This window comes from Lepisosteus platostomus, chromosome 5, assembly GCF_059453375.1.
Source record: "Lepisosteus platostomus isolate fLepPlt1 chromosome 5, fLepPlt1.hap1, whole genome shotgun sequence".
Lineage (NCBI taxonomy): Eukaryota > Metazoa > Chordata > Actinopteri > Semionotiformes > Lepisosteidae > Lepisosteus > Lepisosteus platostomus.
Window position 1 is genome coordinate 14,902,816 of NC_142615.1, and position 104,645 is coordinate 15,007,460.

Here is a 104,645-nt window from a genome sequence, read left to right on the forward strand (position 1 = left end):
GGGGTAGTGCTTATGGAGTGTCAGTTGCTACTGTAGTGCCCGGTAAGAGTGAGATCTGATGTCCTATTCTAGGCTGCACAAACTGACTAAAAGAAACACAAGGAAGGAGTTGTCAACAGGGGCTTGGTGTAAAGTAGGCCTTCCTTCCTTAGCAGAGGAACAATACTGGTGCCCAAACATCAGTGAATAAAGGTACAGTTAGAATCTTGGAGGTCTTATCTTATGGGTCTTGGTTTCACAGTAGTGGTATTGGACAGTCATGGGGAAGTATTAGGATTGAGACTGGAGATCCCAGTACTTGACTGGGAAGGCGGGTGTTCACAACCACCTCTACCAGCAGCACAGACTGTGTAGATTGAGACTGAACGCTTACTACACAAAGCCTCTCCCCTGTTTCAGTGTCCCATGTCATGAATCCTAGTCTTCCTTTGTGACTACCTATAATTTGCACAAATCCTGCTGGCCCACTAACACTGTTAATTTTTAGCCCTACTGCACTGCCCTATTAAAGCTTCCAGGATTTAGGCTAAACTATTTTATATAATGGTTCCAAAGGTGGCTTCGCAAAGTACTTGAAACAATTACAATAAGAATACACAGGATAGCACAATTCCAATAGACAGAGGAGACCATGGATGGTGGTACTAAGGAAAGTAGAAGCAGAGGGGTAAAGAATGGAACCAGTTCAGTAAAGGCTCTACAGAACAAGGTGTTGAGTCTGAATTTGAAGGAGTTTAGGGAAGCTGACTCTGCTATTCTTGGGCAGAGAGTTCCAGAGCCTGGGGGCATAACAGGAGAAGGCCCTGTCACCAATACAGTGTAGACGGGCTTGGGGGACAGTTAGGAGACCAGAATTAGAGTGAAGGTTATGAAGTGGGGAGTAGGGTGATAATAGATTAAACTGCAACTGAAATGTGAAGGCACGTTCTACAGTTTATGCAAGAAAGGGTAATGTTAGGCTTTTATGGGACGGGGGTAATGGCAGCACTTTTGAGGACTGTTGGTACAACAGCAGTGCTCAAGGATTCATTTCTAATATTGAGGACAATGGGTTATATACCCATCGTTATTACCAAAGGCTCAGAGACGTTTTGCTATATAAAAAGACTCCTTTCCACCACTAATTTATTCAGGTTTGGTTCATTTGGGTTTTATCGGTTAAACATTAAATATTGTATGTCAGTTTGTTGATGCCTGTGTATCACAGTGATCTGCACACACACCTTTGACTGAATATGGGCTGCCAAACCTCTCCAGCAAACTTATGTATCACGGTAGGTACACAAGAAGTTTATTTGTAATAACAGGGTTGTTGGTGCCAGTAGTCAGATTGGGTCAATTGCAAGGTAAGAACAGCATCGCATTAACTGGAGATGATCCAGAGATTAGCATGCAGCTCTGTACGCCAGATTAATACCGATTTGCAACTCGCTCGTCTGCTGACTTTAGTCCCCTGCTCAGTAATCACAATGTTCCCAATTGCAATGAGCCCAAGGAAACAGCTGCTGCTCTCTAGAGGACACTACAGGACAGGACTAAGTACAATTTCTGCAATAGACTAAGCAGTTTAGTGCCAAACTAATGGAACACTGAATCCTATGGGACAGTTCCGAATGTAGTAGCATCTTAATACTGAAATAATATCGTAAACACCTCGTGATCTTAAGAATCTGTCGCTGTTAAAAAGTATTATAATAATAAGCTAAAATTGTACTGCAGCCACAACACAGTGGACTTGCAGCTCCTGTCCTGATCATACAGAAAGATGTCATCACTATAACACCTGTTAACAAACATAGCGCCTGCAGTCTGTGAAAGAGAGCTCTGAGGTAAATATTCCTTGCAGGGAAGTGAACTGAAAAACAGGCAAATACATCACTCAGATGAGGAGCAACGACTGTCGCTAAAGAAAGTGAGCGAGGGTACACCTACTGTATAGTAGTTCATCCACAGAAATTCAAACATAAATTTGTGACGCACCAGAGTACCACAAAGCTAGAAGCGTGCCTTCAACTGGAGTATTGTAGCACAACTATTTATAAGTAATATTAACTTATTCCAGGCGTTCATCTGGTTTAAGAATACGAATCGATGCCTTCAAATAGACCTTTAACAGTCCTTTGATGTAGAATTAAGAAAATGGGGAATTATCTGATCCCGTTCTCAATCCAGTAGTTTATGGACAGGCGCTCTCAGCGGACTGTGTGCAGGAGTGAGGGGTGATGTGGAATTCTATGGGCTCAGTGGGACTCTGGGAGTCAACTCAGGGCTCTGCTGTAGATTCCTGTAGAACCGGTGTGAAATGATAATGTATCGTTGGCTGGTATTGTTAATGTAAAGTTTACTGGTACGTTTCGGCCAAAACATATTTTCTTTCTTCTTTTTTTTCAGCATGGAATAAACCTATTACTTGTTCCTTTGCAGCCTACGCATGCTGACGCAGCTACCCACCTGAACTACAAATTGTATGTCGGCCGTTCCGTTACACTATATTGATGAATCGTACAAGATCATAGGATCTATAAGCCTGAAGACTTGTCTTGTACAGTGCCCTGATAAAAATCAAATTAATTCCACTAATTTTTATGGAATCCCATATGGAATTCCGGTAGTGAGGCTTCCATAGTACACGGATGGAATAGTGGACGGTGGGCTTTTAAATTCTTTTTTTATTTAAACATTAGAAATACAAAAACAAAGACAGAATATGAAATAAGATACAGAAATAGACACTTCACATCCAGAATAATTCACAATTATAAAAGCTGAAACTTATACTTTTTAAATATTTCCATTGTATGTCCTTTTTTACTTAAAAAAGAAACTCTTCTTTAGCTCAGCTGGCAAGGCCTGGGTTCGAGCCAATGCAGTGAGGCACGAACTAGGGTGGGAGCGGCGAGGGCACAAGCCCTGGAACCCGAATCCGTTACAATAACAAAAGGACAGACAATGAAATATGGGTTATTTTGAAGTCCCAAATGTGAGATATTAAGTCGCAACTACGAGATATAAAGTCGGAATTCTGAGTTTTTAAGTCGCAATTCTCAGTTACTAAGTCGGAATTCTGAGATACCATAGCGCGTTTTTATTTTTACTCCCTGGCTGAAACGGGCTTCCATAGAAATGGTCAGATTCAGAGCCATTGCAGTTCGTGCTAATTAGAACAATGCCACAACTGAACCCTCAGCACCGTACTGACTACTGAGCACAAGATCAGCTGCTCTCCAGCTTTGTTTCGCACAGTTTTGCATTGCTATTGAGCTCAGAGGAGGAGCTGATCTTCAGACAGTCAGATGCGTTATACATTACGTCACTGGCCCTAATCTTACGGTGCTCAACTGCACCATAGTGACCTCAGCGCCACTACTAGTAATGCGTCGCCCCCAGCCAAAATTGCTTAGTAAAAAAAAACGTTTTCTATACTGTTTAAAAATATTATATCTTTAAAAATGACAAAGGGTTTGTGTGTCGCGCTAAAGTTTCGATTCATTTCGAATGCAAAGAAAAAACATTTTCTTCCAAGAAATCATAAATTTGTCTCATCCTCCATATTATAATTCTCTCTTGTAGTAGTAAAGCATTTTGAGTCAAACCGAACAATATATTAAAGGAACAAGTAATAGGTTTATTCCATGCTGAAAAGAGAAGAGAGAAAACACAACGTTTTAGCTGTGAAACCTTCTTCAGGTTTGTTTTCTCTCTTCTCTTTTCAGCATAGAATAAACCTACAATATTACTTGTTCCTTTGCAGATACGCATGCTGACGTAGCTACCCACTTGAATATATTAAACGTTTCATCTATACGATTAACATAATGTTCTCCTCAATAACTACAGTAAATGACAAAGCCTTAGAGCCACAGAGAAAAACAAATTGCATTTAAAGTAATTTTAAAGGCTCGAGATAACATTGCACTATAAACGCAAATGTCTCTCTTCTTTGTGGCGCTTACTTTTTGTTGCTTTAGCAAATTTCATGCAGTTTATTTCTGACACAAGACATAACAAGCTTGTGTATTCATGACAAAAAAGCAAGGCAACAATTTATATCGGCCTTGAAATTGAAAATTGTTAAAAAGTGAGTTAAATGCAGATATAGTAAATATATTTTCTCATATAATGGTGTGTTTTTTTGTCTAAAAATCCTTCATGAATGGTTTAACAGACACTTTGCATAATAAAAAAAATATATATTTACGAATTATAACTTTTTATACAGTAAAGTTTTGTTGTGAACATGAGCCCTGTTTATCGATATCACCAACACAGTTCTGGATTTTATTCTGCCTTCCTATGCACATATGAATTTTGTGTGTGGTAGCTTATTAGCGCCAGGGAGAAAAAGAATATTGTTGGCTTTTAAATGAGAAACCATTTGCGTTTATACAAAATCACAATGTGTTGTCCCAGACATTGGGACATCCTCTGTTTAAACACCTGTCGTTTTCTCTAATATTGGCTCCTGTGCTTCGATCCATTTGAGAGAGAAGACTGAAAAAGTCTTGTGAAAGTGGTTTGCACCTGCGCCAGTGCTGTAGTGGTATCATACAGACACCCATACAAATCCACCACACGTTGGAAGCTCTGGAAGGCAACGTAAAATATTGCTCTGTCCGTTGGTGGATTAGGTATGCATGCTACATTTCAACGTAAAATGCAATGTAAAAAGATCAAGTTTGATTCAAAATCGATTAATGTAAAAACCGATAAAGCTCATGTTTTTTATCTAGTTTTATCTATATCTATATCTAGTTTTTCAAAGGTCTTAAAAAAATGTTTATCGCGATTGTGAAAGTTAGAGAAGGTGTACCAGCGCGTGCCTTTATATATATGCCTGTAGCTGCGAGAAGGTTAAAAGCGTACAAGTGATCTGTCTTTCGTCAAAATAATTGCTGGAGCAGCAGGGCGTAGAGTACCATCCAGCAGCTGTAGATGGTGCTCGGGTAAGAGCTAATTCTGTTTTCAGCACAGGGAGCAAAAATGAGCTCAGTCCGGCTCCCAGCAGAATCCATTCTGGTTTGGTTGCTGTCAGACTGTGCATCTATGGCTTTTTGGATCGCAACGTGAAAAAAAAGAACAAAAAACAATTGCTCACATCGTGTTACTTCCACCAGAGGAAGGGAAGATATAACTTTAAAAAAATCAGAACTGAATATTTGGATCCGGGGCCTCATACTTATCAAATTATTAAAATAAGAATTATTTAACTATCAGATTGTGTTTCTGCAACATTTCGTGCACAGTATGCTGTATTCAACAATAAAACAACAGTCACAACGAGGCGTTTACACCCAGTCTGGGGTATTTTCCCCTTTTATATTTTTGACACTTTATATCGAACCTGTTATACTCCCAGAAGTGCACAGTAGCTTCTACTTAATAAAAATATACAATTCACCGCTGGTATAAACAGATGTGTGCCATGTCTGCCTTTGTAAGCATTTGTTTCAAAAATAAGTTCACAATATGTTAAAAACACAAAAAGCACAAACTTAATAATACAACGATACAAAATCAAAACCAAATCATAAAGCCAATTAAGTACCTATCCTTTGAAAACAGAGAACACCTTTATATCTACAATAAAAATGTGACATTTGTATCTACTTTTGAATTACTGTACAAAGTAGACAGAGTAGTCCCTGAATTCAAAGATCAGATCTTGGCCAAAACAAGACAATCAGACGTGAGCTGAATTCGGAACAAGAGCCTCTGCTTCGTCGTTTATTGAGCTTTTGATCAAAGTCTGAGTGAAAAAGGATCAATATGGCACCATTAGAGAGGCGGTACATGGGGATTGGGGGGTGCTATTCATGAGTCAATAGCTCTTCAAGCACAACAGCCACAGTGCTGCAACCAGGTGTTTTACACCAGACATTTCCCCTAACCTTATACAACCTTGCTTTGAGTTGTGGAACATTTCTTTATTTTTTAATGGTTTTTTTTACTGTAATCAAGTGTTGTGCTCACTAGGCAGGCCTCCTGACCTTTCACAGTCATGCTTTGTTGTGTGCATTTTTAATTATCTTTTTAGGATTTTTTGAATTTGGCAACTTCCACCGAGATGGGTGGGGGGTGTGGGGGTGCTCTTCAATAGCTTTTTCATCTATACACACAAACGGATGTAACCAAGACACTCAGAACCTGTCACGCAGGGGCTGACTGCTGAGGATAGGGATCCAATGCGGTGCCCTTGGTAGGGTTGGCGCGAGACGCAGACGTAGTCGGAGTAAACAGGCAGGGGTCCGAGTCCGGGAAGGCGTAGTACAGGCATAGGCACAGAATCGACAGGCGAAGGCGTAGTCGAGGGACTGGCAGGGGTCGGAGTCCGGGAAGGCGTAGAAGTTGCGTCGGTAGACAGAGGTGTAAACAAAGAGACAGGCTTGGGTCAGGATCCGAGAAAGCGTAAAACAGGCGAAGGTACAAAATCGAGTGGCTAAAGCGGTAGTCGGAAAAGCGGGGTCGAGGTCCAGGGGAGAAGTCATAGTAAGGCAAAGGTGTAGTTAGTACATAAGCTCCGGGAGAGAATCTCAATCGTGAGCAATGACCGGGGGGCAGATGAGGGTTTAAGCAGAGGACTGATTGACACGTGCACGTTTGGTACGGGGAGAGCTCGTAGGAATGCGGGAGTGCTTGCCTGCGTGAGGGAGATTCGTGGCAAAACCAACAGAACCAACCTGAACTCACAGAAAAACAAGAATGCCCCCGAGACACCTGCACCCCCCCCGGACCACTCTGGTATCAACACCCCCAAACCCATCCATACCAGCTAACAAGACTCAGAATCAGTGCAACCCTCCAACCTGGACCAAGAGCAGGATGGGACAAGTACCTGCACCACACTACGCACCCCTCATCCAGACCAGCAGGACAGCCAGACCACAGACAGCACCATCATGTAACCCCCCTGTTCATTCCAACAGAAAAGCCGAACTGACCCCCACCAGCATGGCGACGCTGCAGCTCTGGTCACACCAGCAGGCCCAATGGGCTCAGAGCTGGGGGACATACAGATGCAGCCATTCAAAATGCGTGGGCGATACCGCATTATTTTCCGGTATGCTGTACGCAGTCTACCGCAAGTTACCGGTAAATACCGCGAGTTACCATAAATTCTCCTATAATATGACAAGCAAAATAATAGTATCCTGAATTTCGGCAAGGTGGAGCTAATAAAGCTCAACCTCTCATGTTTGAGCTGTGGCCATCAAAGTCTTTAACGAAGATATTACTAATAGTACTAATAATGAATGACCTTGGACAAGCTGTAAGTGTAAACTCAAAGTATTGCCCTGGTCAACATTCTTTTTTTCATTGACCGTCTTTGTAAAAGTAACACCACAGCATTTCGCAATCACGCATTTGTTTCCAATCATGCAAAGTACAGTAATTTTTGAGAATCGATTCACCATGCCTTTCACATGCTCATAAAAGAGATTGATTTAGGAACATAGACATATTACTGTATGAAAACTGTACTGTATACAGTATGTATATGTATATTTAATGTCTTAACTGTGCCCGTTTAAGTATTGAATATTCATATCTAATTTTACCACTGAAGGGAAATCTTAGTAGCTGAGCATAAAAAGAATAGGAGCATACTGCAACGCGTGTGAAGGTCATAAACGATATTAATTTTGGAACATAAACATACAGTATATGGCTGGTCTCGGTACTTTAAAGAAAACATACACGAAACATGGTTTCATAATGACCAGAATCGGTCTTGAGATATTTTTAACTTGATTTACAGTATTTGAGAGGTATGTCTTAACACCGATACTACAGTACGTAAATACTGCTCACGTATATGTTTCTAGGTTTATATTATGCATTTCATACGGTCAAATTACTTTTGAGCAACTAATAAGAAGCGCGAAACGGTATGCCCAGGGCGTTTTAGTTTCGTTTTACTGGGACTCTGCTTTAACAATGTCGCCGTGGATTGATTAGAGATATCAAGTACATACAAGTCATTTTTTAAATGTTGTAGTTCGTCTTGTAAAAATGTTACGAGTACATCATCTATCAACAATTACACAGGTTCTGTTTCCATATTGCAGATTTTGGTTACGTAATATTATTTTCTAAATTTCACGTTGTGAATATATGATTTGGGCAAACAGAGCCGCAAAGAAGTACATTATGGGTTGTTGTTTTTTTTTTTTGCAGTTTTATCTAGAACAAGCGATGCTTAAACCTTTGTCTGATTATTGTGAAAATATCCACACGACAGTTACAGTACCTAGGAGTTGACTTCAGTGATGTTGTACTGTGCTGTAAACTTGTTCTGTGCCTAGTCACATTATTTTATAGCGTTTTTATAGCGTTATCAAATCCGGAGGCGCTGTGTGTTAGTTTCCTGACTCCCATGTCACATGGTCTGTGATTGAAACCTGTGAAACCGGTTTAATTCGTCACAGCCAGCACTCCGGCAGAGAGGGGGTTGTACTCGTAAAGTAGAAGCAGGCGAGATTTCCAGCGAAAGACACCTCCCCCTCCCCCCCCACCCTCATACGATTCAAATTGTATTACAGCATTGTAATTACACATTGTAATTGTATTACACATCGTACACATGCTTAAAAGAGAAGAGAGAAAACGCAAGCCTTCTTACGCTAAAATGTAATGTAGGCTCTGAATGGGTTCAATTATGATTTGGGCTTGATTAAGGTCGCTGCCTTTCATCTAAAACCCTACTTGAATCCTTCTAAACTAAAAATCAGTGTTAGTGAGTTCTAAATAAAGAGGTATCCAGGTAACAGTGAAACGGGCGGACTGGGGAGTCTGGGGAGATCGCCCGTTTTCCATGTAAATAGTTCCCTGGTTCCGCACCCCTTGGTGTTTCTCTCGCTCTCTCTCGGGTCACCTGATCATTAGCTCGAAAGATTTCAGTGCTTTGTGTATATTCTAATGGTAGTGGGGGCAGGGTGTGTGGGAACAGGTTTGGTTGAAATTGCATTGGAGATCTATGTTCTTCACACCTGAAACATTTTCTCTGAAAGCATTTTCTTCGCAGTTTAACCGATCTTGTTACAGCATGTTACAGTTTACTATTATTAACCATATAAATTTTAAGTGCTTAATGCCATTTTTTGACCAGGCACGAATATTCTTAAATCCATATCTTCGCAAAGGAATCAGTGCGAATTGCAATACTAATTAAATTAAAACTACTAACTACTAACTAATACTAGCTAATTAAAACAAACCAGAAACGTGTTGTTCTGTCTAATGACATTACAAGTGGAAAGATTACAGATTTTAATCGTCTTTAATTTTGTTACGTTATACATTTTAGAAACGTTTCATCCATACAAACACCACAAAACTATTTTCGATTGTATTTCTGAATAGTATGTTACACTTAGTTCCCTGTTTTAAATACATCTAATTAAGAAAGTTAGGTGTTAGCATAAACTATTAGCAATCAATAATATTAAATTTAGCACTGTAATAAGCTGTTGCACTTTCCCCCGCATCTTGTAAAAATATATTTTCATTGTTCAAATGTACATTAAGTCTGACTATCATATAATATGTTAAATACAAAACTAAAGAAAAAATAGGGTTAAATATAATTCAAAATATTTTTCTAACAATGTTAAAATAAAATGTATTAACTAAGGAGTAGGATGGCACAGTTGTTAGTATGTTTTTTGTTTTGTTTCTTTTTCATAAATACAACAGTAGTACCTGATGTCTCAGTGGCTTTCAAAATTAAATTATGCATGCAAACCTGTGAACTAGAAAGATAACTAAGATATCCATCCATTTATAATGGTGGCGAAGTGGTTAGCATTGCTATCTTGCAGCACTGGGGTCCTAGGTTCAATTCCTGCCATCCTGTGTGTGTGGGGTTTACATGTTCTCTCCGGGTTACATGGTTTTTCTCCATATGTGTGATATGACTCCCTCTCGCACTCCAAAACATACTGGTAAGTTAATTGGTTTATGGGAAAACTGGCCCTGGTGTGTGTGTGTTTGTGTCTGTCTGTCCTGTGATGGACTGGCGCTATGTCCAGGGTGTATTCTGCCTTGTGTCCGTTGCTTACTGGGATAGGCTCCAAATCCTCTGTACTGGATAAAGAGATTAGAAATGGATGGAAGTAAAGGCACTGTGTGGATGGAACTATACACAGTGTTAGAAACCCACTATGAAATGGCAGCATCTCACTGGGAATAAAATATCTTATAGTGCTGGCTTAAGGAAACAGCCTTTCCACCTCTCTTGCACATCAGTATCCATACCTAGTTATTTAAACAAATTGCCTTTAATTATAAACATCTTAATATTCTGGCTCTGTGGATCTGCATCAGCTATGTTTGCCCATTCCTTCAATTCATGTGCATCCAACACACAGTTCAATGCCAGCAACTACACATCATCTAAAATACAATCCTTATTTCAGTATCTATGTAAACATATAGTCTGTTAACTTCATCATCTTCATCAAAAGTATGCCTAACCCCATTAGGAAGTGTTCTTGTTATAAGTGTATTCCTCAGCTTTCCCCAAATTATCTTCTTCTTGCCAACATCTCTAGTCTTTTATCCTGCAATAACTCAGCCAACACTTAAATCTCCAAAAGCTGCTTGTGTTAATTTATTTAAATCACAAATATCATGTGTAAATACTGGCCATGTAATACTCTGCATTGTGGAATAATAGTTTATTTTAAAGGGAACTAGAGAAACTAAGAACTAGAGAAATCAAGAAAGGCTTTTTTTCTAGAATTAATAAATGCACATCCTGTTCACTGGGGAAATTAAATCCACACTGAGCAATCTTCAATATGTTCAGAATATGACAGCAAGAATCCTATCAGGGATGCATTATACCTGTTTTCAAGTCCTTGCACTGGTTACCTATCAGATTTCGAGTCAACTTCAAAATCCTTATCCTCCTTATATACTGTCCTACAATTGTTATTATTGATCACCGAATTATTGTACTTGACATGACTTCATTCAGCCTTTCCTGAACGTCTATGACAGGCAGAGAGAGTGCTGTTTCTGGTGCGATCTTTTGCAGCTGACATTTCACTATTTTAAACGAACAAGAAATTAGATTGCTCATAAATCAGTTATTCTATATAAACACAGCGTAATTGCCCTCCGAAAATCCTCTTTTTCTTTTCTCGTTTTAGAGACCTTGATCGAAACTGATTTTAGATGTCAGAAAGGATTTATTTTCTCTGTATTTCCTACATTGCTTTGTCGAGATTTTAACTTTATATCTAACTTTATATCTAGGCTCAAATTTCAACTATAAATCGTACAGTAATTAATAGCAGTAAATACTGATGTTTTGCGCCCTCTTACCACAAAAATATGTTTTGTAGTTGGGATTAACTTTATTTCGTACGCGTAGCTACTCCGATTCGGACACCGAACAGTTAAACATGGCGGCAAATCAGACACCCAGAGAAGGGGGGGGGGGCGTCTTCTCGCCTCCATAACTAAAATGCCAAATAGGAGTGGCTTAAGCGACATACACAGTCGTGTAACTGACAGTTTGAGGTAGCCTATCGTGTAAATTTCGCTTTGTTGCTGATAGGTTAAGCTTTCGAAACTCTGCCCCAAAGTCATGTGACTAATTTTTCGCCCTGTTTCGTTGGTTAAACGCAATGATCACAAGCACCACCATGGTAACTGGGATGTGTAGTTTTTAATTCCGTTTGAATTATAACTGTACGTACTGTCTTCATATTTGGCCAGGGCTTAAAAGAGAAGGCGCGCCAAAAAAATTTGGTGCCGTCGTCTCCGCTTTAAAGGTACCCCCGTGCTGGAAGAATTTGACCTTGGAATGTTTGCCCAGCGTAGTTATAGTGGACATAAAAACAAGAGTTCGCTGGCATTATATCCTAGAAGACACAGACCGGCGCCAGACCGGTAAATGCTTGATGAACTAGGGATTGGACAGTTTCCAAGTGCTTGTACAATCGATGGAAATGTTCAAATAAATGTGCAAAAGAAATATACAAAATAATCATTTATTTCTTTATCATATTGGCTAGCTAATGTCCTCTCTTTGCTACTTAGTGGCTGTGTTTCTGCGTTGGGTAGCAACGGTTGACTGTTCTCAGGCGGAAGATGTAAACAGCTTAATTTTCGTGTTAAATAATTTTTAAAAATTAAAATTCATTCTATACAGCAATCACATGTTTGGGTATCGTTTCATAAAACTTTCATGCTTAAAATGTTTAGGGAGAAATGGAAGACTGGTGTGTATTTTTTCTTTAAACTATCAAGACCAGCCATACACAGTACAGTTTATGTACATACAGTAATGTTTATGTTCCTAAATTAATATCGTTTATGACCTTCAGATGCGTTATGCTCCTCTTCTTTTTATGCTCAGCTACTAAAATTTCCCTTTAGTGGTAAAATTCCATATAAATATTCAAAACTAAGCGTATTGAAACGTGCACAGTAAAGACATTAAATGATTAAATCTTTTCACTACCAACCAATGCACCACGAGTGCCCCTGTCGGTCATTTTGGCCAGCCAATCACTTACCGCGGTGCCCTACGGTGCCCTGCGGGTTTGTTACTGTACCGCGGGTTTTTAACGCTCATTTTGAATGGCTGCATCTGTATTTCACTTCAGCCTTTCACTCTTGCTTCCTTCCAATGAGGATGGAGCTGCGGGAGAAAGGGCGCTATAGAGGATCGCTGTGGAGAGCTGCTGCTGTGCTTTGACATCTGAGCTCTGTGGAAAACGATCTCAATACGATTCTGAAAAACGCGACTCCCCGAACGCCACCCGAACAAGTCTCCACAGCCGAAGCGCTGTGTCTCTTTTCAGCTGGCGATAAACCTTTCCTCGATCCTTTGCGGACTTGTAAAATTGTTCATGATCAGAATAAAAAACGCTCACGCTAATACACAAGCACCAGTATCTCGCCAAAGCTGACAAATAAACAGACGGACAAGCCGCACTGCACGTGTGAACAGGGGAATGAGCGAGCGAACGGGGATAGGGCGCCTCCTGTGCTTAAAAGCTTACAGCACCTGGTATTCCCAGGAGATCTCCCATCCAAGTACTAACCAGGCCCATCCCTGTTTAGCTTCCGAGATCAGACGAGATCAGGCGTGCTCAAGGGGATGTGGCCGTAAGCGAGAGCAAGGCTCGCTGGCACCCTTCTTATAGAGAGGACAGCTCTGTCACCTCTTTTACGACGCATCTTTTTTTCCCTTGCGTTTTTCTCTTCTTCCCACGTTCTCTCTCTTCACTGCCTTCGTCCCCGCTCTATTTCACTTCAGCCTTTCACTCTTGCTTCCTTCCAATGAGGACGGAGCTGCGGGAGAAAGGGCGCTATAGAGGATCGCTGTGGAGAGCTGCTGCTGTGCTTTGACATCTGAGCTCTGTGGAAAACGATCTCAATACAATTCTGAAAAACGCGACTCCCCGAACGCCAGCCGAACAAGTCTCCACAGCCGAAGCGCTGTGTCACTTTTCAGCTGGCGATAAACCTTTCCTCGATCCTTTGCGGACTTGTAAAACTGTTCCTGATCAGAATAAAAAACGCTCACGCTAATACACAAGCACCACAGAGATGGAGAGTGAGATGGGGCCTCATTTAGGACAGCATACCACCGCTTAATTCTGTCTTATTAACAAGCATTGCCGCTACAACGGCATCTCTCCTGTCAAACTTCCTCCTGACGTGTTTGACAGGATCTGGGCCGTGGTGAAGAGTGGGAAAGACGCCCTGTGGAGAGTGAGGAACATGGGGCTGTTCAAAGGCATCGAGGTCCCAGTCAAGGCAGCAGGTAGCCTGGCCCTGTTCATCACCCGAGAGAACTATTACCTCAGAGATCTGTGGAGAGAAAGGAGGGAGGAAGCAGAAAATCTGTGGGAAATAGAGAGCATAGGTCAATATCTCAAGAAACTGTGAAAAACATTATCATGTTTAAGTAAAGAATGTGATTTACACCAGAAAAAAAGAAATTGTTGCTATGTAACTGGTACCGTGTCAAAATGTAATGAGATGTGATCATATATACTGTTTTAAGTATGTATATTAATGTAAAGCTTTCTAATTTGTGATGTCCTGTATTTTTTTGTGAAAAGAAAATAAAGTTCTTAAAAAATCGATTCACCCAGGGTGAGGCTCGGCCATTGCACTCCGGCTGTGCTGACCCCTGCGAATTCCCCAAATGTGGGAATCTCGACTGCATAATTTCTGGTAGTGGGGGACTGCGTTCGCGCTCTCCCCTGATGTGCTTGGTCCAATATCAGATACAGAAGAGTTACGACAACACGATCTGCGATAGGATCCCAGTTCGAAAGGAGTCGATGCCACTGCTGGTTCCCGGTTTCTTTTAGTTAGAGGTCCGGAGAAGCATTTCAAGCTGGTTACACTACTCCTTCCGGACATTCATTCCCTTTTCAAAGTCAGTCGTTTTGCTGTAGTCTGCATTATTAAGGCCAATTTATTTGGTCATGGGGGCCTCGGTACTGTATGCTAATTCTCAAGACAGTTTCACCCGTGTTCTGATTGCTAGGTTCTGTCAAACAGTGAATGGCTGTACCTCTATTGTATCTGTGCTTGTTTCAGCCAAACCGGCCTGAAAATCCAAAGCAAATAACAAGTCAAACAAAGAACCCTTGTTGGACAAAGACTCTCAGCCTCCAGCCAGGATCAGTCCTGCTGTGGCTCCGGGGCCGGTGGAAGAGAAATCCACTACGCCCCCACAACCGCAGACTGCACCAGACAAGCACGAGGGTTTGAAAACCCCCGAGAACAGTGAGGACCCCTCCCCCACTCCTGCTCCTCAGAACGAAGGCCAGTGTGGGGCCCCCCGGTGGAGCGGGTCCAGCGAGGATACCCAGGATTCAGCGGTGCTGCTTTTCTCAGACTCTGCAAGTGCTAGAGATGTCCTCCTCTCCTCCATCCAGTCCATCACGGAGGATCTGCAGCAGCTGGTGGGTGAGGAGGAAGAGGAGACTGGTGCATCGGCTGCACCCCTTTCCCCTCAGTGCTCCCAGGAGTTGGACTTGAGGAAAAGGAAAAATGACTCTGTTTTCTCCCCGAGCGAGGAGGAAGGAGAGCATGGTGATGGGGACAGCTGGAACCCCTCCACCCCTCCCTCTACCCCCTTCCTTGAAATGGACTCCGTGAACGCTTTTACTGCTGCCACCCTGATGAAGGCTCATTCAGAGGATGGCTGGCAGGAAATTGGTAAGAAGAAAAAGAAAAAGAAGTAAATCAAGAGAGGTATAAAAGCTTTGAAGATAGGTGGGATAAAGGGCCTTCTGATTGGTCAGGGGACAATAACAACAGAACCTCTGGCATGGCCATTCTTTTCAAAGGATGGGCATTCAAATTGAAAAGTATTCAGAGGGTCATAGATGGCAGGTTGCTGTGTGTGGATGTGGAATGGGGGACCGTTAACCTGCGTCTAATCAATGTGTATTGTCCTACTGACGTGGGAGGAAGGGTGGAGCTACTCAAAGCACTCTCTCCCCTATTGTTATGTAGCACAGACGTGATAGTGGGAGGGGATTTTAATTGTATCTTAGAGCACACAGATAGGCAGGCTAGCTCTCTGATAAAATTGGATTCCAGCTCACTGGCCCTGCAAAACTTAGTTCAAGACTTTAAACTCTCAGACACATATAGATGTATATATCCCACAACAGCAGGATATACATGGTCAGGGAGGAATCAGAATTGACTATTGCTTTGTCTCAGAGAGAGTGAAAGTTGTTGGGGTCACTCTTCAGGCTGTCTTCTTCTCAGATCATCAGGCTTTAGGGTGTAGAGTGGAACTCCAGGGTGGGACTGTCTTTGGCCCAGGCCTCTGGAAACTCAACACAAAGCTGCTAGAGAACGAGGGGGTAGTATCCCGCTACAAGGAGAAACTATCACAGTGGCTGTCCTTGCAGTGTCTGTATGGGTCAGTAGGAGAGTGGTGGGAGGAGGTAAGGGTGAAGACAAAGGCCTTTTTCATGGCTGAGGGAAGGAAGGCTGCTGCCAGACGGAGAGGAGTGCTAGCCAGGAAACAGAGGCAGCTGCAGCGTCTCTACACGAGACAATGGCTTCGATGTGCTCGAGGATATCACCCTTTTAAAAAAGGATGTCCGGAGCATAGCGGAAGAAAGTAGTCGAGGAGTGCTGTTAAGAAGAGTGCAGTTCTTGGAAGAAAATGAGAAGTGTACTCGCTTCTTTTTCAGGAAAGTGGTAGGCTCCAAGTCTGTCATGGAAAGTGTAGTTGATGAGGAGGGAAGAGAGAGTACAGAGCTGAGTGCTATCCTCTCCTGCATCGAGGCCTTCTTGTCACAGACGTCCAAGGGGACTAACCGTGGGGAGCAGGAGGGCGGAAAAAGACCCATATGCATAGCGGCGAGACGGGAAAAAGGCCCGGGCTCATTAGTGCAAAGAGTTCAGGAATGCCGTATAGAAACCTGTGCCCTCAGGGAGCGGACGTGGGGTGCCCTAGTGCTAGGCGGGTCTCAGGAAATCCGAACGTCAGTGCTGAGCGAGGACAGAGTGCAAGACCCTGAAATATTTAGCCCAAGGGAAAGAGAGGGACAGGAAGGACAGCAGACCAGAAACTAGGGACAGGACAGAGAAGGACCGCCCTCTGGCTGCAGAGGGCATGACACTTCTACTCAAGACTGTACAGCTCTACAGAGGTAAAGGATGAAGAAATTCATTTTTTTACCTCAAAGCTAGAAAACGTTTTGAGTGAAGAAGATAGGGAAGTACTTGAGGGGGATTTGACAGTAGAAGAGCTGAGAGGCTATGGAGAGCTTACAGAAGGGGAAAACTCCGGGTGCTGACAGGCTCCCTAAAGGGGTGTCTGCTTTTACTACTTATACGAATGAAGGCAAAAAAAGCCAATCGATGTGAACGAACGGCGCTTTACAGAGGAGTACTGCCTGACTGGATCGTTGATGAACGACAGAGGCCACTCCGACCTCTTCTCGGTTTTCTTCAATGACTTACTAAGCATCTTCTTCACATTCGACCATGCAGGGGAAGCCAGGTACACCAAAGCAAACGCATGAAAGTGCATTTCAAGCAGAGACCAGGAAGGACTTGTTTACACCGAGAGTGGGCGGAGAATGGAACAATGCGCCCAGCCCTGTTGCTGGAGCCGATTCTTGATGAGATCTTGGGCTCACTAAGAGGCCCCCGCTGGATGCTAATCTTTCTGTTGTTCTTGCAGTTCCTGAGCTGCTTTTGAGCCAATAGAGCTCGTCCTGGTCTGTCGGCAGAGCCCAATTGCAAATGATCGGCTCCGTGTACAGAAGGAACGTGCGTTTGGTACAAGAGTGAATGAAGGCACAGGAAATACATTGGCAACAAATGACCGGTCGCTCAAGACCTCTGTGAAGTACAGGAGCGTGCAAAATGAGGCTGTTTCCGCCCAGTCTCGAACCGGGGACCTTTCGCGTGTTAGGCGAACGTGATAGCCGCTACACTACGGAAACCTGCAGGGACCGCTGCTGGTGTCTCGCTTGCGTTTCGGGCTGAGAAAGGGACGCGTCACTTTAGGCAGGGGGCGCTGGAGAGAGGAACAAAGGGCGCGATGAAACAAAATGCCGAAACCCGGGATCGAACCAGGGACCTTTAGATCTTCAGTCTAACGCTCTCCCAGCTGAGCTATTTCGGCGGTGGAAAGAGCACACAGCCACCTGCTCCAGCCTTCCTGTGTTGCGGCATGAGCGCACCAAGAGGAGCGGGAGAGTGTTGCAGGAATGTCCCTCAGAAGGAAAGGAACATGTGACCGGTCGCTCAAGACCTCTGTGAAGTACAGGTGCGTACAAAAAGAGGCTGTTCCCGTCCGGTTTCAAACCGGGGATTTTTCACGTGTGAGGCAAACGTGATAACCGCTGCACTACGGAAACGGTGAGAAGAGGGGCCCACCGGCAGTGAGTATTCAACCTTATTGCATTACTGCTCCCAACCAGTTGATATCAATTTAATTCCTAAGGGTTATGTACTTGTTTTGAGTATCTCATGTAGAAGTTGTAAACAAGTTCAATTACGAAACGGTCTAAATGAATGATATACTTATGTCCTCTTGATGTGTAACTCTTTGTAACTGAATGAATTTATATCTTTTGTATGCAAAAGATGGGTTTGCATGCATATTCTATATATTAACAAATGTATCCTCATGTATTAGTACCTGTGTGTGCGTTGTTTGAGTTATGTCGCATGGTTGGATTCTAAGACCATTAAAATAATGAATTTTGTGATTTACTGCCACAAAAATAATTGTCCCAGTAAATGCCCAAACCCCTACAGAACTGGTGCCTCGTGAGAGAACACTACAACAGTGTGTGATATCCTGTCCCAGCCTGAGGAGCAGACAGCGAGCCTGTCTCTTAATAATACTAACAATACAGTGTGTGATTCCCTGCCCCAGCCAGAGGAACAGACAGTGAGCCTGTCTCTCAATAATAATACAGTGTGTGATCTCCTGTCCCAGCCTGGGAAACAGTGAGTCAGCCTCTCAATAATTATAATACAGTGTGATCTACTGTCCCAGCCAGAGGAACACACAGTGAGCCTGTATCTAAATAATAATAATACAGTGCATGATCTCCTGTACTAGCCTGAGGAACAGACAGCGAGCCTGTCTCTCAATAATGATAACCTAGTGTGGAATGTCCTGTCCCAGTCTGAAGGACAAACAGTGAGCATGTCCCTCAGTAATAATAGAACAGTGTGTGATCTCCAGTCCCAGCAGGAGGAACAGACAGTGAGTCTGTATCTCAATACTAATAATACAGTGTGTGATCTCCTGTCCAAGCCTGGGGAACACTGAGGCTGTCTCTCAATACTAATAATACAGTGTGTGATATCCTGCCCCAGCCTGAGGAACAGACAGTGAGCCAGTCTCTCAATAATAATAAAGCAGATTATGACCTGCTGTCCCAGCCTAAGGAACAGTCAGGAAAGAGCAGGTCTCTCTATAATAATAATACAGTTTGTGATCTCCTGTCCCAGCCTGAGGAACAGACAGTGAGCCTGTCTCTCAATAATAATAATACAGAGTATGACCTCCTGTCCCAGCCTGGGGAACAGTGAGCTTGTCTCTCAATAATAATAATACAGTGTGTCATTTCCTGTCCCAGCCTGAGGAACAGTGAGCTTGTCTCTCAATAATAATAATAATACAGTTTGAACTCCTGTCCCAGCCTGAGGAACAGTGAGCCTGTCTCTCAATCATAAAAATACAATGTGTTATCTCCTTTCCCGGCCTGGGGAACACTGAGGCTTTCTCTCAATACTAATAATACAGTGTGTGATATCCTACCCTAGCCTGACGAATAGACAGTGAGCCTGTCTCTCAATAATAATAATAGAGTGTGTGATTTCCTGTCCCAGCCTGAGGAACAGACTGTGAGCCTGTCTCTCAATAATAATAATCCAGTGTGTGATCTCCTGGTCAAGCCCAAGCGAAGACACAGTGAGCCTATCTGTCAATAATAGTAATACAGTGTGTGATCTCCTGTCCCATTCTGAGGAACAGACAGTCAGCCTATCTGTCAATAATAATAATACAGTGTGTGATCTCCTGTCCCAGCCTGAGAAACAGACAGTGAGCCTGTCTCTCAATAATAATAATACAGTGTGTGATCTCCTGTCCCAGCCTGAGGAACAGACAGTGAGCCTGCCTCTCAATAACAAGCCAATTTGTGATCTCCTATCCCAGCCTGAGGAACAGAGAGTGAGCCTGTCTCTCAATAATAATACAGTGTGTGATCCTCTGTCCCAGCCTGAGGAACAGACAGTGAGCCTGTCTCTCAATAATAATAATACAGTGTGAATTCCTGTCTCAACTTGTGGAACATACAGTGAGCCTGTCTCTCTATAATAATAATATAATGTATGACCTCCTGTCCCAGCCTGGGGAATATACAGTGAGCCTGTCTCACTATAATAATACAGTGTGTGATCTCCTGTCCCAGCCTGAGGAACAGACAGTGAGCCTGCCTCTCAATAACAAGCCAATTTGTGATCTCCTATCCCAGCCTGAGGAACAGAGAGTGAGCCTGTCTCTCAATAATAATACAGTGTGTGATCCTCTGTCCCAGCCTGAGGAACAGACAGTGAGCCTGTCTCTCAATAATAATAATACAGTGTGAATTCCTGTCTCAGCTTGTGGAACATACAGTGAGCCTGTCTCTCTATAATAATAATATAATGTATGACCTCCTGTCCCAGCCTGGGGAATATACAGTGAGCCTGTCTCACTATAATAATACAGTGTGTGATCCTCTGTCCCAGCCTGAGGAACAGAGAGTAAGCCTGTCTCTCAATAATAATAATGCAGTATGTGATCTCCTGTCCCAGCCTGAGGAACAAATAGTGAGCCTGTCTCAAAATAATAATAATACAGTGTGGGATCTCCTGTCCCAGCCTGGGGAACAGTGTGCCAGACTCTCAATAATATTAATAATAATAATACAATGTGATCTACTGTCCCAGATTGAGGAACAGACAGTGAGCCTGTCTCAATAATAATACAGTGTGTGACCATCTGTCCCAGACCGAGGAAAAGACAGTGAGTCTGTCTCTAAATAATAATAATACAGTGTGGGATCTCCTGTCCCAGCCTGGGGAACAGTGAGCCAGACTCTCAATAATAATAATACAGTGTGATCTACTGTCCCAGCCTGAGGAACAGACAGTGAGTTTGTCTCTCAATAATAATACAGTGTTATCTCCTGTCCCAGCCTGGGGAACAGACAGTGAGCCTGTCTCTCAATAATAATAATACAGTGTGTGATCTCCTGTCCCAGACTGAGGAACAGACAGTGAGACTGTCTCTCAATTATTATAATAATACTGTGTGAGCTCCTGACCCAGCCTGGGGAACATACAGTGAGCCTGTCTCTCTATAATAATAATTCAGTGTGGGATCTCCTGTCCAACTCTGAGGAACAGACAGTGAGCCTGTCTCTAAATAATAATAATACAGTGTGTGATCCTCTGTCCCAGCCTGAGGAACAGACAGTGAGCTTGTCTCTCAATAATAATAATACAGTGTGTGATCTCCTGTCCCAGCCTGAGGAACAGTGAGCCTGTCAATCAATAATAATACAGTATGTGATGTCCTGTCTCAGCTTGAGGAACAGAGAGTAAGCCTGTCTCTCAATAATAATAATACAGTGTGGGATCTCCTGTCCCAGCCTGGGGAACAGTGAGCCAGACTCTCAATAATATTAATAATAATAATAATACAGTGTGATCTAATGTCCCAGCCTGAGGTACAGTGAGCCTGTCTCTCAATAATAATATAGTGTGTGACCACCTTCTGTGGTCTGTTTCAAATCCGCCCGCGATGAGACACTGAGGAGAAATGAAGAGTCAGTCGCGCTAGAAAATCACCCGGGAAAGAGACTTTCAATGTAGGAAAAAAAGTCGTTAGTAACAGACATAACATGTTTGTTTTGTTTTTTTAATCGCTGCGATGTGTGACTAAGCTCATACTAAGAGTTGCCCCCTTTGTCTAGATCTGGTAAGCTGCTCGTCGCTGGTGGGCCAGATCGTGTCCCCCATCACTACACTGGGGCATTAAGACCCACACAGACCGCAGGGTGAGTGCCCCCTGCTGGCCCCACTGAGAGGTCGTATCCCACCTCCTCCGCTCTCTGCGAAAAGCAGTATCTTCAGGCCTTGACATCCCACCCCTGCCACTCTCTGCGTAAATAAGTATCGTCAGGCCCTGACATCCCGCCCCTGCCACTCCCTGCGTAAAGAAGTGTCGTATGGCCCTGACATCACACCCCCACCACTCTCTGCGGAAAGCACTGTCGTATAGCCCGGGCACCCAACCCTCCACTCTCTGCATTAAGCACTGTCATATAGCCCTGACACCCACCCCTCCACTCTTTGAATAAAGCAGTGTTGTCAGGCCCTGACATCCCACCCCCGCCACTGTCTACGTAAAGTAGTATCGTCAGGGCCTGACATCCCACTCCCGCCACTCTCTGCATAAAGCAGTGTCTTATGGCCCTGAAACCCTCCCCTCCACTCTCTACATAAAGCAGTGTTGTCAAGCCCTGACATCCCTCCCCTGCCACTCTCTGTGTAAAGCACTGTCGTATGGCCCTGACATCACACCCCCACCACTCTCTGCGTAAAGCACTGCCGTATAACCCTGACACCCACCCCTCCACACTCTGCGTTAAGCTGTGTTGTCAGGCCCTGATATCCCACCCCCACCATTCTCTGTGTAAAGCACTGCTGTATGGCCCTGACATCACACCCCCACCACTCTCTGCGGAAAGCACTGTCATAAAGCCCTGACACCCACCCCTCCATTTTTTGCATAAAGCAGTGTTGTCAAGCCCTGCCACTCTCTGCGTAAAGAAGTGTCGTATGGCCCTGACATCCCACCCCCACCACTAACTGTGTAAAGTAGTATCGTCAGGCCCTGACATCCCACCCCTGCCACTCCCTGCTTAAAGAAGTGTCGCAAGCCGCACAGCACAGCCTGGCACCGAGCCAGAGAGCGTGGATTGGACAGCAACAGCCTGCAACTGTTTCTCTGTGCCCGCAGGAGATCTGAATCCCCAGAGATTGGATGAGTATTCAACTTCACTGCATTACTGTTCGAGAATTCAATTGTAATCCCAACCAGTTGATATCAATTTAATTCCTAAGAGTTATGTTCTTGTTTTGAGTATCTAATGTAGAAGTTGTAACCAAGTTCACTTTACGAAACGGTCTTAATGAATGATATACTGAATGTATGTCCTCTTGATATGTGTAACACTTCGTAACTGACTGAATATATATCTTTTGTATTCTGATAACCCCCTCGATAAGATCTGTTAGGTTTACATGCATATTTTATGTATTAATAAATGTATCCTCGTGTATTAGTACCTGTGTGTGTGCGTTGTTTGAGTTATGTCGCATGGTTGGATTCTAAAGCCATCAAAAGAATCAACTTTGTGATTTACTGGTACAATTAATAATTGTCTCAGTAAATTCCCAAACCCTACAGAACTGGTGCCTTCAGAGAGCCACTATGATTACATATTTGGCGTCCCTGAGCCGGTTTTCTTACATATTTGGCGTCCCTGAGCCGGTTTTCCTACAGTGGTAAGGGAGAACCGTTTCCTCGTCCTGGAGGAAACGGAACTTTCTTCCCCCGAAGCCCAGGAACAACCGGAGGAGGCAGCCCAGGAAATGGAAACCCCCCCCCTGAGGCCCAAAGATGACAGGAAGTGACAGCCCAGGAAACGGAACCCCCCTCCCCCGAGTCCCACGGACAACAGGAGGAGGCAGCCCAGGAAGAGGTTACCCCCTCCCCCGAGGCCCAGGGACAACAGGAAGAGGCAGCCCAGGAAGTCGGAACCCCCTCCCCTGAGGCCCAGGAACAACAGGAAGAGGCAGCCCAGGAAGTGGAGCCCCCCTCCCCCAAGGCCCAGGAGCAACTGGAGGTCCCCGAAACTCCTGGAGAAAGGGAAGAAAAAAGCCTTCCCGAAGCGGTGGCGGAGAGTATCCTCGAGGAAGACAAGATTACTTTGAAGCTGCCCTGGAGCTGGGACTGATGGTAGGGCTGGACCTGTCCAGCATGTTTACCTTTCAGTCCCCAGCGAGACCTGGAGGGAGCCCAGCATATTCCCCCCAGGACCCGAACGAGAGGAGTTACATCTAGGCTAAACAGTGCCCAGATGTAGACTCCCAAGTTTTCCACTGTAAGCACAAAGAGAGGAGGTTCAACTTTCACTTGTTTAATCATGATTGTGAATCTTACCTTTCTAACAACTAACGTGAGAGGGCTAAGAGACCCGGTGAAAAGATGGGGAGTCTTTCATGATCTGGTCTCAAAGTCTTTCTCAGTTTGTTTCTTACAGGAGGTCCACCTGAAGGATGAAAGCGACATGCTGACATTCACCAGGGAATGGACGAAGGGAGAATCATGCTGGAGCGTAGGAGGGGTCCACTCTTCTGGAGTGAGAATCCTCCTCAGAAACCCAGAGATGACGCTGGTTTCCTCCTTCTCGGTGGTGCAGGGCCGGATCCTGGTCGCAGACATCGACTGGAGGGGGCAGAAGTTGAGAGCAATTAACGTCTATGCTCCGACGGAACCCTCTATCCGGAAGGAAGTGTTTGCTGACCTGGCCAGCTGCTGCACCACCAACAGACAGGTGGTGCTTGGCGGGGACTTCAACGTCGACCGGGAGAAGGGGAGCGACGCTAGCTCGGCAGAGCTGGAGTCGCTACTCAAGCAGTTCTCCCTGGTAGACGGTTTCAGACGGTGCCGCCCTAACGACGCCGGAACGACATGGAAAAACTCCCGGGGAGTGTGCAGCCGCCTGGACTACATCTTTCTGCACACGACCTGCTCCCTGGAGTCGGCGACGGTGTCCCCGGAGTGGTATTCCAGCCACAAGCGCTTGACGGTGGTGGTTAACACCAACCTGCCGGCATTCGGTCGTGGGTACTGGAAGCTGAACCGGGAGATACTGGAGGAAGACGACTTCAAGGCACTGTTCCGTAAAGACTACGCGAGCTGGGTCGATCTGAGAGACGGCTACAGCTCCATGGTGGAATGGTGGGAGTCGGTGAAAGACAGGAACCAAACCCTGGCGCAGACGTACTGTAGATGGAAGGCGGCAAGGGAGAGGAAGGAAGCTGCACGACTCCAGAGACAACTAGAGGAGGAGTACAGCTCGGCTAACGGGGGAGGAGCCTTCAATTCAGCCCGGGCACGGGACCTGAAGGAGAGGCTCCGCAAACTCAATCAGGTCCGAGGAGCTCAGAAAAAGAGGGTGATCCACGGCCTGAGACGGGGAGATGGAGAGGAAGTGCTGGACGAGAGCGACAAGGTAGAAGCAGCCACCGCTTTCTACACAGAGCTCTTTTCAGAAAAGCAGACGGAGGTGGAGGCAGGCGATGCTTTTCTGGAAGAGCTGAAGGCACGAGTACCGGAGGAGGTGAGGGAGGACTTGGAGGGTCCGATCGCGGCCGAGGAGCTGAAGGCGGCGCTCTTGTCCATGGAGAATGGCAAGGTGCCGGGGCCGGACGGACTCCCCAAGGAATTCTACACCTGCTTCTGGGACACCCTGGCGGCAGATCTGGTGGAAGTGGCACAGGAGATCTTCCGCCTGGGGAAACTCGGAGACACCATGAGGGAGGGCATCATCTCCCTGCTCTTCAAGAGCCCTTAGCAGAGACGGTGAGACGGGACCCTGTCATCGACGGCCTGGAGATACCGGGAGGCGTGGGGGAAACCCTGAAGATCTCCCAGTACGCCGAGGACACAACGCTGTTCCTGAGGTCGGACAGGGGGTTGAGGAGAGCCCTGCAGGTCATGGAGCAATACTCCAGAGCCTCGGGGTCGAAACTCAACCACTGAAAGAGCAAACTGAAGTTCTTCGGGCCCTGGAAGCACAGGACGACGGCGCCGGAGGGTCTCGAGCTCTGCATGGAGCCCCTCAAAATACTGGGGGTTTCCTTCCAGAGCCAGGACAACGAGACCAACAACTGGACCGAGAGGATCGCCAAGGTGAACGCGAAGCTGGGTCTGTGGAAAACGCGGTCGCTGTCCTACACAGGGAAAGTGATGGTGTTGAAAGCAGACATCCTGCCGGCTTTGGTTTACCTGGCGGTGGTGCACCCGCTGCCGGCCAGACTCAGACGAGCGCTGCAAGGGATGATCTTCGGCTTCGTCTGGGGCGGGAAGTACGAGTACATCACGAGAAACCGGATGTGTCAGCCGGTCGAGGAAGGGGGTCGAGATGAAACTCGACTGCATCTTCTACTGCAACCTCAGTCGGGCGCTGCGGGAGCCCATCGGACCTCAGGAGGAGGACGAAGCGCCTAGTCGCCAAATGGGGTTTCCCCACGGCGAGGGAGCACTGGAAAGGACTTTGGGCCCTATACAAGGATTAAAGGACAATAGCGAGTGGTAGGTTTGGAGGGACTCTCTTAATTGCGCAAATCCGCCCCCACTTGCAAAGATTGATAACGGACAATCAATCTCTGTTACGCCGTTGTTTTTTATTACATGGAGTGTTAATATGTGTGAGATGTTTCTTTTGAGATGTTTATTTTGCGGAATAAAGTATATTTTGTAGAACAAAAAATCTTATGACAAGGTTTACAAGTTATCTGTTGAACTACATTCTAATAGGTGTGGTCACATTCCAGGTCATTTGTTTATGTTTTTGTTTCTGGAGTACCTGTTAGATGAAATGTGCTAATATGTAACCTAATTCCAGTGTGAATAACTAGAAGAGGGGAGCAGCTCCATTCCAGACCAAGGGAGCTTTGAGATTGGCTGGGCCAGATCTCTCATTTGCATATCTGATTTGGAAATACAACACTAAACCCCCTTCTTGCATGGATTTAACTTGCACCCAAGGGACCCCTACTGTGTATTGCTACTTATTTTTTTATGATAAGTGGTGATTACCAGTTGACAGTATGTGTATGTGTTTTCATTTCATTTACCAAATGGAATTTTTGCTCTTTTAGTATTTGTTAAGAAGGCTTTCTAAAGTCAGGAAGTCCATTTTTTTGGTGAAAAAAGATTCTGTATTAATATTAATATTTCTCATACAACATAAATAGGGTCTTTTATGAATAAAAAGATCTTGCACTTGGAAATCTTAATAAAGCTGTGTGCTTCCATACACTCGAGCAGTTTTGATTCCTAATATTTGACCTTAGGTGTGGGAACGGGTCTTTTTTGCCATTTGATTTCCAATTGATCAGCACAGTATAGAAAATAGACCCATAAAGCAACGTCAGCAGTGACAAATGTGCAAAAAGTGATCACTTGTTTTCGCCCGCTTTCAAACTGAAACCCTTTGGTGTGTTAAGAGAATGTGATAACCACTACACTGCACAAGGTGGGAATGGGTGACTTGCAGAGAGTGTTGAACTTCGAGAAAGGACTTCTCTCAGGAATATATTTCCACATTCTGAAGAGGAGATTTTCTCCATTTCTGTAGTCTGACTTCCTCTTTTGCAGAAATGTGGAGTCACCTATCCAGCTCTGGGAGCAGTGTGTAGATAACAGGTTTGTTACTGCCGGATGAGCACAGTAAATTAATACAGCAGAATAAACACACTGTGAGTATTTGAAGGGAATTAACAATCTTTTACGTCTTGCTATGTTCAATGCTGCTGTAATTTCTGTAATATTGTGATTATCACGTTCATCACACATGCGCAAGATCCCCTGTTTGAAATTGGGCAGAAACAGGTGTCTTTTTATCTTCTCACATTTTGCACTCCTGCCAGTGTTTTATGGATCTTGTTTTGTCTTATTGCAAGAATTCGAATTTCCTGTGTCATTCATCAGATCACATCACATCACATCAAACAGCCAGCAGATCATGTCACCTTTCAGATAGTCATTCTTCTGCTTCCTAAATTTCTGATAAGACCAGGTCCTAGAAGTCACTACTCAGTCAGTTACTACTGCCGAAATGCAAGCCCTTCCTCCAGCCTGAAGAAGTTGATCCTACATTACTCATGAAGAAGATGTATCTACCAAACCTCAGAGAGCTGAGCTGGATCACTCCCCTTCTGAATGACGTTGCAGTAACACTCTACCACTCCTCTTCGTGCACTCATGCTGGAACTTTGGGAGGCTACTGCAGACAGCAGAGGTTGGATCGTACACAGAGGTTGGAATAGCTCAGCTGAGAAAGCCTTAGACTGATGCTCTAAAGGTCCCTGGTTCAATCTGGGGTTTTGGCATTTTGTTTCGTTGCACCATTTGTTCCTCTCTGCAATGCCCTGTGTCCAAAGTCACACTTCCCTTTCTCAGCCTGAATCCCAAACTAGAGTCTTTGTGTCCTTGAGTCCCTCTTTTACCGACACTGATGAAGTACAGAAATAACTTAACATGTTTTGCACTCCTTATGGTGTTTTATGGTGGGACCTGTATTTCTCTATGAATTTCCTTAGTGACAGCCCATTTGTTTTCAATATATTTCTGGTGACGTTATTACATCGGTCTCCCCTGGTGGCTTGTTTTCATATCCCACTTCTGACAATGACTTTTCTTATGTCACTTTGATGGGAGTACAATTGGAAAAAAAACTAAAATGTGTGTAGTTGTTTCCATATCAAACCTGTCTTCCATTTTATACAGTATTCCACAGGAGTGAATCAATTCCTTGTTTAATTTTGCAAATTACCCTGCTGTCAAAAAAACTAAATTCCCATGTAGCCAAGGAGTTGCTGAAAAGCAACTTCACTTTGATGTTTTGTGTTGTTATAACTAATTCATCTCCTTTTTAAAAAAAATAGATTTCTGTAGAAGAAAGGTGTCTCACACTACAGTTTAAATTGTAAACAGGTCATAGAAAAAGCTCCTTAGCTCCCTGTCAAGAATCAAACCCCACTCTCCTGTATGACAGGCAGGGATTCTAACCATGGTTACATTGCAACCGTAATAATATTGACAGCATTAATAAATGCATATATAATTGAAATTGAAAACATATCTAACACAGCATCTTTTCTGGTTATATACCACAATGCATTGCTGATATTTGTTGTTTGCCATTTAGGTTAAATACTGTCATGTTTTTCTCAGCAATCGTAAGTATAAATAATGATAATACTATTTGAATACATACAGGTCTTAATATTATTTTGATTAAAATAGGAACAAGTTATAGGTTTATTCCATGCTGAAAAAAAGAAGAAAGAGAACACAACGTTTCGGCCGTGGAGCCTTCTTCAGGTGTAAGAGAGACAGGGCAGTAGGCAAAGGTAAAGTAGCGGGAGAACAAAGGTTGAGAGGGAGGAGGAGTGAGAGGCGGGAGCAGGGGACAGAAAGAGAGGCCAATCAAGAGGTGTGAAGTCAGAATGGGTGCAGAGAGGTGTGAAATGAAACTTCCAATGAATGGAGAAAATTTAAAAGAACAGTAGTCTGTCGTTAAGGGAAGGGAGAATGTGTGATCCTAGCTGCAGAATAATTTTAGTTTCAGTGGTCTTTCTGATGTATGAGTTCGGAAAACCGTCTTTGAGAACACAGACGGAGAGATTAGAGTGGTTGTGGCCATCAGAGGTGAAATGAGAAACAATGGGCTTGGAGAGATCTTTAATCTTCACAGCCCTGACGTGTTCTCTGAAGCGGTCTCCGAGTCTCCTTCCTGTTTCTCCAATGTAGATGGCTGGGCATTTACTGCAAGAGATACAGTAAATAAGGTTGCTGGAGGTACAAGATGCTGTCTGGGTGATCCGGAATTGTCCTGAGGGGCCTTGAATGAGTGTGGTGGTGGCTGTGTACTTGCAGGTGATACAGCGAGCTCTGTTGCAAGGGAAAGTGCCTGGTGTGGATGGTTGTTGATGGCGGTCAAGGGAGCTGTGAACAAAGAGGTTACGCAGATTAGGTTATCGTTCAGCGGGGTCTGGACGTGTCTGTGAGGCTGAAACCGGACGGTATCGTGTATCAGGCTCCGGTGCACTGCAGCGTAAGTATAAGTGTATAGATGAAACCTTTAATTTATTGGTTTAAATCAAAATGCTTTACTACTACAAGAGAGATGTATAGTATGAAGGATGGGGAAAAAAATGATTTCTTGGAAGAAAATGGTTTTAATTGCATTCAAAATGAAGCGGAATTTTAGCGCGACACACAAACCCTTTGTCTTTTTTAAATATATTATATATACGTATAATTATATATAGTATTTTTTTTGCTTAGAAATTTTGGACTGGAGGTGATGTATTACTAGTAGTGACGCTGAGTTCACTATGGTGAAGTTAAGTCATAAGACCAGGGCCAGTAGCTTATTAAAAAACGCTTTTTCATCAGGAGATTGTAGGTTCAACTCCTGCCTGATTGACATGTCTCGCTGCTGATTCAGTTCATCCTCCATATTTTGTTCGTGATCATTATTTTCTTTAGTTATGATCAATATTGAACTTTTAAAAAAAATAAAACGACAATAATCAAACGCAGACAGATTTTCTAAAAGTATTAGCAGTTGACAGGGTGCCCCTTTAGAATAGTCGTCAGAAAATGTGAGAAAAGGAAAGTTACGTAAACTCTCACACAGCATTAGAGCTTGGAATCTGATTGTTAAAAAAACTACCTGTCTCCCCAGCATTTAACGGTGCTGTTGTTTTTATTTTACATATTGTTAGCATTTTAATGAATTGAAAGATTGTTATAAAATAAGTTAAAATATTGATACACAAATCGCTAAATACGAAACGTAAAAAACCCAACTGTAAGCAATTGACCATTCATATTCCTGAATTTTAAATCCGTGTTTATCTGTGTCCAAGTGCCTGGTGCAGCTATTTTGAAAGCAGAGTCTATGATTTATTGCAGAAGCGCATTGTTGCCATCAAGGAAAAAAATCCTGAGTTCTCTTAATTAAGAAATACCAAATTATCTCCTAATTACGAGATAGCAACGATATCATATGTGTGTATGAACAACCTTTTACATTTGCAATGGCAGTACCTACAGGCTGTCGATTGGTTTGCTGGCACTGTGGGTTTAGTGTTCCTGACAATGTGCGTGCTGAGAAATGCGCACAATCTGACTTTCTTCTCGGAATGAAAAGGTTACCGTTTGTACCTCATGTAAACACAGTTTTAACCATTATCACACTCATATATATGAATTAAGAACGAATGTGACCTGGAATCCATTGTACCGCTTCAAACTGAAAGTCAGATATTTAGTCTCAAAACTACATAACTCAAGATATTTTTTTCCCTTGATGGCAGCATTGGCTTCTGTAATTTAGATTCAACCACTGAAGAGGTTGGTTTTGTGTTTTTAGCTATTAAACATAACTGGTAAGTTTAAGTCAGTTCTTGTTACTCTTTCCGCTCGAAAGAGCTGTATTAATACCGGCGCACCTGTCTCCACAGGAAATTTATTGCTGTTCCCAAACCAATGTACTGCAGCTTGTGGCCACGTGTTCCTGCTGTCAGCCTGTGATACCATGTTCGTCCACCGCTAGAAATATTACTGCTCCAGTACAAGAGTAGAAGAGGAAACAAATGCAAACACCGTTTAGAAAAAACACACACGTCTCAGGCCTTAACCATGACAAGGATGGGATTTGAACCTAGACGAGCAGAGTACAATGGATTAGCAATCCAAAAAGTGACTCCTGTTTAATTTTCTTTTCGCTTGCTCGATTTGTAGTACGCTCCTCAATCCTTACAACCGATAAACAAAACGGCTTCATGTGCCACAGCATTCTGCTGCAGGTACGGGTTGCACCGTGTATTAGGCGAACCCGAATGGAATATTTCAAATATGTGAAGAATTTCATGAAACCTGAAAAAAGATGATCACAGCCAATGTCAACAGTTCAGGGCCTGTAGGTAGCTTCAACAGAACAAAACGATCTGAAGCCGCAATAATTTCAGAGTGTATTGTGACACTCTAACCATGCTGTTGCTATTACTGCTACTTCTGCTGCAGTTGCTTTAAACTCTACTCAGCGGGCAAGTAAAGTTGTACAAGAAATAGACTACTTTGAGCCGTCCAAATTCCATTATGTGAATTTAAGCTTTTTTTTATTAATAACAGCATGAGTAATACAATGCATGCTCAGAAACGTTACTTATAAGCTTATGAAGCAACAGTGTTTCGACAATTTGCGGTCTTCAAAAAGTAAACGCTGAAGTTTTTATACTTCCTTGTGAGCAGATCACCTTTGATTTAGAAAAGGAAAACTTACTCCCCTGTTGCTTTCATTGCAATATCTGAATCGAGACCCAAGCGCTAAGAAAGCTGAAAAACGCAAAAGTAATAAACCCGATTTAAATTTAGATACACATTTTCTAATGCAGCCTTCATTACAAGACACTCTATTTCTCGAAAGCGTGTTATGTAAAAAAGAGGAAAACGAAAATATATGGATGACAATATTTAAAAGATGAAGATTTTACTTTTGAGAAATTGTCATTTTATGTATCTAGACGCTTTTCAAGCGCTGTTTTTAGAACCTTGCTGTGCTTCCTGAATCATTTTCAGTGTTATAAACTGGGTGTGGAGATAGCGATCACTTTGTAGAGCAGTTGATAGGCTGGAGCTGTTCAGACTACTCTTGTTATTTCTCAAACGCTTCCATCATTTTTCTTTCATGCTAGGACGCGAGTGTGTACATGTGTTTGGTTTTCGTTTCACTGATTCTCATTGAAGATTTGGGAATTAACGAAGAAAGAATCAGTAACCAGGAAGGCAGAAGCTTTGGTTCTCAACGATCTTGAAGACGCCCATGTAGAGCAGCGTGTGATGATTTGTACTACAAAAGACCAAGTGCTCAGTGACGTCTGCGTTTACCGTTGAAACTTTTCATCTCAGATGCAAAAGCAGTTGTGTTAAACATAGCTGAGTGGTGCAGCAGAAGCATGCTGGGTCCATAACCCAAAGATCAATGGATCAAAGCCATCCTCTGCTATACATGTTTAATGCACGACTGATAAGCACACCCTCAGTTTAATGACGTGCATTGAAACTGATTTCTTCTCTCGTATGTGCAAACTTCACACTTAGGGTGCTCTTTAATCTTTACAAATATGCAGATGCCCAAATGTTTCTTTTGTTGTTCTGACATCCTTTATAGATTCCTCAAATCCTTCAAATGAACATCCATATCAGCACAGTTATGTTTATATCTTTTAAAATTAAAGTACATACAACAAAAATATCAATGTACATTTGTACTGTGCTCATTTAATAATGATTGTCGAGTTCTCCGACAACTCTGTGTTATAATTTTAAAACATTTTTGCTAAGGATACACAACGGGTGTATAAGGCATTCTAACTACAGCCAGCTGAAGATAAAATTCCACACGTGAAAATGGTTTCACGCACATTTCCTGCAAAGTTCAAGAGGGCTTTTAGCGGAGATTATGTTTACATCGAAACAATCCGAAGCGCGTCCCTGACCACCAGCCCTTTGTATAACAGCTGTACAAAGACACACTCCCGTGCATAAGGAAATGTTGTGTTTAACAGAAGTGAGTTAACATGATCCGTGACCTAATTTACCAGAACAAATACTCACCCAGCAAGGTCTGCTTTACTACAAGAGAGAAGTAGGGTGAAAGACGTGATCATTTCACACTGTTGTGGAACAAAACGCTTTTTTCTTGGAATTCTAAATCAATTAGAAATTCAGAGCGACACATAAAGGCTTTGTCTGCTTAAAAGTGATGATTTTTAAAAACTGATAAAAATGTAGAAAACACGTTTCTCACGTAGAAATTTAAGATGGGGGTGGAGTATTACTAGGAGCGGCGCTGAACTCACCATGGTGCAATTCATTTACGTGACGGGCTGGTGGTTTAATGGATAACGCGTCTGATTTCGGTTTATTAGATTGTCGATTCGACTTCTACCGGGGTTGTGTGATTTAAATCAGGCTCCTCAGAAATAGATGTCCGTTATGTAAATGAACCGCACCTGAAAGCAAACGTTGGGTCTGGGTTCCTTTCTTTCCTACATGAAATAGCAAATCGTTACAAAAAAAAAAAACACCAACTAATGTCCAATGGCGTTAGTCATTTAAGTAAACATGAATATACTGTAAGGTCTTGGTACATGGGAGTGGATTTCAACCACAATTAAAAAAGGGCAAATTATAATTACAGGCTTCAGACACTTTTTCAAACAAAAGAGACCAAACACTCCCTAACTTTCAGGTTTGCTTGAACCTGTAACAAAAAAGGGGTCTGAAGCTTCCATTCTCTGATGTCACTGTCTCTAAAGCCGGGCGTGATGTTTCGCGGATATGCAATGTGCCTTTTCTCTTGTCGTGTTCATGATGATTCGCTGCATAAGCTCCTGATTGGGTGTTTTGTACTGCGCTGTTACTTCGTTCAGATTACCTATGTGGTGTACAGATAAAACCCGACTGCGTGGTGTAATTTCCGGGTTCGGCACCAGCAGCGCCTGCAAACTCCTCAGCTGACCTCGACGTGATTTGAACACGCAACCTTCTGATCTGGAGTCAGACGCGCTACCATTGCGCCACGAGGTCACTCGCCACAAGTGCTTTTAATTCCCCCAAAGAGAACAATCAGCATCCCTGAAAAAGATTTTTTTTCATTCTCTCCTGTGAGGAGCGCCGCTCTTCCAACGAGAGACTCTTCTTCCCAGACCACAGAATATTCTTTCCGCCCGGCTCTCTCACAGAGAGCAGACACACCGTCTCCACTGATGTGTTTACTACATCTATAGATCTGACCCCCTACAGCCCCGATATTCCTGGACAGGATATTTACCACCAGCCTCGTGAACGTCTCATCTTGACCTCTCCCAGGAGGAGCACAATTAACACAGAATCCTCTCTCCATTTAGCAAATAACAAAAAACACTGTTTACCTGTCAAGACAGAAAACCAGGCTGCTGCAGGTGAGGCTTAAACTCACAACCTCGGCATGAGTCCACTGAATATGTCATTTTACATGGCCTGAACCAGGAAAGAGATTGGAAGTCAAGAAGTTATGTTTTTTTTTTTAATACTTGCCTACTCTTTTAATTTTTCGGTCAAATATTTTATTTGGGAGTACTTTCAATTGATGTTAATCCTTGTCCCGATGCACGATTCTGGGCCATAGTGCATCTTGAATAATGTTCTCATAGGCTTCAGTTTGGAAAAGTGCGCTCTTCAGAAGCTACAGAAACCGCTAATGGTTACATAACACAATGCAAAAGGAACGTTCGGGTTTGAAAAAGAATATTACTTGCTATGAATACAAACACTGTTACAGGAGGCGTGTTAGGGCTATTTTAGCTTAGATCATCAATTCATCTTACATTTCTTCTCCATCTATATCAACAGCGTCATCGCTACTGAGCGCTAAAGGCAGGTCCTGGCAATACAATATTCTTTAGAAAACATTTTTAAAACTATTTCCACTACCATACATAAAGTAAAAGATTCGGATTGCACGCAACTAATAAATTATCTTTTCCAGGGGCGTTGTAGCTAGATGCAAATTACAATCGAAAATATCAGTATCAGCTTTAATATTTTCTTTTGGATCCACAGGACGATCAGCATGAGCCATCAAAGAGCCTGTAGTGGCAAGAAGTTTAAAAGCACACAAGTGATCTGTCTTTGGTCAAAGGAATTGCTGGAGCAGTAGGACACAGAGCAATATCTAGCAGCTGTAGACGATGTTCGGGGAAGAGATAATTCTGTTTTCAGCACAGGGAGTGAGAATGAGCTCAGTCTGGCTCCCAGCAGAATCCATTCTGGTTTGGTTACTATCAGACTGTGCGTCTGAGGCTCTTTGGATCGCAACGTGAAAAAAAAGAACAAAAAACATTTGCTCACATCTTGTGATTTCCACGAGAGGAAGAGAAGATATCACTTTAAAAAAAATCAGAACTGAAGATTTGGATCCGGGACCTCATACTTGTCAAATGATTAAAATAATAATTATGAAAATATCAGGTTGTGTTTCTGCAACATATCGTGCACAGTATGCCATTTATTTCTAAAAATACAGTAGATTGTACTTAATAAAAATCTACAATTCACCGCTGGTATAAACAGATGTGTGCTGTGTTTGCCTTTGTAAGCATTTGTTTAAAAAATAAGTTCACAATACGATAAAAAACACAGAAAGCACAAACGTAATAATATAATGATACAAAATCAATACCAAATCATAAAGCCAATTAAGTACCTATCCTTTGAAAACAGTGACATTTGTATCTACTTTTGAATTACAAATCAGACAGCATAGTCCCTTAATTCAAAGATAAGATATTTGCCAAAACAAGACAACCAGATGTTAGCTGAATTCGGAACAAGAGCCTCTGCTTCATCGTTTATTGAGCTTTTGATCAACGTCTGAGTGAAAAAGATTCGCTATTTTAACTATTTAATTAAAGTTCACAAAAGCACCTTTCTTCGAGCTGTAGTCGAAACAGTGACTTAAGGATTCCTAACTGTTTCTAATACAGTCAGCCGCGCTACCAACTGAGCTATCGAAGGGATTTAAAGTGTTCCTCTCTGGCACATATTGCCCAATGTAGTGAAATATTCCGGGTACTTAAATTCCAGTTCGACATCAAGTTTCCAACTCGTTTCCTTGGTCTTGTTTACCTTGAATTTAAGCCACAAACCAGGATTCTACTGTATAATCTTCCGGGGATGTTACAAAATGTTTGATGGGGCATCAATCATTACAGGCTTTTTTTTCTCGAGGCATCATATTAAACATTTCATTTGGATCGAGAAGAGGATCACCATGAGAGACAGAACAAACTGTTTGATTCCGTCTTTATTGGGAGCTGTATCACAGCTAATGCATGTAAAGCCTTCAGTATGCGATAGTGAGAGCTCAGTTATGCCAGGGAGTGGGAGTGAAGAGAACTGAACTGAAATTTAGTAAATTCATATTTAAATAGAGTGTAAATCAAAGTGTTCTGTCACTTAAAACTTATTACAACACTACCAGGAGTGGGGATTGAACCCACGTGGACATTTGTCCATTGGATCTTAAGTCCAACGCCTTAACCACTCGGCCATCCTGGTCTACAGCAATATGCTTTTCAGTTGTTTAACATTTAAATATGATTCAGTAATTAAAAAAAAATTAAACCACGAAACCTCTTAGAGTTGCGAGAATACTTCCTTTGTGTATAAAATACATTGTGAATGCTTTCTCAGCCTTTACTTTTTCGTTTTTATTACATTTTTTTGACCGAGCACGAATATTCTTTTGTCCATATCTTCACAATGGAAGCACAGAACGCCGTCAAACCAAATGCATTTTAAAGACCAAGACTTGTGGATATTTCCACAGCCTCTACATCAAACTATCAGTGGGATTATCTTTTTTTAAACCTCCGGTTTTTCATCAATGCGTAATTACGCACTTACTGGAACCCGGAGGACTGCTGTGTACAGACGTTCACAACGCGAGAAATACTGTTCAATACGGCTTTGTGCGAATAACCCGTATATGACCATAGGAAGCAGAACAGCGCAGTCTCCAATTACCCAGACTATAAGCACAGGAATAAAGCTTTGTTTGATTTCTGAAACCCTTCCTTTACACCCTGTTTTCATTCAGGTAAGGGTCAACTATATTGACAATACTACTGACAGCAGGAAGATTAAAATATTCTTTACTCAGCAGCTCATTAAAAACAGCTCCCATGATGTTCAAACCGATTTTTTACACAGAACACTGACACAGCTTTGCGTTCTGAATCTCTTTTTCTCATGCTTTTATTTAATATGGCACAATGCACTGGGATAGGGGTATTCTGTTCACAAACCAATAGCATTTAAATCACAGCACCCACAATGCTGCAAGTAAGTGTTTTGCACACTAAGCAGGTCTTCTGACTTTTCCCAGCTTTGTTTTGGGTTGTGGAACCTTTATTTTTTATGAATTTCTGAAGATAACACTACAGGTATACACTGGGATAGATGGGTCTTTTTCATGGCTCAATAGTAATTCAAATACAACAGCCACACTGCTGAAACCATATGTTTTACACACCAGACAGGGCCCCTAACCTCATACAACATTGCTGTGGCTGTGGCCTCTTTCTTTATTTTTTTATGATTTTCTGAAAGTAACACAACAGGTAATAATACACTGGGACAAGTGGGTCTTCTTCATGGCTCAATAGTGTAGTGGTTTGATGGGTTTACTGAGACAATTATTAATTGTAACAGTAATCACGAGGTTGTTCGTTGTAGCTTTTAGAAAATCAATCGTCAGAACAACTAACAACGCACACACACGGGTTCAATACACGAGATACATTTATTAATATAAATTGTGCACCAAAGATATACTAGTCTGCCTGGATACGAGCGGCAGACCTTACTGTGAGGGTTATCAATATACAAGGTATATAATCTCGAAGAGATGCAAACACAAAGAGATACACAACAGAGAATATATGTCAATATATATCGTTCGGTTACCAAATCGCTAATCAGTGTTATTACCCACTGTTACTCTAAACTCAGAAGTAAATACATTACTCATGAATTAAATTGATAACAACTTGTGTTGAGGTACAATTGAATTCTCGAGACGCAATGTAGAACATGGGGTTTACTTATCCACTGTGTATGGATTTGGAATCTCCCGGCATGAACACCAAACCAGCTGACAGGCTCTGTTGCAGCCTCTGTTGCAGAGGTTGTCCAATGGGCATTGTGTCGGCGTCCTCTGGCTACCGGCCAACCAGTCAAGGTGCAGCTCGGAGTAGGACGGGCGGAGGAATCTGTCTGCGGCGTGCAGGGAAGTCGTTGCTCCTAGGGGATCTACCAGGAGTCCTGCTGGCTAGTAGAAAGTCTCTATGCACAGAGTGTGACCGCGAGTCCTCACAAGTCACTCTTTTGCCTGGGAAGAAGCTGGTTCGTTCCCGGTCCAGCGCTGCTTCTGAATAAGCTATTCAGGTTGTCGACGAGGGTCCAACTGTAGGGTGCCGTTGATCAAGCGGAGCATTCACGTTGGTAGAATTCTGAGTACGTACGGGATCCTCGGCCTCGCACTTAGAACAAAGTCCAAGTCCTTTTGCAGACAACAGCAGTTGACACGTGATTGTCTCTGAGGATGCGCGAAAATGGCCAAGGAGATCCCCGATCTGAGCTTGCGCTCCCTTTTTGACCAAGACCCAGATGTGTGCTGATTGGTTGAGAGTTTGGCGGGCATTGGAGACCCACGTGGTATTACCACGCCCTGCCAGTCCCTGATTGGTTGGTCAAGATGAGATATAAGTCACTTACTCTTGACACTTAGGAATGCAGTCCAGATGTCCATTCGGCACTCCCTAGACTGATAGGCGCCAATGAATGACCATTGATCATGATAGCCAGGCTTAGCTAAGTGCATCCCCGTCTGGGAACTTGTTCCTTATCAAAAGAAAACATCTTAAATCAGCCTGCATAAATACTTTCTCTGTGGCAGCACCACAGAGATGGAGGGTGAGATGGGGCCTCCTTTAGGACAGCATACCAACGCTTAATGCTGTCTTATTAACAAGCATTGCTGCTACATATCCCCCCTTTTTGAAGGTCACGAGGTCCTGAGGCGTTGTTGCCTTCAAAACAAAAACAGAGTTAAGTGATGTCTGTTGTACCACGGTGGATTCTACCACCCAATATTCACATTACCTCTCGAGAATTTGTACAGGAAATAGTGTTGGAAAGAACATTGCGTATACCTGCTCTCAGTTATAAGGTACATAGAAATGAGGCATCGGGCATCATCATTAGCCCTAGACCTTAAACTTCCGGCAGTTCGCTATCAGTATCGGATAGCTCTGCAGCAGGCAGACGTTTGGGAGTGGTTACCTGATTTCGGTGATACACCATTGCCCCCTTTGTCTCATTCAAACTACCCCGCAAGGCTTTGATACAAGAGAACAGCATCCAACACATTACCCCAGCCATGATCCAGCTACCCAGCAGCAGTGTCAAGATGACCACGTTTACTGTTCCCAGCGCCCCAGAGGATCCACAACGACTGTGCTTGGGACCTACCAGCGTAGTTTTTAAGTTTGTGTCGTTGAGAACAAATTCGAGTAACTGTACACCCTCAAGGCTTACTGTCTCTTGGATTCTCTCATCCAAGTCAACGCTGTGTCCTCTGAAACCGTCTACAATCTCGAGTTCCGTTTCATACAGTTCTGACTCCAGATGATATAGTGTTAAATCGTTGAGATGCACTATAGCTCCTTCAGAAACTTGTAGAAAAACTGTTTGGTTGGGTAGCTGCACTTCGGTAGCTGTGTCATGTCTGTCATAGGTTCTTGTAACAGTTAACTGTGGTGTGCTGACCAGCCATATCTTTCCCACCTGCTCAACCTGGGGTTCATTAACCTCACTTTTGCTCGTCACTGTGGCTTTACACTTTTCAGTGGCAGCCCCCTTTCTGATACCACACAACCTCTGAGTTGTGTCCCTAAGGAATGGCTTACTTGGGCATACCCAGTGGATATCCTTGGTTGACACAGTTCCAGGTTTGGAACAAGGTACAAATTTGGATCATCCTCCTGGTAAGCTACGAGCGGTGGGGTGGTCAACTTCACATGCATGTCCCCCCTCCAGAAGCCAACGTTCGATATAGACTTGAGTCTATAGATATCCTTGCTACTCACGATGGGAAGGTTCAACAGGAAACCTATTTCCTTGGCTTCGGGGTTGACATGTATGGGAATGGCACTGCCTAGACTGTATGCAAGATGTACTTGCACTGGCTGCACCATCTCAGAAGTGGTGGTCCTCAGTACTTCTTCTACCAAGGACAGTGGAACCAAGTAGGTTGGAATCTGTCCCATGGCTAGGCTAGTTACTGTGGCACTAAGCTCCCTAAGCAAATCCTGCATCAGCATTCTGACCTGTTGCACGTAAGCATAATCCTACTGTAACACGTCGACAATCCTGCCCACGGTGTGGAGGGTGTTATTTAACACTGCTGCATGAAGGTTTACTGCTAATATTGTGCCCTGTAAGGTTTTCCCTAGGCTTTCCAGTCGCTGCTTCTGTTGATACAGTCTTTCACTACCCTCTGGCATTTCTGACACCTGCCTTCTTGGGGCAGTCAGGGTGAGAGTGCCAGTAACAAACAAACCTACCAAAAAGAGCAAATGCACAACAGTGGCGGCAGCAATCAGTCCTCCCAAAAGTTTTTAAGGGTGGCTGATCCCAGTCATCTCCTTCTGAGTGACTGTCGCCTTTCTAAGCTGGCGCAGCGTGTACATGGTGTCTTTCTCAGTATGCCATGTGGCATCCTGGGCACCAACATCCTGGAAATCTGGGGAGATCTGACGCAGCTGCTGATGCTGCTCCTCCATTTCCAGGGCATCTGCTTTTTTGATTTGTTCATGCCTGTGCTCTAGGAACCCTGCAGGGGGCGGTGCAGCGGTGGAGCATGCCTGACCCTCGGCTGAGTGGTCATCTGGAGCACCTGAGTGATCTGGGATTGTTACCCCATTCTCACTGTTCAGGTCCACCCTGCACCCCTCCTGATTGAGGAATCCCTCTATCGGCATGTTTACAATCGTTCACTGGGTGTGGGTGTAGGACACCTGCTCGCTCCCCCCTTCCCTCGCTAGGGGTTCAGGGAGCTGCCCCAGCACTGGGATAGCTAGTTCACTGTCTTTGAACTCGCTATCACCCACCAGGCCCATGTCAGTGCAGGCGGGGATTCTGACACCCCTCTTTGCGATGTCCTGCGCTGGCAGGCGGGTGGCTTGAGCATCCAGCTCCAGTATGGCTGAACCACTGTTGGTCAGACTCAGACTGACAGACTGAGCTGGTGGCTGTAAGAAAACCGGCTCGGCTTTCATTCCCTGTCCCTTCTTGGGGACTGGGTGTGTTGGAAACCCTGCCGTTGAGGCAGGAACAATCAGGTCGGTCTCTCTCACTACCTGGTAGTTGTAAGAAATAATGTTATGACTGACTGCAGGTTCCCTGGATCACAGCAGAGGGAATCGGCATCTGGGATCAGATGTGTCCACAGCGCAGTAGTCCCAGTGTCCAGCTGGACCTCCTGTCTAACCTGTGAATGTTGCACCAGGGGCACCTGGCGGTGGCCCTGTGACAGCTGCTCAAGCAGATCCTCACTTATAGAGGACCTCTCAGAGCTAAGGGTGAGGGCTACATCACCAACCTGCTCTCCTGCCATCTGGATCCCTTCCACCACTGCAGGGTGGTGGTCCTGACCCCTCTTGGGTGCCAGGGTGCACAGGGAAAGCTCCTTTTCATCACCAAGTGGGGAGATCCGCTCCTCTTTAGGGATGTGAAAGGGGTTTGCTTTACCTGGTGGATCAGGCGGCTGCTCGGAGCACCGCTCCTGTGGCATGGAGGCTGTTGGGACCTTGGCCAGGGCACGACTTCCCTGTAGTTTTGGAAAGCAAGAAGAGACATTTATTTCTCGTCCAGAGGAACCAGGAGGAACTTCCAACTCAGCTATAGTGTTCAGTGGGCACTGTGTGATCACAGCATAACCACTGAACCCCCCTTTTTGCTTTGCGACAGGCTTAGGGTTTTTGACCTGAGCCCACAATTTTCCACGCTGGCAGTCCACCAGAGGCTCCAGCCTGTCAAGCAGGTCTTGGCCAATGAGTAGTGGCTCTGTTTTAAACCTAGAGATGTAAACAGGATGCACCACGTTCATTGGCCCGAACCTAAGTGCCACCCACACTCGGTGTGTGATCCCGGCATGATCCTGGGTATAGCTGGAAATATCTATCTTACACGGTTCTACCTTAAGTCTGATGCCTTTTCCTTTCGCTACTCGTTTGAGCTCGCTGAGTAGATCGGCTGACATCAAACTAATTTCAGCCCCAGTGTCAATCAGTGCTTCTCTATCTAAGATGTTTTCAAGAGAAACCTTGATATAAATACGCCTTGCTTTGCCTTTCTGGCTGAGATTCCCTAAGAAATGTTGGAAGCCTGTCTTTTCTTTGACTTCAGGGGCGGGGTCAGCGCCCAACTCAGAGTCACAGCCTTCTTCCAGGCAGGAACCCTCCCACCCAATCAGATAGACTGAGGGAGGGGTTTGGGTGGATCCCCGCCTCCTCCAGTGAGAAGGGGCGTGGCCCCCCTCAGCTTATTCACGCTTCCGGCATTCGGTGCGGAAGGTTTACCCTGTCCTGATCTCTCAAGCAGGGTGTAACGAACAGTTCTTTCCGGACCCTATGCGGACGACACAGTCCGACGGAGTGGGGAAACACTAGGGAAACGTCATGCAGGAATACGGGGCTGAAGACAGGGGGGCGTGTCCAAGGTGCGCTGGTGCACGGGGAAGGTGTGGCCGAGGCGAACAATCCGAGAGAGTAGTCCTTTGGGAATATCCAAAACACAAGGGTAAGTCCAAAACCAGAAGATCCATCAGAAGAAGGAATTAAAAGCCACGAAGGCCGGGTCGGAACCGGGGGACGGGGAACTGGAACAGGAACGGGAATGGGAACGGAGGTTAAAACCTTAATGGGACCAGGCGCTTCCAGGTCCCGGACTCGCACGATATGGAAATCAGATGCAGAGACCGGATGAGCGTCAGCGCCTGGCTTTTAAGGTGGGCTGGGAATGGGAAACAGGTGCAGAGAATAAAGTCTTAAGTGAAAGGGCTGGAGCACCCTTAAGGAGGGGGGACTAATATCATGACACAGGGCTTGTTCAAGCCGGGCCAAGCGGGCTGCAGTCGACTCCCTTCGTCCAGCCTTATGATAGGCTCTGCCTGAGCCCTTGCCTTCCCCGTAGCGCTCACGGCGGCTCTGACGCTTAGTGCGGTCCTGCCTGCCTATTTTGCGCCGGGGCTTAGCGGGCTCAGGAACCTCAGCTCCCTCAAGCTGAGGCGAGTCGTCAACCCTGCTGGCTTTAGTGGTGAACACGGCCGTTTTACCAGGTTTTCGCTCTGAGGAAGCAGAGACTTCAGCTCCCCAGGCTTTTTGAGTGTGTGCATCACAATCATTTTCCTGACTGAGGGATGCAGATTAGCAATGAATAAACCTTTGAAATTCACGTTCTCTTCGCAACCCTCTTCATTCCGCCCTGCAAAATAAGTGCGCCTAAGCCTCTCATAGTAGTCGCGAGGGGCTTCAGCTTTTTCGTGCTTAATATGGTGCGCAGCGGCCACGGCAGCTATGGGATCGATAAAAGCCGAAAATTCTCCGATCATTGCCTGACACAGCTCCTCAAAGCTATTACAGACCTCCGGTCCTTGTCTAGACATCCACTCGTGGACCGCTCGGCTGGTAGTTTTCCTTACTAACATAGCCTTTTCCTGTTCGGACGCTTCGGGCATAAACTGCAAAGTATATCTCAGCTCATCGATGTAGGTTTCCACATTATTCCCTGACACTGACAGGTCGAACCTTTCTACATCTTTGGCTAACTGCCTCAGGGAGTGGAGGTTAATTTTTACGGTTTCTCCGCGGGCAGGAGGACGGCCGTGATCAGGAGCAGGGGGTCTATGCCTGAATTGAATCGCCCTTGCGTCCCGCGCAGGACTTGGCGATCTCCCCCATGCCGATCCGACCACAGACCCTGGCCGGGAGAAACCTCCTCCCGGCACGCTGGGTGAGCGCTCTGGGCTGCTAGGTGGGCTGGCATGCAAGTGGGATCTAGCCTGTTTTGCTTCCAGTACGGCAGCATCTAACTCCTTTTGCCTTTCCTGGCTGAGCTCATTTAAACTCTCAATTTCTTTTTCTTTTTCTTTCAAGCTCGCTTCCAGGTCTCTCCTAGCTACCTCAGCCGCAGTTTCTCTAGCAGACAGGTCATCTAATTTACCTAAAACTTCCCTGAGTCTGTCTTCACTTTCCTCATTTTTCACTCTCTTTTCTCTGATTATATCCAACAACTCAACTCGCTCCGCCTTATATCTTTCTAGCTTTCCCTGAAGCTTTTGAAACTTTGTCAGCTCGGACAAAGACAGTTCCAGCTGTTTAGCTAGATTTAAGGCGAAACTCGATAGGACCTGAACTGCGTTCACTGACCCTCCTGTGTTAAGCTGGTTCGCTACCTTGGCTACTAAATCTACTTGCAGCTTCTCAATATCATCAAAGTTCAACTTTTCGATACCGCTCCAGTAACCAGGATTGTCGTCGCTAGAAATAGTACTTATAAGCGACTCCTTTTCAGACATTTTAGCAGCCATTGTCATTACGTCAGAGAAACTTTAAGAGTATTACTTTTTTTTCCTTTTACTAAAATACAGTATGGAATTTAAACACCCGAGCAGATGGATTTCCAATCAGCACACGTTACACTAAACGCTAAAAAACAGGGGGATTTCTTTGCGCAGTTATCAGCACACCCGGTATTCGCCTATAGAAATCGCGGTGCTGTGCTGAACTTGAACTCACAGCAATATCAGTTATTCTGTGCGATTGATTCTCATTTCATTCTTAACTCCGCCCACCCAGGGACGCCATTAAATGTAGTGGTTTGATGGGTTTACTGAGACAATTATTAATTGTAGCTGTAATCACGAGGTTGTTCGTTGGGGCTTTTAGAAAATCAATCATCAGAACAACTAACAACGCACACACACGGGTTCAATACACGGGATACATTTATTAATATAACTGTGCACCAAACATATACTAGTCTGCCTGGATACGAGCGGCAGACCTTACGGTGAGGGTTATCAATATACAAGGTATATAATCTCGAAGAGATGCAAACACAAAGAGATACAGAACAGAGAATATATGTCAATATATATCGTTCGGTTACCAAATCGCTAATCAGTGTTATTACCCACTGTTACTCTAAACTCGGAAGTAAATACATTACTCATGAATTAAATTGAAAACAACTTGTGTTGAGGTACAATTGAATTCTCGAGACGCTATGTAGAACATGGGGTTTACTTATCCACTGTGTTTGGATTTGGAGTTTCCCGGCACGAACACCAAACCAGCTGACAGGCTCTGTTGCAGCCTCTGTTGCAGCGGTTGTCCAATGGGCGTTGTGACGGCGTCCTCTGGCTACCGGCCAACCAGTCGAGGTGCAGCTCGGAGTAGGACGGGCGGAGGAATCTAACTGCGGCGCGCAGGGCAGTCGTTGCTCCGAGGGGATCTACCAGCAGTCCAGCTGGCTAATAGAAAGTCTCTATGCACAGAGTGTGACCGCGAGTCCTCACTCAAGTCACTCTTTTGCCTGGGAAGAAACTGGTTCGTTCCCGGTCCAGCGCTGCTTCTGAATAAGCTATTCAGGTTGTTGACGAGGGTCCAACTGAAGGCTGCCGTTGATCAAGCGGAGCATTCACGTTGGTAGAATTCTGAGTACGTACGGGATCCTCGGCCTCGCGCTTAGAACAAAGTCCAAGTCCTTTTGCAGACAACAGCAGTTGTCACGTGATTGTCTCTGAGGATGCGCGAAAATGGCCAAGGAGAGCCCAGAACTGAGCTTGCGCTCCCTTTTTGATCAAGACCCAGATGTGTGCTGATTGGTTGAGAGTTTGGCGGGCATTGGAGACCCACGTGGTATTTCCACGCCCTGCCAGTCCCTGATTGGTTGGTCAAGGTGAGATATAAGTCACTTACTCTTGAAACTTAGGAATGCAGTCTGGATGTCCATTCGGCACTCCCTAGACTGATAGGCGCCAATGGATGAACATTGATCATGATAGCCAGGCTCAGCTAATTGCATCCCCGTCTGGGAGCTTGTTTCTTATCACAAGAAAACACTCTTAAATCAGCTTGCATGAATTCTTTCTCTGTGGCTGCACCACAGAGATGGAGGGTGAGATGGGGCCTCTTTTAGGAGCATACCAACGCTTAATTCTGTCTTATTAACAAGCATTGCCGCTACAACAGTAAGACAGGAAGAAAGGCACCGCTGGGATTCGGACCCAGGATCTCCTGTTTACTAGGCAGGCGCTTTAGCCAACTAAGCCACGGCGCCGGCAAAGTGCTGTCCTTTGACAGCCACTTGGACACGTCTCTACTGCTCTGAGACATCTGCGTTCGGTGTGCACCGAGCCTGCTCGCCTTGCAAGTTGCCTCATTTACATGCGATAGCTCCACCACTAAGAGAAAAGAAGGGGAAATGGCTTTTATCTGGCACTTTTCATGTCAGAGGATCTCAATCTGCTTTCCGTGTACAAGAGGATGTCCAACTCATGTAGCTAAAGACGTAGACGACAGTGCTCCACTGAAATCTAGATCTCACAACCCTCGGCATGGCTCCGCTGTGTTCTGCTTTAGACAAAGGGGGGAAAAGACTTCTTTCATCACACGTTTTACACTGTTTACGGTGTTTGCAGTGCTCTTTCTTAAATGAAACCAGGAATCGGCACCATATGAGGTGAGACTAGATAATATTGGATCAAGTAGCCTCGCCATTCCATGCGTGACGTGAGCAAAGTGTAATTCCTGTCTTTATAGTGTGCTTGTTAGAGACTTAGCTGGCACCCAGAGCGCTTTAAATCCGGGAGTCAGCAGCCCAAGACAAGAGAGCTTCCTTCGTCTATGTTTTTTGCGTGAAGGGGGAAAACCATGCGTGTGCTGCAAACGATCTTAGTATCGAAGTGCCATCCCACATAACCGATCCGAACAATCTGCTTTACAGAGAAGCACTGCCGGAGCTTATCGTTGGCAAACTGAAGACCAGGCTGACCTCTTCTGTGACTCTTGAACACTGAGTCTCAAGGTTGTGAATTCAAACTCCACGCTGGCAGGAAATTCCATAGGTAATGATCACATTTTCTTGCATGCTAATCAAAAGAAATATTAAGAAACTTTTCCCGATACCAGTATTTTACAAAAGTAAAGGCACATGGCACATGTGTGCCACATCACGTCCGAGTTTAGTGACAACTACCTCAGAGATTGTAAGCTGGGTAGTTTCAGATCAGATCACTTTTTTTAATCAAAGGTTCAAGCAAACCCGAATACTTTTGCAAGAGACATTTCAGAATCCCAGTCCAATCCAGTACGATTGCTGGATCCTTCGAATTCGACTGAACTATAGCACAGATCTGCAGTCCACCATTAGAATACTGTGGGTGTGTTGTATAAGCCATACTGCCGAAAATAGTTCTAAAACAGGAGACACATCCTCGTTTAGGAATGTGGTATAAAGTGAAATGGTCTTGGAAGAGTCCTACATTTGAACAGTTCAAAATAGACGTAAAGGGGTATTTACGGACTCTTTCGAAATGTAAGAACAAGCTGTGCGGACCTTATCTTTATTTACCTTGTGTAATCTTTTTTTCATGAAGTGTAATTGTATTATAGCATGTGCCCCTGATGATTTTCTTGATACTTTATATGTGCTCTTGTTTGTATTGTATGTAGTTTTTTTGTTCAAATAAAACGTAAAAGACACAACTTTCCTGATGCGGCTGCTGTAAAAATAAAATGAAATCAAGGGTGCTGTACGCAGAGGTTCTGAACCCTGCTCCACAGAAGATCTTTATCCAGAGGTGTTAAAGAAGTCGAGATCTCGCCATGAGAGGGGAAGCATCTCAGAAAAAGCAGGTGCAGTCGGTTCCACGGACATAACACCACTAAATCGGGCGACAAGAGCAAAACCCACCCGGCTTCCTCCAGGCAAGTAATGAGACAAAGAAACAGTGCACAGCGGGTAGCGTGGCCGAGCGGTCTAAGGTGCTGGATTAAGGCCCCAGTCTCTTCGGGGGCGTGGGTTCGAATCCCACCGCTGCCAGGTGCTTCTATCAAGACCCCCTTTCAGCTGGCTTCAGACAAAAGGGAGGGAACTGCTTTTTGGCAGTCTCTCGAGAAACTAAGCAAAGTGCTTAAAGATACTTTCTCAGCTTGATATCAAGGCACAAAACAAAAACCTTCTTGCGTCCTCTCAACCCAAAAGCGCTTTGCCACTTTTTGCGTTATGCAGGAACGACGTCTGCCCAGATCACTTTTGTGTCAATGCAAATCCTAGTGTGCCCTCCGTTTTAATGTTGGCTGTGCTGGCGTCCTGCTTCTGTCTGTGAAACTTGAATGTTCTCCTTCTTCACACCAAATCGTCGGCGGGGGTTGAGCTTGTTAAATCTTTGCGCATAGCGCTCCTTTGGAAGTACTTTGTCCAAGTTCAAAAGCGATCGTGGGATTTACTTCATGCGTTCAAAAAGCATGCCTCGCACGACAGATTTAAATGGGGAATGGAGCCTGCTTCTTGCTGTTTTTCCTGTGGTTGCAGTTACAAAGTTGATCGTGCTTTCACATTCTGTTAACAGTATTCACTGGCTGAGCTTTATCAGTTGGTTCGTAAAGGAATCTGCTTCGGTTCCAGAAAAGTCCTCTGTAGTGTGTTTTTTTCCGTGCCCATGGCAGTCTTTTAAAGCTGGTAGTAATGGCGGCAAAGGTAATTTTTTATCCTCTTTAAAAGAATAAGGACGGGCTGGGGCGAGCTCCATTTACCACTCTTTCAGTTAACCGCCGAACTCGCAAACTGATTACACTGCAGAGCCACAGGCGCCTCGCTTTTCTCCATTCTCTGGGTTAGAGTGAAAAAAAAACTTTGCTGGTATTAGCTGGCCTGCTGGGAGTACCTCTTCTTCACTGATAAGCAAGAGTTGTGTTTCATCTTTCGCAAGCTGTATAGATTTCTTTCAAAACAAGTTGTTCCAGAAAGGAAATGAACACTTGCATTCACCTGAATTAAAAGGCATGGGATTTGCTCGTAAGGATAAATTCTGTACAGTAAGACAGGAAGAAAGGCACCGCTGGGATTCGGACCCAGGATCTCCTGTTTACTAGACAGGCGCTTTAGCCAACTAAGCCACGGCGCCGGCAAAGTGCTGTCCTTTGACATCCACTTGGACACGTCTCAACTGCTCTGAGACATCTGCATTCGGTGTGCACCGAGCCTGCTCGCTTTGCAAGTTGCCTCATTTACATGCGATAGCTCCACCACTAAGAGAAAGGATGAGAAATGGCTTTTATCTGTCACTTTTCATGTCAGAGGATCTCAATCTGCTTTCCGTGTAAAAGAGGATGTCCAACTCATGTAGCTAAAGACGTAGACGACAGTGCTCCACTGAAATCTAGATCTCACAACCCTCGGCATGGCTCCGCTGTGTTCTGCTTTAGACAAAGGGGGGAAAAGACTTCTTTCATCACACGTTTTACACTGTTTACGGTGTTTGCAGTGCTCTTTCTTAAATGAAACCAGGAATCGGCACCATATGAGGTGAGACTAGATAATATTGGATCAAGTAGCCTCGCCATTCCATGCGTGACGTGAGCAAAGTGTAATTCCTGTCTTTATAGTGTGCTTGTTAGAGACTTAGCTGGCACCCAGAGCGCTTTTAATCCGGGAGTCAGCAGCCCAAGACAAGAGAGCTTCCTTCGTCTATGTTTTTTGCGTGAAGGGGGAAAACCATGCGTGTGCTGCAAACGATCTTAGTATCGAAGTGCCATCCCACATAACCGATCCGAACAATCTGCTTTACAGAGAAGCACTGCCGGAGCTTATCGTTGGCAAACTGAAGACCAGGCTGACCTCTTCTGTGACTCTTGAACACTGAGTCTCAAGGTTGTGAATTCAAACTCCACGCTGGCAGGAAATTCCATAGGTAATGATCACATTTTCTTGCATGCTAATCAAAAGAAATATTAAGAAACTTTTCCCGATACCAGTATTTTACAAAAGTAAAGGCACACGGCACATGTGTGCCACATCACGTCCGAGTTTAGTGACAACTACCTCAGAGATTGTAAGCTGGGTAGTCTCAGATCAGATCACTTTTTTTATCAAAGGTTCAAGCAAACCCAAATACTTTTGCAAGAGACATTTCAGAATCCCAGACAAATCCAGTACGATTGCTGGATCCTTTGAATTCGACTGAACTATAGCACAGATCTGCAGTCCACCATTAGAATACTGTGGGTGTGCTGTATAAGCCATACCGCCCAAAATAGTTCTAAAACAGGAGAAGCATCCTCGTTTAGGAATGTGGTATAAAGTGAAATGGTCTGGGAAGAGTCCTACATTTGAACAGTTCAAAATAGACGTAAAGGGGTATTTACGGACTCTTTCGAAATGTAAGAACAAGCTGTGCGGACCTTATCTTTATTTACTTTGTGTAATCATTTTTCATAAAGTGTCATTGTATTATAGCATGTGCCCCTGACGATTTTCTTGATACGTTATATGTGCTCTTGTTTGTATTGTATGTAGTTTTGTTGTTCAAATAAAACGTAAAAGACACAACTTTCCGGATGCGGCTGCTGTAAAAATAAAATGACATCAAGGGTGCTGTACGCAGAGGTCTGAAACCTGCTCAACAGAAGATCTTTATCAAGAGGTGTTAAAGAAGTAGAGATCTCGCCATGAGAGGGGAAGCATCTCAGAAAAAGCAGGTGCAGTCGGTTCCACGGTCATAACGCCACTAATTCGGGCGACAAGAGCAAAACCCACCCGGCTTCCTCCGGGCAAGTAATGAGACAAAGAGACAGTGCACAGCGGGTAGCGTGGCCGAGCGGTCTAAGGCGCTGGATTAAGGCTCCAGTCTCTTCGGGGGCGTGGGTTCAAATCCCACCGCTGCCAGGTGCTTCTGTCGAGACCCCCTTTCAGCTGGCTTCAGACGAAAGGGAGGGAACTGCTTTTTGGCAGTCTCTCGAGAAACTAAGCAAAGTGTTTAAAGATACTTTCTCAGCTTGACATCAAGGCACAAAACAAAAACCTTCTTGCGTCCTCTCAACCCAAAAGCGCTTTGTCACTTTTTGCGTTATGCAGGGAACGATGTCTGCCCAGATCACTTTTGTGTCAATGCAAATCGTAGTGTGCCCTCCGTTTTAATGTTGGCTGTGCTGGCGTGCTGCTTCTGTCTGTGAAACTTGAATGTTCTGCTTCTTCACACCAAATCGTCGGCGGGGGTTGAGCTTGTTAAATCTTTGCGCATAGCGCTCCTTTGGAAGTACTTTGTCCAAGTTCAAAAGCAATCGTGGGATTTACTTCATGCGTGCAAAAAGCATGCCTCGCACGACAGATTTAAATGGGGAATGGAGCCTGCTTCTTGCTGTTTTTCCTGTGGTTGCAGTTACAAAGTTGATCGTGCTTTCACATTCTGTTAACAGTATTCACTGGCTGAGCTTTATCAGTTGGTTCGTAAAGGAATCTCTGCTTCGGTTCCAGAAAAGTCATCTGTAGTGTGTTTTTTTCCGTGCCCATGGCAGTCTTTTAAAGCTGGTAGTAATGGCGGCGAAGTTAATTTTTTATCCTCTTTAAAAGAATAAGGACGGGCTGGGGCGAGCTCCATTTACCACTCTTTCAGCTAACCGCCGAACTCGCGAACTGATTACACTGCAGAGCCACAGGCGCCTCGCTTTTCTCCATTCTCTGGGTTAGGGTGAAAAAATTTTTTTGCTGGTATTAGCTGCCCTGCTGGGAGTACCTCTTCTTAACTGATAAGCAAGATTTGTGTTTCATCTTTCGCAAGCTGTATAGATTTCTTTCAAAACAAGTTGTTCCAGAAAGGAAACGGACACTTGCATTCACCTGAATTAAAAGGCATGGGATTTGCCCATAAGGATAAATTCTGTACAGTAAGACAGGAAGAAAGGCACCGCTGGGAATCGGACCCATGATCTCCTGTTTACTAGACAGGCGCTTTAGCCAACTAAGCCACGGCGCCGGCAAAGTGCTGTCCTTTGACAGCCACTTGGACACGTCTCTACTGCTCTGAGACATCTGCGTTCGGTGTGCACCGAGCCTGCTCGCCTTGCAAGTTGCCTCATTTACATGCGATAGTTCCACCACTAAGAGAAAGGATGAGAAATGGCTTTTATCTGTCACTTTTCATGTCAGAGGATCTCAATCTGCTTTCCCTGTACAAGAGGATGTCCAACTCATGTAGCTAAAGACGTAGACGACAGTGCTCCACTGAAATCTTGATCTCACAACCCTCGGCATGACTCCGCTGTGTTCCGCTTTAGACAAAGGGGGGAAAAGACTTCTTTCATCACACGTTTTGCACTGTTTACGGTGTTTGCAGTGCTCTTTCTTAAATGAAAACCAGGAATCGGCACCATATGAGGTGAGACTAGATAATATTGGAACAAGTAGCCTCGCCATTCCATGCGTGACGTGAGCAAAGTGTAATTCCTGTCTTTATAGTGTGCTTGTTAGAGACATAGCTGGCACCCAGAGCGCTTTAAATCCGGGAGTCAGCAGCCCAAGACAAGAGAGTTTCCTTCGTCTATGTTTTTTGCGTGAAGGGGGAAACCATGCGTGTGCTGCAAACGATCTTAGTATCGAAGTGCCGTCCCACATAACCGATCCAAACAATCTGCTTTACAGAGGAGCACTGCCGGAGCTTATCGTTGGCAAACTGAAGACCAGGCTGACCTCTTCTGTGACTCTTGAACACTGAGTCTCAAGGTTGTGAATTCAAGCTCCACGCTGGCGGGAAATTCCATAGGTAATGATCACATTTTCTTGCATGCTAATCAAAAGAAATATTAAGAAACTTTTCCCGATACCAGTTTTTTACAAAAGTAAAGGCACACGGCACATGTGTGCCACATCACGTCCGAGTTTAGTGACAACTACCTCAGAGATTGTAAGCTGGGTAGTCTCAGATCAGATCACTTTTTTTATCAAAGGTTCAAGCAAACCCAAATACTTTTGCAAGAGACATTTCAGAATCCCAGACAAATCCAGTACGATTGCTGGATCCTTTGAATTCGACTGAACTATAGCACAGATCTGCAGTCCACCATTAGAATACTGTGGGTGTGCTGTATAAGCCATACCGCCCAAAATAGTTCTAAAACAGGAGAAGCATCCTCGTTTAGGAATGTGGTATAAAGTGAAATGGTCTGGGAAGAGTCCTACATTTGAACAGTTCAAAATAGACGTAAAGGGGTATTTACGGACTCTTTCGAAATGTAAGAACAAGCTGTGCGGACCTTATCTTTATTTACTTTGTGTAATCATTTTTCATAAAGTGTCATTGTATTATAGCATGTGCCCCTGACGATTTTCTTGATACGTTATATGTGCTCTTGTTTGTATTGTATGTAGTTTTGTTGTTCAAATAAAACGTAAAAGACACAACTTTCCGGATGCGGCTGCTGTAAAAATAAAATGACATCAAGGGTGCTGTACGCAGAGGTCTGAAACCTGCTCAACAGAAGATCTTTATCAAGAGGTGTTAAAGAAGTAGAGATCTCGCCATGAGAGGGGAAGCATCTCAGAAAAAGCAGGTGCAGTCGGTTCCACGGTCATAACGCCACTAATTCGGGCGACAAGAGCAAAACCCACCCGGCTTCCTCCGGCCAAGTAATGAGACAAAGAGACAGTGCACAGCGGGTAGCGTGGCCGAGCGGTCTAAGGCGCTGGATTAAGGCTCCAGTCTCTTCGGGGGCGTGGGTTCAAATCCCACCGCTGCCAGGTGCTTCTGTCGAGACCCCCTTTCAGCTGGCTTCAGACGAAAGGGAGGGAACTGCTTTTTGGCAGTCTCTCGAGAAACTAAGCAAAGTGTTTAAAGATACTTTCTCAGCTTGACATCAAGGCACAAAACAAAAACCTTCTTGCGTCCTCTCAACCCAAAAGCGCTTTGTCACTTTTTGCGTTATGCAGGGAACGATGTCTGCCCAGATCACTTTTGTGTCAATGCAAATCGTAGTGTGCCCTCCGTTTTAATGTTGGCTGTGCTGGCGTGCTGCTTCTGTCTGTGAAACTTGAATGTTCTGCTTCTTCACACCAAATCGTCGGCGGGGGTTGAGCTTGTTAAATCTTTGCGCATAGCGCTCCTTTGGAAGTACTTTGTCCAAGTTCAAAAGCAATCGTGGGATTTACTTCATGCGTGCAAAAAGCATGCCTCGCACGACAGATTTAAATGGGGAATGGAGCCTGCTTCTTGCTGTTTTTCCTGTGGTTGCAGTTACAAAGTTGATCGTGCTTTCACATTCTGTTAACAGTATTCACTGGCTGAGCTTTATCAGTTGGTTCGTAAAGGAATCTCTGCTTCGGTTCCAGAAAAGTCATCTGTAGTGTGTTTTTTTCCGTGCCCATGGCAGTCTTTTAAAGCTGGTAGTAATGGCGGCGAAGTTAATTTTTTATCCTCTTTAAAAGAATAAGGACGGGCTGGGGCGAGCTCCATTTACCACTCTTTCAGCTAACCGCCGAACTCGCGAACTGATTACACTGCAGAGCCACAGGCGCCTCGCTTTTCTCCATTCTCTGGGTTAGGGTGAAAAAAAATTTTTGCTGGTATTAGCTGCCCTGCTGGGAGTACCTCTTCTTCACTGATAAGCAAGATTTGTGTTTCATCTTTCGCAAGCTGTATAGATTTCTTTCAAAACAAGTTGTTCCAGAAAGGAAACGGACACTTGCATTCACCTGAATTAAAAGGCATGGGATTTGCCCATAAGGATAAATTCTGTACAGTAAGACAGGAAGAAAGGCACCGCTGGGAATCGGACCCATGATCTCCTGTTTACTAGACAGGCGCTTTAGCCAACTAAGCCACGGCGCCGGCAAAGTGCTGTCCTTTGACAGCCACTTGGACACGTCTCTACTGCTCTGAGACATCTGCGTTCGGTGTGCACCGAGCCTGCTCGCCTTGCAAGTTGCCTCATTTACATGCGATAGTTCCACCACTAAGAGAAAGGATGAGAAATGGCTTTTATCTGTCACTTTTCATGTCAGAGGATCTCAATCTGCTTTCCCTGTACAAGAGGATGTCCAACTCATGTAGCTAAAGACGTAGACGACAGTGCTCCACTGAAATCTTGATCTCACAACCCTCGGCATGACTCCGCTGTGTTCCGCTTTAGACAAAGGGGGGAAAAGACTTCTTTCATCACACGTTTTGCACTGTTTACGGTGTTTGCAGTGCTCTTTCTTAAATGAAAACCAGGAATCGGCACCATATGAGGTGAGACTAGATAATATTGGAACAAGTAGCCTCGCCATTCCATGCGTGACGTGAGCAAAGTGTAATTCCTGTCTTTATAGTGTGCTTGTTAGAGACATAGCTGGCACCCAGAGCGCTTTAAATCCGGGAGTCAGCAGCCCAAGACAAGAGAGTTTCCTTCGTCTATGTTTTTTGCGTGAAGGGGGAAACCATGCGTGTGCTGCAAACGATCTTAGTATCGAAGTGCCGTCCCACATAACCGATCCAAACAATCTGCTTTACAGAGGAGCACTGCCGGAGCTTATCGTTGGCAAACTGAAGACCAGGCTGACCTCTTCTGTGACTCTTGAACACTGAGTCTCAAGGTTGTGAATTCAAGCTCCACGCTGGCGGGAAATTCCATAGGTAATGATCACATTTTCTTGCATGCTAATCAAAAGAAATATTAAGAAACTTTTCCCGATACCAGTTTTTTACAAAAGTAAAGGCACACGGCACATGTGTGCCACATCACGTCCGAGTTTAGTGACAACTACCTCAGAGATTGTAAGCTGGGTAGTCTCAGATCAGATCACTTTTTTTATCAAAGGTTCAAGCAAACCCAAATACTTTTGCAAGAGACATTTCAGAATCCCAGACAAATCCAGTACGATTGCTGGATCCTTTGAATTCGACTGAACTATAGCACAGATCTGCAGTCCACCATTAGAATACTGTGGGTGTGCTGTATAAGCCATACCGCCCAAAATAGTTCTAAAACAGGAGAAGCATCCTCGTTTAGGAATGTGGTATAAAGTGAAATGGTCTGGGAAGAGTCCTACATTTGAACAGTTCAAAATAGACGTAAAGGGGTATTTACGGACTCTTTCGAAATGTAAGAACAAGCTGTGCGGACCTTATCTTTATTTACTTTGTGTAATCATTTTTCATAAAGTGTCATTGTATTATAGCATGTGCCCCTGACGATTTTCTTGATACGTTATATGTGCTCTTGTTTGTATTGTATGTAGTTTTGTTGTTCAAATAAAACGTAAAAGACACAACTTTCCGGATGCGGCTGCTGTAAAAATAAAATGACATCAAGGGTGCTGTACGCAGAGGTCTGAAACCTGCTCAACAGAAGATCTTTATCAAGAGGTGTTAAAGAAGTAGAGATCTCGCCATGAGAGGGGAAGCATCTCAGAAAAAGCAGTTGCAGTCGGTTCCACGGTCATAACGCCACTAATTCGGGCGACAAGAGCAAAACCCACCCGGCTTCCTCCGGCCAAGTAATGAGACAAAGAGACAGTGCACAGCGGGTAGCGTGGCCGAGCGGTCTAAGGCGCTGGATTAAGGCTCCAGTCTCTTCGGGGGCGTGGGTTCAAATCCCACCGCTGCCAGGTGCTTCTGTCGAGACCCCCTTTCAGCTGGCTTCAGACGAAAGGGAGGGAACTGCTTTTTGGCAGTCTCTCGAGAAACTAAGCAAAGTGTTTAAAGATACTTTCTCAGCTTGACATCAAGGCACAAAACAAAAACCTTCTTGCGTCCTCTCAACCCAAAAGCGCTTTGTCACTTTTTGCGTTATGCAGGGAACGATGTCTGCCCAGATCACTTTTGTGTCAATGCAAATCGTAGTGTGCCCTCCGTTTTAATGTTGGCTGTGCTGGCGTGCTGCTTCTGTCTGTGAAACTTGAATGTTCTGCTTCTTCACACCAAATCGTCGGCGGGGGTTGAGCTTGTTAAATCTTTGCGCATAGCGCTCCTTTGGAAGTACTTTGTCCAAGTTCAAAAGCAATCGTGGGATTTACTTCATGCGTGCAAAAAGCATGCCTCGCACGACAGATTTAAATGGGGAATGGAGCCTGCTTCTTGCTGTTTTTCCTGTGGTTGCAGTTACAAAGTTGATCGTGCTTTCACATTCTGTTAACAGTATTCACTGGCTGAGCTTTATCAGTTGGTTCGTAAAGGAATCTCTGCTTCGGTTCCAGAAAAGTCATCTGTAGTGTGTTTTTTTCCGTGCCCATGGCAGTCTTTTAAAGCTGGTAGTAATGGCGGCGAAGTTAATTTTTTATCCTCTTTAAAAGAATAAGGACGGGCTGGGGCGAGCTCCATTTACCACTCTTTCAGCTAACCGCCGAACTCGCGAACTGATTACACTGCAGAGCCACAGGCGCCTCGCTTTTCTCCATTCTCTGGGTTAGGGTGAAAAAAATTTTTTGCTGGTATTAGCTGCCCTGCTGGGAGTACCTCTTCTTCACTGATAAGCAAGATTTGTGTTTCATCTTTCGCAAGCTGTATAGATTTCTTTCAAAACAAGTTGTTCCAGAAAGGAAACGGACACTTGCATTCACCTGAATTAAAAGGCATGGGATTTGCCCATAAGGATAAATTCTGTACAGTAAGACAGGAAGAAAGGCACCGCTGGGAATCGGACCCAGGATCTCCTGTTTACTAGACAGGCGCTTTAGCCAACTAAGCCACGGCGCCGGCAAAGTGCTGTCCTTTGACAGCCACTTGGACACGTCTCTACTGCTCTGAGACATCTGCGTTCGGTGTGCACCGAGCCTGCTCGCCTTGCAAGTTGCCTCATTTACATGCGATAGTTCCACCACTAAGAGAAAGGATGAGAAATGGCTTTTATCTGTCACTTTTCATGTCAGAGGATCTCAATCTGCTTTCCCTGTACAAGAGGATGTCCAACTCATGTAGCTAAAGACGTAGACGACAGTGCTCCACTGAAATCTTGATCTCACAACCCTCGGCATGACTCCGCTGTGTTCCGCTTTAGACAAAGGGGGGAAAAGACTTCTTTCATCACACGTTTTGCACTGTTTACGGTGTTTGCAGTGCTCTTTCTTAAATGAAAACCAGGAATCGGCACCATATGAGGTGAGACTAGATAATATTGGAACAAGTAGCCTCGCCATTCCATGCGTGACGTGAGCAAAGTGTAATTCCTGTCTTTATAGTGTGCTTGTTAGAGACATAGCTGGCACCCAGAGCGCTTTAAATCCGGGAGTCAGCAGCCCAAGACAAGAGAGTTTCCTTCGTCTATGTTTTTTGCGTGAAGGGGGAAACCATGCGTGTGCTGCAAACGATCTTAGTATCGAAGTGCCGTCCCACATAACCGATCCAAACAATCTGCTTTACAGAGGAGCACTGCCGGAGCTTATCGTTGGCAAACTGAAGACCAGGCTGACCTCTTCTGTGACTCTTGAACACTGAGTCTCAAGGTTGTGAATTCAAGCTCCACGCTGGCGGGAAATTCCATAGGTAATGATCACATTTTCTTGCATGCTAATCAAAAGAAATATTAAGAAACTTTTCCCGATACCAGTTTTTTACAAAAGTAAAGGCACACGGCACATGTGTGCCACATCACGTCCGAGTTTAGTGACAACTACCTCAGAGATTGTAAGCTGGGTAGTCTCAGATCAGATCACTTTTTTTATCAAAGGTTCAAGCAAACCCAAATACTTTTGCAAGAGACATTTCAGAATCCCAGACAAATCCAGTACGATTGCTGGATCCTTTGAATTCGACTGAACTATAGCACAGATCTGCAGTCCACCATTAGAATACTGTGGGTGTGCTGTATAAGCCATACCGCCCAAAATAGTTCTAAAACAGGAGAAGCATCCTCGTTTAGGAATGTGGTATAAAGTGAAATGGTCTGGGAAGAGTCCTACATTTGAACAGTTCAAAATAGACGTAAAGGGGTATTTACGGACTCTTTCGAAATGTAAGAACAAGCTGTGCGGACCTTATCTTTATTTACTTTGTGTAATCATTTTTCATAAAGTGTCATTGTATTATAGCATGTGCCCCTGACGATTTTCTTGATACGTTATATGTGCTCTTGTTTGTATTGTATGTAGTTTTGTTGTTCAAATAAAACGTAAAAGACACAACTTTCCGGATGCGGCTGCTGTAAAAATAAAATGACATCAAGGGTGCTGTACGCAGAGGTCTGAAACCTGCTCAACAGAAGATCTTTATCAAGAGGTGTTAAAGAAGTAGAGATCTCGCCATGAGAGGGGAAGCATCTCAGAAAAAGCAGTTGCAGTCGGTTCCACGGTCATAACGCCACTAATTCGGGCGACAAGAGCAAAACCCACCCGGCTTCCTCCGGCCAAGTAATGAGACAAAGAGACAGTGCACAGCGGGTAGCGTGGCCGAGCGGTCTAAGGCGCTGGATTAAGGCTCCAGTCTCTTCGGGGGCGTGGGTTCAAATCCCACCGCTGCCAGGTGCTTCTGTCGAGACCCCCTTTCAGCTGGCTTCAGACGAAAGGGAGGGAACTGCTTTTTGGCAGTCTCTCGAGAAACTAAGCAAAGTGTTTAAAGATACTTTCTCAGCTTGACATCAAGGCACAAAACAAAAACCTTCTTGCGTCCTCTCAACCCAAAAGCGCTTTGTCACTTTTTGCGTTATGCAGGGAACGATGTCTGCCCAGATCACTTTTGTGTCAATGCAAATCGTAGTGTGCCCTCCGTTTTAATGTTGGCTGTGCTGGCGTGCTGCTTCTGTCTGTGAAACTTGAATGTTCTGCTTCTTCACACCAAATCGTCGGCGGGGGTTGAGCTTGTTAAATCTTTGCGCATAGCGCTCCTTTGGAAGTACTTTGTCCAAGTTCAAAAGCAATCGTGGGATTTACTTCATGCGTGCAAAAAGCATGCCTCGCACGACAGATTTAAATGGGGAATGGAGCCTGCTTCTTGCTGTTTTTCCTGTGGTTGCAGTTACAAAGTTGATCGTGCTTTCACATTCTGTTAACAGTATTCACTGGCTGAGCTTTATCAGTTGGTTCGTAAAGGAATCTCTGCTTCGGTTCCAGAAAAGTCATCTGTAGTGTGTTTTTTTCCGTGCCCATGGCAGTCTTTTAAAGCTGGTAGTAATGGCGGCGAAGTTAATTTTTTATCCTCTTTAAAAGAATAAGGACGGGCTGGGGCGAGCTCCATTTACCACTCTTTCAGCTAACCGCCGAACTCGCGAACTGATTACACTGCAGAGCCACAGGCGCCTCGCTTTTCTCCATTCTCTGGGTTAGGGTGAAAAAATTTTTTTGCTGGTATTAGCTGCCCTGCTGGGAGTACCTCTTCTTCACTGATAAGCAAGATTTGTGTTTCATCTTTCGCAAGCTGTATAGATTTCTTTCAAAACAAGTTGTTCCAGAAAGGAAACGGACACTTGCATTCACCTGAATTAAAAGGCATGGGATTTGCCCATAAGGATAAATTCTGTACAGTAAGACAGGAAGAAAGGCACCGCTGGGAATCGGACCCAGGATCTCCTGTTTACTAGACAGGCGCTTTAGCCAACTAAGCCACGGCGCCGGCAAAGTGCTGTCCTTTGACAGCCACTTGGACACGTCTCTACTGCTCTGAGACATCTGCGTTCGGTGTGCACCGAGCCTGCTCGCCTTGCAAGTTGCCTCATTTACATGCGATAGTTCCACCACTAAGAGAAAGGATGAGAAATGGCTTTTATCTGTCACTTTTCATGTCAGAGGATCTCAATCTGCTTTCCCTGTACAAGAGGATGTCCAACTCATGTAGCTAAAGACGTAGACGACAGTGCTCCACTGAAATCTTGATCTCACAACCCTCGGCATGACTCCGCTGTGTTCCGCTTTAGACAAAGGGGGGAAAAGACTTCTTTCATCACACGTTTTGCACTGTTTACGGTGTTTGCAGTGCTCTTTCTTAAATGAAAACCAGGAATCGGCACCATATGAGGTGAGACTAGATAATATTGGAACAAGTAGCCTCGCCATTCCATGCGTGACGTGAGCAAAGTGTAATTCCTGTCTTTATAGTGTGCTTGTTAGAGACATAGCTGGCACCCAGAGCGCTTTAAATCCGGGAGTCAGCAGCCCAAGACAAGAGAGTTTCCTTCGTCTATGTTTTTTGCGTGAAGGGGGAAACCATGCGTGTGCTGCAAACGATCTTAGTATCGAAGTGCCGTCCCACATAACCGATCCAAACAATCTGCTTTACAGAGGAGCACTGCCGGAGCTTATCGTTGGCAAACTGAAGACCAGGCTGACCTCTTCTGTGACTCTTGAACACTGAGTCTCAAGGTTGTGAATTCAAGCTCCACGCTGGCGGGAAATTCCATAGGTAATGATCACATTTTCTTGCATGCTAATCAAAAGAAATATTAAGAAACTTTTCCCGATACCAGTTTTTTACAAAAGTAAAGGCACACGGCACATGTGTGCCACATCACGTCCGAGTTTAGTGACAACTACCTCAGAGATTGTAAGCTGGGTAGTCTCAGATCAGATCACTTTTTTTATCAAAGGTTCAAGCAAACCCAAATACTTTTGCAAGAGACATTTCAGAATCCCAGACAAATCCAGTACGATTGCTGGATCCTTTGAATTCGACTGAACTATAGCACAGATCTGCAGTCCACCATTAGAATACTGTGGGTGTGCTGTATAAGCCATACCGCCCAAAATAGTTCTAAAACAGGAGAAGCATCCTCGTTTAGGAATGTGGTATAAAGTGAAATGGTCTGGGAAGAGTCCTACATTTGAACAGTTCAAAATAGACGTAAAGGGGTATTTACGGACTCTTTCGAAATGTAAGAACAAGCTGTGCGGACCTTATCTTTATTTACTTTGTGTAATCATTTTTCATAAAGTGTCATTGTATTATAGCATGTGCCCCTGACGATTTTCTTGATACGTTATATGTGCTCTTGTTTGTATTGTATGTAGTTTTGTTGTTCAAATAAAACGTAAAAGACACAACTTTCCGGATGCGGCTGCTGTAAAAATAAAATGACATCAAGGGTGCTGTACGCAGAGGTCTGAAACCTGCTCAACAGAAGATCTTTATCAAGAGGTGTTAAAGAAGTAGAGATCTCGCCATGAGAGGGGAAGCATCTCAGAAAAAGCAGGTGCAGTCGGTTCCACGGTCATAACGCCACTAATTCGGGCGACAAGAGCAAAACCCACCCGGCTTCCTCCGGGCAAGTAATGAGACAAAGAGACAGTGCACAGCGGGTAGCGTGGCCGAGCGGTCTAAGGCGCTGGATTAAGGCTCCAGTCTCTTCGGGGGCGTGGGTTCAAATCCCACCGCTGCCAGGTGCTTCTGTCGAGACCCCCTTTCAGCTGGCTTCAGACGAAAGGGAGGGAACTGCTTTTTGGCAGTCTCTCGAGAAACTAAGCAAAGTGTTTAAAGATACTTTCTCAGCTTGACATCAAGGCACAAAACAAAAACCTTCTTGCGTCCTCTCAACCCAAAAGCGCTTTGTCACTTTTTGCGTTATGCAGGGAACGATGTCTGCCCAGATCACTTTTGTGTCAATGCAAATCGTAGTGTGCCCTCCGTTTTAATGTTGGCTGTGCTGGCGTGCTGCTTCTGTCTGTGAAACTTGAATGTTCTGCTTCTTCACACCAAATCGTCGGCGGGGGTTGAGCTTGTTAAATCTTTGCGCATAGCGCTCCTTTGGAAGTACTTTGTCCAAGTTCAAAAGCAATCGTGGGATTTACTTCATGCGTGCAAAAAGCATGCCTCGCACGACAGATTTAAATGGGGAATGGAGCCTGCTTCTTGCTGTTTTTCCTGTGGTTGCAGTTACAAAGTTGATCGTGCTTTCACATTCTGTTAACAGTATTCACTGGCTGAGCTTTATCAGTTGGTTCGTAAAGGAATCTCTGCTTCGGTTCCAGAAAAGTCATCTGTAGTGTGTTTTTTTCCGTGCCCATGGCAGTCTTTTAAAGCTGGTAGTAATGGCGGCGAAGTTAATTTTTTATCCTCTTTAAAAGAATAAGGACGGGCTGGGGCGAGCTCCATTTACCACTCTTTCAGCTAACCGCCGAACTCGCGAACTGATTACACTGCAGAGCCACAGGCGCCTCGCTTTTCTCCATTCTCTGGGTTAGGGTGAAAAAAATTTTTTGCTGGTATTAGCTGCCCTGCTGGGAGTACCTCTTCTTCACTGATAAGCAAGATTTGTGTTTCATCTTTCGCAAGCTGTATAGATTTCTTTCAAAACAAGTTGTTCCAGAAAGGAAACGGACACTTGCATTCACCTGAATTAAACGGCATGGGATTTGCCCATAAGGATAAATTCTGTACAGTAAGACAGGCACCGCTGGGAATCGGACCCAGGATCTCCTGTTTACTAGACAGGCGCTTTAGCCAACTAAGCCACGGCGCCGGCAAAGTGCTGTCCTTTGACAGCCACTTGGACACGTCTCTACTGCTCTGAGACATCTGCGTTCGGTGTGCACCGAGCCTGCTCGCCTTGCAAGTTGCCTCATTTACATGCGATAGTTCCACCACTAAGAGAAAGGATGAGAAATGGCTTTTATCTGTCACTTTTCATGTCAGAGGATCTCAATCTGCTTTCCCTGTACAAGAGGATGTCCAACTCATATAGCTAAAGACGTAGACGACAGTGCTCCACTGAAATCTTGATCTCACAACCCTCGGCATGACTCCGCTGTGTTCCGCTTTAGACAAAGGGGGGAAAAGACTTCTTTCATCACACGTTTTGCACTGTTTACGGTGTTTGCAGTGCTCTTTCTTAAATGAAAACCAGGAATCGGCACCATATGAGGTGAGACTAGATAATATTGGAACAAGTAGCCTCGCCATTCCATGCGTGACGTGAGCAAAGTGTAATTCCTGTCTTTATAGTGTGCTTGTTAGAGACATAGCTGGCACCCAGAGCGCTTTAAATCCGGGAGTCAGCAGCCCAAGACAAGAGAGTTTCCTTCGTCTATGTTTTTTGCGTGAAGGGGGAAACCATGCGTGTGCTGCAAACGATCTTAGTATCGAAGTGCCGTCCCACATAACCGATCCAAACAATCTGCTTTACAGAGGAGCACTGCCGGAGCTTATCGTTGGCAAACTGAAGACCAGGCTGACCTCTTCTGTGACTCTTGAACACTGAGTCTCAAGGTTGTGAATTCAAGCTCCACGCTGGCGGGAAATTCCATAGGTAATGATCACATTTTCTTGCATGCTAATCAAAAGAAATATTAAGAAACTTTTCCCGATACCAGTTTTTTACAAAAGTAAAGGCACACGGCACATGTGTGCCACATCACGTCCGAGTTTAGTGACAACTACCTCAGAGATTGTAAGCTGGGTAGTCTAAGATCAGATCACTTTTTTTATCAAAGGTTCAAGCAAACCCAAATACTTTTGCAAGAGACATTTCAGAATCCCAGACAAATCCAGTACGATTGCTGGATCCTTTGAATTCGACTGAACTATAGCACAGATCTGCAGTCCACCATTAGAATACTGTGGGTGTGCTGTATAAGCCATACCGCCCAAAATAGTTCTAAAACAGGAGAAGCATCCTCGTTTAGGAATGTGGTATAAAGTGAAATGGTCTGGGAAGAGTCCTACATTTGAACAGTTCAAAATAGACGTAAAGGGGTATTTACGGACTCTTTCGAAATGTAAGAACAAGCTGTGCGGACCTTATCTTTATTTACTTTGTGTAATCATTTTTCATAAAGTGTCATTGTATTATAGCATGTGCCCCTGACGATTTTCTTGATACGTTATATGTGCTCTTGTTTGTATTGTATGTAGTTTTGTTGTTCAAATAAAACGTAAAAGACACAACTTTCCGGATGCGGCTGCTGTAAAAATAAAATGACATCAAGGGTGCTGTACGCAGAGGTCTGAAACCTGCTCAACAGAAGATCTTTATCAAGAGGTGTTAAAGAAGTAGAGATCTCGCCATGAGAGGGGAAGCATCTCAGAAAAAGCAGGTGCAGTCGGTTCCACGGTCATAACGCCACTAATTCGGGCGACAAGAGCAAAACCCACCCGGCTTCCTCCGGCCAAGTAATGAGACAAAGAGACAGTGCACAGCGGGTAGCGTGGCCGAGCGGTCTAAGGCGCTGGATTAAGGCTCCAGTCTCTTCGGGGGCGTGGGTTCAAATCCCACCGCTGCCAGGTGCTTCTGTCGAGACCCCCTTTCAGCTGGCTTCAGACGAAAGGGAGGGAACTGCTTTTTGGCAGTCTCTCGAGAAACTAAGCAAAGTGTTTAAAGATACTTTCTCAGCTTGACATCAAGGCACAAAACAAAAACCTTCTTGCGTCCTCTCAACCCAAAAGCGCTTTGTCACTTTTTGCGTTATGCAGGGAACGATGTCTGCCCAGATCACTTTTGTGTCAATGCAAATCGTAGTGTGCCCTCCGTTTTAATGTTGGCTGTGCTGGCGTGCTGCTTCTGTCTGTGAAACTTGAATGTTCTGCTTCTTCACACCAAATCGTCGGCGGGGGTTGAGCTTGTTAAATCTTTGCGCATAGCGCTCCTTTGGAAGTACTTTGTCCAAGTTCAAAAGCAATCGTGGGATTTACTTCATGCGTGCAAAAAGCATGCCTCGCACGACAGATTTAAATGGGGAATGGAGCCTGCTTCTTGCTGTTTTTCCTGTGGTTGCAGTTACAAAGTTGATCGTGCTTTCACATTCTGTTAACAGTATTCACTGGCTGAGCTTTATCAGTTGGTTCGTAAAGGAATCTCTGCTTCGGTTCCAGAAAAGTCATCTGTAGTGTGTTTTTTTCCGTGCCCATGGCAGTCTTTTAAAGCTGGTAGTAATGGCGGCGAAGTTAATTTTTTATCCTCTTTAAAAGAATAAGGACGGGCTGGGGCGAGCTCCATTTACCACTCTTTCAGCTAACCGCCGAACTCGCGAACTGATTACACTGCAGAGCCACAGGCGCCTCGCTTTTCTCCATTCTCTGGGTTAGGGTGAAAAAAATTTTTTGCTGGTATTAGCTGCCCTGCTGGGAGTACCTCTTCTTCACTGATAAGCAAGATTTGTGTTTCATCTTTCGCAAGCTGTATAGATTTCTTTCAAAACAAGTTGTTCCAGAAAGGAAACGGACACTTGCATTCACCTGAATTAAACGGCATGGGATTTGCCCATAAGGATAAATTCTGTACAGTAAGACAGGCACCGCTGGGAATCGGACCCAGGATCTCCTGTTTACTAGACAGGCGCTTTAGCCAACTAAGCCACGGCGCCGGCAAAGTGCTGTCCTTTGACAGCCACTTGGACACGTCTCTACTGCTCTGAGACATCTGCGTTCGGTGTGCACCGAGCCTGCTCGCCTTGCAAGTTGCCTCATTTACATGCGATAGTTCCACCACTAAGAGAAAGGATGAGAAATGGCTTTTATCTGTCACTTTTCATGTCAGAGGATCTCAATCTGCTTTCCCTGTACAAGAGGATGTCCAACTCATGTAGCTAAAGACGTAGACGACAGTGCTCCACTGAAATCTTGATCTCACAACCCTCGGCATGACTCCGCTGTGTTCCGCTTTAGACAAAGGGGGGAAAAGACTTCTTTCATCACACGTTTTGCACTGTTTACGGTGTTTGCAGTGCTCTTTCTTAAATGAAAACCAGGAATCGGCACCATATGAGGTGAGACTAGATAATATTGGAACAAGTAGCCTCGCCATTCCATGCGTGACGTGAGCAAAGTGTAATTCCTGTCTTTATAGTGTGCTTGTTAGAGACATAGCTGGCACCCAGAGCGCTTTAAATCCGGGAGTCAGCAGCCCAAGACAAGAGAGTTTCCTTCGTCTATGTTTTTTGCGTGAAGGGGGAAACCATGCGTGTGCTGCAAACGATCTTAGTATCGAAGTGCCGTCCCACATAACCGATCCAAACAATCTGCTTTACAGAGGAGCACTGCCGGAGCTTATCGTTGGCAAACTGAAGACCAGGCTGACCTCTTCTGTGACTCTTGAACACTGAGTCTCAAGGTTGTGAATTCAAGCTCCACGCTGGCGGGAAATTCCATAGGTAATGATCACATTTTCTTGCATGCTAATCAAAAGAAATATTAAGAAACTTTTCCCGATACCAGTTTTTTACAAAAGTAAAGGCACACGGCACATGTGTGCCACATCACGTCCGAGTTTAGTGACAACTACCTCAGAGATTGTAAGCTGGGTAGTCTCAGATCAGATCACTTTTTTTATCAAAGGTTCAAGCAAACCCAAATACTTTTGCAAGAGACATTTCAGAATCCCAGACAAATCCAGTACGATTGCTGGATCCTTTGAATTCGACTGAACTATAGCACAGATCTGCAGTCCACCATTAGAATACTGTGGGTGTGCTGTATAAGCCATACCGCCCAAAATAGTTCTAAAACAGGAGAAGCATCCTCGTTTAGGAATGTGGTATAAAGTGAAATGGTCTGGGAAGAGTCCTACATTTGAACAGTTCAAAATAGGCGTAAAGGGGTATTTACGGACTCTTTCGAAATGTAAGAACAAGCTGTGCGGACCTTATCTTTATTTACTTTGTGTAATCATTTTTCATAAAGTGTCATTGTATTATAGCATGTGCCCCTGACGATTTTCTTGATACGTTATATGTGCTCTTGTTTGTATTGTATGTAGTTTTGTTGTTCAAATAAAACGTAAAAGACACAACTTTCCGGATGCGGCTGCTGTAAAAATAAAATGACATCAAGGGTGCTGTACGCAGAGGTCTGAAACCTGCTCAACAGAAGATCTTTATCAAGAGGTGTTAAAGAAGTAGAGATCTCGCCATGAGAGGGGAAGCATCTCAGAAAAAGCAGGTGCAGTCGGTTCCACGGTCATAACGCCACTAATTCGGGCGACAAGAGCAAAACCCACCCGGCTTCCTCCGGGCAAGTAATGAGACAAAGAGACAGTGCACAGCGGGTAGCGTGGCCGAGCGGTCTAAGGCGCTGGATTAAGGCTCCAGTCTCTTCGGGGGCGTGGGTTCAAATCCCACCGCTGCCAGGTGCTTCTGTCGAGACCCCCTTTCAGCTGGCTTCAGACGAAAGGGAGGGAACTGCTTTTTGGCAGTCTCTCGAGAAACTAAGCAAAGTGTTTAAAGATACTTTCTCAGCTTGACATCAAGGCACAAAACAAAAACCTTCTTGCGTCCTCTCAACCCAAAAGCGCTTTGTCACTTTTTGCGTTATGCAGGGAACGATGTCTGCCCAGATCACTTTTGTGTCAATGCAAATCGTAGTGTGCCCTCCGTTTTAATGTTGGCTGTGCTGGCGTGCTGCTTCTGTCTGTGAAACTTGAATGTTCTGCTTCTTCACACCAAATCGTCGGCGGGGGTTGAGCTTGTTAAATCTTTGCGCATAGCGCTCCTTTGGAAGTACTTTGTCCAAGTTCAAAAGCAATCGTGGGATTTACTTCATGCGTGCAAAAAGCATGCCTCGCACGACAGATTTAAATGGGGAATGGAGCCTGCTTCTTGCTGTTTTTCCTGTGGTTGCAGTTACAAAGTTGATCGTGCTTTCACATTCTGTTAACAGTATTCACTGGCTGAGCTTTATCAGTTGGTTCGTAAAGGAATCTCTGCTTCGGTTCCAGAAAAGTCATCTGTAGTGTGTTTTTTTCCGTGCCCATGGCAGTCTTTTAAAGCTGGTAGTAATGGCGGCGAAGTTAATTTTTTATCCTCTTTAAAAGAATAAGGACGGGCTGGGGCGAGCTCCATTTACCACTCTTTCAGCTAACTGCCGAACTCGCGAACTGATTACACTGCAGAGCCACAGGCGCCTCGCTTTTCTCCATTCTCTGGGTTAGGGTGAAAAAAATTTTTTGCTGGTATTAGCTGCCCTGCTGGGAGTACCTCTTCTTCACTGATAAGCAAGATTTGTGTTTCATCTTTCGCAAGCTGTATAGATTTCTTTCAAAACAAGTTGTTCCAGAAAGGAAACGGACACTTGCATTCACCTGAATTAAAAGGCATGGGATTTGCCCATAAGGATAAATTCTGTACAGTAAGACAGGCACCGCTGGGAATCGGACCCAGGATCTCCTGTTTACTAGACAGGCGCTTTAGCCAACTAAGCCACGGCGCCGGCAAAGTGCTGTCCTTTGACAGCCACTTGGACACGTCTCTACTGCTCTGAGACATCTGCGTTCGGTGTGCACCGAGCCTGCTCGCCTTGCAAGTTGCCTCATTTACATGCGATAGTTCCACCACTAAGAGAAAGGATGAGAAATGGCTTTTATCTGTCACTTTTCATGTCAGAGGATCTCAATCTGCTTTCCCTGTACAAGAGGATGTCCAACTCATGTAGCTAAAGACGTAGACGACAGTGCTCCACTGAAATCTTGATCTCACAACCCTCGGCATGACTCCGCTGTGTTCCGCTTTAGACAAAGGGGGGAAAAGACTTCTTTCATCACACGTTTTGCACTGTTTACGGTGTTTGCAGTGCTCTTTCTTAAATGAAAACCAGGAATCGGCACCATATGAGGTGAGACTAGATAATATTGGAACAAGTAGCCTCGCCATTCCATGCGTGACGTGAGCAAAGTGTAATTCCTGTCTTTATAGTGTGCTTGTTAGAGACATAGCTGGCACCCAGAGCGCTTTAAATCCGGGAGTCAGCAGCCCAAGACAAGAGAGTTTCCTTCGTCTATGTTTTTTGCGTGAAGGGGGAAACCATGCGTGTGCTGCAAACGATCTTAGTATCGAAGTGCCGTCCCACATAACCGATCCAAACAATCTGCTTTACAGAGGAGCACTGCCGGAGCTTATCGTTGGCAAACTGAAGACCAGGCTGACCTCTTCTGTGACTCTTGAACACTGAGTCTCAAGGTTGTGAATTCAAGCTCCACGCTGGCGGGAAATTCCATAGGTAATGATCACATTTTCTTGCATGCTAATCAAAAGAAATATTAAGAAACTTTTCCCGATACCAGTTTTTTACAAAAGTAAAGGCACACGGCACATGTGTGCCACATCACGTCCGAGTTTAGTGACAACTACCTCAGAGATTGTAAGCTGGGTAGTCTCAGATCAGATCACTTTTTTTATCAAAGGTTCAAGCAAACCCAAATACTTTTGCAAGAGACATTTCAGAATCCCAGACAAATCCAGTACGATTGCTGGATCCTTTGAATTCGACTGAACTATAGCACAGATCTGCAGTCCACCATTAGAATACTGTGGGTGTGCTGTATAAGCCATACCGCCCAAAATAGTTCTAAAACAGGAGAAGCATCCTCGTTTAGGAATGTGGTATAAAGTGAAATGGTCTGGGAAGAGTCCTACATTTGAACAGTTCAAAATAGGCGTAAAGGGGTATTTACGGACTCTTTCGAAATGTAAGAACAAGCTGTGCGGACCTTATCTTTATTTACTTTGTGTAATCATTTTTCATAAAGTGTCATTGTATTATAGCATGTGCCCCTGACGATTTTCTTGATACGTTATATGTGCTCTTGTTTGTATTGTATGTAGTTTTGTTGTTCAAATAAAACGTAAAAGACACAACTTTCCGGATGCGGCTGCTGTAAAAATAAAATGACATCAAGGGTGCTGTACGCAGAGGTCTGAAACCTGCTCAACAGAAGATCTTTATCAAGAGGTGTTAAAGAAGTAGAGATCTCGCCATGAGAGGGGAAGCATCTCAGAAAAAGCAGGTGCAGTCGGTTCCACGGTCATAACGCCACTAATTCGGGCGACAAGAGCAAAACCCACCCGGCTTCCTCCGGGCAAGTAATGAGACAAAGAGACAGTGCACAGCGGGTAGCGTGGCCGAGCGGTCTAAGGCGCTGGATTAAGGCTCCAGTCTCTTCGGGGGCGTGGGTTCAAATCCCACCGCTGCCAGGTGCTTCTGTCGAGACCCCCTTTCAGCTGGCTTCAGACGAAAGGGAGGGAACTGCTTTTTGGCAGTCTCTCGAGAAACTAAGCAAAGTGTTTAAAGATACTTTCTCAGCTTGACATCAAGGCACAAAACAAAAACCTTCTTGCGTCCTCTCAACCCAAAAGCGCTTTGTCACTTTTTGCGTTATGCAGGGAACGATGTCTGCCCAGATCACTTTTGTGTCAATGCAAATCGTAGTGTGCCCTCCGTTTTAATGTTGGCTGTGCTGGCGTGCTGCTTCTGTCTGTGAAACTTGAATGTTCTGCTTCTTCACACCAAATCGTCGGCGGGGGTTGAGCTTGTTAAATCTTTGCGCATAGCGCTCCTTTGGAAGTACTTTGTCCAAGTTCAAAAGCAATCGTGGGATTTACTTCATGCGTGCAAAAAGCATGCCTCGCACGACAGATTTAAATGGGGAATGGAGCCTGCTTCTTGCTGTTTTTCCTGTGGTTGCAGTTACAAAGTTGATCGTGCTTTCACATTCTGTTAACAGTATTCACTGGCTGAGCTTTATCAGTTGGTTCGTAAAGGAATCTCTGCTTCGGTTCCAGAAAAGTCATCTGTAGTGTGTTTTTTTCCGTGCCCATGGCAGTCTTTTAAAGCTGGTAGTAATGGCGGCGAAGTTAATTTTTTATCCTCTTTAAAAGAATAAGGACGGGCTGGGGCGAGCTCCATTTACCACTCTTTCAGCTAACTGCCGAACTCGCGAACTGATTACACTGCAGAGCCACAGGCGCCTCGCTTTTCTCCATTCTCTGGGTTAGGGTGAAAAAAATTTTTTGCTGGTATTAGCTGCCCTGCTGGGAGTACCTCTTCTTCACTGATAAGCAAGATTTGTGTTTCATCTTTCGCAAGCTGTATAGATTTCTTTCAAAACAAGTTGTTCCAGAAAGGAAACGGACACTTGCATTCACCTGAATTAAAAGGCATGGGATTTGCCCATAAGGATAAATTCTGTACAGTAAGACAGGCACCGCTGGGAATCGGACCCAGGATCTCCTGTTTACTAGACAGGCGCTTTAGCCAACTAAGCCACGGCGCCGGCAAAGTGCTGTCCTTTGACAGCCACTTGGACACGTCTCTACTGCTCTGAGACATCTGCGTTCGGTGTGCACCGAGCCTGCTCGCCTTGCAAGTTGCCTCATTTACATGCGATAGTTCCACCACTAAGAGAAAGGATGAGAAATGGCTTTTATCTGTCACTTTTCATGTCAGAGGATCTCAATCTGCTTTCCCTGTACAAGAGGATGTCCAACTCATGTAGCTAAAGACGTAGACGACAGTGCTCCACTGAAATCTTGATCTCACAACCCTCGGCATGACTCCGCTGTGTTCCGCTTTAGACAAAGGGGGGAAAAGACTTCTTTCATCACACGTTTTGCACTGTTTACGGTGTTTGCAGTGCTCTTTCTTAAATGAAAACCAGGAATCGGCACCATATGAGGTGAGACTAGATAATATTGGAACAAGTAGCCTCGCCATTCCATGCGTGACGTGAGCAAAGTGTAATTCCTGTCTTTATAGTGTGCTTGTTAGAGACATAGCTGGCACCCAGAGCGCTTTAAATCCGGGAGTCAGCAGCCCAAGACAAGAGAGTTTCCTTCGTCTATGTTTTTTGCGTGAAGGGGGAAACCATGCGTGTGCTGCAAACGATCTTAGTATCGAAGTGCCGTCCCACATAACCGATCCAAACAATCTGCTTTACAGAGGAGCACTGCCGGAGCTTATCGTTGGCAAACTGAAGACCAGGCTGACCTCTTCTGTGACTCTTGAACACTGAGTCTCAAGGTTGTGAATTCAAGCTCCACGCTGGCGGGAAATTCCATAGGTAATGATCACATTTTCTTGCATGCTAATCAAAAGAAATATTAAGAAACTTTTCCCGATACCAGTTTTTTACAAAAGTAAAGGCACACGGCACATGTGTGCCACATCACGTCCGAGTTTAGTGACAACTACCTCAGAGATTGTAAGCTGGGTAGTCTCAGATCAGATCACTTTTTTTTATCAAAGGTTCAAGCAAACCCAAATACTTTTGCAAGAGACATTTCAGAATCCCAGACAAATCCAGTACGATTGCTGGATCCTTTGAATTCGACTGAACTATAGCACAGATCTGCAGTCCACCATTAGAATACTGTGGGTGTGCTGTATAAGCCATACCGCCCAAAATAGTTCTAAAACAGGAGAAGCATCCTCGTTTAGGAATGTGGTATAAAGTGAAATGGTCTGGGAAGAGTCCTACATTTGAACAGTTCAAAATAGACGTAAAGGGGTATTTACGGACTCTTTCGAAATGTAAGAACAAGCTGTGCAGACCTTATCTTTACTTTGTGTAATCATTTTTCATAAAGTGTCATTGTATTATAGCATGTGCCCCTGACGATTTTCTTGATACGTTATATGTGCTCTTGTTTGTATTGTATGTAGTTTTGTTGTTCAAATAAAACGTAAAAGACACAACTTTCCGGATGCGGCTGCTGTAAAAATAAAATGACATCAAGGATGCTGTACGCAGAGGTCTGAAACCTGCTCAAAAGAAGATTTTTATCAAGAGGTGTTAAAGAAGTAGAGATCTCGCCATGAGAGGGGAAGCATCTCAGAAAAAGCAGGTGCAGTCGGTTCCACGGTCATAACGCCACTAATTCGGGCGACAAGAGCAAAACCCACCCGGCTTCCTCCGGGCAAGTAATGAGACAAAGAGACAGTGCACAGCGGGTAGCGTGGCCGAGCGGTCTAATTCGCTGGATTAAGGCTCCAGTCTCTTCGGGCGCGTGGGTTCAAATCCCACCGCTGCCAGGTGCTTCTGTCGAGACCCCCTTTCAGCTGGCTTCAGACGAAAGGGAGGGAACTGCTTTTTGGCAGTCTCTCGAGAAACTAAGCAAAGTGTTTAAAGATACTTTCTCAGCTTGACATCAAGGCACAAAACAAAAACCTTCTTGCGTCCTCTCAACCCAAAAGCGCTTTGTCACTTTTTGCGTTATGCAGGGAACGATGTCTGCCCAGATCACTTTTGTGTCAATGCAAATCGTAGTGTGCCCTCCGTTTTAATGTTGGCTGTGCTGGCGTGCTGCTTCTGTCTGTGAAACTTGAATGTTCTGCTTCTTCACACCAAATCGTCGGCGGGGGTTGAGCTTGTTAAATCTTTGCGCATAGCGCTCCTTTGGAAGTACTTTGTCCAAGTTCAAAAGCAATCGTGGGATTTACTTCATGCGTGCAAAAAGCATGCCTCGCACGACAGATTTAAATGGGGAATGGAGCCTGCTTCTTGCTGTTTTTCCTGTGGTTGCAGTTACAAAGTTGATCGTGCTTTCACATTCTGTTAACAGTATTCACTGGCTGAGCTTTATCAGTTGGTTCGTAAAGGAATCTCTGCTTCGGCTCCAGAAAAGTCATCTGTAGTGTGTTTTTTTCCGTGCCCATGGCAGTCTTTTAAAGCTGGTAGTAATGGCGGCGAAGTTAATTTTTTATCCTCTTTAAACGAATAAGGACGGGCTGGGGCGAGCTCCATTTACCACTCTTTCAGCTAACCGCCAAACTCGCGAACTGATTACACTGCAGAGCCACAGGCGCCTCGCTTTTCTCCATTCTCTGGGTTAGGGTGAAAAAAAACTTTGCTGGTATTAGCTGGCCTGCTGGGAGTACCTCTTCTTCACTGATAAGCAAGATTTGTGTTTCATCTTTCGCAAGCTGTATAGATTTCTTTCAAAACAAGTTGTTCCAGAAAGGAAACGGACACTTGCATTCACCTGAATTAAAAGGCATGGGATTTGCCCATAAGGATAAATTCTGTACAGTAAGACAGGAAGAAAGGCACCGCTGGGAATCGAACCCAGGATCTCCTGTTTACTAGACAGGCGCTTTAGCCAACTAAGCCACGGCGCCGGCGAAGTGCTGTCCTTTGACAGCCACTTGGACACGTCTCTACTGCTCTGAGACATCTGCGTTCGGTGTGCACCGAGCCTGCTCGCCTTGCAAGTTGCCTCATTTACATGCGATAGTTCCACCACTAAGAGAAAGGATGAGAAATGGCTTTTATCTGTCACTCCGCTGTGTTCCGCTTTAGACAAAGGGGGGAAAAGACTTCTTTCATCACACGTTTTGCACTGTTTGCGGTGTTTGCAGTGCTCTTTCTTAAATGAAAACCAGGAATCGGCACCATATGAGGTGAGACTAGATAATATTGGAACAAGTAATGGCGGTAGTAATGGCGGCGAAGTTAATTTTTTATCCTCTTTAAAAGAATAAGGACGGGCTGGGGCGAGCTCCATTTACCACTCTTTCAGCTAACTGCCGAACTCGCGAACTGATTACACTGCAGAGCCACAGGCGCCTCGCTTTTCTCCATTCTCTGGGTTAGGGTGAAAAAAATTTTTTGCTGGTATTAGCTGCCCTGCTGGGAGTACCTCTTCTTCACTGATAAGCAAGATTTGTGTTTCATCTTTCGCAAGCTGTATAGATTTCTTTCAAAACAAGTTGTTCCAGAAAGGAAACGGACACTTGCATTCACCTGAATTAAAAGGCATGGGATTTGCCCATAAGGATAAATTCTGTACAGTAAGACAGGCACCGCTGGGAATCGGACCCAGGATCTCCTGTTTACTAGACAGGCGCTTTAGCCAACTAAGCCACGGCGCCGGCAAAGTGCTGTCCTTTGACAGCCACTTGGACACGTCTCTACTGCTCTGAGACATCTGCGTTCGGTGTGCACCGAGCCTGCTCGCCTTGCAAGTTGCCTCATTTACATGCGATAGTTCCACCACTAAGAGAAAGGATGAGAAATGGCTTTTATCTGTCACTTTTCATGTCAGAGGATCTCAATCTGCTTTCCCTGTACAAGAGGATGTCCAACTCATGTAGCTAAAGACGTAGACGACAGTGCTCCACTGAAATCTTGATCTCACAACCCTCGGCATGACTCCGCTGTGTTCCGCTTTAGACAAAGGGGGGAAAAGACTTCTTTCATCACACGTTTTGCACTGTTTACGGTGTTTGCAGTGCTCTTTCTTAAATGAAAACCAGGAATCGGCACCATATGAGGTGAGACTAGATAATATTGGAACAAGTAGCCTCGCCATTCCATGCGTGACGTGAGCAAAGTGTAATTCCTGTCTTTATAGTGTGCTTGTTAGAGACATAGCTGGCACCCAGAGCGCTTTAAATCCGGGAGTCAGCAGCCCAAGACAAGAGAGTTTCCTTCGTCTATGTTTTTTGCGTGAAGGGGGAAACCATGCGTGTGCTGCAAACGATCTTAGTATCGAAGTGCCGTCCCACATAACCGATCCAAACAATCTGCTTTACAGAGGAGCACTGCCGGAGCTTATCGTTGGCAAACTGAAGACCAGGCTGACCTCTTCTGTGACTCTTGAACACTGAGTCTCAAGGTTGTGAATTCAAGCTCCACGCTGGCGGGAAATTCCATAGGTAATGATCACATTTTCTTGCATGCTAATCAAAAGAAATATTAAGAAACTTTTCCCGATACCAGTTTTTTACAAAAGTAAAGGCACACGGCACATGTGTGCCACATCACGTCCGAGTTTAGTGACAACTACCTCAGAGATTGTAAGCTGGGTAGTCTCAGATCAGATCACTTTTTTTTATCAAAGGTTCAAGCAAACCCAAATACTTTTGCAAGAGACATTTCAGAATCCCAGACAAATCCAGTACGATTGCTGGATCCTTTGAATTCGACTGAACTATAGCACAGATCTGCAGTCCACCATTAGAATACTGTGGGTGTGCTGTATAAGCCATACCGCCCAAAATAGTTCTAAAACAGGAGAAGCATCCTCGTTTAGGAATGTGGTATAAAGTGAAATGGTCTGGGAAGAGTCCTACATTTGAACAGTTCAAAATAGACGTAAAGGGGTATTTACGGACTCTTTCGAAATGTAAGAACAAGCTGTGCAGACCTTATCTTTACTTTGTGTAATCATTTTTCATAAAGTGTCATTGTATTATAGCATGTGCCCCTGACGATTTTCTTGATACGTTATATGTGCTCTTGTTTGTATTGTATGTAGTTTTGTTGTTCAAATAAAACGTAAAAGACACAACTTTCCGGATGCGGCTGCTGTAAAAATAAAATGACATCAAGGATGCTGTACGCAGAGGTCTGAAACCTGCTCAAAAGAAGATTTTTATCAAGAGGTGTTAAAGAAGTAGAGATCTCGCCATGAGAGGGGAAGCATCTCAGAAAAAGCAGGTGCAGTCGGTTCCACGGTCATAACGCCACTAATTCGGGCGACAAGAGCAAAACCCACCCGGCTTCCTCCGGGCAAGTAATGAGACAAAGAGACAGTGCACAGCGGGTAGCGTGGCCGAGCGGTCTAATTCGCTGGATTAAGGCTCCAGTCTCTTCGGGCGCGTGGGTTCAAATCCCACCGCTGCCAGGTGCTTCTGTCGAGACCCCCTTTCAGCTGGCTTCAGACGAAAGGGAGGGAACTGCTTTTTGGCAGTCTCTCGAGAAACTAAGCAAAGTGTTTAAAGATACTTTCTCAGCTTGACATCAAGGCACAAAACAAAAACCTTCTTGCGTCCTCTCAACCCAAAAGCGCTTTGTCACTTTTTGCGTTATGCAGGGAACGATGTCTGCCCAGATCACTTTTGTGTCAATGCAAATCGTAGTGTGCCCTCCGTTTTAATGTTGGCTGTGCTGGCGTGCTGCTTCTGTCTGTGAAACTTGAATGTTCTGCTTCTTCACACCAAATCGTCGGCGGGGGTTGAGCTTGTTAAATCTTTGCGCATAGCGCTCCTTTGGAAGTACTTTGTCCAAGTTCAAAAGCAATCGTGGGATTTACTTCATGCGTGCAAAAAGCATGCCTCGCACGACAGATTTAAATGGGGAATGGAGCCTGCTTCTTGCTGTTTTTCCTGTGGTTGCAGTTACAAAGTTGATCGTGCTTTCACATTCTGTTAACAGTATTCACTGGCTGAGCTTTATCAGTTGGTTCGTAAAGGAATCTCTGCTTCGGCTCCAGAAAAGTCATCTGTAGTGTGTTTTTTTCCGTGCCCATGGCAGTCTTTTAAAGCTGGTAGTAATGGCGGCGAAGTTAATTTTTTATCCTCTTTAAACGAATAAGGACGGGCTGGGGCGAGCTCCATTTACCACTCTTTCAGCTAACCGCCAAACTCGCGAACTGATTACACTGCAGAGCCACAGGCGCCTCGCTTTTCTCCATTCTCTGGGTTAGGGTGAAAAAAAACTTTGCTGGTATTAGCTGGCCTGCTGGGAGTACCTCTTCTTCACTGATAAGCAAGATTTGTGTTTCATCTTTCGCAAGCTGTATAGATTTCTTTCAAAACAAGTTGTTCCAGAAAGGAAACGGACACTTGCATTCACCTGAATTAAAAGGCATGGGATTTGCCCATAAGGATAAATTCTGTACAGTAAGACAGGAAGAAAGGCACCGCTGGGAATCGAACCCAGGATCTCCTGTTTACTAGACAGGCGCTTTAGCCAACTAAGCCACGGCGCCGGCGAAGTGCTGTCCTTTGACAGCCACTTGGACACGTCTCTACTGCTCTGAGACATCTGCGTTCGGTGTGCACCGAGCCTGCTCGCCTTGCAAGTTGCCTCATTTACATGCGATAGTTCCACCACTAAGAGAAAGGATGAGAAATGGCTTTTATCTGTCACTCCGCTGTGTTCCGCTTTAGACAAAGGGGGGAAAAGACTTCTTTCATCACACGTTTTGCACTGTTTGCGGTGTTTGCAGTGCTCTTTCTTAAATGAAAACCAGGAATCGGCACCATATGAGGTGAGACTAGATAATATTGGAACAAGTAGCCTCGCCATTCCATGCGTGACGTGAGCAAAGTGTAATTCCTGTCTTTATAGTGTGCTTGTTAGAGACATAGCTGGCACCCAGAGCGCTTTAAATCCGGGAGTCAGCAGCCCAAGACAAGAGAGTTTCCTTCGTCTATGTTTTTTGCGTGAAGGGGGAAACCATGCGTGTGCTGCAAACGATCTTAGTATCGAAGTGCCGTCCCACATAACCGATCCGAACAATCTGCTTTACAGAGGAGCACTGCCGGAGCTTATCGTTGGCAAACTGAAGACCAGGCTGACCTCTTCTGTGACTGTTGAACACTGAGTCTCAAGGTTGTGAATTCAAGCTCCACGCTGGCGGGAAATTCCATAGGTAATGATCACACTTTCTTGCATGCTAATCAAAAGAAATATTAAGAAACTTTTCCCGATACCAGTTTTTTACAAAAGTAAAGGCACACGGCACATGTGTGCCACATCACGTCCGAGTTTAGTGACAACTACCTCAGAGATTGTAAGCTGGGTAGTCTCAGATCAGATCACTTTTTTTTATCAAAGGTTCAAGCAAACCCAAATACTTTTGCAAGAGACATTTCAGAATCCCAGACAAATCCAGTACGATTGCTGGATCCTTTGAATTCGACTGAACTATAGCACAGATCTGCAGTCCACCATTAGAATACTGTGGGTGTGCTGTATAAGCCATACCGCCCAAAATAGTTCTAAAACAGGAGAAGCATCCTCGTTTAGGAATGTGGTATAAAGTGAAATGGTCTGGGAAGAGTCCTACATTTGAACAGTTCAAAATAGACGTAAAGGGGTATTTACGGACTCTTTCGAAATGTAAGAACAAGCTGTGCAGACCTTATCTTTACTTTGTGTAATCATTTTTCATAAAGTGTCATTGTATTATAGCATGTGCCCCTGACGATTTTCTTGATACGTTATATGTGCTCTTGTTTGTATTGTATGTAGTTTTGTTGTTCAAATAAAACGTAAAAGACACAACTTTCCGGATGCGGCTGCTGTAAAAATAAAATGACATCAAGGATGCTGTACGCAGAGGTCTGAAACCTGCTCAAAAGAAGATTTTTATCAAGAGGTGTTAAAGAAGTAGAGATCTCACCATGAGAGGGGAAGCGTCTCAGAAAAAGCAGGTGCAGTCGGTTCCACGGTCATAACGCCACTAATTCGGGCGACAAGAGCAAAACCCACCCGGCTTCCTCCGGGCAAGTAATGAGACAAAGAGACAGTGCACAGCGGGTAGCGTGGCCGAGCGGTCTAATTCGCTGGATTAAGGCTCCAGTCTCTTCGGGCGCGTGGGTTCAAATCCCACCGCTGCCAGGTGCTTCTGTCGAGACCCCCTTTCAGCTGGCTTCAGACGAAAGGGAGGGAACTGCTTTTTGGCAGTCTCTCGAGAAACTAAGCAAAGTGTTTAAAGATACTTTCTCAGCTTGACATCAAGGCACAAAACAAAAACCTTCTTGCGTCCTCTCAACCCAAAAGCGCTTTGTCACTTTTTGCGTTATGCAGGGAACGATGTCTGCCCAGATCACTTTTGTGTCAATGCAAATCGTAGTGTGCCCTCCGTTTTAATGTTGGCTGTGCTGGCGTGCTGCTTCTGTCTGTGAAACTTGAATGTTCTGCTTCTTCACACCAAATCGTCGGCGGGGGTTGAGCTTGTTAAATCTTTGCGCATAGCGCTCCTTTGGAAGTACTTTGTCCAAGTTCAAAAGCAATCGTGGGATTTACTTCATGCGTGCAAAAAGCATGCCTCGCACGACACCTCTACATACTCGACCACCACTGCATCACACAGCTGCCAGCGCACCTCACCGTGCCACATAGCTGCAAGCGCACCTCACCGTGCCAGGCCACCACTGCATCATACAGCTGCCAGGGCACCTCTCCGTGTCAGGCCACCACTGCGTCACACATATTTCAGCGCCATATATTTCATGGATATTATGGAATATAATGGATGGATATCTTAGTTATCTTTCTAGTTCACAGGTTTGCATGCATAATTTAATTTTGAAAGCCACTGAGACATCAGGTACTACTGTTGTATTTATGAAAAAGAAACAAAACAAAAAACATACTAACAACTATGCCATCCTACTCCTTAGTTAATACATTTTATTATTCATCAACAGTTAACATTGTTAGCAAAATATTTTGAATTATATTTAACCCTATTTTTTCTTTAGTTTTGTATTTAACTTATTATATGATAGTCAGACTTAATGTATATTTGAACAATGAAAATATATTTTTACAAGATTTTACATTAAGCACTTAAAATTAATATGGTTCATAATAGTAAACTGTAAAATGCTGTAACAAGATCGGTTAAACTGTGAAGAAAATGCTTTCAGAGAAAATGTTTCAGGTGTGAAGAACATAGATCTCCAATGCAATTTCAACCAAACCTGTTCCCACACACCCTGCCCCCACTACCATTAGAATATACACAAACATTTTAGCGTTTCATTCTGAGCAGAAGACCCTCACACCTGAAGAGTGCTGGCTGTGGCGATTTAAACCGGTTTTACAGGTTTCAATCACAGACCATGTGACATGGGAGTCAGGAAACTAACATTTCATGGATTTGATAACGCTATAAAAACGCTATAAAATAATGTGACTAGGCACAGAACAAGTTTAAAGCACAGTACAAAAATAAATGCTGACCATGACTTTAGAAGCATAAATTGCCTTACACTCAATTTAAACACAAGCTGTCTTTAGCCCTCTAAGCTGGTTCATAAAGAAATGTAGAGTTCCAGGCTCAGAACACACAGCTTCATTAGCGAATACATATGCAGGACAACTAGAGAAGACGTTTTACAGAGGATGGATTTTTAGAAACATCCCATCAGTGACATCACTGAAGTCAACTCCTAGGTACTGTAACTGTCGTGTGGATAGTTTCACAAGAATCAGACAAAGGTTTAAGCATCGCTTGTTCTAGATAAAACTGCAAAAAAAAAACAACAACCAATAATGTACTTCTTTGCGGCTCTGTTTGCCCAAATCATATATTCACAACGTGAAATCTAGAAAATAATATTACGTAACCAAAATCCGCAATATGGAAACAGAACCTGTGTAATTGTTGATAGATGATGTACTCGTAACATTTTTTCAAGACGAACAACAACATTTAAAAAATGACTTCTATGTACTTGATATCTCTAATCAATCCACGGGTCCCAGCACAAAACGAAACTAAAACAGATACCGTTTCGCGCTTCTTATTAGTTGCTCAAAAAGTAATTTGACCATATGAAATGCATAATATAAACCTAGAAACATATACGTGAGCAGTACTTAAGCACTGTAGTATCGGTGTTAAGACATACCTTTCAAATACTGTAAATCAAGTTAAAAATATCTCAAGACCGATTCTGGTCATAATGAAACCATGTTTCGTGTATGTTTTCTTTTTCATCTTGAAATAACTCATTTCTAAATACCTTTTTCACTGTTAACATCTTGTAGCAACTCTGCGACAAAATATACACTCTGACAGTTCATCCTGCTACCAACATTAAATAAAACAAATCTTAAGATTTCTATATTTATGTCTTTATTTAGTGGTTTCATTAGTGACAAAGGCTAAACTTTCTTGGAAAAATGTATTTTATGTGTTGCGGAAAAAACTGACTTGCTTTAACAAAATATGTTTACAAATCCTTTCACCTGGCATTTTCGTAGTTAGAAATTATGGAACGCTCTGTTAAAAGCAAGGGAGTTTTTATGTCCGTTGCAGTTCTTTTGCAACATGAATATAATTATATCGTTATTAATTTCTTGAGATACGCGATTCCATATTATATTCCCTTTTAATCAAATTCTAAAAGTATGCTTGTTGACTCCGGTATCGCGTTAGTTAAAGACTTCGAAGCTTACAATGTTTATGAAGAAATGAAATACTGGTGTGTATTTTTTTCTTTAAAGTACCGAGACCAGCCATATACTGTATGTTTATGTTCCAAAATTAATATCGTTTATGGCCTTCACACGCGTTACAGTATGCTCCTATTCTTTTTATGCTCAGAAGAGCCCACACACTCAGCTCTTAACCCCAGTGTGCAGAAAGGGTCAAAACGTGTTTCTCAGCAGAAATAAACATGTTTCTGCAAGTTTGGTCAACCCCATGTAAGTTATGGGGCAGTAACAGCACACTTTTCAAAACGTGTTTTTCAGCCCGAAATAAACGCGTTTTTTCAGACAACTGAATCCCCATGTAATAATATTTCCCTTCAGTGGTAAAATGAGATATGAATATTCAATACTTAAATGGGCACAGTTAAGACATTAAATATACATATTCATACTGTATACAGTTTGCATACGGTAATATGTTTATGTTACGTGATTAAAAAATAAATAAATAAAAATGAAAAGTCCAGCACCAGCTGGATTCGAACACACAACCTGCCAGTTGGTAGTCACGCACCTAGACCAGTGGGCCAAAAGAGAGCTCACATGAATACATAGGCGAAACAGCCCTACAGAGCCCTGTCGCAGTACATGGATATAATCATACCGTTATTAAATTCTTGAGATACGCGATTCCATATTATATTCCCTTTTAATCAAATTCTTAAAGTATGCTTGTTGACTCCGGTATCACGTTAGTTAAAGACTTCGAAGTTTACAATGTTTAGGGAGAAATGGAATACTGGTGTGTATTTTTTTCTTTAAAGTACCAAGACCAGCTATATACTGTATGTTTATGTTCCAAAATTAATATCGTTTATGGCCTTCACACACATTACAGTATGCTCCTATTCTTTTTATGCTCAGCTACTCAGATTTCCCTTCAGTGGTAAAATTCAATATCTACAACGGGCACAGTAAAGACGTTTACAGTAAGTCTTTCTATGACAGACCAACGGACCACGAGTGCCCCTGTCGGTCAACCAATCACATACCGCGGTATTTTGCGTCATCGCGCGTCACGATGCACGACGCCGTAGCCAATTACCTCCGGTATGTGTCTGTACCGAGCACTTTGAATGGCTGCATCTGTAAGGAGATTGGAAAATATAAGAGCGTCTGAAACGTATAAGTACAGTACAGGTGGACGTAAAAGTAGTTAGATAAACAGTTTTTGTATTTTTATACAATTAGTTGCAATAGTGGAAACAATTTGGATTTTTTTGAATGTCTCGAAACCAGACATGCTGAAACGCTGTAGGTTTAGAATCGAGATTGGGGAGAATAACGTCTTGTGAGAAGATCTGTTACCTAACGATTAGATCTTGTAAATCCCTTGTAGCCTCCCTAAGTCTGTCCCAGTCCAGTGGATAAAAATGTATTGTTAATGGAGTGTTGGTTTCTCTGTTAGGGGATACTGGAGCACTACTGTCATGCTTGTTTCACTCCTCTGTTCAACAGTGTGCTATAGAGTAATGTATATGGGGAGACGGCAGGAAGCCACAGGAGTATTGGGGCAGCAAGTTTTACTTGCCGAGTACCAGATTTTAATGGGTGGTTTTATCCCAGATCTATTGGGTTGGAATATTATGCATTACAAAGAATGACTATCCAGAACAGGGTATCACATGGCTTCAACTGACTGTGATCACTCAGTATGTTGATGGTATTCTGAGTTCTTCCCCTGACGAGGAAACCCACAAGTCTGAGTTGCTTCAGCTTTATAGTGTCTAATATTAAGCAGTTATAATAAGGCCCTTTTGTGTCGAGCATTGTGGAATTTTAACAGGGCCAGGGTGCAATGTTTTTACGGGGTGAGCACAACTTTTAACAGATCTGCTTAAGGGGGGAGTGCAGTACAAGGACAAGATTGCCTTGGTTCCAGCAGCAAAAGCCGCCTGTAATAATTTGAAACAAGCTCTCTTACAGGTGCTGAGACTGGGGTTTCCTCAGATGGATCAACCATTCCTTTATATGTAAGTGTGGACAAAGGGTTACTGTATATGTATATAATGTATGTATTTGTTGCATGTAGGCCACAATTCTGGATGGCTATGGAGAAATAGGATTCTCTCACAACGGCAGGGACTCCAGTTAAGAATACTGGGCTTGTCTCTGAACTGATTTGTAGTTTTACAGCTGCCGACAGAAGCAGCTTGAGTAAGGTGTAAATAACACAATAAATAAAGAATTCCAGTAACTCAAGGTAACAACCATGCAGAAGCAGATGCCAGACGAGCGGCACTGGGAGAGCGGGAGTCTGAGACCCCTGTGAAACCTCTATTGGGGAAAGGGGAGAATTCAGTTTGAGGGCTTTAATAGATGTTTAATAGTGGTTAGAACAAATGTGTAACAATGTGGGGTTGTATAATGATGGGATGTGGGCTGGCACATACCCAAGTGTATGACAAAGATGATCCCGTGGTACGGACTGCCCTTCCCCTTGGATACTGATCTAGGGGCATACTACACTGGGAAGGTGTGCCAGGCTGTAATTGCCTCACTAGGGGTAAGTTAGAAGTCACATTGCCCCCATCACCCACAGTCTGAAAGACCAACTAAGGAAATATCAACTGAAGGAACACCGTGGGTAGATGCTCTACCTGCAGTCCTGTGCGGTTTGCGGGCTGGAGCAAACAGAACTGTGAGACTGAGCCCATTTGAGATCATCACGGGCAGCCAAAGAAACTCCCTGGAGGCCAAGTTTGGCTAAGGCACTGATGAATTAACTAACTCTCTATTAAAGTATTGTAGGTTTGTTAACTGAAGCAGTGCACAGGGCTCGTGAACAGGTGCCGGACGCTTGGGGACCTCCAGTAGAGGGGAGACACGACCGGATACCTGGCGAGTGGGTGTAGGTGAAGGAGAGATACCCTGCCAGACGTTGCAATCCTGCTGGGAGGGACCATATCAAGTGCCACCAACTACTGACTGTGCCATCTGAGTGACAGGATGAGATCGCTGGATCCGCGTATCGCACTTTCACCGACCCACGGCACCAGAGACTGAGTGAACAGAAAGAAGGATGTTGTTACCGTTTCTGTGTCTGATGTTTCCTAAGACCAACAGTGTGCTTGTTAGGCCTGAGGAGCATTTCTGGGGATATGGTATCAATACATTCCGGGTGTTGGCATATCTATAAGCCAAAAAATTATAATCGGAGTTGGGTCAGTATTGCTGTTCCAAGATCCTGACGATAGATCTCCACATGGCTGAGGTCTGCGTTTGGGTCCTGGAGTAGGACTTCATGTATTTGTAGGATTAGGGCTGTTTTATATGTATAATTGTAACTATCACTTGTACAAAAACATCAATAACATCTTGTTGTAACTGTGGAACACACAATGTCATGGTAACGCATGCCTGTACATCTAAAAAGGAAAGATCTGCCCTGACATTGTATGTGAAAAAATAGGCAGTCCTGACGTAGGCCATATTTTATAAGGGGGGAATGAAGTAAGAGATAAGATGTAAAAAGGGTTAACGTAAGTCAGTTCTGCCTGAAAATTAGACTTCTAAGCAACAGGGGTTTATGGCAGGAAAGGGGGTTAACTGATAAGGATGCCAGATGCGAACAAGGAACCCCCTGGGGGCATAATCTTAAACTGACCATTTGGCCAGGGCCTCTTAACTGGCCAAATACCATGACCCCCCCCTTACCATAACACCGAATGACGTCTGAAGCAGCAAGGAAGGACTATATAACCTAAAAGTTTGTACCGGCACATCGAACAATACTTCGGTTTTGTTGTTTCTTGCGGGAAACAAGACTTCGGCTTTATTGTTCCTTGCATGCAATAAACTCATCTGTTTTACTTCATCTTGGGATCAAGAACCTTATTCCTTCTGTTACAACAGTACCAAACGCACGTTCCTTCTGTACGCGGAGCCGATCATTTGCAATTGGGCTGTGCCGACAGACCAGGTCGAGCTCTGTCGGCTCAAAAGCAGCGCAGGACCTGCAAGTACAACAGAAAGATTAGCATCCAGCGGGGGCCTCTTAGTGAGCCCAAGAGCTCATCAAGAATCGGCTCCAGCAACAGGGCTGGGCGCATTGTTCCATTCTCCGACCACTCTCGGTGTAAACAAGTCCCTCCGGGTCTCTGCTTGAATTGCACTTTCCTGCGTTTGCTTTGGTGTAACTGGCTTCCCCTGCATAGGCGAATGTGAAGAAGATCCTTAGTAAGTCATTGAAGAAAACCGAGAAGAGGTCGAAGTGGCCCCTGTCGTTCATCAACGATCCAGTCAGGCAGTACTCCTCTGTAAAGCGCCGTTCGTTCACATCGATTGGCTTTTTCTTGCCTTCATTCGTGCAAGTAGTAAAAGCAGACGCCCCTATTCTGCCGTGACCCGGATTCAAACCGGGGTTGTTGCGGCCACAACGCAAAGTACTGACCACTATACGATCACGGTGAGTTACCGATACACATGTAGCAGGGCGGAAAAGGATGTGCTCTCTTCGTGTGACATAATTCGGAAAAGTCCTGACATTGCATTTCAACTGAGCACCAGTATACATCGACCCTTCGACACTCTGAGTGACAACTCTCTTGCGTGTGCTCATATTTATGTAGTTTGCTTACATGATGCCCAGAACAGCAGGGTTGTGTGCTCCCATATGGTTTAGCGGTTAGGATTCCTGGTTTTCTCCCAGGCAGCCCGGGTTCGACTCCCGGTATGGGAACGTGTCAGTTTTGCCTCCTGCTTTCCAAAAGATCAGCACCGTGTACGAAGGAGCCGCATTAAAACTACTCGAACGTGCGAGAAGAGGGGGCGCTTGTTTCCAGCCGAAACTTCTCGCGTGTGAGACGAGCTGATCATCGCTGCAGGAGGGTTACTCTGGTAGACAGGGCTGACCTTCGGCAATAGGATTTATAGTCTCCAAGATGATATTTGCACTTTCTGGAGAGGCGATTTTCTCCACTTCAGTAGCCCGATTTCGTCGATTGCGTGGAGAGGGCTGTAGAATGTGGCGCCACCTTTCCTGCTCCGTCCATGACAGGCGTGCTGGTCTCTGGAGAGAGAGCACGGTCCATCAGCGCACTCCAATAAAGGCACTGGAAGCAGCTGAATCGCATTGGCAAAGCTCAGCGCTGGGCCGCTGGGCACGTCTTACCATCGTTTCCGTAGTGTAGTGGTTATCACGTTCGCCTCACACGCGAAAGGTCCCCGGTTCGAAACCGGGCGGAAACAGACATCTTTTGTCGCCAGGCACAAAAGGGGATTGGGGATTCGTCTAGCGCTGTGATCGAACAGACCCACTCACCTCTTAGTGTGGCAGGATCTGCACAGTGCATGTCACAGCGCATCCTGCTTTCACTTCAATGCGCGTCCTGATGTACCCCAGTCTCCCGCGTGACAGGTGACAGGTCCTATACTAACGAGAAAGACATCGCTCTCTCCGACCCCCGGCATCGTGTCCCGACCCACCGTGCTGGAAGCCGACGCGTGCTGCGATTCCTTTACGGAGCAGAAATGACAACCGAGGAGCCGAGAGATCATTTCAGCATTTCGCGTCTGAACGGAAAACACAAACGACCAACTCGGAATGACTTGCCTTTGACGCTTTTCAAAGCGTTCTTTGTGCACGACGACTGCGCCGCCTAGCAGATACAAATGGGTTGTACAACTTTGAACTAGCAAACGGAAGAGGGCTAAGCCCCCTCTCTTTTAGCCCAGGTTCGATCTGTCTCCCAGAATCACCAGGGCGCACACACACACACACCCGTGCCGTTGAAGTGCTCTGCTTCATTTCTAAGGGCAACTCAACATTCACTCCTACCCCGAGTGCAGAAAAGACAGCATCCACAGCAACAACAGCTCAGGTCTCTGCACAGGAGCTAAGCTGCCCTCATCTCCTCTGCTCTGCGGCTCCTGCGGAGTGGAGTCCTGCCTGGAGCCGTGTTTGCAGGCGGCGGCTCCCCGCGCCCTGTCTGTGCGTCGTGTCCAAGAGCTCCTGGGAGGAAGAGAGAGCCCTCCCACTCAGGGGCTTTTCCACGGTCTGTGTGAGGAGGGGCGGGTGTGTCCAGTAGCTTATCGAGCGGAAGCCTGGGGCGGCGGAGAGCTGTGATCGTGCAGACCTTGAGGTGTCACCTCTTTGTCTGCTTTCCCGCCCCCCCTCCGCCCAAGCTCTGCTCCAAAGTAGCCCGGCAACCCCTCACACCTGCACGTGTCACAACCTAAGGTGCGGTCATGAGACACCCATGTCCAAGTTGGTCGTTCATGTTTTCCGTTCAGATGCGAAATGCTGAAATAATCTCTCGGCTCCTCGGTTGTCATTTCTGCTACATAGAGGAATCACAGCACGCGTGTTAAAAGAAGACTGTGATATTCGGTGCGTCTTGGATTAGACGAGATTAAAGAGTGAGTAGTTTTGTTTTTCTGTTTTTCGGTGCAGGACTTGGTCCCTGGTGTTGCTTTAGCAGGAGCCACAGCCATGACACAGTGCATGTACAGCTCAGTCACTTCATGCTGCAAGAGGGAAGGTCACAGCATTAAGGGATCAAGGCCAATAGAGGGATAGAGAAGGACCTTCTGCCATCAGTGAAGGCAAGCTGGCAGCTCTAGGCACTACAGCTGCCACAGTCTGGTTCACATCTAGATCATGGATGAAAAAGCAGACAATGGATCAGTAGAGCGAGAAGGCTGAGCAGCCTTTGAGAGCAATACCTTCCTGGACAGCTTCTTCTGGAAGAGGAAGGCATCAATTGTGAAGCAGAGCACATCCTTCTGCTTGGAGGGGACAAACCTGGACAGGCAGCCATCTGCCTTGCTGTCCACCATGCACCTGGGGACAAGAACAAGGATGAACCCCTGCAGGCTCTCAGGGCTCCTGCCCACCTCCCCTCCCAGAAGGGGCCATACCCCAAATTGTCGATCACAGGGAAACGGGGCTGGGAGTGCTGGTCTGGTTTCTCCGTTACGTAACACGAGTGGATGTACAGCCTCTGCTCCGCTGTGGCAAAGTAGGCAGTGGCCTGGAAGTACATGGGCTGACCCAGGAAGTACTCATCCTTGGGAGAAAGCCGGACCCAGTGGGCTGGAGAGAGAGAGGCAGCATTACACCTGCACACAGCACCCCCTGCAGGCAGGTGGAGCCACTCACTCAAGGAGTTGGTGGTGAGCAGGACAAAGCTGTGCTTGTTCTTCAGGTCCTTGAAGAAGGTCCTTCTCCTGACCCACGTGGGGACATAGCCAACCTTGTAGGAGTAGTGGAACCTGCAGGACAGAGGTGATGAGGGGCATCTGGACACTTTCCCAGCAGCAGCAGAGCCCTGCCTACCTGTTGTAGGAGCACTTGACCGGCACAGAGAAGGGAATGAAGCGATGCACAGGTGCACTGGAGGAGGGCGGGGCATAGCGGAGAGTGTTGGAGTACACCAGGCGGCCCTGGACAACCTGCAGGGTCACAGAGGAAGGGATATTCCCAGGAAAGGCAACCCCGATACTGGCCCTACAGCTCACATCGATACACTGCCTGTAGATGAAGACCCGCTTACCGATCGCTCGGTGCCGCACTCGTGAAGCCCGTAGATGAAGTAGAAGTAAGTGCGTGTGGTTCGGCTGACGCTGCAGTTGCCCAAGGTCACCTCCGACGGCCAACAGCTGAAGCCGAACAGGAGCCGACTGACCCTCACGTACATCCTGCTGGAGTCGCACCACACAGCCACTCCTCGGGTGCCCCCGATGGCCGGGCGAGCCGGCTGCCGCCCTCGCTGGGGAGGAAACAGGACGCTCTTGATGTAGGCGGGTAAGGGGCGGCTGCTGGCTTCGGGCTTCATCTTCTCCTTGTCGAAGTAGGGCGAGTACGCGTCTCTGGACACGGGAAGGCGGCGAAAGTCGGGAGCCAAGGACTGCGAGTCGTTCTCGCTTGCAGACAGGTCTTCGGAGGGCGCATCTGCCAGGTTCAAGTCCTCCAACTGGGCTGCGTCTTCAGGAGCCGGGAGGTCGGCCTGGAGCGCCAATTCCCGAGAGTCCCAGCCAGCCGGCCCGGCGGAGACCAGTGCGGGGAGCCCGGCCCCTGTGTACAGGCACAGCATAAAGAGAAACGAGCGCATCGCCAAATTAACGTCCCGTTCAAATGCTACAGGAGTAAAATAAGTAAACCACAAAACTGTGTTGAAGCAAGAAAGCATAAAATGTGAACGCGGTGACTAGGTTTTTATACTGGCAGGACCTGCTACCGCACACCTGGTCACACTACCGCTCAATCAACACAATCAATTACATACAGAGATCCGGATTGTTCTCAGCGTCTAATTAGAACCTGATTCCAGTCTGAGTCGGGACTCCGTGAAGCCGCCTGAACATTTTCCCGTGTGTATCTGACCTCAGCGGAGGAGTTCCACGCAATTTCGACAGAATTAAATCACCCACACGTGTAAAGTTTGCTCAGATTAATTTATTGTTCAATTAGTTTCTAATTTCCGAGGAAAGTGTGTTAAACTCGCTGTCAGACAGAGTACGGAACATGCGACACGTCCGTCCACACTTTCTTTTATCGAGGGGGCTGATCTATCAACACGTACCGCAATGAAAATAATTTTACTATTTTTCATGTGTAATTGCATGTCATATTAAAATGTGTAATACAAGCATTTCTTTGCTTCCCAGTAAAGAAATACTGATCAGCTTTTGACATGATCTGATAATAATTTGTCTGATTTTCCAGAGATTGCTTTTGCTTCGCAGCACTGAGAACCTATGGAAGCCCGTTTCAGCCAGGGAGTAAAAAAAACGCACTATGGTATCCTGAATTGTGACTTAGAATCATAGAATTGCGACATAAAAACTCAGAATTTTGACTTTATCTCTCACATTTGCGACTTCGAAAAGCCCATATTTTATTGTCTGTCCTTTTGTTATTGTAACGAATTCGGGTTCTAGGGCTTGTGCCCTCTCCGCTCCCACCCTACTTCGTGCCTCACTGTATTGGCTCAAACCCAGGTCTTGCTAGCTAGAACCCGAATCCGTTACAATAACAAAAGGACAGACAATGAAATATGGGCTATTTCGAAGTTGCAAATGTGAGATATAAAGTCGGAGTTGTGAGTTACTAAGTCGCAATTCTGAGTTACTTAGTCGGAATTCTGCGATACCATAGCGCGTTTTTTTGTAACTCCCTGGCGGAAACGGGCTTTCATACATTTCAATTAGTCTGATCAGTGCAGGACAAGTTAATGTAGAATCATTACTATGTCTGTCTCTTGTTTGTATATAAATGAATGTCTTTGACAACTTAATGTTAGTTTTTAATTTAGTTTTACGATGTAGGTCATGTGTTAACATATGCACGAGCAAACGAAATGTCTCACTCCTGATTCAGCTCATGCTCCATAGGAGAGAAGAGATTCCTCCTGCTTCTCGTACAATCATATCAGAACAGAAGCCCGTGTCGCCCAGCTCTGATTCAAGAGCGACTCGCATCTTCAGCCCTTTTTTTATTCGTGATCCTAATTTTCTTTAGTTATGATCAATATTGAACTTTTTCTAAATAAAACGACAATAATCAAACATGCAGGCAGACTTTTAAAAAGTATTAGGAGCTGACAGGGTGCCCCTTTGGAATAGTTGTCAGAAAATGTGAGGAAAGGAAAGGTACGTAAGCTCTCACACAGCATTAGAGATTGGCATCTGATGGAAAAAAAAACGACCTGTCTCTCCGGCATTTAACGGTGCTGTTGTTTTGATTTTACATATTGTTAGCATTTTAATGAATTGTTAAAAGATTGATACACAAATCGCTAAATAAGAAAACGTAAAAACCCTAGCTGTAAGCAATTGGCCGTTCGTATTCCTGAATTTTAAATCCCTGTGTTCTTCTGTATCCGAATGCCTGGTGCAGCTCATTTGAAAGCAGAGTCTACCATTTACAGAAGCGTATTGTTGCCACCAAGGAAAACAAATCCTGAGTTTACAGGAGTAAAAGAGGAAACAAATGCAAACACCGTTTAGAAAAAACACACACGTCTCAGGCCTTAACCATGACAAGGATGGGATTTCAACCTAGACGAGCAGAGCACAATGAATTAGCAATCCAAAAAGTGACTCCTGTTTAATTTTCTTTTCGCTTGCTCGATTTGTAGTACGCTCCTAAATCCTTACAACCGATAAACAAAACGGCTTCATGTGCCACAGCATTCTGCTGCAGGTACCGTGTATTAGGCGAACCCGAATTAAATATTTCAAATATGTGAAGGATTTCATGAAACTTGAAAAAAGATCACAGCCAATGTCAGCAATTCAGAGCCTGTAGGCAGCTTCAACAGAACAAAACGATCTGAAGCCGTAATAATTTCATAGAGTGTATTGTGACACTCTAACCACGTTGTTGCTATTACTGCTACTTCTGCTGCCGTTGCTTTAAACTCTACTCAGCGGGCAAGTAAAGTTGTCCAAAGAATAGACTACTTTGAGCCGTCCAAATTCCATTATGTGAATTTAAGCTTTTTGTTTATTAATAACAGCATTAGTAATACAATGCGTGCTCAGAAACCTTACTTATTAGCTCATGAAGCAATAGTGTTTCAACAATTTGAGGTCTTCAAAAAGTAAACGCTGAAGTTTTTATACTTCATTATACTTCATTATACATTATATACTTTTTTATACTTCACCTGAAGAAGGCTCCACGGCCGAAACGTTGTGTTCTCTTTCTTCTTTTTTTCAGCATGGAATAAACCTATTACTTGTTCCTTTGAAGTTTTTATACTTCCTTGTGAGCAGATCACCTTTGATTTAGAAAAGGAAAACTTACTCCCCTGTTGCTTTTATTGCGATATCTGAATCGAGACCCAAGCGCTAAGAAAGCTGAATAACGCAAAAGTCATAAACCCGATTTTAATGTAGATACACGTTCTAATGCAGCCTTCATTACAAGACAGTCTATTTCTCGAAAGCGTGTTATGTAAAAAAGAGAAAAACGAAAATATATGGATGACAATATTTAAAAGCTGAAGATTTTACTTTTGAGAAATTGTCATTTTATGTATCTAGACGCTTTTCAAGCGCTGCTTTTAGAACTTTGCTGTGCTTCCTGAATCATTTTCAGTGTTATAAACTGGGTGTGGAAGTAGCGATCACTTTGTAGAGCAGTTGATAGACTGGAGCTGTTCAGACTACTCTTGTTATTCCTCAAATGCTTCCATCATTTTTCTTTCAGGCTAGGACGCGAGTGTGTACATGTGTTTGGTTTTCGTTTCACTGATTCTCATTGAAGATTTGTGAATTAACAAGGAAAGAATCAGTTGCCTCGGAAAGCAGAAGGTTTGGTTCTCAACGATCTTGAAGACACGCCCATGTAGTGCAGCGTGTGATATTTGTACTATAAAAGACCAAGTGCTCAAAGTGACGTCTGCGTTTGCCGTTGAAACTTTTAATCTCGGGCGCACTTTTAGAAAGCAAAGATAGAGCAGTTGTGTTGAATCACACTATGACAGCTGTCAGCAGCGTGGCGCAGCGGACGCGTGCTGGGCCCATAACCCAGTGGTCGATAGATCGAAACCATCCTCTGCTATGTATTTTTCATGCACGATTGATAAGCACACCATCAGTTTAATGAAGTGCATTAAAACTGATTTTTTCTCTCGTGTGTATGCAAGCTTCACACTTACGGTACTCTTTCATCTTTACCAATAGCAGAGACCCAAATGTATCTTTGGTTGTTCTGCGATCCTTGATATCCTCAAATCCTTCAAATGAACATCCATATCAAACCAATTGTGTTTATATATATTACAATTAAGGTACATATTAAAAATATCAACGCACATTTGTATAATGCTCATTTAATAATAATTGTCAAAGATTATCAAGTTCTCCAACAAATGAACAAATGATCGACAAATGATGATTAATCTCTTCTTGAATATAATCTCAAAAAAGAACCATTAAGGTTTACTAAGATCAAAGCTTAATCAGTGTATTAAGTTTAGCTTGCATCATAGTAATTGAGCAATAAAGTCTGTCCTAATTAAAGAGTACCCAAAGTTTGAAAGTACAACATAGAATAAAAGTACCTTTAATTGCTCTAAAAAGATTTGTGTCTCCCAGGCACCTCTTTTGTCTTTGATCTTTCTGGTTTGTGCCAGCAAAGTTGAATTCCATCATCAGTTAATTTGTCTTAAGTCTGAAAACCAAATTATGACTGAGCTTAGACATTTCTCAAGCGAGTTTTCACTCAACGTTTATTTACTCAAATATTTAGTATCAAATGTACTACTGTAATCCTTAGATTTTAAAAGACAATTTAGCAGTTTTACACCTTGCAAATTCAGTGGTTAACAAGGTATCTTTAAGCTAAATTTTGTGGATATTTTAACTTGATCAAAGTAAAAATGTAATGTAAAAACATTAAAAAAATCTATAAGCAATACCTTAACAACACTGTGAACACACTTTCTTTGAAATCACTGTTGCCTACTCTCCAAAGTTGGTTTATCTGGAAATAATATTATATTAGAAATAATATTAGAAGCTATTTTTACTACTGGATCTTCACTAATAAACTAATCAGACATACCCATTACACATTTTCACATTTTAACTCCACTTTTCTGCAGTATTTGCTAAGTCCTAGAATACAAAGTGGCAATATTTCAAAGTTCAAAAGTTGTAGTAATTTCTTAGAACATGAAGCTTTTTATAAAACACTTTATTTTGGCATTAAAAAATTAGCAAGATTATACATTATAAACTAAAAATAAGAATTTATGCCAGAGATGGATCCTATTAATCAGATGTAAGCTGTCATATAATGACCTATCTGTAACCTATAATACTATTAGTGAATATTTTCTACACCACAGAGAGAATATAATATCATACCAGTAGGTTTTGATTGTCCATGTTGTCAAGGACTCACTTGTGTGTACAGGACTCTTCCATTGTGCTCAGCCTCTTGATGTGGAATTGGGAGTTCACCAGTTCTGTACACTTTCCCACATGCCTCAGTTCATCTCTGATCTCTATCAGGAGACCCAATCCCCGAAACTCTGAAATCATTCCCATTTTGTATCAGCATTTGTAAGGAATAAGGTCAGGATTTTTTTTACACTATTGTTATATTAGCATTACTGTAGTGTTGCTAATGTGCTACATGCAATTTATAATCCTAAAAATGTATAATTCCCACATTTGTAGTTGATTTTGTGTGATCTTCACCTTCACACTATTTTATATGCCATTTATTGCTTATTAACGTACTATTTTTAATCAAAATAATATTAAGACCTGTATGCATTCAAGTAGTATTATCATTATTTATACTTACGCATCAAAAGAAGATTGCTGAGAAAAACATGACAGTATTTAACCTAAATGGCAAACAACAAATATCAGCAATGCATTGTGGTATATAACCAGAAAAGATGCTGTGTTAGATATGTTTTTAATTTCAATTATATATGCATTTATTAATGTTGTCAATATTATTACAGTTGCAATTTAACCATGGTGAGAATCCCTGCCTGTCATACAGGAGAATGGGGTTTGATTCCTGACAGGGAGCTAAGGAGCTTTAAAGCATCAAAGTGACATAAGAAAAGTCATTGTCAGAAGTGGGATATGAAAACAAGCCACCAGGGGAGACCGATGTAATAACTTCACCAGAAATATATTGAAAACAAATGGGCTGTCACTAAGGAAATTCATAGAGAAATACAGGTCCCACCATAAAACACCATAAGGAGTGCAAAATATGTTAAGTTATTTCTGTACTTCATCAGTGTCGGTAAAAGAGGGACTCAAGGACACAAAGACTCTAGTTTGGGATTCAGGCTGAGAAAGGGAAGTGTGACTTTGGACACAGGGCATTGCATAGAGGAACAAATGGCGCAACGAAACAAAATGCCAAAACCCCAGATTGAACCAGGGACCTTTAGAGCATCAGTCTAAGGCTTTCTCAGCTGAGCTATTTCAACCTCTGTTTACGATCTAACCTCTGCTGTCTGCAGTAGCCTCCCAAAGTTCCAGCATGAGTGCACGAAGAGGAGTGGTAGAGTGTTACGTAATCCAGCTCAGCTCTCTGAAGTTTGGTAGATACATCTTCTTCCTGAGTAATGTAGGATCAACTTCTTCAGGCTGGAGGAAGGGCTTGCATTTCGGCAGTAGTAACTGACTGAGTAGTGACTTCTAGGACCTGGTCTTATCAGGTTGCTTTGCCACATTTGTCAGTTCTGCTGAAAAGACCTGTCTCTAGGAAATTTAGGAAGCAGAAGAACGACTATCTGAAAGGTGACATGATCTGCTGCCTGTTTGATGTGATCATGAATGACACAGGAAATTCGAATTATTGCAATAAGACAAAACAAGATCCATAAAACACTGGCAGAAGTGCAAAATGTGAGAAGATAAAAAGACACCTGTTTCTGCCCGCTTTCAAAAAGGGGATCTTGCCCATGTGTGATGAACGTGATAATCACAATATTACAGAAATGACAGCAGCATTGAACATGGCGAGACGTGAAAGATTGTTAATTCCCTTCAAATACTCACAGTGTGTTTATTCTGCTGTATTAATTTACTGTGCTCATCAGGCAGTTACAAACCTGTTATCTACACACTGCTCCCAGAGCTGGATAGGTGACTCCAAATTCTACAGCTCTCTAGCAAAAGAGGAAGTCAGACTATAGAAATGGAGAAAATCTCCTCTTCAGAATGTGGAAATATATTCCTGAGAGAAGTCCTTTCTCGACGTTCAACACTCTCTGCAAGTCACCCATTCCCACCTTGCGCAGTGTAGTGGTTATCACATTCTCTTAACACACCAAAGGGTTTCAGTTTGAAAGCGGGCGAAAACAAGTGATCACTTTTCGCACATTTGTCACTGCTGAGGTTGCTTTATGGGTCTATTTTCTATACTGTGCTGATCAATTGGAAATCAAATGGCAAAAAAGACCCGTTCCCGCACCTAAGGTCAAATATTAGGAATCAAAACTGCTTGAGTGTATGGAAGCACACAGCTTTATCAAGATTTCCAAGTGCAAGATCTTTTTATTCATAAAAGACCCTATTTATGTTGTATGAGAAATATTAATACAGAATCCTTTTTCACCAAATAAATGGGGTTCCTGACTTCAGAAAGCCTTCTAGACAAATACTAAAAGAGCAAAAATTCAATTTGGTAAATGAAATGAAAACACATACCCTACCAAACCTTGAGTACAGGCCATTCAGGATGATAATACAAAACCATTTATAATTCAACAAATAAAACCTGTCAACTGGTAATCACCACTTATCATAAAAAAATAAGTAGCAATACACAGTAGGGGACTCTTGGGTGCAAGTTAAATCCATGCAAGAAGGGGTTTAGTGTTATATTTCCAAATCAGATATGCAAATGAGAGATCTGGCCCAGCCAATCTCAAAGCTCCCATGGTATGGAATGGAGCTGCTCCCCTCTTCTAGTTATTCACACTGGAGTTAGGTTACATATTAGCACATTTCATCTAACAGTTGCTCCAGAAACAAAAACGTAAACAAATGATCTGGAATGTGACCACACCTATGAGAATGTAGTTCAACAGATAACTTGTAAACCTTGTCATAAGATGTTTTTTGTTCTACAAAATATACTTTATTCTGCAAAAAAAACATCTCAAAAGGAACATCTCACACATATTAACACTCCATGTTATAAAAAACAACGGCGGAACGGAGATTGATTGTCCGTTATCAATCTTTGCGAGTGGGGGCGGATTTGCGCAATTAAGAGAGTCCCTCCAAATCTACCACTTGCTATTGTCCTTTAATCTCTGTATAGGTCCCAAAGTCCATTCCAGCGCTCCCTCCCCGTGGGGAAACCCCATTTGGCGACGTGGTGCTTCGTCCTCCTCCTGAGGTCCGCCAGGATCCTCTCCTCCAGCTCCCTCGCCCCCCACTTTATGTTGTGCCGGATGAGAGTGTTCCTCGCCTTCCACAGTCCTTGTTTTGTGAGGGACAGTAGCAGCCCCCACAGGTCCTGTGTCCCCTTGTCCAGTCTGGTGGGTGCCAGCCCCCAGCAGAATGTACTGGTAACTGAGCACTGCATCCTTTCCCAGGAGTTGCATAATGTTGTCCATTCTGCCCCACACCACCTTGGCGAAGAGGCAGCTCCAGAACACATGCTCCTGAGTCTCCTCGACAAAACACGTGTCCCGGGGGCAATGCGGATTCCTGGTTAGCGAGTGTCTGTAGAGGACCTCTCTGGTAGCCAGTCTCTGGTGCACAGCCATCCAGTTGAGGTCCTTCAGTTGGTTGTCAAGTTCTTTGGGCTGTGTCCTTTCCCAGACTTGTCTGGGAACCTGCAGCCTTTCGTCAGCGACCAAATGCCCCCTCACCTCTTTGTACAGGGCTCTGTGGTTGGTGCAGAGCTCTGGCTGTCTCGTGGCCTCGTACCTCCTGCTCCACTTGACAGCGTGGGTGTAGAACTTCGGTCGCCTCTCTGCCTTGGGCCCAGTGTTTGACCACTGGACCAAGTGCCTCATCGGGACGGAGAGCCACAGCCTGACAAAGTACTGGTACTTGTGGCCAATGGGCTCCTGCAGCGCCCGACAGAGGTTGCAGTAGAAGATGCAGTTGAGTTTCAGGGGGAAATGTGGGACATCTCGAACCCCTTCCTCGACCGGCTGACACATCCGGTTTTCGAGTGATGTACTCGTACTTGCCGCCCCAGACGAGGCCGAAGATAATCCCTTGCAGCGCTCGTCTGAGTCTGGCCGGCAGCGGGTACACCACCGCCAGGTAAACCAAAGCCGCCAGGATGTCTGCTTTCAACACCATCACTTTCCCTGTGTAGGACAGCGACCGCGTTTTCCACAGACCCAGCTTCGCGTTCACCTTGGCGATCCTCTCGGTCCAGTTGTTGGTCTCGTTGTCCTGGCTCTGGAAGGAAACCCCCAGTATTTTGAGGGGCTCCGTGCAGAGCTCGAGACCCTCCGGCGCCGTCGTCCTGTGCTTCCAGGGCCCGAAGAACTTCAGTTTGCTCTTTCGGCGGTTGAGCTTCGACCCCGAGGCTCTGGAGTATTGCTCCATGACCTGCAGGGCCCTCCTCAACCCCCTGTCCGACCTCAGGAACAGCGTCATGTCGTCAGCGAACTGGGAGATCTTCAGGGTTTCCCCCGCGCCTCCCGGTATCTCCAGGCCGTCGATGACAGGGTCCCGTCTCACCGTCTCTGCTAAGGGCTCTTGAAGAGCAGGTAGATGATGCCCTCCCTCATGGTGTCTCCGAGTTTCCCCCGGCGGAAGATCTCCTGCGCCACTTCCACCAGATCTGCCGCCAGGGTGTCCCAGAAGCAGGTGTAGAGTTCCTTTGGGAGTCCGTCCGGCCCCGGCACCTTGCCATTCTCCATGGACAAGAGCACCGCCTTCAGCTCCTCGGCCGTGATCGGACCCTCCAAGTCCTCCCTCACCTCCTCCGGTACTCGTGCCTTCAGCTCCTCCAGAAAAGCATCGCCTGCCTCCACCTCCGTCTGCTTTTCTGAAAAGAGCTCCGTGTAGAAAGCGGTGGCCGCTTCTACCTTGTCGCTCTCGTCCAGCACTTCCTCTCCATCTCCTCGTCTCAGGCCGTGGATCACCCTCTTTTTCTGGGCTCCTCGGACCTGATTGAGTTTGCGGAGCCTCTCCTTCAGGTCCTGTGCCCGGGCTGAATTGAAGGCTCCTCCCCCGTTAGCCGAGCTGTACTCCTCCTCTAGTTGTCTCTGGAGTCGTGCAGCTTCCTTCCTCTCCCTGGCCGCCTTCCGTCTGCAGTACATCTGCGCCAGGGTTCAGGTCCTGTCCTTCACCGACTCCCACCATTCCACCATGGAGCTGTAGCCGTCTCTCAGATCGACCCAGCTTGCGTAGTCTTTACGGAACAGTGCCCTGAAGTCGTCTTCCTCCAGTATCTCCCGGTTCAGCTTCCAGTACCCAAGACCGAATGCTGGCCAGGTCAGCAAACACTTCCTTCCGGATAGAGGGTTCCGCCGGAGCATAGACGTTAATTGCTCTCAACTTCTGCCCCCTCCAGTCGATCTCTGCGACCAGGATCCTGCCCTGCACCACCGAGAAGGAGGAAACCAGCGTCAACTCTTGGTTTCCGAGGAGGATTCCCACTCCGGAAGAGTGGACCCCTCCTACGCTCCAGCATGATTCTCCCTTCGTCCATTCCCTGGTGAATGTCAGCTTGTCACTTTCATCCTTCAGGTGGACCTCCTGTAAGAAACAAACTGAGAAAGACTTTGAGGCCAGATCATGAAAGACTCTTAGCCCTCTCACGTTAGTTGTTAGAAAGGTAAGTTTCACAGTCATGATTAAACAAGTGAAAGTTGAACCTCCTCTCTTTGTGCTTACAGTGGAAAACTTGGGAGTCTACATCTGGGCACTGTTTAGCCTAGATGTAACTCCTCTCCTTGGGTGCTGGGGGGAATATGCTGGGCTCCCTCCAGGTCTCGCTGGGGACTGAAAGGTAAACATGCTGGACAGGTCCAGCCCTACCATCAGTCCCGGCTCCAGGGCGGCTTCAAAGTAATCCTCATCTTCCTCGAGGAAATTCTCCGCCACCGCTTCGGGAAGGCTTTTTTCTTTCCTTTCTCCAGGAGTTTCGGGGACCTCCAGTTGCTACTGGGCCTTGGGTGAGGGGGGCTCCACTTCCTGGGCTGCCTCTTCCTGTTGTTCCTGAGCCTCGGGGGAGGGGGGCTCCACTTCCTGGGCTGCCTCCTCCAGTTGTTCCTGGGCCTCGGGGGAAGAAAGTTCCGTTTCCTCTAGGACGAGGAAACGGTTCTCCCTTACCACTCTTTTCTTTTGTCCTTCCGAAGGTGGATCTGCCCTGCATCTCTTCTCCCGCTTTCTCTTTCCCTTCTTGCTGGGAGTTATGAGGGCCCTTCCTCCGGTCAGCCATTTTGTCCGTCGTCCTGGCGGCCATCTTGTGGCACTGGTGCGGCTGGGGGTGTGGCCTCGGCAGTTTGGTTCTCTGCGGGGGAGGTGTTACCAGTTCCATTGGTACGTAAGGGTTGTATGTGAGGACTGTGATGGTCCTCTGGTTTGTCTTCCTCATAGGCTCAGGCCTGAAATCAGAGAAACCGGGGTGCTTACCTTTTTCTCTGATCATTTTCGTTGCCTTTTCATATGAGGCGTCCGTGGCCATGTAGGCCTCCATGCATCTCTCTGCCTTGTTGTCTTGCAGGCAGTAGAGATCTCCGGCCACCAACTGCAGGATCCTTCTCAGGAAGGTAATGAAAAAGGATTTCACAGTTGGCATCGTCTCTGTTTTCTTAGTCCAGTGGAACCGGATCAGTGTCTTCTTGTCTGCCATCTGGAAAGGAGAAAAAAGAAAAAAGGAGAGAAAGAGAGAGAACAAGGTCCTGTGGAGAGGAGGGTTTAGCTGCCCTCCTAAAGGAGCAGCAAGGGAGCCCTGGCCTTTGCCCTTGTGGGCAAAGCCCAGCTAGGTGCAGGCGCAGGAGGAGAGAGAGAGGGAGCGGATAGTGCTTCCGAGTCTCGAGGAAGAAAGTAAGCACCACGGGCAGGCCACGAGTATCTATTCCCAGCCAAGAGGCCAAGGAGGCAGAGAGAGAGAGAGGGAGAGGGAGCGGATAGCGCTTCCGAGTCTCGAGGAAGAAAGCAAGCACCGCGGGCAGGCCACGAGTACCTACTCCCAGCCAAGAGGCCAAGGAGGCGGAGCAAGAGAAAGGGGGAGGGGAGAGGAGAGAGCAGAGAGAGAGAACGTTGCTGCCGGATCCCACCCAGCTCAGCTGCTGCTTGGCCTTAACCCCCTAGTCTCAACCTAGGTCGATACCAGCTCAAGCACTCTTCAGGATCTTCGATCACCTTCTAGAACTTTGGAAAGACAGGAACTACGGGCATGCCACTTGAACTTGATCTTAGCCAAAAGCCCGATAAAATTGGATTCCAGCTCACTGGCCCTGCAAAACTTAGTTCAAGACTTTAAACTCTCAGACACATATAGATGTATATATCCCACAACAGCAGGATATACATGGTCAGGGAGGAATAGCAGCTCCAGAATTGACTATTGCTTTGTCTCAGAGAGAGTGAAAGTTGTTGGGGTCACTCTTCAGCCTGTCTTCTTCTCAGATCACCAGGCTTTAGGGTGTAGAGTGGAACTCAAGGGTGGGACTGTCTTTGGCCCAGGCCTCTGGAAACTCAACACAAAGCTGCTAGAGAACGAGGGGGTAGTATCCCGCTACAAGGAGAAACTATCACAGTGGCTGTCCTTGCAGTGTCTGTATGGGTCAGTAGGAGAATGGTGGGAGGAGGTGAAGGTGAGGACAAGGGCCTTTTTCATGGCTGAGGGAAGGAAGGCTGCTGCCAGACGGAGAGGAGTGCTAGCCAGGAAACAGAGGCAGCTGCAGCGTTTCTACACGATGCTGCACAGTGGCTTCAATGTGCTTGAGGATATCGCCCTTTTAAAAAAGGACATCCGAAGCATAGCGGAAGAAAGTAGTCGAGGAGTGCTGTTAAGAAGCTGAGTGCAGTTCTTGGAAGAAAATGAGAAGTGTACTCGCTTCTTTTTCAGGAAAGTGGTAGGCTCCAAGTCTGTCATGGAAAGTGTAGTTGATGAGGAGGGAAGAGAGAGAACAGAGCCGAGTGCTATCCTCTCCTGCATCGAGGCCTTCTACTCAAGACTGTACAGAGGTAAAGGATGAAGAAATTCATTTTTTTACCTCAAAGCTAGAAAACGTTTTGAGTGAAGAAGATAGGGAAGTACTTGAGAGGGATTTGACAGTAGAAGAGCTGAGACAGGCTATGGAGAGCATACAGAAGGGGAAAACTCTGGGTGCTGACGGGCTCCCTAAGGAATTTTATTGCACCTTTTGGGATCTGCTTCAGGATCCACTAATGCTCCTTTTCGAGGAAAGCTATAAGACAGAATTGCTGCCTGACTCCTTAAGAGAAGGCACTATCTCTCTCTTGTTTAAGAAAGGAGCAAAGAATGACATAAAAAACTGGAGACCCCTCAGCCTGTTAGGTGTGGACACTAAGATCCTGTCCAAAGCCCTTTTCCTGCGCCTAAAAAATGTAGTGGCCTCACTGGTAGGGAAAGAACAGACTTGTGGCATAGCAGGACGCCTGATGAGCCACAACCTGGCCTTGTTGAGGGATGTCTGTCTGTACTCGGAGGATCGCTCCCTCCCTCTGTGCATTTTAGGTGTAGACCTAGAAAAGGCCTTTGACCGCCTAAACCGGCAGTACTTAACATCGGTACTTGAGCACATGAAGTTTGGCCCCATCATGAGAAAGTGGATTAACCTGCTATACACAGGTAGCAACAGCAGAGTAATGGTTAATGGCAATAAATCACGCCCCTTCGAAGTCTATTCAGGGGTGAGGCAGGGCTGCCCATTATCCCCCTTGTTATTCATTTTGGCTATGGAGTTCTTAGCCTGTGCCTTGCGCCAGGATCAGGGGAGGAGAGGTAAAGACATCTCTCTACATGGATGACGTCACCCTGCTCCTGTCTGACAAAGCCTCAATTAGCAGAGCTCTGCAGTGCTGTGATCGTTTTTCTTTGGCTTCCTCCGCAAAAACTAACAAATCTAAGAGTGAGATTTTTTATCAGAACTGGAGGGAGCCAAAAGAAGGACATGATCTCAGGCTGCAAGAGAAGAGAATTAAGGTCCTGGGGGTGTATTTTGGAGAAGAGATGGGAACAGTAAATTGGCAGAACAAATTGCCAATCTTAAACAAAAAACTGATGCAATGGAAGGACCGAGACCTCACCATGACAGGTAAGGTGCTGGTCATCAAAGCCGAGCTCTTGCCTGTCTTGAATTTTCTGGCTTCTACCTTCCCAATCCCACACCATGTTACGGCGGTGCTGAGGAGATTGATGTTTCAATTTCTATGGGGTGGGAAGCAGGAAAGACTCAGAAGGGAAATAATGTACAGGCCGCTACCCTCAGGGGGGAAGTCTGTCCCAGATATTGCTACGAAGCTGCTGTGCATTTTCCTGGCCTCTGTGCTGAGAGGCTTTGCAGCAGCACCTGCAGCACCTGGACTTATTTTGCCAGGCTCTGGGTAGGTAGGGAGGTGTTCAGAGTGTGGGGTGTCAGACCCAA

The 104,645-nt window shown here is 44.8% G+C and overlaps 1 protein-coding gene, 27 non-coding genes and 1 pseudogene across 28 annotated transcripts; 13 read left to right on the plus strand and 16 right to left on the minus strand.

Annotated features, from left to right (window-relative positions):
* Nucleotides 1–13,009: 13,009 nt before the first annotated feature.
* LOC148663929 (5S ribosomal RNA) lies at nt 13,010–13,128 on the minus strand (annotated as a pseudogene).
* A 938-nt stretch (nt 13,129–14,066) lies between these two features.
* On the plus strand, nt 14,067–14,231 carry LOC148663930 (U1 spliceosomal RNA). The gene has a single exon (XR_015939113.1). It is a non-coding gene; the product is annotated as a U1 spliceosomal RNA (small nuclear RNA).
* Nucleotides 14,232–17,562: 3,331 nt separating this feature from the next.
* On the minus strand, nt 17,563–17,635 carry trnaf-gaa (transfer RNA phenylalanine (anticodon GAA)). Its single transcript has one exon. It is a non-coding gene; the product is annotated as a tRNA-Phe (tRNA).
* An 8,817-nt stretch (nt 17,636–26,452) lies between these two features.
* On the plus strand, nt 26,453–26,510 carry LOC148663932 (U7 small nuclear RNA). The gene has a single exon (XR_015939078.1). It is a non-coding gene; the product is annotated as a U7 small nuclear RNA (small nuclear RNA).
* A 7,397-nt stretch (nt 26,511–33,907) lies between these two features.
* trnaw-cca (transfer RNA tryptophan (anticodon CCA)) lies at nt 33,908–33,979 on the minus strand. Its single transcript has one exon. It is a non-coding gene; the product is annotated as a tRNA-Trp (tRNA).
* Nucleotides 33,980–36,407: 2,428 nt separating this feature from the next.
* On the minus strand, nt 36,408–36,490 carry trnal-uaa (transfer RNA leucine (anticodon UAA)). Its single transcript has one exon. It is a non-coding gene; the product is annotated as a tRNA-Leu (tRNA).
* An 11,531-nt stretch (nt 36,491–48,021) lies between these two features.
* On the plus strand, nt 48,022–48,103 carry trnal-aag (transfer RNA leucine (anticodon AAG)). The gene has a single exon. It is a non-coding gene; the product is annotated as a tRNA-Leu (tRNA).
* A 1,010-nt stretch (nt 48,104–49,113) lies between these two features.
* On the minus strand, nt 49,114–49,187 carry trnat-agu (transfer RNA threonine (anticodon AGU)). Its single transcript has one exon. It is a non-coding gene; the product is annotated as a tRNA-Thr (tRNA).
* Nucleotides 49,188–50,865: 1,678 nt separating this feature from the next.
* Nucleotides 50,866–50,947, plus strand: trnal-aag (transfer RNA leucine (anticodon AAG)). The gene has a single exon. It is a non-coding gene; the product is annotated as a tRNA-Leu (tRNA).
* A 2,765-nt stretch (nt 50,948–53,712) lies between these two features.
* Nucleotides 53,713–53,794, plus strand: trnal-aag (transfer RNA leucine (anticodon AAG)). The gene has a single exon. It is a non-coding gene; the product is annotated as a tRNA-Leu (tRNA).
* A 2,765-nt stretch (nt 53,795–56,559) lies between these two features.
* Nucleotides 56,560–56,641, plus strand: trnal-aag (transfer RNA leucine (anticodon AAG)). The gene has a single exon. It is a non-coding gene; the product is annotated as a tRNA-Leu (tRNA).
* Nucleotides 56,642–57,654: 1,013 nt separating this feature from the next.
* trnat-agu (transfer RNA threonine (anticodon AGU)) lies at nt 57,655–57,728 on the minus strand. Its single transcript has one exon. It is a non-coding gene; the product is annotated as a tRNA-Thr (tRNA).
* A 1,678-nt stretch (nt 57,729–59,406) lies between these two features.
* Nucleotides 59,407–59,488, plus strand: trnal-aag (transfer RNA leucine (anticodon AAG)). The gene has a single exon. It is a non-coding gene; the product is annotated as a tRNA-Leu (tRNA).
* Nucleotides 59,489–60,501: 1,013 nt separating this feature from the next.
* trnat-agu (transfer RNA threonine (anticodon AGU)) lies at nt 60,502–60,575 on the minus strand. Its single transcript has one exon. It is a non-coding gene; the product is annotated as a tRNA-Thr (tRNA).
* A 1,678-nt stretch (nt 60,576–62,253) lies between these two features.
* trnal-aag (transfer RNA leucine (anticodon AAG)) lies at nt 62,254–62,335 on the plus strand. The gene has a single exon. It is a non-coding gene; the product is annotated as a tRNA-Leu (tRNA).
* A 1,005-nt stretch (nt 62,336–63,340) lies between these two features.
* On the minus strand, nt 63,341–63,414 carry trnat-agu (transfer RNA threonine (anticodon AGU)). Its single transcript has one exon. It is a non-coding gene; the product is annotated as a tRNA-Thr (tRNA).
* A 1,678-nt stretch (nt 63,415–65,092) lies between these two features.
* Nucleotides 65,093–65,174, plus strand: trnal-aag (transfer RNA leucine (anticodon AAG)). Its single transcript has one exon. It is a non-coding gene; the product is annotated as a tRNA-Leu (tRNA).
* A 1,005-nt stretch (nt 65,175–66,179) lies between these two features.
* On the minus strand, nt 66,180–66,253 carry trnat-agu (transfer RNA threonine (anticodon AGU)). The gene has a single exon. It is a non-coding gene; the product is annotated as a tRNA-Thr (tRNA).
* A 1,678-nt stretch (nt 66,254–67,931) lies between these two features.
* trnal-aag (transfer RNA leucine (anticodon AAG)) lies at nt 67,932–68,013 on the plus strand. The gene has a single exon. It is a non-coding gene; the product is annotated as a tRNA-Leu (tRNA).
* A 1,005-nt stretch (nt 68,014–69,018) lies between these two features.
* On the minus strand, nt 69,019–69,092 carry trnat-agu (transfer RNA threonine (anticodon AGU)). The gene has a single exon. It is a non-coding gene; the product is annotated as a tRNA-Thr (tRNA).
* A 1,678-nt stretch (nt 69,093–70,770) lies between these two features.
* Nucleotides 70,771–70,852, plus strand: trnal-aag (transfer RNA leucine (anticodon AAG)). Its single transcript has one exon. It is a non-coding gene; the product is annotated as a tRNA-Leu (tRNA).
* A 1,005-nt stretch (nt 70,853–71,857) lies between these two features.
* Nucleotides 71,858–71,931, minus strand: trnat-agu (transfer RNA threonine (anticodon AGU)). Its single transcript has one exon. It is a non-coding gene; the product is annotated as a tRNA-Thr (tRNA).
* Nucleotides 71,932–74,700: 2,769 nt separating this feature from the next.
* Nucleotides 74,701–74,774, minus strand: trnat-agu (transfer RNA threonine (anticodon AGU)). The gene has a single exon. It is a non-coding gene; the product is annotated as a tRNA-Thr (tRNA).
* Nucleotides 74,775–75,453: 679 nt separating this feature from the next.
* Nucleotides 75,454–75,527, minus strand: trnat-agu (transfer RNA threonine (anticodon AGU)). The gene has a single exon. It is a non-coding gene; the product is annotated as a tRNA-Thr (tRNA).
* A 2,769-nt stretch (nt 75,528–78,296) lies between these two features.
* Nucleotides 78,297–78,370, minus strand: trnat-agu (transfer RNA threonine (anticodon AGU)). Its single transcript has one exon. It is a non-coding gene; the product is annotated as a tRNA-Thr (tRNA).
* A 4,750-nt stretch (nt 78,371–83,120) lies between these two features.
* LOC148663954 (uncharacterized) lies at nt 83,121–90,705 on the minus strand. The gene is made up of 4 exons (XM_088632870.1): nt 90,111–90,705; nt 89,894–90,009; nt 89,609–89,829; nt 83,121–83,128 (listed from the first exon to the last, which is right to left on the minus strand). Exons 1-4 carry the CDS (start codon nt 90,666–90,668, stop codon nt 83,121–83,123), a joined length of 903 nt encoding a protein of 300 aa, XP_088488996.1. The 5' UTR covers nt 90,669–90,705.
* On the plus strand, nt 87,224–87,295 carry trnae-uuc (transfer RNA glutamic acid (anticodon UUC)). The gene has a single exon. It is a non-coding gene; the product is annotated as a tRNA-Glu (tRNA).
* trnav-cac (transfer RNA valine (anticodon CAC)) lies at nt 87,732–87,804 on the plus strand. The gene has a single exon. It is a non-coding gene; the product is annotated as a tRNA-Val (tRNA).
* Nucleotides 90,706–97,670: 6,965 nt separating the features above from the next.
* LOC148663957 (U7 small nuclear RNA) lies at nt 97,671–97,726 on the minus strand. Its single transcript, XR_015939026.1, has one exon. It is a non-coding gene; the product is annotated as a U7 small nuclear RNA (small nuclear RNA).
* Nucleotides 97,727–104,645: the final 6,919 nt, after the last annotated feature.

Bases quoted from the DNA above. Each gene is read 5' to 3' on its own strand.
- LOC148663954 (XM_088632870.1), bottom strand. From the start codon at position 90,668: ATGCGCTCGTTTCTCTTTATGCTGTGCCTGTACACAGGGGCCGGGCTC. The intron at 90,010-90,110 runs GTAAGCGGGTCT...GTGACCCTGCAG, and splicing joins AGTGCGGCACCGAGCGATCG to GTTGTCCAGGGCCGCCTGGT. The intron at 89,830-89,893 runs GTAGGCAGGGCT...TCTGTCCTGCAG, and splicing joins GTCAAGTGCTCCTACAACAG to GTTCCACTACTCCTACAAGG.